Source organism: Diadema antillarum, unplaced genomic scaffold (genome assembly GCF_040938485.1).
Source record: "Diadema antillarum isolate AM-2024a unplaced genomic scaffold, OU_Dant_1.0 seq00000597_RagTag, whole genome shotgun sequence".
In the NCBI taxonomy this organism is placed as follows: domain Eukaryota; kingdom Metazoa; phylum Echinodermata; class Echinoidea; order Diadematoida; family Diadematidae; genus Diadema; species Diadema antillarum.
Window position 1 is genome coordinate 1,721,201 of NW_027271528.1, and position 144,179 is coordinate 1,865,379.

General features: G+C 39.4%; 4 protein-coding genes across 4 annotated transcripts; 1 reads left to right on the plus strand and 3 right to left on the minus strand.

Moving 5' to 3' along the window:
* Positions 1-26,030: 26,030 nt before the first annotated feature.
* LOC139735769 (uncharacterized) lies at positions 26,031-64,607 on the minus strand. The gene is made up of 19 exons (XM_071646519.1): positions 64,150-64,607; positions 46,930-47,016; positions 44,642-44,720; positions 42,748-42,942; positions 42,216-42,353; positions 38,647-38,782; positions 37,773-37,864; positions 36,922-37,072; positions 35,434-35,552; positions 34,378-34,482; positions 33,606-33,934; positions 32,614-32,805; positions 31,797-31,924; positions 31,585-31,700; positions 30,733-30,998; positions 29,876-30,153; positions 27,630-27,956; positions 26,792-26,935; positions 26,031-26,158 (listed from the first exon to the last, which is right to left on the minus strand). The coding sequence occupies exons 1-19, from the start codon at positions 64,605-64,607 to the stop codon at positions 26,031-26,033; spliced, it is 3,468 nt and encodes a 1,155-aa protein (XP_071502620.1).
* Positions 64,608-75,341: 10,734 nt separating this feature from the next.
* LOC139735795 (protein pelota homolog) lies at positions 75,342-87,313 on the plus strand. The gene is made up of 10 exons (XM_071646546.1): positions 75,342-75,480; positions 76,607-76,850; positions 77,612-77,702; positions 78,497-78,721; positions 79,616-79,656; positions 80,549-80,669; positions 81,132-81,252; positions 82,114-82,185; positions 83,610-83,716; positions 85,083-87,313. The coding sequence occupies exons 1-10, from the start codon at positions 75,440-75,442 to the stop codon at positions 85,172-85,174; spliced, it is 1,155 nt and encodes a 384-aa protein (XP_071502647.1). The 5' UTR covers positions 75,342-75,439; the 3' UTR covers positions 85,175-87,313.
* A 31,529-nt stretch (positions 87,314-118,842) lies between these two features.
* LOC139735770 (uncharacterized) lies at positions 118,843-119,379 on the minus strand. Its single transcript, XM_071646521.1, has one exon. It carries the CDS (start codon positions 119,377-119,379, stop codon positions 118,843-118,845), a length of 537 nt encoding a protein of 178 aa, XP_071502622.1.
* Positions 119,380-130,222: 10,843 nt separating this feature from the next.
* Positions 130,223-131,905, minus strand: LOC139735771 (piggyBac transposable element-derived protein 4-like). The gene has a single exon (XM_071646522.1). The coding sequence runs from the start codon at positions 131,903-131,905 to the stop codon at positions 130,223-130,225; it is 1,683 nt and encodes a 560-aa protein (XP_071502623.1).
* Between the last annotated feature and the right edge of the window lie 12,274 nt (positions 131,906-144,179).

The following is a 144,179-nucleotide window of genomic DNA, read 5'->3' on the forward strand; positions in this document are numbered from 1 at the left end:
GAGGTTTTAGAGACCTGGCATTATGTACGGTCTTATCATCCGTCAGAGTTATTTACAAAACAGTTTAATTTGGTGGACCTTTCGTTAAGGAAAAAAAAAAATCATTGGACAATCTGTCAGGGGTCATTATACGTCACATTTGCATTCCCAGTGAAGCTTCCTTTCATGTATTCCTGTCGGTTTACGTAATACAAAACTTTCAATACTAATTAATCCAATTAAAATTCTAAGTTACCATATGATACGTAGCATCAAATTGTTCTAAACTACTGACACATACCCACACACACACACACACACACACACAAAACAAAAATGGTGCACTGCAAAGCATGGCATTTACTTACAGGGTTTGTCTGAATCGATATGTGCCCTGCAGCGCTCATCTCATGTAATCATCATATCTAACCATTTACATTCGATCTAACCATTCTACATTCGAACGGACAGGGTTCGTAAAAAAAAAAAAAACAACATACATACACACCGAGGTTTTGGAGATCTGACAATATTATGTACTTTAAATTCTTGTCATCTGTCAGAGTTATATAAAGTATATGAATTCAACGGGTCATTTGTTGAGGGGGAAAAAATCATTTTAATCTATCAGGGGTTGTTTTATGCAGTTGTTCAGGTTAGAATTCTGTGTTACCGGTTGTAACTTTTTACTATCAAAGTCAAATTGTTCAGAATTGCAGACACAAAAAAGAGGAAAAAAAAAACCCAGGAAGATGGTGCACTGCAAACACATATCATTTTCTAGAGTTTATATGAAATGAAATGCACATACAATGCTCACTTCATTTCCGTGTAATTATTCTACCTATGAGATTCTGCATTCAGACATTTTCATGTGAGGGAAAACATGCCGAGGTTTTGAAGACCTGGCAATAATTAATATATCACCTCACCATCAGTCAAAATTATATAAAACAGATACATTTTGCGGATCTTTTGTTGAAACAAAGGTCATTTGACAGTCTGTCAGGGGTCATTGTACATCACATTCACATTAACGTTGAATCTTAATTTCATTTTCTACTTTTGATTATACAAAACTATCAATGCCAAATGGTGCACAGCAAAAGCAGGGCATTTCCTTATGGTTTGTATGAAATGAAATACATACACAATGCTCATATCTTTCCCTTGTAATTCAGTTATTCTGCCTAATGATTTCAACTTTCAACAAATATAATTCATTTGAGAGAAACAGACATGCCAGGGTTTTGGAGACCTGGCAATATGTACAATCTCATCATTCATCAGAATTATACAAAACAAAATAGATTTATTAAATCTTTAGTTTCGAAAAAGAGAAAAATAATCATTTGACAGTCCGTCAAAGGTCATTATACATCGCGTTCACATTTCTGTCTCCCCCAAACCTTAATTTCATTTTTTATCATACATTTTAATGATACAAAAAAAATATGCTGTCGTTCCATTATGCCACGAAACAACCTAAATCATCACTCCAAAATACGCAAAATAAGCTCTCCGCCGTAGCAGAATACAATTATATTATACAAAATCGAAGACTAGGTTCTTTCCACCAATAATGAACAGCTTGACATGGCTTGAAACACAGGAGGCCAGTATTCATGTTACGCACCTTGTTTCTCGGGTTCCTTCAGTAAATTGTTCTCTCAAAAACTATAGTCGCTCCTTTCCTTTTTCCAACAGGCTCCATAGACATACATTAGGTGCAGGCTACTTGGGTCTCGAGGTTGCATCTCTACCGTTGACCTCATCCCGGAGATTTTCCACGAACTTTGACTGCTCCGCGATAGGCATCCACACCTTGTCCACGAAAAGCTTACCGGGTTCGCTGTAGGAGAAGTACGCCATCTTGCCTTCCTTCCGTGCCGAAAGTCTGTCTATCTCTTCCTGAAGGCTTGTTTCCTTTTCTCTCAGTTTCGCCTAACGTTTTTACTTTTGTTTTCAGCTCCTCTGTTTCTTTCACTTGGAACGTAATGGCTTCCTTAAGCTCAGTGACCTTTATGTCCATTCGCTTAACTTGTTTTTCCAATTTCAGTTCCAGGACTTCGAAACGTTCCTCAATTTTATCTAGCTGCCTGTCCATCAGCTGCCGGATGCTAGGTAGCAGGCTCGCCTCCGGGCTCGGCGGCGTTCCAGTATCTGGTCGTTGACGCTTCGCTGCCCCTTTCCCGCTATTTCTTGGGTTACTCATGCTTGTAGAATACAATGTACTTGGGTTGCGGGGTAACGGGAGAGAGCTCAAAAAAATGCGTGTTCACTCGACGAGCATCAGGTGCTAAACTTTGTTAATTTTCTTGTTTTCAATATTAACCCGTTGAGAATGAGTCTCGAGTATACTCGGGCAGGTGTCTATGGGAAATGCGTGTTGTAGCAAAATCAGCCCGTCCTCAACAGGTTAAAGGTGTGCACATTGATTGGGGTCCATATATTGCTGCAATCCTTTTTGTCTGCAGTTTAGAGACACAGTGACTAGCAATATTATTGTCCAAAGAGCTACAAATATTGGAATTTGACAGTGTAACTAAAAGCAGTTTTAAAAGGCGGCTCCCATTATAATTGAATCCTTGGGACCAGCAGTTTTGTGTTGTTACATTGAAATTGTGTTATAACTGTGTTTGTTATAACGGGAGTGCACTTTACTGTACCCACCTAGCATTGCCTTTTAATTCCCACCAAATATTCATGATTATTATGAAGGACACAGGTGACAGTTGATTGTAATACTGGTCATGTTAAAGATGTTCATCTCTCAAGCTATGAAGCTGTTAGATCTCTCAGGAATTACCGACATTGGCATTGTTTCACAAACATGTCACCAAATAATGTTAATAGCAAAGTATTATTATTATCATTATTATTTATTCGGCTTTCATTCACAAATTTCATAGTACATTTCGAAATCAGAACATACACTGGGCCCCGTTGCAAGAAAGTTGCAATCAATTGCAAATAATTGCTAATTTTGAAACAACCATTCTGATTGGCTCAGGGTCTGCCCTATTAAGAAGACATGCATGCAACAATGATTTTGATTGGCCAGTGACAATCACTTGCAAGTTGCGTTTAAACGCAAAGTTTCTAGCAACGGGGCCCTGGAGTGGTAAGGGTGCACCAGGTTGGGCAGCCCGGGTCTGGAAAGAGCCAACTAAATGACTTGGGCCCTCAGGCCATCCTCCCCAACCCACCTGGTGCACCCAAAACAGTCAGCTTACAATATAAAAAGATACAAATTTCATTAACAGGCATACATTTAAACAAAAACAAAAACAAAACAACCGTTTCTTTGTAAGTGTCAATTAAGATATGTGTAACTACCTATCTTTCTTATTCCATTCAAATATCAGAGGCCATTTTCTACATAACAAAACTAAGAAAGAATATTAGATACTTGCACATATGTTTGTCAACTCTTGAATGGCTACAGATATCAAAACCTGACTCACTTACAAATACACGCAGTTAACGCACAATGCATAAATTTGAAGTTTCCATGTAAACCATATATATTCCCTTACAACATTTCATTTTAATTTCATTATATTTGGACAATTAACAAAACAGAACTGCAAAAGAGAGAGAGAGAGAGAGAGAGAGAAAGAGAAGAAGATAAAAAGAAAAAAACATCATAAATAACTAAATATCTAACTCAACGTACCCAACCCAACGCAACACTCAGGGAGCCAGCTCAACCAGCAATGCATAAATTTGAAGTTTCCATATAAACCATATTTCCTAACAAAAACAAAACAACCGTTTCTTTGTAAGAGTCAATTAAGATAATGTGTAACTACCTAAAATCTTTCTTATTCCATTCAAATATCAGAGGCCATTTTCTACATAACAAAACTAAGAAAGAATATTAGATACATTGCACATATATTATGTTTGTCAACTCTTGAATGGCTACAGATAACCTGACTCACTTACAAATACACGCAGTTAACGCACAATGCATAAATTTGAAGTTTCCATATAAACCATTCCCTTACAACATTTCATTTTAATTTCATTTTGTATATAGCAGTATAGCAGTATAGCAGTATAGCAGTATAGCAGTGAAAACATGAAAACATTCCATGAACTTCATCTGCTTGTTTTTCCCAAAGCCACAAGCAACTTCTGGGTTGCCTCCAGACAAAGAGGCCTGCTGTTTCAGCTGTATGCTCTATCGGCACTGCAAAAATAGGGTGGTTTACTAATGTATTCAAATTTATATTCTTTCTTCCTTTGAAGAACTAGTAAAGAGCTTTAATATCTTTTTTTCAACTACATCAAGCATATTGTTTTTAAAGGGACTGTACAGTACAGTACAGTACAGGGGATTCATGTTTATAATTTTTTTTGTGAGATAGTGAGAAACCTATGAAATGATATGAAAGAGCATGTAATTTCAAGAAGGATTCAATGTTTATTAAAATGATGAAAATTGGCCTTGAAATGGCTGAGATATCAAAAAAAGCAATCCTAATGAAATTGACGGGCCACAACTTTTATTGGAATTTTTGTTTTACATTGCTTTTAGATATCTCAGTCATTTCAAAACTGATTTTCATCAAATAAACTTTTGATTCACCTTAGAATTTCAAAGAGTGGTTTCTAAATATCTCGCAAAATGTTACAAGCTGAATCCTCACCTCAACCAGACAGTCCCTTTAAGGTATATCTGCTGTATGTACTCATAGTAAGCTCTGGTACATTTTTGATCAGTATCATTGGTTGTGTTGTGCAATTTCTTGTGTACATAATTATGGCAGTGGTATTAGCCATTTTGTTTACCTTGACCTTTATGACACCTGCAGAGTAATGACGCATAAGTGTGCATTAATGCCTTTTCGCACGTTTGGAGATAAAGATATGAAGTAAGTATGTGCTTGATTAACTTCAATATCATATTGTATTTAGGTTCGTCTTGAATAGGGGGAAGTCTCAAGAGGACTTGATTGTTCATCAAAGATTTCCAAAAAATAATTGTGGAAATGTACGATTGTGTTGTGTTTTTTGTGTATAATATGCATTTGTATCGGGGACCTGTTTCATAAAGACTGAGAAGAAGATCAATCACTACTCCTTATGAAACAGGCACCAGAACAGTAATACAGATTGATTTTATAAGCAGTGTTGGCCATTGATATGGCATCGCTACATATCAGACTTATGATAAAAAGAGCAGAAGCTGCAATTGGGAAATATTTATGAAGGGACGGGATGGGGACATCGAAACGAGGTGAGAAAGCCCTCCACCACACAAGGAACTTTTCCACTCTTAGTGAAATTCAACACACTTTATGTGGTAAATTTTGAAATTCTTCAATCAAAAAAAAAAGTGAATACTCGTGGACTATGTTCATGGATGAATTGTTGAATGAGGTATCTGTTATCTCTTGATTCATGCGTGTGTGTCTTCACTTTGTATAAGTCCATGGAAGGGGACCTACGGGGGAGGGTGTGGGAGGGGGTATCCCCCTCCCACACTGGAGACATTTTGAATTTTCACACATGAAATTCAGCGATCTGGTGCACACTTTTGGTGAAATTTCTTAACAAGTAAAATAAATCATTAACAGAAATGTGAATGACCATTAAATCAGATTACAATCAACTCTTGTTCCGTGTGTGCGTCATCACTGTGATTAGGTATCCCCTCCCACCCCAGTGAAATTTTGAATTTTCATTCCTGAAATTCAGTGATCTGGCACACACTTTCGGTGAATTTTTTTAAAAGTATGAAAATAAAATATTCACAGAAATGTGAATGACCAATACATTGGGTTACAATCAACTCTTGTTCCGTGTGTGCGTCATCCTTACTGTGAAATAACTGCATGGAAGTTGATGAGGCGGGGATGGGAGGTGGCTACCATGCGACGGAGCTTTTGCATTTGTAGAATTTAATTACAACGATATGATGCACAATCTTGGTGGACTATCCCCATATTTGTATCAGAGAATCGTTTGTTGGTCTTTACTTTGTATAAGTCCATGGAAGGGGACCTAAGGGTGGAAGGGTGTGGGAGGGCATATACCCTCCCACACAAGGGAGATTTTGGATTTTCAGACCTGAAATTCCGCGATCTGGTGCACACTTTTGGTGAAATTTTATTAAAAAAAAGTATGAAAGGTAAATATTCACAGAAATGTGAATGTCCATTAAATCAGGGTATGATCAGCTCTTGTTCTGGATGTGCGTCATCACTATGTAATAACTGTATGGAAGTTGATGAGGCGAGGATGGGAGGGGTAGCCAGGCCCCTTCAACACGATTGAACTTTTGCATTTTTAGAATTGAAATACAATGATCTGATGCACATTCTTGGTGGAATATTTCGAAAGTTGTATCAGTGTTCGTGTGTGTGGATCTTCACTTTGTATAAGTTCATGGAAGGGTACATAAAGGGGGAGGGTGTGGGAGGGGGTATCCCCCCCCCCCCTCCCACACGAAGGAGATTTTGAGATTTCAGACCTCAAATTCAGCGATCTGGTGCACACTTTTGGTGAAATTTAAAAAAAAAGTATTAAAAATAGATATTCACAGAAATGTGAATGACCATTAAATCGGGGTATAATCAGCTCTTGTTCTGCGTGTGCAGCATCACTGTGTAATAAATGTATGGAAGTTGAGGAGGCGGGGTTGGGAGGGGTAGACCCCTCTCACACGACGGAGCTTTTGCATTTTTTAGAATTGAAATACAATGTACAATGATCTGATGCAAAATCTAGGTGGAATATCCTGGAATTTGTTTCAGACAAGTGTAGTAAGTCATCTATGGAGGGCGACCAAGCGGGGGAAGGATGTGGGAGGATGTATCCCCTTCCTACATGAGAAAGCTTTCGCATCTTTATGATTGTGATTCAAAGTTGTGGAATTTCTGGCGCACACTTTTGACTTAATATGTTATGTAATGTAGCCGTAATCAATACAAGGGGTGGAGGCTAATACAGCAAGGGGGAGGGTTTTAGAAGGGGGTGTCCTCTAACCCCTCCCATTTGAGAGAGCCTTTGTATTTTAAGGATTGAAAAGAAAATATGTTGGTTCTACACAATATAGTCATTTATGATGGAGTATTTGAAAAACTGTCAAAGAAGCATAAGCATACTAAATGTAGTAGGGGAATAAAGGTAAACTGAAAGAGAATATCCCCTTCCCACATTTTGGCACGTTTGGATTTGTTTAAATCAAAGTGACAGATCTGGTGCGCACTTTTTGATGAAATATTTAGAAAGTGTCGATCTCAAAAGTCTATGTGGATGGAAGTTGGCCTAACGGGGAAGGGTGTGGGACGGGGTATCACTCCCACACTAGGGGCATTTTCCATTTTCAGAATTGAAATTAAACGATCTTGTGTACTTTTGGTGAAATATCTTGACAGTTTCTATTAAAAAAAGCAAGAAAATTTTCCGCATCGTGGGGATTCCGCATCGTGGGGGGGGGGGGGGGGGGGGGAATTGGGATGGGGGGGGGGGGGGGTCAAAGTGATGTGTTTGCATAGCTCCCACCCAATATTTTTATTCCAGGATTGGTGCTATTTAATACGAGGAAACTGTGGCACTTTTAGAATCCAATTGACATTATCTCCCAAACACATTTTGGTGGAATTAGGGAAATTATCAATCCACAAAGTGTACTGTTATACTACTGCGTCTATGGAACGTATGGAGGGGAACTAAGCGGGGAAATGGTTAGGGCCTAAATGAAAGGAGGATATTATATTCCCACACGAAGAAACTTTTGCATTTTTTGAACAGAAATGACAGATCTATTGATGAAAGAATCATCCGGAGATATGTCAATCTTATGGGAAAGGACCAAAGGTGGAGGATGTGGAAGGGGGTATAAATCCATTATATTTTCAGAATTGAACTGCAACAATGCCTTGCACAGTTTCGGTAAAATATTTGGACAGTTTCCATCACAAAAAGCAAGAAAATCTCCGACATCCCGAAAATCATTGGGAGGGGGGTAATATCATGGCAACTGCCCCGCACCCCTGCCGAGGAAGCTTTTGCATTATTCTAGAATAGAAAGGAAAATATCGTGGGAGGGGGTATTTCCCTTTAATACGAGGGAGATTTCGCATCAGAATTGACTGCTGCACACTTTGTGTGAAGATTGGGACAGTGTCGAATAAAAAAAAATCCACATCTTGGAAATTACTGGGGAGGGGGGCAAAATGATATGCTGCCCCCTCCATCGACGCTTTCCTGAAGGGATCCTTCCCCTAAATAAGGGAACTTCTGCATTTTTAGATTTGAAATTCAGCAATCAAGTGAGCCCTTCAGGTAGCGTTATTTAAAAAAAAAACACACAATAGAAAAGTAGGAAAAGCAAAATATCCAGGGACAATGAAAATGCTTTAATAGTGCTGTCTGCACTTATAAGCCTGTTTTGCGTTGGAGGGGGATACCCCTCACACGCTATGGAGATTAAAATTTCGCATTTTCAGAAGTGAAATTCAGCAATCAAACACTTTGGGTGGGATATTTGGACAATTTTCTATAGAAAAAACAAGCAATTTTCCCTGTAAAAAGATATAAGTTGGGGGAAGCACCCCCAACTTTTATTTTTTACAGGGGTGCTATGCCCCCCTGCTCAAAAAGTCAGGGGTGCTGCAGCACCCCCAGCACCCCCGGCTCCCAGGGGCTTGCTATGCGCATAACTTCAAACCCCCATATCTTCACTATTCAAACATGTGCTACAGCAATGAAAATTGCTCTACAGGCCAGGGGGGGGGGGGGGGGGAATGGTTGAGTATAAAAAAAGCCTTTGTGATTGGCCAGGATAGCCAATCAGAAGCCAGGTTACATGCACGGCATCTATAAAGGTCACTGGCCTGCAATAAACATTCCAAGAGCCAGCAAAGTGAGAGAGGGGGTCAGGTAGAACCTTTTTCTTCTTCTTCTTATATAGTCTTCAAAGGGCTATAAAATGCAGCCTATCACGAAGATGAATACAACTTGTGTGCACGATGAGAGGAGGGGTGTGGGCTTAATCACAGGATGTGATTTTGAGGTGGGTCATTAAAGGACAAGTTCACCTTCATAAACATAAGGATTGAGAAAATGCAACAATATTAGTAGAACATATCAGTGAAAGTTTGAGGAAAATTCGACAATCGATGCAAAAGTTATGCATTTTTTAAAGTTTTGTGTTGGAACCGCTGGATGAGGAGACTACTACAGCTTGTGAGTCATATGCGTACAACAGTATAAAGAAAATGTAAAAGAAAATTCAACATATTTTCACTTTTTTCGCATAATTAAAGAGCACTTGACTTGCCTCTTTCTAAAGGCAGGGGGAATGATATTACCCATAACATTTGTCGGTAACGAGTCAGGGGAATGTGTACTTTTTTCAAAAGATGGAATTTTGTGAAATTTTCTTCATATTTTCCTTATATTGTTGTACGCATGTGACATCTAAGTTATTCATACACTGCAGTAGTCTTCTCATCCAGCGGGTACTGCACAAAAACTTCAAAAATTCATAACTTTTGAACGGATTGTCTGATTTTCCTCAAACTTTCAATGATGTGTTCTACTAATATTGCTACATTCTCTAAATCCTTATGTTTATGAAGGTGAACTTGTCCTTTAAGAGCTCCTTGAACTGCTCAGGTGAGACTGCACAAACTACAGAGCTTGGAAGTTTGTTCCACTCAGGTATGGATCTCTGGGCAAATGCAAATTTGTCGATGTTGCCCCTGGGGCGGTATGTTTGGAAGCACATGTCGTGATTTTTCCTGGTTTTAGACGAGTTGATTGTGAAGAATGTATCTGGATGAATTGCAACAGAGTCGTTCATGATTCTGTACACCATAGTTAGTCTGCTCACAGTACGTCGTGAAGATAGGCTGGGCCATTTCAACTTATTAATCATATTGGTCACACTGCTCGTTCTTCTATAATCAGCTGTGACAAAGCGAGCTGCCTGGCGTTGAATCCTTTCCAGTTTTTGAATGTCCGAGGCCATATGTGGATCCCAGACACTACAGCAATATTCTAGATGGGGTCGTACAAGGGACTTATAAGCTGCCTCCCTGAATGACTGAGGGAAGAACCTTGTGTTGCGCCGGATGAAACCAAGCTCACGTTGATTAGCTTTCATGGAGATTGCTGAGATATGTGATGACCACTTGAAGTCATTAGATAACGTGACACCAAGATATTTAACAGACTCACACTTTTGAAGAGCAGTGTTATGGATGTAGTAGCTGCAATTCATTGTGGATCGGGAGGGGCAAAACCTCACTACGAAACACTTGCTGGGGTTGAATGACATCAGCCAGGTGTTTTCCCACTGCTGTACCACAGTGCATCAAGATCTTTCTGTAGCTTCCGGGAGTCTGTGCTACTGCTGACTTCCCGGTATAACATGCAGTCATCTGCGAAAAGTCTGGTTGTGGATGAGGTTACTTCAGGCAGGTCATTTATGAAGAGAAGGAAAAGTGTAGGGCCCAAAACGGTACCCTGGGGAACATCTGAGGTGTTGACGGAAGAGGCCCTGGGTGTCGCACGTACCTTCAATGACTACGGACTGCTGACGGCTGGAGAGGAAGTCTTGTATCCACAGGAGGTTTTGGTTTTGGATTCCTAGTAATGTCTGGGAGGCGTTTGTGTGGAACCTTGTCAAAGGCCTTTGAGAAATCTAACATGATCATATCAACTTGCTTCTTCTTCCTGTATGAATTGGCAAGATCATGTGATGTGAGTAGCAATTGCGTCTCGCAGGAATGTCAAGCCACAACAAACAGGTGTTCGATTTCACGTACGGTAACGCTGGCTTGGCTTCGCTTGCCTTTTGGCGTGGGGACGCTGTAACCAGGCTGCAGTCTGTATTTTGCAGTGGCTTTGTGTGGATGTTACTGTGAATTTGGTGCTATTTTGCCTTTTTTTTCACATCCTAAGTGTCAAAATCATCACTTTTGAAATGGGAAAAGGCAAACCTCCTTCATCTTACAGATCCAAGAAGAGAAGGTTCCATGGCAATAGATATACAGTACACAGGAGGCCAAGAGGGAACCAGCAGCTGCAGTCCCACCCATTGAGAAAAGATGGAGTGATGGTGAAGTATCACATACAGGTAAGGAGCAGGAGGAAGGACCATCGGCATCAGCTCAGGTAAGTAAAAATGTTCCATCTGAAGGAAGTGAAGCCAAGCTGACTGAACATTTCTGATAGAGGAACTATGAACTATTCTGATAGAGGGCGCTTCGTGTGGATGGACTTCTACTGCCTTGTCGCAGGATTTTAACTTTCAAATCTGTTAAAATTTAGTTTTTAGAATTGTCATCGCATATTTCCATCAAGTGATTTCTGCTTTTTAAAGCTTTTTTAGCATTACTGCGTATTTATTTTCGTTGTTCAACGTGTGATCTGGCTGAATTTTTATCCTCAATTTTTGCTCTGGCCCGCCTGGTCAGTAACACAAATCCCATACGGAGCATCGTGTTGCGCCACCGCTGAGTCGCCGATACTTGCCCATCAAAGTTAGCCCAGATTGATGCTCTGTACATACTCTGTACATACTTCGCCCACGAAGCCAGAAGATCTTCTCAGCGTGAATTATAGTTCTTGCCTTCACTCCACGCCACTTTGTGTGTATTTTTAGCTTATTCACCAGATACCTGTGTCTTTTGCGTTCTACTTTTGATGTATTTTAATGTTCTGGCCCATCATCATCACCATTTTGGATCGTTTTGATTTGTGCTCCGCCATTTTGGATCGCCATTTTGTTAGCGTGTATTTCCGCCATCTTTGACCACCATTTTGTCAACGGTGGGGTCACTCTACCTCCTGTTTCCATTGCGGTACTCCTCAAGCTCATATCGACACTTCGGGTTATCACCTTGAACCCACCTCTGATGTGTTTTGGCCACTGATTTCCTTATACAACTAACATGGGAAACTATGCACAAGTCTGAGTTCCAACAGCGCACCAATTTCAACGCAGCTGTCACACTTTTTGTACTTGCCAGAGTACTAGGGGGACTGTTGAATACCCATCCTGGGAATGAGGGATTGCAAACTGTAAGTACATCCATTCCTCATACTTCCTTTTTGAGAGACAAATCATCGTGCCTGAATGGCTCTGTTGCTATTGGAGCATACTGCGATCCTACTGATCAATTTACCGGCACCGGCTCTGTTTTCGTAAATTATGCCCTGTATGTACCCAGAGTCGATACAAGCTCTTTGTTTGCAAGGTACATGTATGACCCAATCTGGAATTCGAGGTTGTCTAACAGAAACAAATTCCTGGACAACATTGTAACACTATATCATTCACCCGCAAGAGAGAAAGGACATATTTCCTACATCACCTCCAACCAAATCGAACCGTTGTAATGGGCCTGATCATGTGTTCAGGTGATGTTCAAATGAATCCTGGCCCTGTCCACAAACCCAGGCGCACTGAACCATGTCCCCTTTGTAGCAAATTAGTATTCAGCAAAAATAAACTCAAATGTGAAGATTGTCAAGGATCTTTTCACCTCAGCTGTGCCGGAAAAACCCTCAAACAGGTCCAAACCTTAGCTGCAAATTCTACACCATGGTATTGTTCTAGTTGCTGTGCACCTTGCAGTGTGTGTGATGGTGACGTCTTGAGAGATCATCATGCAGTTCAATGCGACAGCTGTGATAAGTGGCTACACACAGCATGCTGTAACATTGACTCCGATACGTATTTTTCACTTATGAATAGCTCTTGCAACTGGATTTGTCCCCAATGTGAAAATCTGTCCTTTTCTGGCTCATTCTTCAGCGTAGATCTAAACATCTCGTCTGAAAATCCCTTTGATGTTTTGAACTCCATAGATACTTCTCAGCCGACTTCGCCAAAAGATGTCTCATCTAAAATGTCAAATCGAAATTTCACTAATTCTATTAAGACGAAGCGCCCAATGAATAAGAAGGACGACTTCAAGATACTTCTTACAAATTGTCAAAGTGTCAGATCTAAAGCCGGAGACATTGAGGTGCTCGTAGACTCTGTCAAACCCGATATCCTGTGTGGAACCGAGTCATGGTTAAACCCCAGCATCAATAGTAGTGAGATTTTTCCTGATCATTTCGATGTACACAGGAAAGACAGGACCCCACCGAAAATTGGAGGGGGGGGGGGGGGGGTTTCCAGGCTGTCAAACTGGACCTGGCTACTTCTCATTGCAGTGAATATAACTCAGATTGTGAGATTCTCTGGACTGAAACCAAAATTAAAGGCTGTAGGCCACTGCTCGTTGGAGTTTTTTACCGTCCACCCAACGATAAATTTAGGTGAAGCAATTGAGCACCTTGTGGAATCACTCACCAGGATAGGGCAAAAAATTAACTCACATAATGTTATACTCACTGGGGACTTCAACTTGCCAAATATCTCATGGTCTGATCACAGTGTTGAGAGTGGCAGTAAAACTGGAGTTGCCGGTAAACTGATCTCCCTAGCTGAGGAATTTGGATTGTATCAACATGTTAGTTCTGCCACGAGAAGATATGGAAAAACTGAGAGTATACTTGATTTGGTCTTCACAAACAATCCTGAAATTGTACAGAAGGTCACATGTAGGGAAGGAATTTCCGACCACGATGCTGTTGTAATCGATGTCAGAATCACTCCCTTCAGAAAACGTCCAACCAAAAGGAAAATATTTCTACGAAACAAGGCTGATGTAGAGGGTATCAAGCAATCACTCCATGAATTTGCTGAATATTATCGTAACAACTGTTTTGATTATGATGTGAACAGAAAATGGGAAGAGATTAAATCAAACATTCTCTCAATAATGGAACGCCATGTGCCACATAAATTGTCTTCATCCCGCTTCAACCTACTTTGGTTCGACAGAACCCTGCGTCGTATGGTCAAGAAAAAACAACGTTTGTACAATAAAGCTAGAAAATCGGAAAAACCTGCCGATTGGGAAATTTTCAGATCTTTTAGGAAATCCACCCACAAACTCATTAGGAAATCGCGGTCTTCCTACATCAGGAACACCTTAGGGTCTGCCCTGCTTGAAGAACCCAAACGTTTTTGGTCTTTTATCAAACGCCTTAATCAAGAAAGCTTTGGGGTCGCTGATCTTGATTTTGAGGGAAAGATAGTCAGCGAAGATCACCTAAAAGCCAATATACTTAGTGATCAATTTCAAAGTGTTTTCACGGTTGAACCGGACGGTAACGTCCCCTTGTTTGGCGACAGTCCACACAAACAGATTGATCATCTTACTATTACTGAAGATGGAGTACTTGAATTACTCAAAGGTCTGAACTCTAACAAATCTCCTGGCCCAGACGGCATACCTTCATGGTTCCTGAAAATTGGCGCCCAACAGTTAGCTATGCCACTACAAGACCTCTTCCAGTCATCGATCAACTCCGGCATTGTCCCACAGGGATGGAAGGAGGCCAATATCGTTGCTGTCTTTAAAAAGGGCAACAGAAGATGTCCTGCTAATTACCGTCCCATCTCACTTACATCGGTAGTGTGCAAAGTTATGGAACACATTATCCATAGTCACGTGATGAAACACCTTGAATCCCATAATATCCTCTCGGACGACCAACATGGCTTCAGGGCCAAGAGATCAACTGAAACCCAACTCATTTTAACCATACATGATATCAGCCATGAATTGAATAAAAACAATTTGGTTGATGCGGCACTGTTAGACTTCACCAAAGCCTTTGATAAGATTCCACACCGCCGACTCATCTCTAAATTGAAATATTATGGACTTGACGGTGAGATATCCACGTGGGTCCGGAATTTTCTCACCAATTGCACCCAACGTGTTGTCCTGAACGGTCATTCCTCTTCATCTGCGAGCGTCACCTCAGGTGTACCTCAAGGCACAGTCACTGGTCCTCTATGGTTCCTGTTATATATAAACGACTTACCAAATGCTGTTTCTTCTAAAGCCAGACTATTTGCTGACGATTGTCTGCTTTACTCATCCATCTCACCTTCCCAAGATGTCGGTATTCTTCAGGATGACCTAAAATCACTGGAAAACTGGCAGGACACCTGGCTTATGAACTTCAACCCATCTAAATGTTGTACTATTACTTTTGGCAAGAGAAATCCACCCCACAACATATATCAATTTTGTAATTCCGAATTGAAGAGTGTTTCGTCCCACCCCTATCTGGGCATCACCTTATCCAACACCTTAAACTGGAACCCCCATGTTCAGCAAGTTCTTAAGAAAGCCCAAAATGTGCAGAATGTCATCCGCAGAAACCTATGGAACTGTGATACGAAAGTGAAATCCGCTACATATCTGGCCCTAGTGAGACCCATACTCGAATACGCATCCTCCGTCTGGGACCCTACCACTAAACACTCCATTAATTCTCTCGAGCGAATCCAACGACAGGCAGCCAGATTCTGCACGAACACCTATACCAGGGAAGAGGGATCTGTTACAAGGGCATTATCCGAGTTGGGCTGGGAATCGCTCCAGACAAGGAGAAAGCATCAGAGGCTTTGCATGTTGTACAAAATGAAAAACGGTTTAGTCAACGTCCCCCTATATAATTATGTTCAACCCAACGCACGTGACACCAGAGGCAATAATCAAAAATTTATTCAACAACGACACAGAGCTACAGTTTTCCGGGATTCCTTCTTCATAACGACTGTTAAAGACTGGAACCAACTCCCCAACGCAGTGGTTCAATGCCCATCATTGTCCCTGTTCAAGCAAAATTTGATGCAATTTCAATAGTCGCGCTCTATCCACACGTAGTGCTTCTCTACAAGTTAGCGTGGATGTGTCTTCCAGGACATTTTGCTGACTAAACCGTACAGATACAGATACAGATAACATCAGAAAGAGGAGGACATCAAGGAATTCGCTCATCCAACAGGATTTAGATTCATGGACGTTGAGAATATGATAGAACTCATAAATTAATTTCCATGTCCAGAATGTTATGAAGTCGGGTCACGTAATGTAAGTGAGAGGCAGATAGGATTAGCAGCAATCGTCACTATTTCTTGTCAAGCTTGCCACCATGAAACAGTACTGAAGAGTTCCAAAAAGGTAGGTCAAATTTTTTGAAGTCAATAATCGAGTAGTTGTACTTTCTACAATGGCATATGGTGGGCATCGGGCAGACTGTGAAAGATTTTGTGGAAACATGAACATCCCCAATGAAATGGGCACAGGTACATGGTCATCACATCTCAAGAAAATTCACAATATCACCAAAAAATGCGCACAGGAATCAATGAGCGTATAGATAGCAGCATATCAGGAAAAGGTAACAAAAGGAGATGAAATGACAGTCTCATGTGATGGAACCTGGCAACGTAGGGGTTCTTGTAGTAAGAATGGTGTCGGCACTATTATTTCAGTTGCAGGCAGCAAGTCTCGAGTCCTAGATGTCGAGGTCCTGAGCAACCACTGCGCTGCTTGTAAATTAGCAGCCACGAGGCTTCCTGAGGACAAACTGAAAGACTGGAAGACATCGCATGAAAAGGTATGTGACAGGAATCACTCAGGGTCTGCTGGAGCTATGGAACCTGCTGCCATGGAGAGAATGTTCAAATGTTCAGAAAAGAACTACCAGGTACAGTGTACAGTATACAGGATATCTAGGAGACGGAGACTCCAAGTCGTATCATCGAGTATCGTCAGCAAACCCACCAATATATCCAGGTAAGGAAATCAAAAAGTTGGAGCGCTGTGGACATGTGCAGAAGAGGATGGGCAAGCAACTTATGGACAAATGCAAACAGGTAAAAGACAAGAAGTTCCATCATGAGGGTCGCAATGTGAAGGGAATCTTAGGTGCTGGGAAGGGAAGGCTCACTAAGGTAAAAATAAAAAAACTTCAAGGTCACTACGGAGCAGCCATCAGGAAGAATCCAAACAACGTGCAAAAAATGAAGAAAGACATCTGGGCCACATTCAAACATCACTCAGGTGACCATCAGGACTGCGGAAGCTGGTGTCCCACCCAAAAAGGTAAGTCAGAAGAAGAAGCAAACAAAAATAGACTGGCCCCATATGTCAGTGAAACGATCAAGTCAGTCTATGAAACTCTCACAAAGACAAGTTGCTTGAAGCCTGTGCTCATGGGGGAACACAAAACACAAACGAAAGTTTCCATAACTTAATTTGGCAACGTTGCCCAAAACCAACATTTGTAGGAAGGAAGAGGCTCGAAGTGGCAATTTTTGACGCAGTGATCGTCTACAACACAGGGGAGCGTAAGCGATCTTCAGGAGACTCAATTATCCAGCAGGTGAGCATGCTTCTAAATTTTTCAGGAAGCTGGACAAGAAGAGGATCAAAGCAGCAAAGCATGCCCAGCAACCAGAAGTGAAGAGAATCAGGAAAGAGAAACGATACCAAGCAGTGGCAACCGAGGAAAGGCACGCTGAAAATGAAGGCGAGACGTACACATCTGGAGGCTTTTAATGGACATAAACAGGTGGTATATTTGTTGTTTTTACTTCATTTTATGCATGGTTAATTAGTTTGATAACATTCAAGCTACAACTTACACAACTTTCTTGTGATTTATGGTTCTAGAATAGCATCATAATGATTATACATATTTTTATGTGTATGGCATATGTGACTGTTGAATGTGTACATCAGTATGAAAAGGGTCGCTGAACTTCAATGGCCTTTTCTCAGAATCACATTTTCCATACAATGCATTATGATTATATTAAAGACTTATTTTATGTCCAAATTGCTTGAAATTTGGACTGTGAATACATGTAGCTCATATAATAGGGAATCATGGAAACTACAAAAAGTTGACAGTTACATTTCCTTTTCAAGTTAACACATTTTGAAACAAAGAAAACAATAAGCGATATTAATTCGTATATTAAAAATGGATTAAAAATATTTATCAAGGTATCAACAAATGGATAGTAAAAAGTGTAGAACATCTCATATTTATATTCCCAAAATATGAGACAAATTGAACTATCCTACATAAAGTTATGATGTAAATCCAGTTCCTTTTGTTTTTCTTTATTTTGTGACCTTTGACCTTAAGCAAATGTGGTAATGTGAAATTTTCCATAATTTTTCACTGAACAGACCAACAATATTGTTTTTATGGGGTTTCAAGCTGAACTAAGTTCAAGTTATTGAAACTCATTCTGTAATCCCAATTAAAGCCATTTTAAGTCGAATTTTCTCTAAGTTGAAGCTATTTCTTCAGTCCAAATAAATTCAACTTTCAATAGGCAAGGTCGACTGTACTTTGTGACTTCCTTGTTTCAGCTGTCCCAGATCACCATTTGTTTCTCTCTTTGACGGTGTTAGTGTCAGATGATACATGTACACAATGTACATTATGCATGATTGTTGGAGCAAATAGTTTGTAAAGCTATGACTATTAATGCCAGCAAAAGAACTTGAAAGTACATTGTGGCCATTTCACATCGCACACTGAGGACAGCTGTTTGAGGGCTACTCTGTTTATGATGTACTGGGAAAAAAAGTTTCATTATGACTGCAGATTCAATATTCCCACTGAATGTCATCGTGAATGATTTACCCACTCAAATAGTCAAACATTTTTTTTTTTTCCCCTAGACTTTTTCCAGCAAATGCCTTGGTGACTTTGTTTCGCATTGTAGAAATCTCTATCGGTTCATGTTTTATGATAACAATTATCATCATCATTGTACGCAGTATTACCATTGAAAGTACAGCCCTGAATATGAGGCAATCTGTCTTGAAATGTTTGTGCAATGTTAGTGAGATACTGCCATTCTACCATTACTCATACGACTTACTATGCTAATGCACTCGGAGACTGACCTCCGAATTAAATCCCCAACCATCTCCACCTGCTTGGAACAAAATGAGAGAGCAAATACAAAGTCGTTAAAATCAAACGTAACCCTTCCTGGCAAGTACTTTTATTTGCAATGAATTATTAAATCTTTCCTAGAAATATACAATGCTTAAATAAACTTTGTACAACTTGCTCTTACACAATAAAAAACAGAAAATAAATTTCAAAACATAGCTCTTATATCCATATTTACAGAGTTAATAACCTTTCATAACACAGATGTACACATATACACTGCATTTAAATACTTTGTACAGCCATAAAATGCAAGAATTTCTGACACATTATGAATGAAATAAGAATAGTTTGCCAATATTACAGACTAGTTGCTTCATTACTGCCCCATATAACTTATCATCATTTTTATTTGTAACACAATTCATACAGCTAAAAAAGAAAAGAAAAAGAAAACTGATAATCTGTTAGAGCAGGAGAAATACAGTCAACCTTGTCCAAGTTGAATTAAAGGGACTGCAGTTTATCCTTTGACTTCTGTAAATTTTCATTTATACAATAGAATTGATGTGTGTTTATAACTATTCAGAGCAGAATTTTGCTTCCACTTTTATTTTATAGCCAAGTTTCAACTTATGCCAGGTCAACTAAGACAAGGTTGACTGTATACCGTAGGGAGAATGTACGCTAATCCTTGCACAGACATATTTATATCAAAATATCTTTTTGTTTAAGAAAATATATAACTGAATCTTTATTAGGATCATATCACATCTTTGGCATATACTGTATCTACTGGCAGCATTTAGTCTTCAAATTACAAACATCATTAAAAAATCATCACTCGAGTTCATCTCTCTCTGTTCTCGCTATTTGATTGTATGATCATGCACTGTACGCCACACATTTGTTCAACCAAGTTGCCCTCTGACCACATTTTTAAGATGGCATTGATTCCTCGTCAATTGCGGCTCGCTGTGCTTACTTTCACCCTCAAGCAATTCTTCCAGGGTAGTTTTTCTTGTAAGTTCCTAAACTTGATAATACAGTGTTCTTGTGTCAGAGTTGTAGCTTTCATTGATGACTCATGAGGTAAAACGCTGCAGAAAACTCAAAGTAATCCGGTGATACTATGCGTGGACACTATGTGTCAATAATGTTTAAAAATGCCTTTGTTCATTGAAAAGCATTGGATAACCAGCGAGCATTTTGAGAAAACAACAGATACCTGGGTAATACCTAGAACTTTCACACATCTCAGTCCGTCAGCAATATTTTAGATGGAACTTTACCCATAAGTCTGACATACAACGCAATTCATATTACATGAGATTTGGTTGAAATTGAATGGGCTCACAGAAATAGGCCACCAAATTTCAAGTACCGGTGTAGTGGTGACATAATCATGTCTTGAAACCAGAGTAGATGGCTGAATTAATTCATTGTACTCAACTTTGTATCATTAGAGACATACTCCCAAATTTGTATTGTTCAGAAACAACTCAGAAGAATAGCATTCCACAGCTTTTCTAAATTACATCTTTGTTCATTCCCATGGGTATGGAGATCATGTAAAGAACTTTTGATTTTCAGCTTTTAACAATACAACTACATAAGACAACAATACTGTAGAAGTGAATATTTTCGCGTGACTAATTTTTCGCGCTTGGCCCGGTGAGAAGAGTTTCGCGTGTTTTTAATTCCGCGGAATCAAGACAGTAAGTACAAGAACATATGGCAAGCAAAAATATTCGCGTGCTTTTATTTTTGCACTAGTTTCAGGTTGCGCGAAATGCGCGAAAATTAAAACACCACGAAAATTTCCACTTTTACAGTAGTCATTTAGTAACAAAATTGCATGTGTAGGTTTCATAGTGCTGATTTCTTCGCAGAAAAAAAAAATCACACAGAAATATATTTCATAGAATCCTCTTTCCTCCTCTGAGTATCAAACTCAAACAATTTTGGATCGAGAATGAACAGTAAAAGAAACATACCTACAGAATACAGATAAACAGTCACCAACATGACTATAGAGACATTAATTAAAATGGATTGTAAAGATGGAGAAAAAAGAAAAATAGGTGGTAGTAAGTAGCTCTGTATTTGACCACACAATACGATGGTCATCTTTACATGACAATGAATTTGTTTCTACTGAGTTTGTTCCCGGAGGGGGAAAAAAAAGTGTGCAATTTATCTGCCAATACCATTTTCTACCTGATTATCATGCATATTAACACCTGGGGAAAAAATGAATACATTGTAATGTGTGTAATATGTAATACAATGTGAAGTGTATTTCCCTTTGAAATGAATAAACATCGACATGAAAGACTATCAGTGTACTTTCAGGCTTTCAGCAAGAGTGGACGGATATAACAAATTCAAGAATCGACAGTGTGCAGAAATTCAACAGTACATGGTATTCACAAATGGGTGCTCTCTACTGAGGCAAGCTGGGATTTTCTTATGGTTAGTTCAGCACTGCTACCACAGAAACAGGGGGGAAAAAAAACTTATTTTGGCATAAAAGAGCGGATGGGTGTAAGGAACTAAAAAACTGACGATTGACAGAAGTTCATCAGTACATGGCATTTACATATGTGTGCTTTTCACTGAGGTACTTAGTTGGGTTTTGTTCCTACTGACAAGTTGGATGGCTACGAATGAAGCAGATAAAGCTCTTGGCATAAATGGACGGATGTAAGAAACTCAAGAACCAACAGTCGACAGAAATTCAATAGTGCATGGTATTCATATATGTTTGCTTTACACTGAGGCAAACTGGCTGTTTTCCAATAAGTTCAGCACAGCTATGATTTAAATGGGGGAAAACTCTTATTCTGACATAAAGAGTGGACAGATGTAAGAAACTCAAAAACTGATGACAAAAATTCATTGGTGGATGGTATTCACATATGAATGTGTACATGTGCTTTCTACTGAGGTAAGTTGTGTCATCAATTCATGCATTGATCGTCAAAATGGTTGCTTTGACCCAAGCCATGCCACAAATCTGAGTGATTCGCTCGTGAAAGACTATGAGCTTCACAACATTGAACAAGCTATAAGCGCTTTATGATGCATCTTACATCTGCAACACTTCAAGTTTTCAGTTCACTCAAATAACCTTGCACACACACAAAAAAATCACATTATTTGGCAAACAGGTACAAGTCCATCACAAACCAAATATCTATAAGCCAATTAGAAACACAAAACAAAAACAGTTCTTCACACAAAATTTCATGTGGCTGGCACGGTATTCTGGAAATCATACATTTTTTCATTTCAGTTCACAAACAGCAAGAACAAAAATAATATATATCTTTAGTTATCTTGCACACAACAACATACGGACGGCTTTGTTAGACTGTGTGTAAAAAAACATTGCACAAACACAGGTATCACTGAAGAACAGTTTTCTTAGAAATAAAGCAAATCCCCTACATTTTCCCTACATTCTCCTTATACTGTAAAAACATTCTGATCCCCAAACCCACTGGAGACCACAATCAGTAATATGTGCAACACCAATATATGTAGAGGCACTACATTATTACATGTATGTCTGCACAATTTCTTTTTTTTTTCTGTTTAACTTATAATGCATATTATCACTTCTGTCACTTGAGTAGCTAAGCCTCATTATGGAGCATTCAGGAATATCATAAAATTACCAATTCTACATAAAGTTAAAATTTGCAATATGGGGGGGGGGGGGGGGGAATAATGTGGCAAATTAACCCAATACTAGTATTCAAATGGCTCTATACCACATTGCAACATCTGAGACAACAAATGCCTGGCAGAAAACTGTCAGGATCATTAAAAGTTTTGATCTATTTCCTTGTTTTTATAATTGACATGGTAAAGGTTAGAAAGATTGACATAGGATTTTGCTAGTGTGGAGACAATCTTTAATTTGAACTCTATCATCCTGATGAAATTGCCATTTCAGTGCAGATATGGTAAATCTTACTGCATGGATCACAAGGCAAGCTACTGCTGGTAGATTGCTATTCACAGACCTTAGTTAGCCATTATGATGCATATTATACCGTTGCAAGTTACTCTACAAATCGTAAGTAAAGAGATGAAAAATATCATGAGGAATGTTCAAATAAATACATTGGCAGATTTTTGGTAGCCACTAATCACACATTCTTTCTTTAACAGCAAAACTGAGGCATGACAACAGTTGTAATGATGACCAAAACAAAATAAATATTCTACACTTTGACTAAGCATCTAAGTATCTAAGTATCTAAGTATCGCCAATTATCTGGGCATTTTCAACGTGAATGCAGATGCATGACTGCTGGTTGGAAAGCCTAGTAACGAGTACATGTAATATCATTATCTTGCTTTTTTTTTTCCCTGCGGATTCTGTGATTTCTAAACCAAGTCTTAAAGGCGCATAGTCCCGATGGGTGCGTGGGCGCTGTTGATGATACTGCCGATCACCGTTACCATTGATACGAAGATTGCCAAAGTTGAGCTGTCATCAAGAGTAAAGCGCGTAGGTGTTGCTAGGTAACGTTGCCTTTGTTGTCTTCTCTGCGCATCAGACAGTCTGTAGTAATGCCAGGGTGTGTGCATATGTGCTTCTTAGTACGACACCACAAAAAAAGTTTGCTAAAGCTGTCATCCCCCTCTTCCAAATCATGAGCCAAACTGTGATCGGACCACTGACTACAGTGGATCGGACTTCTTTGGACTCTGGGGAAATGGGTCAAAGCGTAAGCGCGAAAGAGGAGTCAATAGTGTAGGTCTCTATAGGAAACTTGCACCGTGTGCCCGCGTACGCATTTGACTAAACCACCGGGACCATGTGCTTTTAATCATCACATAACCACACTCCCCCTATGCCAGGCAAGTCTCAGGCAGCCCCAAGGCAAGCTGGAATGTCGCTCTGGTAAGCTTGGTGTATAATTTGCGTAGTTAAGCAACTACAATGTAGTCTGCAAGGGTGTTTACATTTTTCTTCTTCCTTCTTTTTCTTTTGAAACCTATCGTGTAAATGTTATTCTGAGAACAAGCTTTCTACGTGGTGCAAATGACCATATGGACCCTGTAACATATAGCACTATAGTCCTGCATGTAATACTGGGTACACGTACATCTGAACAGATCCTGAATCCTGACTACCATCTCAAATATTCTGATTCATATGTGATGATACATTGATGACTGGTAGACACTGAGAATGTGTCTCCAATCAGTACATTTCAAAGTCCTGCCTGGCACTCGAGAATAACTTGCATTGTAGAGGTCCTGACATACTCTCCAACGGTATTTTACATAAAATTCTGATCCAAAGTAACAATTCCTGAACATCCCTGCCACCTGACGGGAAGAATAACTAGCTGTTACTTCTACACAGGACATTCTCTGTCCATATGAATGACCCCTGTTCATTTCTAGAGGTATGCCCTCCAACAAGGTTTCAACGTTTACGTAAATCACTTATCCCTTTCAATATCTCTTACTTCTCCAGCCAGCTTAACCCTAATCAGGCTGGGCTTTTTTGGCTATGCTATATCTGGGGGGGCAGATTCCGCCCCCCCTTCAGATCTCGCCTATGGAACGTGTGATCGCGCCGAAAATCGGCACACGCGACATATACTATCAAAATGTATGGTTGCTTTCTCCGAAAATTTTTTCTTATATTTTATATTAATTAATTATAATTTATGCATAAAATCAGTTTTGGGCTCTAAATCACCTATTAATGCTCTAATTAAGCTAATTTCTTTTTTAAAATGTTTCTTGTATCATTCTCCTGAGACATAGGATAAAAAAAAAATCTGTATCGAAATTAATTTCTTATGTATTTGATTGTTTTTTAATTTCTTGTGTATTTCTTTGTTTTTCGACCTTTTGTTTTTGTTTGGTTTTTTGGCCAAAATTTGTCACAGACATTTTTCGAAGCTTTATTATACTAAAATAAATGAATTTTCTCCATTCTAAGTCAAGATATGAATTTTTATGTGAATTAATTGAAAAAACACAATTTGCATTGGATTTGTACACAAAATCACGTTTTGGAGCAATTTTGGGGTTGACAAATTTTTTTCGAACGGGCGTCGCGTCAAAACGGTAAGCGTGGGCGCAACAATTTTGGTCTCAAAAGTTGCGCGATACTTGAAAGAAAAAAGTCATGAAACATTGCGGCGGGAGCTTATCACGCTGCGAAGATATTGCGCGAAACGTCGAGGGGGGGCGGATTCCGCCCCCCCCCCAGCCTGATTAGGGTTAAATGTTAACCCTGACAACATTGCAGCCATCTTACATATCACCAGAGATGGCTTAAAAGAGAAGTATATAATCATGGACAGCCATGAAAAGCTGCACAGACCCCATGAAGAATGTGTATTAATAAAATCCAACACTCTCCGCGATCTTGGTTTTTGACATTTTCCATGGTCTACTCTATGAAGAAAATTTTCCTTGCCCTCCGTAAACTTTTCCTTAGATTTCTGATCGACACAGTGCAGTTCTCCTCAAGATGACGAAAGTCTGTTTTTTGCTCTTTCGTCAGTGCCATCACCACCTCTCCTGGTTCTGCACAGTCTGAAATTAGACTCAATTGCACACATGATCCTGTAAGTTATACAGGGTAACTGCTGAATAAAGCTTGGTTTTTCTATGTATGTTGGTGTGCCATACCATCACTTCCTACACATTCTACACAATACTCTTCCCCCTCCTCTCTTGGGGGAGTAGAGCCCTTTTCTGTCTGGAGCTGCTGGCATTTTTTTCCTGCATCAATATTTGCCAACATTTTGGTGGGACAGGACAGCATTGCACTTCTAGATCTTGCAGCAGGTGAGAGCAAGACTATGTAACCTGCATCTGACACACCCTCTGCTCTCTTCCTGTAGCGGAACATAGTCTCCTCCTCACCTCTGGAGAGTTGAAACCTGTTCCCTGCATCTGCAGCCACATTTTACCTTCGTGTGGTAGGACCTCCACTGCACTGCCGATCTTGCAGCAGCGAATAAAGCTTTCACCTGCATCTAACTTTGTCCTCTCTACAAGCGGCCTTTCCCTCATCTTGATGGGCGATACCTTCCCAGAAGCAGTATTGACCGAAGTCCAGTTAGGACGTCCATCGCACACCTGTCGTCAAAGAGCTTTTGGCTCAAGACACATGTCTTGAAGTACAGTGTACCTCTCCTCTCTTTCTGCGAAGGCATACATTCCCCTTCCTCGCCTCCGAGGAGCAAGCTCCTTCGCTACCTCCGCTTGCCCTTGCCTCCAGTGACGCCCGCCTTTGATTTGTTCACATACTTCATGTATTCAATCTCTCCGTCCAGGGCCTGGAGTTCTTCTCTTAGCTTCTTGTTCAGGTCATTCAAGGAATCTGAAGATCAAAAAGAGACACAGCATTTAACCAATCAAGCCCTAGAGGAAATTTTGAAGCAGAGATTAACATCTCTAGAGTAATCTCTACATCATCAAATTGGCACCTTTGAATTTCACTGCATATCTTACACAGGAAAATGATTAGATGGCTCTGGTCATATTCATTACATCTGCATCAAAACTGAAAGAGTTTTTTTCTTCTTCTTCTTCTTTTTTTTTAAATAGGAAATTGCCAATTTGAGAGAGAAACACAAAACTTCAATCTGCTAAAGCATGTCACCACTTAAAGAAACAGTTACAGTTAGCAATTAAGATGATTTAAACAAATTTGGCAAAGACTACAGCCAGGAGTAGGAGGGAAATACACATTATTTTGGCCACACAATTACCTGGTAAAAGAATGTTATGATGGCATGACAACCATACAGACACTAATAACTAATACCATTCTCCTTTCTCCTTGGAAAAATAATCTGATAGCCTATGATACTATTTGAAACCTTTTTGTATACAAAGTTTATGGAGCTTTTGGATGGTGGTTCTGATTGGGTTAATAGGAAAAGAGAAATTAATCGCCTTTGTTCTTTTTTTTTATGATGACAGTTGTTATGCCTGGCTCATGAACACATACCTGAGTTGGGGCCTTTGTAGTTGATGTCCAGGTTGTTGGTTGCTGCTGCTAGCATCTTGTTGCTGCCCTGTGGCTTGTACTTTACAGGTGGTGGTGTGACCACAGGCGTCTTTGGGATGGTGTTCAGGGGAACGCCGTTGGAAGCTGGCAAGATGAGAGGCATAAAGCAACAGAAACATCCAACAATAAAGGAATTTCAAAATAAAGCTTGAACAGGCAAAAATGCAAACACACAAAATGACTGCCACAGTGAGAATCACACATTTCACATGTGATATCAGGAAAAATATTACTGCATGATCCCTTTAAATCATAATCTAATCTAAAAAGTTCCAACTTCCAATGTCATTTTGTAGGCACACTTTACATGAGAGAAACAAGTGACATATTCACCCTTTGAGGAAGTCCTAGCATTCAGGACAAAATTGCACAAAACGATGATCAAGAGACTGTTCACCCTTTATAAACATCAAGACAACACCCCCCCCCCCCCAAAAAAAAAAAACAAAACAAAACAAAACAAAAACAAAACAAAACAAAACAAAACACAACAACAAACATATGAATGAATATAAAAATGTTTTAGAATATGTGTAGGGTTTACTATATCCAGCTATACGAGCTCATCAACTTGGTTGCTGAATGACTACTACTTAGGTCTAAAAATATGAAAAACATATATCATAATTCCTCTGCTGATTGAAGCAATTGATTATGCAAGATACCAATAAAATAAAATACAGACCATAAATAGTGAGTAAAACCCCGCATGAAAATCAGAGCAAAGAAGAGGACTTCATATCTACAGAAGAGCATTCTACATGCCCTCAGTCATTACCTGTTAAAGTTTTGCTTGGCTGCTGAGATGACCCTGCCCCACCAGTCCCACCTCCTCCCCCTGTACCACTGCCTCCAGCTCCAGACCACGCTGTCTTCTTACTCTTGGTGCTGTAGCCCGTGCTGGTGGTGTTGGCGGTGGAGAGGCCCTTGGGGGGCCTGCCTCGCAGGGCACCCTGGCTGTGGCTGGCACCGATCGTAGCCTCGCTGGTGGTGGAAGGGTGGTGGCGTAATGACGCTGGGGCTGCAGCGGCGGGATTCCCGCTCCCCGTCTCATGGATAGTCTGGAGATCATGACGGTTGGACGTATCTCGCCGAGGACTCGAGTCTGTCAACAATCACATGACAAAAAATAACATCCAAATTAAAAAACCACAAGGCTTATACCAGACTGTTTCCAAACACTCATTCACCACAGATGCCACAAATAAAAACGATTTAGAATAAAAATCAATCTCATAATGTAGTCTAGTTGCTTAACCCTATATCTGTCACATACGCCATAGCCAGACTGCTCAGACATTTTGCAGTGCACAGACACAAGATTGTTGATGGCCATTTCTGATTATTATTATTGACACTAATGTGTCATGTTATACATCATTTGAAAGCTTATGATCTAAACTTTCATTTTCCATAATAATCTGAGTGAGGGCGCACTTCAATTTTAAGTAGGACGCCCTCTTATGTCACATAATTATCAATGCAGACTTATTTCTACATGTTACCACCTCATTTTTCCACACAACATGAGCTTGCATCACAAAAAGGTCTCATAGATGTTGTAGAGAATTTATTCAGCTTTCAGATGGTATGATTTTTTCATCAATAGCATCAGTACTTTTCATTTTATGAACAAAAGTCTGTGGCAATTACAACCTAGATTTCACACATTTTGTGTAATTTCTGATTTTGTGAGTGATGTTGGCCTGAAAGTAGACAAACCGTAGAAAGCGTGTTTGTATCTTGTCAAGCTGAAAATATAAATTGAATTGTGCTTCTTTCTTTCAAATTTATATTAATCTTGTCCTATGATAATGCCATAATGATAAGATAATCTAAGGATAAAAAATGTTATTGAAAATATCGACGTTGGAGTGTCCATGCATTCCAGTTGATCATCATCTCTATGCTAGTCTACGACTTTCTGCACTTCCCTTATTGAAACAGAATGAACTATCACAGCAGTCATTTTCTTTATGATAAACCTGCATTGAACTGAAGTTTCGCATAGTGACGGTTTCATCATGTAATAATAATAAACAGTCAAACATACCCCAATATCAAGACTGTATAGCTTCAGGCCGCCAGCAGGAAGCTACTGTAACCCTATTGCTCCTTACACCTGCCCCGCTGGCCCCGGCTAACTAGAGACCCATTGCACTGCTGTTAATGCTGAATAAACAGTTGCAACTGCTGCACCGAATGTGCAGTGTTCATCTATTTTTCAGATCATTTATGAGGCCGATATTACTGAAACTATACCCCTTCACAGAATTCAGAGATGTTGAAATCCCTAATCTGAATGTTTTCACTTCATGTTTTACTATTTTGACTTAGATAAAATAGATGAAAATTGACCCACGTATACGATCTTTCCACCGCTCGCGGCGATCTCTATAACAGTCCCACATATATAGATTCGTGTAAGTTCTCCACACATGGCAAAACTGTACACAATACATTGCAGTCTGAATGCAAATGAACATGGGCGGGGCCACCACAATTTCTTGGACTTTGAGAAAGCTTTCCTGATTGGTTAAAGGTGGGGCAGCTTTTTTCAGGCTGGAAATCGTTTCCTTACACTGTCAGCCAATCACAAATGAGTTTGAAGAGCGGTAGTGTCATAGCCTTTGAAGTAATCTGTCAATCAAAATAGGGCCGGTAATATCGGCCGAAGCATTTCTATTGCAGTTTTTGGGCCGATTTAATCGGCCCGTGACAGAGATAGGGTTAATTTGGGCTCACAGATTTGAATTGGATATATCAATCATGATGTGCATTTGGAGAGATAAAGATAGTGGAGCAGACCAGACACATGATGTAAGTAAAAGACAACTTAACAAGGCAGATACAAAAAGTTGCGAGAAAGAAAAAAAAAAGTGGCTATTGTAGCCTATTTGGGTTATTTATTGTGTATCTCTCTTGTATGTAATGCCAATGGAAGGCACATTCCACATTTGTATTTATGGACAACAAAACATTCCATTTAATTCAATTCAATTAACAGCAAATGGTTTCTTGTACCTTTGGTAAGACCAGTGGAGGGGACAGATGGAATGTAGATGTCTGCCTTGGGCTGATGATGCTTTCCTCCCGGCAGGCTGGGGTTACTCAGGCTGGAGCGGACTGATACGGAGGAGTCCCATTTGCTGGGGGCAGGAGGACCAGCAGCAGCAACAGGTGGTGGAGGGCCGGATTGCTGGAGATCTTCATGGACCGTCCCCATGGAGCCGGAGAAGGACGCCTGGAGACCAGTCGGGGGAGGGAAACTCTGGCTGGTGTTGGACAGGCGTTGGCTGTCACTGAGGAACAAGAGATGTAAGAGAGTTGCTGGTGAGACTATGAGGACATTGGTTGGCATCTTCAAAAACTCAAGTTCACCTAAACTTTATAAAAAGTTTTTCATATCCTGCAGTAGTGTTCCAGATTGGAGAACAGAAGAGGGAGCAAGAGACAGTGAGATGAGGCTTAGATCTTCAGCAGATGCCGCAGAGAATCCAAGTTTCCTGCTTCCAGCGAGAGATCTCCCACTTTTAGACAGCTTTTTTTTTTCAAAATCTCTCTCTTCTGCTTGAGTATGAATTTCTCCTTTTTCAGCGGTGTGTCTCTCACTTATGGTATATTTTCTCCTGCTTGAAAGTAAGCTTTTTTCCACCAAACTGTAGTTTGTCAAATATGTTCAAAAATAAGGTTAGATGGCACGAGATTGCACTGGACCCCAGCCACAATGGACCTTGTGCTTCACGCTGTATTTGTACACTGTTCGCTATAAAAGTATCAAATAAATGGATTATGAAATTGTTAAACTTATTTTTATAACCTATACAAGTGCCATTCACCACACTTTCATATACTTATGGCAAAGAATCAGTGCTACTTACATTCCCTTCTTTGGACCCCTCTGTGTGGGAGGGTAGCTGTGGCCCGCCCCTGGGTAGGTGCCGGCCAGCTCCGACTGCTTGCTCTGGGTGCGGGGGAAGCTGTGGTTGGTGGGTGGAGGGTTGAAGGGGGGCTGGGTGGAAATGCTCGGGAAGGAACGCTGGGAGGGGGAAATGTCCCTCTGACCGGGTGGGGTTGGGCGCTGCTGGGATGACCGGTAGCCATCAGGGATGCCTTTTACACTGTCCACTGGTGGGAGTTCACCAGACTGTTTTTCAATGGGAAAGAAAACCAGGGTGATGTTATGTATCACTGCCAATACTATCTAAATCTAATGCATGTTATGAGTAGGACATACAATTTGTAAGTCATGCAATGTGCCAAATCAGATTTAGGGGATTCAAGAAAAAGTGATATAACTGGCAGAGGAAAAGGAAAAAAATCAATCTTGCTACATTTCTATTATATTTATCGCTCACATACAGAATTGTCAGTTGAGAATCATTGGGTCAAAGGAAAATACATGTAGCTGTTCTCAACATCTCTAAACAATCAGTCAATAAAAAAGGCACATCTCTTTTCATAGTTTGATTCAGCACATTATCCCTCCATAAATTCAAACAGTTCAATTGACTTGGATATAAGTTTGTTTAAAGGCAGCATTTGATCTTATCCAGGAAAACAAGTTTACTTTTTCTTCATAAACTTTTCTCACAATCAAAATCAATGGACATAAATGTTATACACATAACATAAATGATAACTTCAATATGGGAACACAATTATTCTAAGATAAATGATTGGAAAAGAAAAGATGAAAGCTGAAAAGTGAAAAACACAAAGGACTGCATTACCTGTCTCCATGAACTGCCCCCGTGCGAATGCCGCTTGTCGAGTGAGTTCTGCAGGCTCCCGGGCGGACTGCGGCCCTGGGAAGGTTGTTGGGACTTGGTAGGCGGGGAGTGGTGTGCTGGGTGGGACTGGGGTTGGGAGTGGTGATTGTGTGGGTGTGGTTGGGGCTGGGCATGGGGTTTGGGTTGGGGGTGAGGTTGGTGCTGAGGTGGGCCCAGGGGATGGGCTTGGCCCAGAGGAAGGGGCTGGTTGTTGTTGAGCACCCTCAAAGAGGTAGACTGGCCGGAGGATGTGCGGGAGTTGAAGCTACTCGGCAGTGAGTATGGTGATGCTGTGAACACCCTGTAGCAACAAATATCACAAGTGAGAGATAAAACAATAATTCAGGCATCTGGATTTCAATTTCAATAATCATGTATAAAACAATACATCCTTTTCTTCATAAATGTCTTTATATGCACAAATATCACTGCTATACATCACCCAGTAAAGAAAAATTCTAATTGTGGTAATAACATGCACCTGAGGCAAGTGAGGAAAAGTTCAACAACAAGCATTCCAAACCACATGAATAAGACAGCTGTAGGAAGATGTAGATGGATGACACTTTGTTGCTTTATTGTCAGCTGCTACTACCATGGCTTTCTTATCATTTGCCCAATTCACTCAAATCTTCAGCAAGTATTTGTGGCTTCCACTTCACAACTTTTACCACTGTTACCCTTATCACCCAGACACTGTCATGTTAGATACAGTGGCGGATCCAGAGGGGGGCGCAAGAGGTGCACGCCCCCCCCCTTTATTTATCGTTAAAAACAAAACAACAGTTTATAAAAAGAAAAAAATGAAATGAAACCCGGAAGTGGCACCAGAATTATTAGTTACGCCCCCCCCCCCCCTCCCCTTTACAGAATTCCTGGATCCGCCCATGCAGGTACATCTGTTCAAATGGTTCATGTGAGATCTTGTGGATTTATCTATTTTTCCTCTCTTTGTTTGTTTGTGTTTGCGAGTGCTCAGTTTCACTGTACCTTTCCAGGTCTTCAAGCTTCTTCAAGAGTCTGTCGTTCTCTCTCGCCACCACATCGTGGTCTCTCCTGGCCTTCTCCTTGACGGAGTGCAGGTCAGAGTTCTCCGATCGCAGCGTCTCGTTCTCCACCATATACTCCTGAAGCATCTCGTAGAGACTGTTGTCCGCAGCAGACTTGGCCGACACAGTAGGGCTGGCAAACATGGGGCAACCAAGCAAGAATCATGAGAGTGTGGAGTAATGTCATGGGTTCTGTCGCATCAGGAAACTCATTGATCATAAAACAAATGCACATAAGCATACACAAATATGCAGCACACACACTTCAACACACAAGCCAAACAAAAACCATTGATCTACCTGTCAGGATTACGTATTACAGTTTTTGACACTGATTTGTCATTTGATGTTCATGCCTGAGAAGCAAAACATGTGCTAGGATTTTTTTTTAATCATCTGTTAGTCTCAGTTCATAGGACACAAATAATGTTTGCAGGGGGAAGAAACTTCTGCTGTACATTGACATTTTCTTGTACACGTTGTCAAACTCAGTTTAACAGCTACAAACAGTGTCTGGAGATGATAAAATGGCTTTAGTACATCTATTTGAAACCATCTCAATGAGCTCTCACATATAAGCAAGCGCAGATTTGCAAATTTTTGAGAGGTAAATTACACTGTTTTCCATCAAAAGCTGGATGAGACCAGCTTACAATAAAGATAGATATTTAGTGCAATTTAATGAATTGACTGAGCACTGTATGTGTCAAAATGTATAGGAAATTGGTAATGCAAAAGGGCAAGGTGTAATATCTGTCACATAATTCATATCAAAAGTGATAACACCGGTTCATAAAGACATTGATCTGTAATGAGGACTAGTCACATCTAAGTGAGACACACTTCTGTCTGGAATGACTTAATTTTGAAGTGAGGAATATGCTCTCTATCTCTAAACATGCTTCTAAGTAGATTATGGACACAACTACTCACTTATTCTGGCTTGGAACTTGGTCTTGCTGCTGGTGATAGTTCCCCTTTCCTCCTCCTCCATGGGAGCCTTCCAGGGGAGCTTCCCTCCTCTCAATCCTCGGCTCCTCCACCAATGTCCTTCCGTTAGGCACTGGGGTCAGCTCTCCATCAGGCGGGGGCTCCCCGGGACCAAAACCAGCCTCGCCCAAGTCGTTGCCATTGGCGATGGGGGGCCGCAGGGATGGCTGGGCGGTGCCAGGAAACTCCAGCCGCTGTCGCAGGTACTGGTTCTCCGACCTCAAGAGGCGCACCTCACGCTTCAGGCTGGAGATCAGCTTCTCACGCGGGTCCTGTGATAGGATTTCCATTGGGATACATATCAGCAGGTCTATATTTCATTCCATTTTGTTATGGTACATATACTTGTGACTTGATATTGGCTACAGCTGAAGATTGACCAGCAATGGGCAAGAATCCTATCCCAAAGGATTCTTTCTCTTTTAGCTATGAAGAGTTACAATACACGGTTTGCTTGGTATGTTTCTGTCATGGGTGACAGTTCTTGACTTCCATGACACATTTGAAAAAACAAATGTTTGTTCAACAAAAATTCTACAAGTAAGAAAATGGCATTATGCCAATATGGTACAATCTATCTTCAACCTGCATTCAATAAAGCTAAAAATGTGCCTTTTCTGTGAAAAGCACCATTTAGGGTATGCACTCCTCTCATACTGAAATGTTGGGATAGTAATGTATCTGTTGTCTTTTATGTATTTGTGGCCTATCTTACCATCCTGACAACAGGCTTGTTCTTGATTCTCCTTGCTCTGTTGGCATATCTCAGGGTGTTGAGGGACTCCGAGAGGCAGTATGATGAGGGTGAGATACACGCAATCTGGGTAATGAAATGAAGTACAGATACAGAAAAATGAAACATACACACACCTAGAAAGTTTAAAGTCAAAGGGGTATTTCATAAAGCTGTTCTTGAAGTTATGAACGACTTAAGAATGACTGGTGATCAGTTCTCGAGCTGAATTAGTGAAATTCTGATAAGTATAGTACATCAGAACTGATCACCAGTCGTTTGTAAGTCATTCGTAACTTTAAGAACAGCTTAATGAAACACCTCCAGGTTCAATAAACTTTCCCCCTCTCTACAAAGATGACCTGATACTCCTTTGGTTATTATCACTTCAAGATTTTTCATTCAGCGATTTAGTTACTAGGATGTGTGAGTGTACCAGACACCTATTCCCTCATATTAGCATTGTGTTTTGGAAACTAATCACACTTTAAAAGAAAACAGAGACCAGTTTCATAAAACTTGTTATCAGTGACAAGTTGTAATAGTTGTCATAAGCTACTGAAATCCGTGCATCTGATTAGCTGAGAGAAAATTTGTTATAGAAATGTGGCAGTTGTCACTGATAAGAAGTTTTACGAAACGGGACCCAGGTATGTTATTATGATGACACCAGTGTTGACTCAGTGGAATACTGAATACAATGCACATATCACTGAAACATATCTGCTTTTCACCAGATGTTCTTTGTACAAGAAATCACGTTTTAAACAACTTAAAATTCAAATCAATTTACAATCATGGAAGGCTCTTCCCCTACTTTGGGCATGGCTCTCATTCAATGTAATGCTCCACACATGCGATGAAATGCCCAACACACAGAGAAATTCACTGATCACCTAAACAATCATTTGCTTTTAGCAACATAAACACAAGTTATGTCAACCTGGACTTCCAAATGATATGGCACACTATGAGTGACAGAATAGACATTGTGGCACAAGTGACGAGTACGGCATTGCCCTCCTTAAAAATTCCTACCATTAATGTGATCCCTGAGCCACCCAGACTGTCGGCTAGGAGCTTGGTGAGTTTACTGTCTCGATACGGGATGTGACCGGATCGTTTCCTGAGATCACTTAGTGAAGATATGCAATTACCTAATCGGTCAGAAAAAAACCACAACAAAACCAATTAAATCACTGTTCTTTACTTTTCAAAATCGAGACATATAAGGCAAGATATAATATCGTAAAAAAGAACAACCTATCAGCGTAGATGTATTTGGAAAAAAAAGTCTCTGTAGAATGTGGAAAGCATCAAAGCCTGGGTAGGTGAATTTGTTGGCATGAAGGTAATGAAGGCAAGAAGGGAAGAAGGAAGAGAATGAGTGGCATCAAGGCAGACAGAATAGAACTCAAGAAAGAAACTTGTTTGCATCACAAACATAAGTATACACAAGTGGCCTATTGTTAATGCTTGCTGCTCTCTTCTAGAACACCTCACAGAGTAGTTGGATGGAATATGGGAATCCAAGTACTGTAAAAGTGGAAATTTTGGCGGTGTGGAAATTTTTGCGTATTTCGCGCAACCAGACGCTAGCGCGAAAATAAAAGCAAGCAAATATTTTTGCATGTCATATGTTCCAGTAGTTAATGTCCTGATTCTGCGGAATTAAAAACACGCAAAATCCATCTTACCCAGCCGAGCACGAAAAATTACTCGCGCGAAAATATCCACTTTTACAGTATATGTGCAAAGATCTCTCTGAACCTGATGTACTGTTCCAAAACACAGTGACAACAGTGACAGAGCAACAGAGCCCAAAATATTTGGTGACTTGTCTTATCGTACACTGTACTACATTCATCTGTTGAGAATGAGAAGGGCTTTAAGTTGTCTCGAACACTATGGGTTTAGTGGCAACTTAACGCCCTTATCATTCTCAACCGATGCATTCATGTACCTTGGTGGATGAAATTTATGTCCCCTCTACCTAACCAGCTGAATCCAATCCCCTAACCCTCCCCTCCCCTAACTGATATGTCTGCAAAGGAAAAAACAACACAGGATGCTAGGAGGGTGCTAAAAACATGCATGCCTACAAAAGCTACATCCTTAAGATACAAACAAGTACAGCACATATTTGCAAGGGGCAATGATAATAATAGTAAATTACATATGTAGCACTTGGGATATAGTGCTTAATACAAAAGATTCTAAGTGGTTTATGAAATATGCCTATACACATATTTACTTAACTACAATGAACTTGATAATACTATATACTACAATACAATAAAGATGCACCACACAATAAGTGACATAGAATGCAGCTATAAAATGCTCATAACAACATGAACAAGCATAAAACATCATTTTACTTATACTGCAAATAACTTTTAAAAAATGATAATCAGTCAGGGCAGTTTACAAGAAATGCTTCTGACTGGATATGAATTCAAGTGAAATGGAATTACGGATACTAATGACTACTTATGATATATAGAAAGGCTAAAACAGCCTTACCCAGTGTGAGTAGGCTTTTGTTGATGTTTGTCGTCTCAGAGAGGAGCTCTGCGGTGGACCCCAGCTCTTTAACCTTTTCGCTCCCAGCGAGGTCCACAAAGCTCAGCTTGCCATGCTTTGTGATGTACAGATCACCATCATCAGGGTCGGGCTGTCATGCATGACACCAAGAAAGAGATTAAACCGGATGATTAATGGCAACACTGGAAATTACACTTGGGGCATTAAGTGCTCAATGGAGGTCTTTCTGCAGCGTTCAGTGCGCATGCTGAGCACAGCATTTATCATCTGATGTACACGCATGATCATCTACATATAGGTTTGAACAGATCACTGGGTACCTTCATACTGCACCAATTGTTATTAGCTTTTGCTTTGGGTTGTACTGTGTTGTTTTAATGATACTTTAGGGGTGTGGTACCCTGACACGTTAATGGATAAATATTTGCTCACTGGGTGTTTAATGGCATTTATAGCTTTTAAGACTTCTATAATGAGCTTAAGCTGATTATAAAAAAAAAAATCAGAAGAAGTACCAATACACTTTACTTATGTAGGTACACATGTTAGATGGCATAATGGATGTCTACAAAAATGAGGTGATATCTGAAAACAACTCTCTCTACTTTCTAGCTGCTAATTTGAGGTCATCAACTTTCAACAACACATTACTTCTGGAAGTAGAAAGAAAACAAATGATGTTAAACTGTGTACAGTATGTTTCAAGTAGAGCACTAAAACCATGATGAAAATGGAAAACAAAACAAAACAAACGATCATCAAAATTAGAAATGCTGGGGGAGGAGGGAGGAAACCCCCCAAACAAAAAGGCACATTCAGCATGCACTCACCAGCTCAGTATCTATGTTTATTGTCATGATGGTGTGACTCCGACTGGAATGCTCATTCACATTGTTGGTCGCTATCGCCTTCTGACTCATCCCTGACAAAGAAGAGAAAGATGGAAAGAGAAATGAAAATGTACATCAGTGTCTTACAACCACTGCAAAGTTCACAGAATGTCTTTCCGTATCTGATTATTATTAACATGACAACACACCTTTCACAGGATTCTTGTGATCTCTCACACCAGTAACAAATATGAACACCGGTTTAATGACTACTGATGACTACCGAAACATTCAAAGTCAGATGAGGGAAAAAAAGAAAGAAAGAAAGATAAATACATCAAGGCCCTGGAAGCTGATATTTCCATATGCAGCAGCAGATCCTATACAGATAAGCTACAGTTGTACATGCAATATCATGGAAGAATCAGAGTTTGAAACCAATAATTCCATTTTTTTTTTTAGAATACCTGTGTTTGATTACCAGAATTGCATTGCATTGAAACAACCCACATTCCAATGAATAAACAATGGTATAGCCCCTACATAGACATATAGATTATATACAGATGCATACATAGATACATTCATACATACATACATACATTTACATGCATAGAAGCAGTAAGTATGCATAAAGATAATACTTAAATTGAATGCATGCATACAAATGCTGATAGGTAGATACAATAGGCAGAGAAAAAGCAATAGACATTAGAGTGAATAGATAGACAGATTTGCAAGCAAATATACAGACGAATATTGATCATCAATCACAGCAAATCATTTCACATTATGCAAACATACTCGCACACACACACACACACACACACACACACTACAAGTATAACCACTTGACAAGCAAGATAGTACTCACCTTCTTCTAAGACTGCCAACATGTCATCCAGTATTTCACACTCCACCACAAACAGGTTTTCCACATAGAAACCTTTATCCTTGGACCACCTCACCTGCAGGGAGTCCCTTCCCGTCAAGTTTAGAAGATCTTTGACCTGGAAGTAAAAATAAAGCCAAGTTTAGAAGGTCTTTGACCTGGAAGTACAACATGAAGCCAAGTTAGAAGAACTTTGACCTGGAAGTACAACATGAAGCCATAACAGAAGATTGTTTGCTTTTGAATGAGGGACTCCCCTTACTCAAATGATGAACAGTAATATACAGGTATACTTACAGTATTTCTTGATAGTGGCCACTTCCACTACAATCACGTATGTGGGTATCACTTGAGTTTGAATTGAAAATATACACATTTCATACAATTTCACTCTTTTAAGTTTTTTTATTATTTTAAAGCTCCATACTATCACCTGCAGGAGAACCTTCAAATTTCACTCCATTGCTTATATTGGAGAAAAAAAGTTGATGGAAATGGTCCACTTCATTAAATCTGCTAAAAATCAGAGAAAAATACATCATAATTTAATGCCAGTTTGAGCGAGAAAAACATGAACTTCATCAACCGCGTTGCTAATTCAAAACTCTCTTTAGGCTTGGTTATTAAATAAAGGGGCTTTTCACAACTCTGCAGCTTAAACAATTACATAGAAAACTGAAGCCTAAAATAAGAATGTTTTTCCTCCACTTTATCATAAAATTAATGGCATATACAGTGAATATCATGATAAAAAGACACGGCACCAAACGACACTACATGTGATAAATGGGATATGACAGGTTGTAGCGTCACTCAATTCAGTGGAATTACGGCGCATGAATGAATACAGGCTTTTCTCATTTGGAGCGTACACAGTCAGATGTGCCTGCACAATTAAATCAAAATTTCATGGTGACATGACTGAGCATGACATCCTGGCATTTCATCTGCTAGCTCATCACATGGAATTCTTGCCATACATCACTTAATTGACTAGGGTAAACTCATGAATTTGCAAGGTCACAAGAAATACCCAACGCATGCACTTTGTGTGCAAACACACTGGACTGTTGGCATAAATCATATCATATCCATATATCGAATCCACATACATCCATATCCATCATCAGAAAAACAGCATACTACAGTATTTAACCTCTAGACTTAAGTGGAAAAATACCAACACATTTGCCCTACATTTCTTCCAGGCTTTCTTTTTCGATTGATGATATAACATCAGCTCAAGATATACGGGCAATCTAACTTAAATGTCCATTTCTGTAGATGAGATCTTATCATCATCCACAAAGTTATGTCACAACAACCTCTGGAGAGGGTAGAAAAAGAAAAGAGAGATTTAATACCTACTACATTGTCTCACTAATAGCCCTAGAAAAAAAAAAAAAAAAGTACATTTGTACCATAAGCACAGTTTAATTCCTGATATCAATTCAATTTAAATAATTCAAGTTTAAACAATTCAAAATTTAAAAAAGAATCAGTGTGTGTGTATGCACAACACTTCTACCATTCTATTTGCCCGATTTCACTTTTAAAGTCACCTGGAACATAACATGGAATATTGCACTGTAGGTTTCTACACATTGCTGAAACAACATCCTGGTTGGTGTCGTCTTGTGCATTTCAGCAGTTTTATTACTCTTCACTTCGGTTCGTTAAGGTCAAACACTTCTATATATCCTCTATAATGCACATTTGCTAAAGAGGTTTTCCCCTGTTGAGTCTACCAGCTGATAAACTGGAGCAAAGTAGAGATTTATAGAGTGTAGCATACCATGTGCAGTACTGTGGGGCTAAGGACAATAGGAGAGTAAATATTGTCCCACCAGATTTAAGTTTCCCTCAAGTAAACTAGCCTGCAGACAAATAATAGCTATTGCCGGAGTGCTGCTACACCAAGGTTGTACAAAGTCTTACCACCTCCCTGTCAACTATAGGCAGATACTTCACGGCTCTCTTATCCCGTAATTGATATGTTTGCCAAGCAAATTTGCAGATGCCTCCTAACTCATAAAAAGTGATGGAGCTTTCGACAAACAGAGCCTGTACGCAGGGTCTCTCCCAAAGAATGTTCGACAAACATTGACACATTCAGTCTTTCAATGAAGGCACACATTATTACTTTTTAGAAAAGGGTCGTGTATCATTCTTTGTCAATTTGATTAAACATTACCATGCCTGACTTCCGATTAGACTGCAATCATAAAGAAATACGAAGTCATGACAATTGCTGTTACAATATTCTTTTCCATTCAGATTACATAAGTTTCGTGGAAAATTACATGAACTCTCCTCTAGTTAACTGTGATCGTGAAATTCATCACTCCCACTGATTTTAAAGTCCTCTTTCTGATTTATGCTTGGTCACTCTAGTTTACACAAATATGAATTTTATAAGGTCAGGATCAAATTGTTTGAAACCCATCACTCACTGCTTTCACAACACACGCTTCTTCATCATTTTTTTTTATTCTTTTGAATGCAAAATGCACTTCCTGTGAAAAGCAGTGAGTAAAATCTACATATTTCTAAAAGGATTCCAAACAGTAGGCGGGTATGGGCCTTTGAGCTAGAATTTACTGCCTGTTGACAACTGCACGACTGGCCTAGCCCTGCACTAAAGTGGAAGCCACAATAAAAGGAAAGAAGAAAAAGACTCTCCACGTCAAAGTTCAGTGCCAAGTCTGAATCTCGTTGCATGAATAGTGCCCCTGGAGCATGTGGGAAGTCTATTCATGGAGACTTTGGGGGATTAGCTACCATTCAATTGCCATTTTTTCCTGAATCAAACTTTTGTTGGCATACATGGCCAATTAGGCCTGACAAAAGCAGGGGTCAGGCAGTCATGCTTGGCGGCATGCTCCTGGGTAGGGAGGCGTGAAGGTTGTTTCTCTGCTGCCATGGCAACCAGCCCAGCCTCTTTTTTTTTTTTCTAGGTTTTCTTTTAGAAACTGGAGCACGCGTACACCTGACGCCTTTGCTGTGAGTTCCACACACTCCTGGCATCACAATGCAAAGAGTACAACGACTTACTTCTACCTCTACTTTTAAAGTCAAACCCATAGTAAATAAAGCTGTTAAATATCTGCCAACCATTTACTTGCCAGAAAGTGAAACTGGATGAAACACAACTGAACTTAAGGAATAGACCTTCACTTTATATTGGAACTGTTTTAATGTTGCACAGTTGTGCTTTGTTTTGTTTGTTTTCTGCTGCCTTCCATTTTTTTATCATTTTTATTATTATTATTTCTTTTAATGATTCACTCTTGGTATCAAAAGATCAAAAGATCCCCCAAGAAAGAATACCAAATAAAGAACAAAAGGATATTGGTTTACATACTGGTATACACCAACACAGATACGTGTACGTGATACCATAAAAAGACATAATTATGCATATAAGCACTATTCAAATGGTCACACACACACACACACACACACACACACACACACACACATAAACATCTGTGTATATAAATAAGATAAAAGACAACACCTGCAGGTGAAAGAAGTGATTGTCATCTTACCTGTTCATTGTAGATCTCGAGGTAGGATGAGCGAAGAGAGAAGGACATCTTAGGCTTGAGTCTGATCATGTCAAAGAGGTAGGCCAAGGAACGTTGGATAAGACCTGACATACTCTCTGCCTGTAAGTGGGATCTCACCTCCTGAAAGATGATTTGAAATATATATATTTTTTCTTTAATGTCATTCCTTAATTACTGAAAAAAAAACCTGTGAAAAAAGGGCAAGTCAATGTTTGCAGAAGTGTCTGACATTCGTGAGCAAGTATCATTTTGCTGAACAAGAATCTTAAAAACCTCACTTACATTAAATGGCTGATGAAGAGGCTAACTGCCAAGACTGCATGATTTTGTTAAAATATGCACCAATGCCTTGACATCAAAAACCCTTGTATCAAAACCATACTTGTTATCAATATATTTTCACAAACTAATTACAAGTACCGGTATTTTTTTTTCTCTAGTCTTGTGTAAGAATGGCGAATTACTGGTGTTGAAAACCAGGTGGGCAAAATCTGTTCAAGTCATTGCTTACCGCTCTCGGTGGGCCGGTGATGGTGTAGGTCTTGCCAGAGCCCGTCTGACCGTAGGCAAAAGCTGTGCAGGCGTAGCCCTCCACGGCCATGTCCACCATCTTCTTGATGCCGCACTCCTCTAGCACATCTTGCTGCGTGGCCTCGCCCGGGAACACATGGTTGAAGGTGAACTGTTTGTTCTTGTCTCCTTCAATCTGCAAAGGTTCCAGATATAGAGTTCCTAAGGTAAGTTTAACCCTCAACTGTGCCAAGGAGTCAAATGTGCACAAATTTTAAATGCATGCATAATGGACAAGAAATCAATGTGGTACACAGAGGGTTAAGTGATGACCAACACTATCTTAGCCACTGACTTTACAAAAGAGTGTACGGTGTGGAGACCATCTATCGATAAGGTTGGCCCGACTTGGAATATATTCAGGAATCCCCGTAATGGCTCAAAAATGCTCACCAGGCTTTTGAGAGCAGTCCGATTTAGTGAAGAATATTGAGCAGTTGCAACTTCTCTCAGCCAACTTCCTAGTCTATGCATATGATTTGTTATGTAACAGAATTCAATTTGCTGCACATATGGGCTAATGGGCAACTCTATTCTAACAGGCCTGCATTACTCACGGTTTTCATAAGTACAGCAGCGAACAGCAAATGAATCTATTGATTCAATTTAAGAACTATAATCATGGGTTTCCTTTAATTGCTATCAAAGCACTCCACACTATTGTCTTGTTTTTTGTTTTTTTTTTTGTATCTTGATAGGTATGTTGAGTGAGAGACTGGTACGCCATGCTGCACCCAGGGTGTGTAATGAATCAAAGACAAAATGTGTGAAAACATAAACAAATCTATAATTTAACCCAACAATGCATTGTCACAACAGTGTGAAGTTTAAATCCTGTTTATATTGAAAACTGGTTTGTCTTTGCTCTACATATTGACACAGTGTTAAATATTGTCAAATATCAATCATAGGTCAAGTATGAATGCATCAGTATGGTATCATCAGAAAAGTTTACATTCAGTTTGCTGTCCTTTATAAAAGGACATCCTTTATAAAAGGTGTTTTTTGACATTTCAATGCAGAGCTCAAGATTTTGTCAATCATTCTGTGATGTGTACAAGGAAATGCTTTATCCTTTCATCATCTATAATATGGTGTACTTCATTGATGAAATGATGTGTTTCATGAAATACAGACATATGGAAAATGTAGCTCATAACAATGAGATATGGTACATATCATACACTTTCATGTACCTACAGAACATTCAGAGGAGAAATCTGAACTTCTTGTAGGAGTACATAACCTTCTAATTTTCAATCATACTGTATATTCGTCAATAATACTCCATTATCATGTTTCCTCATCTCTTTTTCTAGCCTCAGCATGAAGTCAGGCTCCCATAATCAGTGGAGTTCAGTTTTGCTACTTATGCTGTATTGTATTGGTATTAAAATGTAAGTACACTGTACAGGCTATTCAAAATTCAAATTTCCATAACACACTAAGAAAGACAAAAAACACTGTCCTCTTTGGGATGATTTGGTATTCAAAGCAGCAGTTAGGTAATTTATGACTTGATGATACTGTATGGTATCAGGAAAACCAGCTATAAAAATGAAATAAGATAAACACATTATTGAATGAATAGGTAAATAGACAAGAAATATGAGAAATTAAAATTGGTATTCAATGAGTATATTGCACAATGTAATATGAATTAACTACTTCAGTTGGCTTCTTTATTGCTAATATTTTGTTTCTAAGGTCTCAATTCATTTTCATCTAACTCTTGCCTATCAAAAAAAAAAAAAAAAATAGATGTCTTTATTACAATTATTGTGAAGTAAAAACATATGCTTTGCATAATTCTAAGGTATACAGTAGTGGCTTACCAGGAGACTTGAAGGGCTCTGAACTACAACAACATTGCGATCTCCTCGCTTGTTTTCTTGCTCACTCAGCGGTCGCACCCTGGAAGGGAGAGGGGAGGGACAGGACAAAAGAACACATCATACACTTAGCAGTACATTTCTACCCAGAAGGTTTATTCTCATTAAGCTAAGATGTACAACTACACGTTAATAATAACATCATCGCCTGTCTCACACATGCCTACATGAATGCTGACCTGATGCAAAAGACTGATGGAAATACAACATACAAGTAAACATTCTAGACATTTCAATTGCCCCATAAAAACAATCCTGTGCATACACATTATTGACAGGTTTCAAAGTACATGTATCACACACATATTTTGAATGCTCACAGTTTTATGTTTTGTTTTTTTGTTTTTTTCTTGGATGTGCTTATTCATGTAGTACATGTCTGAGTGAAAACTGGCAGACATGATAGCAAACTGCACACAAAGTACATGTTGGACTTCTTGCATGTCTTATTTACTGCTTTCATGAAGCTAGGGGAATAAAAAACTCAGCATATTTGAGAGCCTGTGAAGCCTCAAACAGTCCATCCTGATTAAAAGAGGCAATTTGTGACCTGCAGCAGCAATTACTAAGGCATTATAATCCACATTACTCCAGAATAATGACTACAATCTGACTGAGCTCCTCAAACATTAGACCGTACGTATATCATTCATGAGGTAAATCGGCTCAAGTATTTACAGATCCGCACACCCAAGGCATTGGGGGGCGGGGTATTAAAGGAAAAAGATATGAGCAATGATCATTAGGAGTTGCGTGACGAATCGTGGAAGATGGCTAAATTGAAGCACAAGAATTGGCTAAAAAGAGCGCCAGGTGGTTTCTATCACTTGGATCTCTATAGCTGTACCCAGATACCATAGAGTAGATGATCAATCAACCTTCATGGAATAAAGAGGCAGGTGACTGAATGAAGCATGCCTGTTCCATTAGACTGTAGCCAGAGACAATCATACACTTACAAAACAAACAGATGAATATTACATGAATAAACCTAAACATAGAGATCAAGAAAAACATGCACACACGTAACAAGTGTAAGTGGCATGTGTATACATACATGTACATGTACATGTACATATTCACATGCACACAAACAAACACAAACACACACACACACAATGCACATACAGGATGCACATATAGGGCAAAAAGAGAAGAAATACCCAGTTTGATTAAAAGAAAAGATTGAAAAGGATATTGCCAGAGGAGATATGGTATACAGAAGCCATTTTAAGGCAGCAATAGGAAACATGACAACCGACAGATTGCTTTCATGGGGAAGGGGTTGCAACATTCTCCACTTTTACATCAGATCTGTATGGAATCTTAAGTGGGCACTTAATGCAAGCAAGCAGTAGTTCCGTTAACAGAGAAATGCTCAGGGTAAAAAGAAAAAAGCACATAAAAACTTGCAACAGCCAAGATCCTTGACACAGAGTTTATGGATTATGATTTATATTTTATATTCAGGGTTTACTATAAATACAGAAGAGCCCGTATCTCATACAAAATGACACAGATCGCTGCATTTCTATTAGTGAGAAAATTTTAGCATGTCTCGGATGGAATGCGAGCATCTATAATACCTGTACCTAATAGGTGGTCACCACTGTGGCTTTAAAGTTTTCTGGGGGAAATGTGTCTTTACAAGCATCACTCTGAATGAAATTCTTGTAATTCAATGAACAGACTGATCGGGAAGGTTTATAGAGAGGAATGGGACAAAGATCGAAAAATTGAGGACAGTTAGACTGTCAGTAATTCATGATGAATGAGAGGCACAGCTTGAACACATGGTACCCAAAGGATGTACATTGTACAGGTATACAAAAAGAATGACTGACAGTCAGCCTAACAATGACCTGTCTAATTTCACTCAAACTCTTTCGTTGGGTGCTGCCATGTATTTTTGTTAATTTATTTATCTATTTAGCCTCAAATAAATCTTTCTAATACTCTCTCAAACACTATCTTGGGGTATCAAATTTTACTTATCTGGTCATACCTAGTGAGGGATATGATTGTACTTCTTTGTACTAAAACCATTTTGTTCATTCTTGTATCTCTCTGATAACACTGCACACATGATCATAATCAAGAACACCTGAAGTCAACATAACAGAAAAGACTGCATCCACATTCAGACTACATAGGAACACAGTACTTGTGCAAAACAAACAAACAAACAAACAAACAAACACTGCAATGAGGAGTGAAAAGCAATAACCCACCTGATGACCACGTTGACGTTTGCACTGCCTCCATCTTCAATCTCACCATCATCCAGCTGGGAATCTGAGGCTGATACCAGTGTACTCCTGTCCATGTGGAAGATAGCATTTGAAACATACAAGGAGAAAGCATAAAGAGAGACGATAAAATTCTGCTTTCTTTGTGTATGCATGTCACTGAAAGAGTGGAGAGGATGATGAACAGTCAAGTTTACAGCCATGAAATTATTTCCTTAACCAGCACATGGCTGTACAAATATTCCTGTTCAGCATTAGCAATATTATATGAACCATACTTGTATACAAGTACACATTTCCTCTACTACGACTGTACCTCCATCCCAACTGTTTGTAACATGTTACATGCTTTAATTTTATCACACTTTATTTACTTGCAATTTACAAGACATTGTTCATCACTGATATGGTGAAAGCTGTTCAGTAAATTACACAGTGTCAAACAGCTGACACAACCATGTTTAAACCACCATACTGCTGGCATTTTGTTGGTTTTAAAGTGGACCGGTGGAAGTGGGCCGTTTTATACCAAGGAGATGGGAATTTACCATCTCTCTGGTTTACGCAAATACAATTTTTCATAACTGGATACCTCATCATAAAACTTTTATGAGCCAAATTTAACCTTTAGGTTAATAGTATAAACTGCAACAATTCTAAGCAATATTCCATACATTGTATGTTCAGGGTGCTTTCTGCAATCAAGAAAACCCACCATCATTGTCTTTCTCAAATTACAATGTTCCATCTCTCTAAACATTTCTAGATTTTCATAAGGCCCACATGAAATGTCTTTTAATGATTCCCTACTTTCATGACACTGCATTTGCATGTGAAGGAATGTGAAATGATGGTCCTAAAAGTAATTTCCTCTCAGACATCTGTATACGTACATATTGTATGTATGTTGAACATACAGCATAAAGACCATTAATAGGTCGTACTGGCATGATCACAATTCACTGAAAGTCTACTTTGACTGTGAGTGCAAGCATGCCTTTCAGCTGAACAAGGAAGAGATTATAAAACTAGCAAACAAGATCCTTCAGCAACACTTGCATATCTAAAGAGCTCTCTTCAAAAGTTAAGTGTCGATACAGGGAGGTGGGAATCCCATCTCCCTGGTCAATACCAGTCTGTACCTGACGTAAAGGAGCAAAAAATAAAAAATAGATAAATAAAAAAAAATCTACTGTGCACAGTGACCTCCTGAATTTTAAGGTCTTGAAAATTGATTTCATAAAAGGTGTTTGTAACATTGTTTACATTCCTTTTATTTTACCAAATTTTTATCTGAGCAATCAGCGCTATCACTCTTGACCTTTAGAATGCACAGTCAATACAACGTCTTCTTGTCGAGGCGTCGATTACAGCCACAGGGCAAACATGAGACGTGGTTTTTAATTTCACCCGCCTCGATTATCATGCTACCTATCTCACAAAAAGCACAATGCAGCAAAAGAAGGTATCATTATACATGAAGTGGAGCAGAATCTGGTAAACAAGCCTTTCTTGCAACAACCATGTGTTGGGCCTTGGCTCGTCCATACTAGATTAGGAGACTCACAGGCTCCTAACCCTCTCCTTTCCTAGTCTTCCTTTGTGGAGCAAAGTACTATGGCTTCCTCTTGTACAGTGTAAATGATGAAACCCAACCAAAGTTCTATTGACACACTATTTGCCCGCATCCATATCAAAGGTAACACCTAATGAAATATACGCTGTTTAAACGGATTGATCAAGCTGATGAAACCCCTGAAGAGGCACTTGAAAGCATTCCCATAACACCCCCTTGTACATGTATGTAAATCTCTTTTAATATGTTCCCTATTCTATGCTCTCAAGATTACTGCACATTGTAAACTTAAACATCTGATTTTTTTTTTCGGTTATCTAAATCAGAACACACACAATAGCCTTGTAATGGAAAATATTTCCCTTGAGTACAACCACTGAAATTTGTTCATCACAACTATGATACAAAACAAAGAAAGAAAGAAATGATTGCCTTATGAAATGTACATCTCCCTTCAAAATATTCACATTACATTGCATTGCATACTCTTAGTCTTACACAATTTATAAAGCTTTGCTGCCCATATGATTAAGAAAAACTACCAGAACACAATTTGTTTTTCTTTTGCCTACATTTGTAAGTTGCTATTTTCTCCATTAATGTTAGATGCAAATACAAAATTGAAGACACCACCTTTATGTTTCTTCCTTTGAAATAGAATACCTTTACTGCAAGTACAAATGTACACATACACTCTGTATGTTAAGTGCTTTCTCCAAGTTTCTTGAGCTAAACATAAATCAATTGAATGACACAAACATTAGCAGTATCATAATGAATTTCACTACAGATTTATGGAAGATGGACAGCATTAGATTTAAGGTTGCTAAGCACTTGATTTTTCAATTGGGTGCACTTCTTACAGGAAATCAAGATTGCAGCTTTCGAGCATGTATTGTCGGCGAAGTTGTCTCTGGCTTTGTAACATCCCTTGGGTTGGTTTAATTGAGCAATTTTAAAATTGAGTTCCAAGTGGGATTAACTGCTGTATACACAGGTCGGTATTGAGAAGGATCCATAGCTTCTTCTTTTTTTCCTAACAGCTATGTTGCTATTTTTGGGACAGTGATGTTTTTATGTACACACAGGCTGGGGACTGTATTATTTAAATACAATGCCCCCATCCCCCAGTAATCAGCTTTGTAGTAAATTGTACTTCATGGGGTTTGACCTAACTGCTAAGAGAATGACCTTTTGTCTGTAGGACCTAGATCTGTTTCTACACTGTAGAGGTTTAATTGCGCTATATGGAAGATCAGTTTCCCATGAGCATGGAGAAATCTACAACTGACGTTCCCGTATCAGAGCAGACATGGGATAGGGAACCCTAATCCCAATGGCTGTCACTGGGATAGTGTTTTATAGAATTATATTTTGTCTAGACACAGCTCGGTCATTGTAGGATTGGTGACCAGAAGCTTTGGGGTCTTTTCTCGTTCTGAAATCACACTGTCACTATGGTCACAGGCACAGGCTTTTAGTTTTCTCCATTCGCTGTGGCATGACCCATGCTCTCCAGTAGTTTTGAAAATGTCTGGACTGTAGTAGTGTAACATGTTAGGAAAGTTGATGGTACTTCCCTGGTAGGTAGCCACGCTTATTTAACTGTTACTGTCTTTAAAAAAAATGGCAAGTTCTACAACAGTGGATTTGTGCTATTTTCTACAATAGTACAAAGGCATGCAGTCTAGAGTATCATTATAAATTTCTACATTGCAACAAAACACATTCTTATAATCTTACGGATTTCTATACTAAAGTTGCACTGGGCCTGGTGCTCTAGATAGTATAGTACGGTACTAGTACATTACTAGTAGTAGAAAGTATACTCCACTCACTATTCTCTCACTCTCAGAACTTTCTTCTCCAAATCTAACCTGTACCTACACCGTAGCCGGCGTAGGACCTAACAGCTAGAACGCGTTACTACCATATCCGTATTTAAAATCTACTTTCTGACTTTGTGGAAACCGGTGATGTGTTGTTTTGACTTGATGAGGCTTACCGACTGGATTGATGAGATAATCCCGAAAAGCTTTGATATCTCGAATTAAATGAACCTTTCTTCTCATTTCCAGACGGGGTGTCAACAGGGGTGATGAAGCTACTATCAGAACCCGGCGAATCGTCATAATCAAAATCGTCGAAATTTAACGTGTTGAGATCCATCGCTGCGGCACTGTCGTCTGGCATGTCCCACACGCACAAAAACACAACTCAATCTAGTGAGAAGAATCCGTGTGTCTTGCTATGTATTTGTTGGAGTTTACATCCATCGAGTTGGCGGAGAGGATAACCAGTGCCAGTGCAGTGCCCATAACTTATTGGGATTCACAAAACTTTTCAATTAGCAAACATGAAACTCCTCCTCAATCGCATTTACACTTGTTACGTTCACTGTCGTAGGCTGGCCGTCGTCCGAGACCGACCGACCGCGTACCGATACCGCGATATTACTGCCGATGGAATCTTTTTGTGTGATATTTTCCGATCACTCACACACACTGTACATACACACGTTACACGAACATAGGATCTAGGATGGGCAGGGGTCCTCTTTTTATCTACGCGTTGCTATGCACGCTGTCTACGCTGCGCTGCACACATTACGGGAGAAGTAGGGGTCCGCAGATTCGCACGGCAGTACACTAACTTTTCGTCATGGGGCCCGGCGGGCAAGGCGGCGGGCCGGTCGGTGATGACTGTGTGCATGTAAATGTTCCGCTTGGCATAGTGATGAGCCCTCCAAAACCTTCAAAGATAATAGGCCATTGTTGCTTCGACGTCTTATCCCTTTTTATGGGTAAATCGATTAAGAATTTACAGGGGGTGCCGCCACCTGTAATACGCTATAAGAACGACACAAGCTCCTGCTTTGACGCACAACAGTTTTGAGCCTCTGAGTTTGAGGGAGGCTATCTGTTTCTTCGCTCTTGCAATAACAGAGACAATAACTGTTGCTCCGCTTTAATTTTAGGCAATAAGGGATTAACCATGAACTCGTTGTCTCATCTTATTCATTGGAGAGCTTTGCATTCACGCTAATACTTCATATAAAAGGCCAAAAGATTAACTCTATCACTGAGAGACAGTTCATGTTTTATGTGCGCCTGAGTAACAACAAAAATGAAAATATTACAGGAATTCCAATGTTGCTATCAGCTCATTTATTTTCATCACTTGACGCTACTGAAAAATGTGCAACGGTTGTTCCATTCAATGGAAAAATTAAGGGGATTGATATTCTTGAGAATTTATTAAATGTGACAGATTCTGCTGAGGTCATAAAGCCCGGTTAAATGAATCTTGTCGCACGCTTAGTATCCCAGATTGGATGAAATATCAATAATGACACTAACTTAAATCATACATTCCACCAAATTTTTTTAATTTTAACAGAAAACAAGGATTAGTGGTAGAAGACTTGACCGTGTAACAAGAATTCTTTAATTCTTGTGGCACTGAAACGGGCTTACCCACTCTCAACGTTTCGGCAAGCATGTTCTTACCGCCTTTCAAGAGAAATAAACAAAATTCGAATTACGCTGTGACGTAGGCCTACAAATTGACGACCATTAAAATCAAGGAAATGATGCAGATCTCAAACGATATACGTGTATGTTTATTGTAGCACATTTCCTCGACCGTAACCAGAAGATGCAAAACTTGCATAGCAAATATGAACTGTGTTTATGTCCAAGAGGGAGAGAGAGAGAAGAAATATCGGACATTGCGTCTGAGTGACACGGCTGTTCTGACGGGTGAGGTGACATTGGAAGCAATGAATAGACCCAAATAGATAGAGATAGATAGATAGATAGATAGATAGATAGATAGATAGATAATAGATAGATAGATAGAAAGATAGATAGATAGATAGATAGATAGATAGATAGATAGAGACAGACAGACAGACAGACACGGACAGACAGATGAATGAATGGATGATAAATAGATAAATGAATAAACCACCTTTCATGGAACTGGATGCATGTATCAATCTATAGTGTATAGAAGCTCTTATCACTCCAAGATGACTCACTGGAGGATCCATTGATATAACACTCATAATTATAGCAAAGGCCCAAATCTTTCATCTATTATCGCATTCATCAAGTATGTATAGTTACAATCATATTAATATGAGCTCATCAGACTACTTTAAACTGCAATTAATAATATTGACGCAACACAGTTATAGCGGCCATTATACTGAGCATTCACGAAGAAAGTAGACACTTATGTTTCTCTTTTAAAGAGAACAGAGCCCCTTGCATCTATCCAACCATACAATGTCATCAGCAACTGACATTCAGCATTTTAGATAGACTACATTATAGCCTGCGTGAAATACACGTCTGCTCAAATTACTCCCCACGCACTTAGCAGTGGGCGGTGACGGACACTGGACAGGTTCCCCTTGTCTTTTTGATCAAGATAACCTTTACTGATACGACTCTCAACTTTTACAGTTCAAATGCGGCATATGAAAGTTACACCTGGGTGAACATAGGAGTATGATGCATGCAAGTAAACAGGATGATATGTATAGTTCTGTTTGTTTGTGTATTTGTTTGTTTGTTTGTTTGTTTGTTTGTTTGTTTGTTTGTTTGTTTGTTTTAGTTCTGATAGAGGATTTTAAAAAGATATGAACTATACATTTTCTTTTTAGAGTTTAATACGATAAAGATGTTAAACGAACAAGGCAATTATTGTATTATACTTGTATTTGGCATAGAGATATAAGATCATTCATCAGTTTCTTTTTAATCAGTTCAACTGACATTTTCAATCATAAAATGTTGCAGTTTTTTCAGTAATATAGGACAAGAATTCGTTAAGTTAAGCGAAAGCAACGTATATAATCTGTGAAAGCAAAACGATACTTTCTTAATTAGGATAGGTTATAGATACTATTGCTATAAGATTATTTTCATTGTCAGGTACAGAACAGCAAGGTAGCCTTTATATTCCAGCTGAATGTTTATGCTATATTTTGATGGAGACTCTGTTGAGAAGCTATCGGAATAAGTGAGGTTTAAGGAAAAATGTGAATGGAAGGCCTGTACATTATTATATAGGCCTACTGAGCTGACAGTTATAAAAACAATATTATGTGTCTGTTTAATAAACTCAAATACGTATACACAATCAGCAGATTATACTCTCTGGCATGAAAGACTGACCTTCAAAGCGTTAGTACCGGTTTACCTTGAATTATATTGCTCAAACAAGATGTTTTCCGTTCCGGCTCAGAGAACGTGGCAGCAATAATGAATTGGGGGGGGGGGGGGGTGGGGGGGGGGGGAGGTGCTTATACTAAACATCGCATAATAAGTCAAGATGTGATATAACGTGCACATACAAAAAATTAAGAAACATAAACAGAAGATTTGTCAATTTCTATTGGCATAAAGGTGAGAGATCTTCAAGATCTCATGATAACCATATAAATCAGCAAGGTTGGGTCATAATGATGAAAAATGCAATATGTTTGTTGACACTTAGATCATGGAATCCAAATAATGGTAAAAAAAAAGATACTCACAGTGATAATATTATGATAGTACTTGAAAATCATGATCTTATAATAATTCAAGGATGTAACCTCTTTTAGTGTAATTACACTGCAAAAAGTCCGGTGTTAAATAGTGAACACCGAGCTGGTGTTAAATTTTCGGTGCTCATTTATGGTGTTAAATAACACCTCTGGGTGTCATTTCCAAATTCTAAACTGTTTTTTGAAGAGTTACTTAGTATTGAAACTGCACTTCTTGTTGATTTTTAATTTAAACAAGACGATCAAGAATTTTACATTAAAATACTAGATTTTTTAAAAAATGTGAAAATAAATTTACACCAAAGTAACACCAGCTGGTGTGGTCTCTTATTGAAGCTGGACGGGTGTTAAACCATTGATATTAACACCAACAAATATCAAATCAACACCATGTGGTGTCATTTTTGAATTCACACCAGTACAGTGTCAAAATAACACCAGGTACAGTGTCAAATTAACACCACGAAGTGTCAGGTGAACACTTTTCAACACCATCACAGTGCATTTTTAACACCTGTGGGTGTGGTCCTTTATTGAAGTTTGATCGGTGTTAGATTTAACACCCGTGGTGTTAAATCTAACACCGATGTCTTTACAGTGTAGCAGCAAGCATTATACTCTCCCAGCTACTAGGCCTAATGCAGCATGCATAATCTGATCTATAAAGCTTTTATTGGTCATCAGAGGGGCCATTGAGGATGAGAAATAACTTGTCAAGCTAGGATGTCATACAGTCAATCCTGTCTATAGCGGTCACTCAAAGAAGACGAAAAGATGATTTTTTTTTTTTTTTTTTTTTAGACAGGTTGCCGTTATAGACAAAGTCTTTAAAATGGCTTTTTCTCTCAAGGGAATTTCTTTTTGAAGTGCCCGAAACGGCAGATGGCCCCTGTAGACAGGTGGCCGCTATGGCAAGTTATGACTGGACATCGTTCAGATGATAGGGATTCGAACCTATTTCCCATATAAAATTCTACTGCACCAGCACTATCATGGCTCCCACACGAACTGATAATTATATTACAATCAAACCTGCCCTGGCGGCCACCTGTCTACAGCGGCCACCTACCTTGTGTGGCCACTGAACACAAAAGAAAAAATCCCCTCGACAGAAAAGTCATGCTTAAAGACCCTGTCTATAGCGACCGCCTGTCAACGGTCATATTTCGTCTCACTTGGGTGTCCGCTATGCTAGACAATCCCATGTTTGACAGTATTTTAGTCTTCTTGCAACATCACAGATTTAGTTGTTGTAATCTTTTATACCAGCTACTAAAATGATACATAATCTCTTATTATTATATAATGCGTTTAAATGTTTCATTCTAGATACGTGATTTAATTTTCGGGGGCCTATCAAGTAATACAGCTGCGCTTTTGGTATAGTAGGTTCTCTCACTTTGGTTCTTATTGTACAATTTACTTATTGCCCAATCGTTGCAAATGTGGTAATGTTATGGTATTATATACGTTTCGATTATTTTTGTATAGTAATATTCATTGTAATATAGCTATGTTTTGTTTCTTTGTTTTTTTGTGAACACAACGTGGAAATAGATTTTAATCAATCAATCAAACACACAGTAGCAGATGTACATGCATTACATTTGGGAAAGGGGGGTTATGCTTTGTGACGTCAAAAACGGTATTAGGCAGTGCTACACCTTGGAATTATTCCTTCACGTATGCATGAACGCCAATTATTAACAAGGGCAATATTACTGACGACTTCCTGGAAAAGAGGTTGTTCCCATTTAACAATTAGGCCGCTACGCTACAGGTGGGCTCTCAGAAATTACAGCCTGAGAAATAGAATGACCAATATAACACATCGAGAAACAGAGAAGGGGGAGGCTTTCACAACATGTTCATCTTTCTCGTGAATTGCGAGGGAATTGACGTACATTTCAGTCAAGTTCTCCAATGATTACATCTTAATAAGGGAGTGCAATAAAATCAAGGCCATGTCTGTATATATTTACTTAATCAGACCAATAAAGTATCATTATACTTGATGGCCGAAGCGATGGGCACCAGGGTGTTTTTTTTTCTACCTCAGTTGCTTTGAATCTACGACGGTCGAATTTCCAGAGGGTATTAATGAAACTGTGTAATTGCACGCGATGTCTAGGTGTGATTGATGGTGTTTCCAGAAAATTTTGACCATTTTTTAATACAGAAAACTGCCAGTCTCTGAGGTACAAATCAACGCTAGATTCAGGGCTTTTTGTTTTGTTTGTTTGTTTGACTCCGGTAATTATACGCCCCCACAATCACGTCATGTTTCCAGCCAGATATCTCATTGTTTTTAACCGTTTCTGCCCATTTTGAGTCATAATATACATAAAGACGTCAAACCAGGGAGGTGAGACACCTCCCTGGTCAAACACACATGCACGCTAAAAAAACGATATTACTCTTTCTCCCTCTTATAATACTCACTCGAATCTAATTCTCGATTTTCCTTGCAACTTTAACTGCAATCTATAACATGCTCATTCTGGTGTCACTTACTTGATATAGCACAACGTAACGGTTATACATAATTTAAACTGAAGAATTACAATGTGACGAAAATAATACGAGTGTATATTCTGTACAGTGAAATTATGATGTTGATGACGTTTCGATATAAATAGCAGCAGTTGTTTTTTATTTCCATTTTCCATCAGAAAATAAACCCAACAGCGAAAATGAAGAAGCACGTGCCTTCACACTAGAATACATGACGTGATGAATATAGTATATTGTACAATGAATATAAATTCGTGTGTATTATCGATTTTTTCCACCTCCTTGACTTTTCATAGTGTTGTCAATGAATGCACAGGGGGTCTATATTTTGAATGAACCCTTCACAGTTAGATGGTTCCTGTCATTATTTGCAAACGTGTTCGTCAGCGCGTGTCACGCTTAATGCAGTGTGTCGCCAGCGAATAGGATGTGATGACCTTGGTTTGATGTATTATTATCATAGCTGTGTCGTTGAAGTTGCTTTTTACAATTTCCGATGGGGGTGGGGTCAAAGGAGGGGGAGAAGGCCGCCCTCCCGATCAGCTAATTATTGCAGTCATCATCAATGCAGAACTGTGCGAAAAACACAAAACCAGCATTCTGTATACAGACATAGGGGTGTACAAAACTCAGTCCTTACGTATACCAAGGTTAAATATATCATTACAGCTCGTTATTCCGAATGTTCGTTATTCCGAAGGCTCTTGAGTCCGAAGATTCGTTATTCCGAAGGTTCGTTATTCCGAATTTCATTTTAGGATTAACGAATCTCAGGAATAACGAACCTTCGGAATAACGAAACAAATGTTCGGATTAACGAACCTCTAGGTATAGGGAATTTGTGTGTTTCGGATTAACGAACCTTCGGAATAACGAACCTTCGGAATAGCGAACCTTAATAACGAACAGCACCCAGGTTAGATATAGTGTATATCATTGTTTTCTATAAGTGCATGGAGAGCGGGGGTAAATGATATGAGAGATTGAAAATTCACAAAATCAATGAGAGAATTGGTGTCTCCGTAACAAATTTGATTGTTAACTTCGACTTTCCAGCGATAAAAGTAACAACACAGCACGTATGATTAAGACTTGACATATACAACTTTATAACACTATGATGTAATGAGTAAAAATAGATCCACATTTATAGTATAGTTACAGAGCTCAGAAAGTAAGTAGAGAAACGTATAATAGTTGGCGTTTTAATTAAAGAAATGTAATGTTTTGTATAATGTCACAAAGAAAGTTGTGTTATTCATGGGGGAATGGTTGGAGCAAGTAGTAGAAAAAAGCAGGGGAAAAGCAAAGCTTCTTGTAAGTATGAGTGTGTGGTATAAGGTCCTTTAATTCTATTGATAAAATGCCATGCATGTAGACAGAACCTTCTCTTTTAGGCCGGTGTTTTCGATTGAAAGACGGACGGGGGGGGGGGGAGATCCACGGTAAAAGCTGCTGAACATAATAATGTAAAGCACCATCCATGAAGAAATTATTTGAATACCGGTAATGAAATAATAATAAACATTGTAACAGCAAATCCATCTTGTTTTGTTTTGTTTATTTTTTTTCATTGATTTAAGCCACTTTCCGAGGATCGTATTCCAAAGTGGCACCTTTGTAGGCATTTGCAGAAGAAACAAAAACCCAGCCAGCATTAGTGCTTTTATAGTTCTGAAATGTGAGTTGGGGATAGAAACAACCACCATAAAAATTTGAATCCGTGTAATCGATATAAAGTATTGTTGAATACACAAAATGTGAACAATAGTCGGATAATGAATATGTTTCCAGACTAAACAGTCTACAGTTACGGTTTAATGAGAAAAATACTGATACATGTATCTCCTTAAATTTTAGGCTTTATAGCGAAAAAGAATATATATGGTAATAAGATGTCTTGTGATACAATATATGCCTATACACCATATGCATCAAAATGTGATATCTTGAACATTTAAATCACAGCTCCCAAACTTAAAAGTAAACAGGACCTTTAAACTTAACTTTATAATGACATTTCGTCACAGACACAGACAGGTTAACATAAACACAGACACAATCGCCCCCAAAATACCAGCATTTACGATTACGTGGCTATTTAAAGACGAAAATCACAATAAACTTCATGCAATGGTTCAGATCAATAAAAGTATGATACGGATAAGCTTTTTATCTTCTGAAAGGAGTTGACTTATTCATTGCAGCATTGTGTATTCAGAGTGAGAGACCAACGTGTGTTTGATCGGTCGCACCATGCACTAAAAATTATATTGACGTATACATGGAGAGAAGGTGAGCTTGCGAAACACGGTTAGGCAGTGTTTTGAAAGGAATGATATTAATATCAGCCATTAATTACATAACGACGTGCCATACACGGTCGTGGATAAATCTAACTGTACTGTCGCCTGATGATTCGCGCAGTTGCAATGAATGTGTAATAATGAGTGGGAAGGTCACAGTTCGTTATTCCGAATGAAGGTTCACTACGAAAAATGAAATGGCAAATTCAATATTTTAGATGTTACTCCTCGAACCTTTTTTTGCAAATGTAAAATTCAACAATCAAAGTGTTGGATTTATCATTTCATTCTTTAGCTAAATAGTAAATCCAACAAAACGTTCGAGGAGGGCCATTTCATCTTTCAAAGTATTTGTTAATTCGAAAATGAAAGAAAAATGTTCGTTGCTTCGAAAAAAGGTTCCTTAATCTGAAAAAAAAAAGTTTCGTATACAAATTCCGACAGTTTTTTTTTATTTTATGCACAATCTTTTCATTACCGGATTAACTAACCTTTGGAATGATGAACATCACTCAGTGCAATGGAATGGATGTGTCTAGAGGACTAGGCTCTGCACTCTCAAACAGGAGAGCCAGAATTCGAATCCCCTGGAGTCGTATACGTCTTTGAATAACACAATGCTATGTCCCTCTTTACAGCCCACGTGTGCATCTTACCTTGTAATGCTTAAGCAATGCTAAAGATAAAGCTTTCGAGCTCTGGAAGTGGAAACGAGTCGTGCATTTTGTTTGTGTCGTATTTGGGACGGGGAACAATGTGCAGCGTTTACTCATGGGTATAAAGGAATCTGATTGCAAATCGACTGAATCATAAATAAAGTGTCATTGCCAGCAAAGATATTTCACTCTGTCCTGTTGCTTATCTTGCTCTGTTAATATAGACCTACTTATACCGAACATCATTTCATGGGAATAATGCTGAGTGGAGAGTGTGCCATGTCAAGGAGAAATATGCTACCCCTTTAAGTTCGTATCACATTTCAGTGCTTCTCCTCCTTTAACATCAACATCCGCCATCCCGGCACCTCAATCAATGAAGCGCGTTTCGACAGGTGTTCGGTGAGAAAGGGATCGCCTCAGCCGAGAAGCTCCCCTTTATCTATACCAAGGCTAAAAATACCAGCGCCAACTTTCGCACTTAGATGTGAAACAAGGTTCGCGTGCTGGTAAACGTGAGCTTTAGCCTTCTGCCACAACGAAAGCATGCCCTCTTACATTTTGAATATTTCAGCGAGTCTTTCTATTCTCGCTTTCTCTCTCGTTCTTTCGTCGTCGTCTCTCTCCCCCTTTCTATATTTTCTCTTAATTCTCTCATCTGTTTTAAATATTCCTCTCCCACAGCGCAAAGTCTATTTCCAAATAGGACTGCACGCTTACTGACCAATGAATGATTTGTCCTCCCTTTTTTCTACGGACTTCCTGTATATTTCTCAGTAATATCTATGCAGGTATAGATAAAACATTGGTCTTATCTATCTCTCGATTCTCTCCCTCACTTTATCAGCTTTACCGTTTCCTATTTTCTCTCTGTCTTTGTATCTCTCTTCAAGATGAATTCATTATCAATCATATACTGTAATCTATACACCTTTTTTTCTTGGAGGCAGCTGGCAATTCCTGAAGCTCTATAAAGGGTATCATATTCATTAAACTCCGGTCAAACCGAGTTACATAAGGTTACCATGGTAACGGGACAGCATCATACAATAAGAGCTGGGCCAATGCCGTCTCGTGTTCTTCCAGGGTGCGTTGCTTTTTGTTGTTTGTTTCATTTAACGCGAATACGATATCTATACACTCTCCCCGGCAACACTAACTTGCTTAGTTTATTTCTGCGAGCTCTTTTCACTAAATTTGATAATAACAGCCAAACGACTTAAAATAATTAAATCATTCGTGTAAATTCTTCAATTTTATTTGTTTGGCACATGACACCAATATTATTTTCTTGCCCACTAAGTAAGCTGCGTGAGGAGATGCTGTTTTATCAGTTTTCTTGAAGTCATGTATCCTGAAGTCATCTTGAATCAATATGATTTGGCGGGCATTAACTTGTTGAGAGAAAACGTCGTCACACGAAGCGTTGACACAAAGAAGAAAGAAAAATACAAAGGAAAATGCTGCAATCGAAATGCCTGATACATATTAGAGTGATCGCAACGGCCATAAGATGAAGAACCATTATACTTTACTTGAGATTACTATATAAGGTCAAGAGTTTTCCTGTCGTATTTACCGGTTAGCTTACTATTCAAAGTTACGGGAGAATGGAAATGAGAGTTTAGAAGACGAGTCAGGGTTAAGGTTCGGGTTCTTTTCGAACCAATTTTCGAATCTCCATATTAAACTTGATAAGAAGATCACGCATGCGCAGAAAAACAATGTATGTGCGTCTCTATGAGATAGCAGGAGGCAGCAGGAGGTTAATTAGAATAGATGTAGGCCTTGTTAAAAGAATCTCATTACTTAAACCTATAAGATTTCACTACAGTATAGATGATGTTTAGTGACATAACGTGCATATTATTATCTTAAATACGATAAGATGTTGTTTCTGAAAACAAGAAAGCGAGCAATAATGAGAGGATTGCCAGGAACACCATATAAATGCATTTCTATAATACATGAGGAAGCTAATAATGCGGCGTAACATTAAGAAGCGTAGACTTGATGAAACGATTAGATCATTTGTTCACATTAATGACGTAGCAGAATTGCAGACTATACTGATGAATAAGGCAGTGCGATTAGTCTGTTCAAATGAATTATCACACAACTCCCTGTTCTTTTCACGTATACATTATAACGGGAGTAGACGAAAATTGAATTCTACTGCATGACGGAGCCGAAGAACCAGAATAATGTAGAAAGCCTTGTGGCTGTCTCGTCTAAATTACAGCGGGCAGGTGCGTGATTTTCTTGCCCTGCTCAACTCGTCCGGCATATTCGACGAGAGCTGAAGTTCTCGAATACTAATGACCTCTTGCTTGGGGGGGGGGGGGGGGGGGTTAAGCTTGTGCACCTCTCTCCCTCTATACAAACACACAACACACACTATACACACATAGAATTTTGCCTTTAAAAAAAACTTAAACAAAGATTGAAGATCTGAATATAACAAAGACCCAAGTCCATTAGAGAGAATCCTTCGAAAATACAAAATAACAGCAAGAACGAAAGTCGTTTTTTTTTACATTTCAGTTGTGCGTATGGTATGATACAGATCGAAATACAAAACAGTAATTTAATTCATTATCTTTATGTACATTTTTACTTGCGCAAAGGGTCTCAAAAGGTAAAAGCCAAATTTGGACTAAGGCCGTTTTATTCAGGGTATTCATGTGAAAATCCCACTAAAACCAAGATCTGTCTTTAAGTCCTTTGTATAAATGCCTCCAACTATGGGGGGAGCGAGTATCCATTCACTTTAACTTATACAGGGCTGGCGGAACGTTCAAGTGAGGGGCCTACTTATAGTAATTAGCACAGTCCGACCAATTGGTGAGATTAACCAATGGCCTTAACAGTGGGAGTCCTTGTTCTGCGACTACAATACATCCAACTATACGGAGAAGATTATTTAGGTTAATTGATTTGGGTTTGGGTGTGTAATTTTACACTAATAGGCATATACACACAATGAAATTCGTTGAACTTTCTCGGCAGGGAGTCGTATTGTGTGTGCATGAGATCCATTCCACATCAGTCTTCTTAATAAGCATTAATTTTTGTTACTATGTTTTTGTTTTTTCAGTGCAATATCAGTCAGTGGTTTTCAATTTAAAACGTCTAATAGTAGAGGTATGAGAGGGCTATACGCAAAGCATTTTCATCAAATGGTATATTTTGCTACCGCAAACACACAGAAGCATAGGGGGTTAGCGATTAAGGGTATCGTTGATATTTGAGACAACTATTTTATGAAATAATGTATGAAATGCGAGTTGTTGTTTTTTAGGAAGAAGATTGATAACTCTTAATATGATTTCCAGCATCTCGCAGAGGTAAAGAAAACACAAGTCTGAATGACTGAAAGATTACCAGAAACGTGAATGTGTGAATACATTGAACAATATCATTGTAAATACAACATAAGAGTTTAGGGCCCAACTGCACTGTGTACGGAATACAAATTGCGAGAAAAGGTTCTCTATGTTTAGCTCAGTGTCTGATAGCCCCCGGGGTAATATTCACTGCACATGACTGAGAAATGCCATGAATATTCACGCTTTGTGAATTGTAAACGGAGTGCTATCGATTTATTGTGCGGCATGTTCATTGTCCAAAAAACTTAATGTCCCTTGTACAAATTGACACAGGGCTATTATTCAAAACGCAGTCGTGCCCGAGGTATTGTGATACGTATCGATTGACATTAGGTGTTTAGATTGAGGCGATTGAAGTTGTTCTTTAATCATTGTTACGGTTTTTCCATTTTGATTGATGAGAGTTTGATTTACGATGAGATATTTATAGGTTCCCAAAATGCATAGAGATGCTTGAGCGAAGCTCTGCCAAAATATATTATGTTAGCAGTATTTTTAGGGGAAGACCCTGCAATTAATCAGCACAGACACTCTTTACTTTGGATCGAGTTGGTTTTTGTATAAAATGGCGGTATTCCCTGAACTTGTAAAATGGCAGCCGACACGAATTACCGAACCGATGACCAAGGAAGGAGAACGGTGGTCAGTATTGAAGTAAGAATTTAAGAGGCTGATTGAAGTACTCGTTGAATAGTAACACTTCTAAAACGTTTTCACCGCAAGTATATCACTCTTGCCAAATGCTTGCGTGAGCACTTCATAATATTTACACATTCGTGTTCACTCTCTATTTCTCTAGATTATTTTGCTAAAAATGTTCATTCCAGAGAGAACTCATGACATTTTGCTGGATTCTAAATAACATTAAGAACAAAGTCTGTTTTTATGAATGTGTGATCTACATCTACAAATCTACTTACCTACTTTACGTTAAATGCGATTGTTTTCTTTTCTATTTTTATTCAGCTTTTAACAGACCAAGTTTCATTCTTTATTTTTTCTTCCTTCTTATGAAACTTACCTTTCAAGGTGGCAACAGCAATCTGTGAAAGTTTGTGATGATTCGAAATTAGTCGAGGTATCACTGAAAGTTTTAGTGAGCTCTTTTGAAGGAGAGTCTTTACGGTTCTAATTACAGAGAGGAAATAATTACTTTTCTTTTCACGTTTCTATTATTAACTGAATATAGATTTTCACTCACCATGAACCTCGGCTGCTTCTTCTTTCCATACCCGAGTCGGTCGTAGGCCCGGGTCCCATGCCGAAACTGCCGTTGCCGTCTTCCAACCACAAGCTATTGACGGGCTCGCTGTGTCGTCTGCTGCCTGGAAGGCCGGAAAAATCCTCGGTCAGCGGCGAAAGCGCGACGGAATCGTCCGAAATCTGCGAAGATGAGGAATGGTGGTGATGCTCCGATTCCGCGTCCCGAGCCGGAAGGAATGCGAGAAGATGGGAAGAGGAGAGCGTAGCGTTCGCAGCCGAGGCGGAGCTGAGCGAGAGAGCGCGCGGTCGTCTGGCGTGCGCGTCTGATGTTGCGCCATTTTGATCGGGCAGGTGCTGGATCAAGGCGTTTGTTGTGTCGTCTGCTTCGGCGGGCTCGGAGCGTTTGTTACTGTCCTTCTGTGACGTCATCGCTCTGTTCGGTTTGATCTGCATCATGTGGAGCAAAACGTTTAACGCATCCTGAAACGAACTACTATAAAGTTACACTGATGTTAACAGTGATTATAAACACTAGAAACACCGGCTAGCATAACATTGATTAATTATAATCATTACACATTGAATTGTAAATTGATTCATGTTCGGCCTAATCGACAGAAGCAAAAAGCCCAGAGCGATTTGGCCTTTGTCTTGCTCTGATCATCGTCTGCTTATTAATCAACGTTGTGACCTTTTAAAAACGAATGCCAAAAACAGTTCCCAATTGTCGCTAAAATCAATAACACAACTGTTAACAATTAACAGCCTTTGTGTCACTATAGTCTTGTGGAACAAAAAGGTCGCCTCCAGTAATTTCCTCATTCACTAGAACGATAACAGACAAAAAAAAAAGTTATTTAGGTCAATGATACTACAAGTTTGTGTTCGAATGTATACACTGAATTTTTAAAAAAAAATCTGCGGTATACGTAAAGTATTAATTCCTCCTTTTTTTACCATCAGCTCCACGACCAATCAAGCTAGGCAATGAATTAATTTTGTTCGTCTTTTCGCAGAAACACTATATGAAATAATGTTATATGAATTCCAATAATGTTCCCTTATCATTGAGATATAGATCTTCGCGCATACAAAGCAAAGAGACTTTACCAATACATTGCCCTCAATTTGATTGACACAATGTAGCTGGTGAATACGGAAATGGAAATTCTCAACCGGTTTTCTTGAAATCTATTAAGATTTGATCGCATGTATTCCTATGGCCTCTGTTCCACTGATTCTTTGATAAAGGCCTGCAACAATAATTATAAGTAAAAGCGTTGAAATTTTTGAGTAGCAATAAGGAAACACCCTACAAGCTTTGCTTTTTAGTGGGACCCTCCATTTCCATTCCAATCCTTGTATTATGCATCGATCAATGTCGATATGTACCTTAGAAAATGAGTTTATGTTGTTACTCGTGATCACATGTATGTCTAACGTTTTCTTTGAAATTGATGCAAATGTGTTCTGTTAATGCATTGTATATAATTTTCCCTGTTTATTCAATGGAAATGAAAATAGATTTGCATATCAAGCCCCCAGCAATAATCATGAATGACACATGAATGAACAACGTTCGATTGTTGTAAAGTCATACATCGTTGCGGAGAACTCTCATAAATTATCACCAGCATTGTTCTTCCTTACCTGACTAATTGTATGTTGCCTGGGACAACTTACAATATATAAATGAAGGTACGTGTATATAAAAAGAAAACAATAAGGATTATCGCCAATTCAGACTTCAGACAGCCGAGTAAGCCATTATTCTTTCAGCTACAGAGTTGCTACGCTGTGATAAATTAGTATCACTTAGCAGTTTAATTTTCATGTTTAATCTCAAGTCTTGTCCACAATCGTGCCAATTAAAATGTTTATTTGTCATTAATTCTCAGATTCATAATTACAACACTCGTCAAAGTCTGACAGGTATGATATTCGCCCAAACGCGAAGGAGTTAATAACGTGACTGCGTTGTTGTGCAGTTGCAGTGTGCAAGACGTATCTTGTTCGGAATAAACTAACTTTTTACTGTTTCGTAAGTAGCCGTGGTTAAATCGACATTGACTTAGCCTATAGGTATCATTATCAACACGCAAGAGACAGAAATAACCCCTCTCAGGACAACTCCCTGAAGATGTCATTGGCATTGTATGTAAACAAATAACGTTGGTGCTCACAGAGTTAATGCGAAACAGAAATTGGGGTTTCCCCGTCTTGGGAGCATATAATCATGTGGCGATATAGTATGCCTCGATCTCTTAAAGGGATCGTATAGTTTTGGTTGACACCTAACTTTAGGTTTCAGTGGCGGATCCAGAGGGGGGCGCAACCGGCGCACGCCGCCTCCCCCCCTTTATTTTTCGTAAAAACAAACGAAATAAAAAAAAAATAATGAAATGGAATCCGGAAGTGGCACCAGAAATATTAGTTGCGCCCCCCCCCCTTTACAGAATTTCTGGATACGCCCCTGAGTTTCTAAAATTTTTGGATGAGATAATGAGAAACCACTTAATAAATATGAAAGAACATGTAATTTCAAGATGAATCCAAAGTTTATTTGATGAAAATTGGATTTGAAATGGCTGAGATATCCCAAACAGAGCGATCCGCATAAAAGGTCGGATCCACCTTTTATTACAATCGCTTTGTTTTACTTTGTTTTTTGATGTTGTTCATAAATTCTTATATAGTTGAATGAGTTATATTTTCTACATTATGTACATATACCTCGGTGATCCACCGCATCATGTGCCTCGCGTGTGCTGGTATAGACCCTTCATCTCTTCTCCTTTCTCGCCTTTCCCTGTCCTCTTGTCTCTTTCTGTTTCTTCTTTCAAAATAATTTCCTCTTTTCCTCTTTTTCCTTTACTGTGTTTTGTTTTTCTCTCTCTATCTTTCTCTTTACAAGAGAGGTTGCTTGTGTTTGTTTGTCCGTCTGTTTGTTTGTTTGTTTATATGTATAGGTCTGTATGTGTTGTACACCTTTTATATTATGTCTAGCTAATTGCTTTTTGATGTTATTTAGTTTTTTTGTCCACGAGGAGACTGCAAAATACAAGCTTAGCTTTTTAGCATGTCTCCTCCATTTCCTGCAACTTTAGTTTCAATTCAATTTTCATTGTTTACTTTGCTTTTGTGATGCGTAGTAGTGTCAACTTCACGTATTTTTCTTTGTGACTACATTACATTGATGTTGTGTCATTTTGTGTATGAAAATGTTGTTGGAAATGAAATAAATGAAATGAAATGAAATGAAATGATGTTTCAGCCGATTTTCATCAAATAAACTTTGAATTCCTCTTAGAATGGCATGCTCTGTACTATTTCATAGGTGCGTTATTCTCATCTCACCATCCCTTGAAAGCGAACTGCATCAGTGCGCAATATAGAATCACCTGTTCTCACATCCCGGTCTCACATTACAAACATGCAGATGCTTGTGATTATTGATGAGAACAAAACAACAACAACTTACGTTCCTACAATTTAATAGCCACTAAAAGTTCGTAACTCATATGAAAATATTCAATCTTGCAGTTGTTCACATGAGTGAAAGCGAAGAAATTAATAGATTAAGGCTATAAAACTAAAAAACGGTATTCTGATGGGTATATGCATATTGCATGATCATTATATGAACGTTTAGACAAGAAAATGAATAATGAACGAATGAATGAGCACTAACATACAAACATACACATATACACACATTGTGCATTCAAACATCAGACCCCGATACTTATCAAAATACAAACCAAGTAACAATACCCACTAAAGGGGGCAAGAGACGGCAGTATAGGCCTACCAGGGTCCACAATATTTTTTGATTCATGCCTTTGCTAATAGCTCTGACAAATCATTCCTAAATCATAACACTTCTTTAATTTCCGCGGTATACTCTTTCAGCAACATTATAGGCCCGGTTCCTCTCTGAGGAACATGATATACTGCTGTGGAGTCAATTGTCAGTGTTGTTGTCATGGTAACGGTCGCTCCCTGCTCGACCTGTCCGTGACGTTTTCAGCGAAGTTTGACGAAACTGTATATCATGGGCACACTTGGATAGAAGCGCATGAATGTACAAAAGGGAAAACATAGCAGTGCTTATTTCAGGCAACCTGCAGCTTTGGGGATGTACACAGCTGGTTGTGATTTGCTTCCCGCAGTTCGAACTTGAACGACATAGCTTTGAAACATGAATTTACTGAACAACGAACTAACTTAAAAAGACGGGACTTTTCCGCAGTCCCTCGAAGTAAAAGGAGCATATTTTTTTTTCAATTATATAGGATGCTCCTTGTCCGTTTCAAACAAAAGGAGCAGTCGTTCATAATACACAAGCACACACACACACACACACACACACATAACGTAACACACAATCGAACATCTTGAACATCGCAACCTTGCTGTAAGACTATATACTTGAATGTGTCGATGCGTGTCTAAGTTTCATAGAAGAAAGGTCACGATGTTTTGATCGCAAGTTTCCTTCCCTACTCCCCCCCCCCCCCCCCCATACAACCTCCCATAAGAACGTGACACAATGCTCCCTTTACTCCTTCAGTTGTACTTCTTTACAAAGACATGTCAAGAACTCGTTTTGTCGTCATCAGCATATTCTTTTATCCACATTATACAGGAATACTTCACATATACTATTCACACATCCACTGCCGCCAAAGTTAGAAGCAAATGAATCCAGTTAAGTTCATAATTTTATTAGTTATCTTAATTTCCATAAAGCAGCACATAACTTTCATAATAATTTTTTTTTCACATAAAATTGCTACATTGCAATCTAGGCAATACACGGGAGTCATTGTATTTTTTCATCTTTTTTCAGTGAAAAGAACAGCATGAAATGCCAGAAAATGCTTAAAAAATCAACCTTTTTCTCTCTGGAATAGAGAAAATTGTAAAGTTTAAGATGTATAGAGGATTCTTGAAAGCAATAATTAATTTAGTGCTTCTTATTAAATCCCCTGCTGCATTTAGGTATACACATGTAATGATGGAATAATGCAGACATAGGACCTATACACACAAACAGACACACAAACATAAGCACATTGTACACACATAAATACACTCAAGAGCTAGAACATCACTATAAACTTAAAGAAAAAAGACAGAGAAACAGCTAGCGTCAAAAGCTCACAGGACAGAGAAATGTGTATAGGAGTAAAGGGAGGAAATAAAGAAATAATGTGAGACAACAGACGTTCTGTAAACCAAATAAGCTATATAATATGTCCATAATTATAATACCTCCTGAAATATGCAAGATAGATTATTAACAGTGCCGCATGTATGGGTTTATATAATCATGTGTGTATGTTCGTACGTTGACTGTTTGTGTGGAATGTTCCCTCCTGTCATCAGCATGTGAGGGATTTTAATCATATTTCCCGCTGAGGTCAACAATGAGCCAACAAGACATTTAGTGCTTGAATAATATTACGATTATTTTCACATTATGACAGATGATGATTAATACAAAAATACAGTGTAATTGTCGACGATTATAGTGGTTGTAGTGGTATAATGATGATGATGATGATGATGATGATGATGTCGATGGAGGTGACGAAAGAGGATAATGATTATGTCAGGACAGATATTTATGACTACATGCAGCGACGCGAGGTTTCGTATAAAAAATATGACGGCACTGCTGTTTATGTCGATGAGGATGTCATCATGATAGTGATGATGATAAAATGGACGATGATGAAATAGATGATGATGATGATGGTGATGATGATGATGATGATGGTGGTGGTGGTGGTGATGGTGGTGATGGTGGTGATGATGGTGATGATGGTGATGATGGTGATGATGATGATGATAATGGTATTGATTATGATGGTGATAATTAAGAAAAACGTTATTAAGAATGCTGCTCCTTCTGTCGATGATGATGAAAAAGACTGTGGTTAAATTGACGATAGTGGTAGAAACGTTAATGGACAGTAAAGAATTGAATACGATTCATATTCTTGTTTGTAGGCCTAACATCCAGCTAAAGCTGTATACCCGTATTCCATTGTGATTGGATGACAACAATTTCTTAGCTCTGAGTTTTAATTGAATTTGTATAAGTTAGCGAAAAATTCGAGAGAAAAGATAAACGAGCCGTTATAGACCAGTTTTGCGTCTTCTCCCTTTGATTACTATAACTATGTTATGAAAATAACGGCCATCATCACTATGTGAATTAGCAATTCACACGTCAATATGTCGGTAATATCATAAAGTGATGGTTAGGCCCTACACAAGTGATGAGTTCAATCAGGCGCGTGATGCGATCAACACGATGTAAACTCAGATAATGCGTGTGCATGCAATTACTGTTTTGAAAATAACGTTATCAGAAACTGCGAGAAAAGTATCAAGGTGCCTATATTAGACCGGTTTATAATTGGATCTGTACTTTAATCAGCAGAGTAGGGAAAATAATTGATGACATTGTCATCAAACCATCTAAGCAAGGTACTGACGTGTTTTGCCTTACTTTTGTAACAAAATTTAATGAAAGGCACCAGGTAAAAATAACAACAACAACCATCTAAGAAAGACCATAATATGGCGCACTATTCATACCCATGATGAAAGATATCAGTTAATGTAGGCCTAAATCATTCTACTGTCCTGCTTACTTAAATCTAATAAAAGACAGTTAACGTTTAATCATACGATATGAATTAGATTAGCATCTATTCGTACTTTCATGTGTCAAGCTTGCATAATCTATATCCGCAGGACGTATATTTATTAGCTAATTCTGTTTAAGATGATGGAGCAATGCTAACTTTTTTGTTAAAGGGAAAACAAGTTTTGTACTTACAGCTACTCCATTTTGCCACTTCTCAAGGGAAAGAAATTAAGATGTGGCTCCTTTTCCCTTCCACGAGATTCTTTTTTTTCCACTCACTTTCCTCTATCGTCTCAAGATTGTGCCTGAAGAGTTGTATAGATGAAACTCGTCGTCTGTACTTATCTTGTGAAGTTGTAGATCAACGCCTATAGTAACAGACGCATCGATTTGCCTGGGGGAGTGACAAAGTGTCGTGAATTAGGTCGTGCACCGCGCAATGTCCTCAAATTGAACACCTACACATCCACTCAATTGAACCTCCCTGTCATCAGAATGAGAAAATCGATATCTACGTGACATTACTCCGATATACAGAGATCATGTTGTGTTGTCTTTCAACGGTCTACTGAGTATGTTTCGCTTGACTGCATATACTACATACGATATCATTCCTCGTCGAGGCCAGCGAAATCTGACACCTTTTCTTCGTCATGTTTCCATGTCTTGATACCAGCTCAGTGAAAAGAGAAAGAAGAGAAGAAGAAAAAAAGGCCCTGAGTTAAAAATGAGAACGTCATGCCTTCACTCAAGCCCCTGTTCCACAAACTTGACAAAACGGAGACCCTTGACATACGAGACCCAATCTGGCAAGGTCCCCCAGCAGTCTCCAAGACCGGATAAAGATAGTGTCTATGTAGAATAAAATGGTTATAAAAACCCTTGAAATATCATTGAGAAAACAAAACGTCATTTCATGCAAATTCCTCAGTGAGAGATCTCTGTGGAACCTTGAAGATTACTGGATTTTTACTTGTACACCAATAAGGCTATATTGAGAGATTCCTGAAAGATCATCTGATATGATACAGTATACTCACTGGAATCTTTCGGAGATCAATAAAAACAGTTTGAACCGTTTCAAAACTTTTTAAAGACCATGAAGACTATGAAGTTCTTTAGAAGATCACTTTGGAATAATGAAAGACCTCGAAGATCATTAAATACGCACCGAAAGATAATCAAGAGAACTGTAAATTTGTTTTGTTTTGTTTGTTTGTTTGTTTGTATGTATGTATGTTTGTTTGTTTATTTGTTTGTTTGTTTTTACGGTCTTTCAGTGGTCTTGCAAAGGTGTTGCTCTATGTGGTGGAATGGCCCCATTAATGAATACATTGGACGGTGATTTAAAGATAAAGAAGTAGAGGTGTAATAAATCATTTCTATGGAATGTCTAGTGATCCGATCATAATCCCCATCGTAGTGGACAAAAAATGCAAATGTGAATGATGAACAACCTGAATCATTTTGTGATAAATGTGGTCAAAAATATCTACTCCGTATACTAGTATTATAATCAATCACATTTATCCAAACATAAGAAAAAAGAGAATATATGGAGGCTCAACGCTACTTCTCGAAATCTTTTAATGCAGTATTTGACATCAGTTATGAAATGCGAGAAAAAAAAAATCTATGACCGCATTTGCTATATCGCTGCATTATGATACATTCAATATTATACATAAAGTTGGAACTTGTGCTGTATGGGCCTACTGTAAAATTTGTGCTCTATATGGACTCTTATCTTATCTCAGATGTGCGAGATGCAATTCTTCGTATTGCTACATGACTGATACATAGTAATAATATGATGGAGCTCTGTGATACACAGCCACACACACCTGCAATTTCGACATACAGGTATTGTGATTCCCTTTGGACTCGAATTACTTACTGACTTTTTTTAGGACGGTAGCGCCATCTACGTTAAATGTTCGTATAGTTGTCCACTGCGTATACCCACAGAACTCTCTGTGCGTACACCGCAAGAGTTTCTATCATAAGATCTCTTTGGTATAAACACTATTACAAAATGAATCACGCAATGTCAAAAACAAACAACGAAACTAAAGCTGTAGATTCTTTTTTATTGATTTCACCGGGAGCTTCATATGTTTAGCGCGAACGATTGTTTCAGGAAAGTGGAGGCAAAACAATGAATACTGGAACTTTAAAATTAGCTAGTAGTCATAAGAGGAGACATAAGACAAAGACGAAATTCCGCATATTATGTTCAATTTTCCAGTAACGAAGAGCTGCATATTTGCAATAAAGACTGCGGAATGAAAGAACTTACAATCTAATTTTAGCATTGTAAGAGAATTGCACCAAATTACTGAGTATGGATTTCGCATAACGATGATAAATAGGGCCCAACATATTATGTTAGTCAACCTAGCTATTATGGAGATGACCCAAAAAGGAAATTTCACGTAAAGATTTTTATATTCGTGTCTTCTCAAGGTATTTAACGAACATACAAGATGCTTCAAACCTCATTCAACTTTGAGAGATCACTTCTTTTATCATTAGGCCCGGAAATTATTGATTTTCACATACTTTACTTAAAGTCAATCTGAATCGAGATACGAGATTGACAATATTTGTTTCTATTATAGGCCTACCAGGCTCTCAGTTACATAACCATTAAGAGACCAAGTAAGATTATAATGATTTTTCTTAATATGGTCTCTATTCTCATTACTTAAACTAATGACAAATAATTTGTCGAATTTTAACAGCCGTGCTTGAAGAATTAACAATTAATACTGATATAATTATCTAAAAACAAAAGAAACAAAGGAACTTTACAGTACAAAACTCGATACTTCAATCGATAAGTGGACACAAAGAGCGTTGTTTTAGTGTACTCTCTTTTGAAATTTTATTTGACTTTTGTTCCCTCAACTATGATTCTGTACAGGGACAAAGGAAGGCTCATATCTCACCTGTTATCAAAGGTGAAGGAATTGATTCAGAGGTTTTAAAAGATTACATTCCGAGTGTTCATCTCTTACGTTCCTTGACAATTAAAGACAATTAAAAGAAAAGTCAAATTTTAAGAGAACGGTTTGATTTTGATACAACAAGCATTTCCCATAGACGCTTGCCCGAATATACTCTGGACTCGTCCTAAACGGGTTAAGACAATTGTATTTTGTGCTGATCAAGCGACGAATTGACTACTATATTCTAACCGTGGTATAGTTTGCAAGAACTATAGGCCACATCCTACAACAGTATCGTCCGGTAAGAAACCATTGCTCTCAGTCAAAACTTGTTTTGTCAATCCCCAGATCAACAATATTTTACAGCTGCGTAAAACTTTTCAAACTGACAGCTGTAGAGTTATGGAATAAAATTACCCACACATTTGAAAGCAGGCCGATCTATATATAGTAAATGTCCAGAGTTTTTGAAAATGCATTTCTTTAGTGTCAATGGACTAACCTTTACACTGGATGTCAAAGCGTTTATCATTTTTCATCTTCCATTGTTTTCTATTTTCTCTCTTATGGGCCTATTTATTTTTCTTCATTTCTTTATTTTCCTTCTTTCAATGTGCATATTATAGACATTACGTCGGTCTTATGCCAAAAGGAAAGGGCCTTAAACCACTTCCACTGTTATGCCAAAAGACCCTTAACGCTATAGACTTTGTACACCATTAGTGCCCTTTTGGCATAACATTTTTTTGATGAGGTAATGAGAAACCTAAAATCTGAAAGAACATGTAATTCCAAGAGGAAACCAACATTTACTTGATGAAAATTGGTTTTGAAATGGCTGAGATATCCAAAAACCGAGCAATCCTAATGAAAGGTGGGACCCACCTTTTATTACAATTGCTTTGTTTTACTTTGTTTTTGGATGTCTTAGTCATTCCAAAACCGATTTCATCAAATAAAGTTTCAATTCCTCTTAGAATGGTACGCTTTATATTATTTCATGAGTGGTTTCTTGGTATCTCTCAAAAAGTTAAAAGCCCAATCCTCATCTGTACCAATACTATACCATCCCTTTAATTTATTATTTTGTGTGGTATTCGTTATAGGTAAATATGGCTTATTATCATTATCATACGTGTATCAAAATTTGCGCACTTTTTTGACGTCATGTGCCTAATTATGCACAGTCAAACAGCTCCATTATTCTGAAGTTCATGTGCCTTGTTCTTGTTCGTGATATTTACATTATTCACCAATGCTCCTACACACACCCCCCCCCCATCCCCCCCAAAAAAAAAATAATAATAACAGACGAAAAGTATAAAATCTCCGAAAATTTGTGAATTTGAAGATATAGGGAACAAAAATGACACCCTTTTGTAGGAGCAAGGAGTGCTCCCTCTCTCGTTTTCAGTGTGTATGTTTTCCGCTCTTGCGCGCTCTTTGCACACGTTTGCAAATGAATGGGTCAATCGCACACACACACACCGCATCCATCAATCACACACGTCAGCGAGATACCGGTAGTTTCTTGCAACATCTGCCGGTAAAGTTGTGTCATACAGTGTACGAAGACATGATTTGTGTTTTTCAAATCACTTCGATCGAGAGGATGAATCTTAGAGTGTCGACTCAAATTTCCATATGAAATCTGCGTATCCAGTGATCTAACTATGAAGCTCATAAGCAGAGACTTTGAAAAAGATGGGGCCGGGTAAGCGACAATTCTTTGCCATTCATTCATCCTTCCTCAGTCCCACTAACAGTGACTAGCGTTTGTGAATCTTCTTGATTGCTACTTTGAAGAATTTATCGTTTGCTATGCATCTGCCATCGAAACCAAGCTCTTTTGCTGAGTAAACTCCAAAAGTAACTACAGTTTTTGACTGTTTTACTTGATATACATCCTAAACTGAAAGTGTAGATGCACCGGAGAGACCTAGATCTAGAAAAGTATAACATGATCTGTTAACTGGTTAAAATTAGATTCTAAATAAATTTACTTCAGTGTTTATCGTTATGCTCTTCCTAGAATCTAAATAGTAAATTACTAATCATCTAGTCTAGATCTAATTATTTAGGCTACTTGACATTATTTATCATGAGAGTTATGGTGGGATGCATGTTCATCCTGTTGTCGATTAATAAAGAAAGGTAAAATTTAGATCCACAGTTAGATTTTTATATGCAGACTGATTTGTACTCGAGTCATGTAACATAGAATCTATGGAATGGGGTTCTAAACTAATAATGAAAATACGTCTGATTCTGGAATTTTGGAATCGTGGCATACTTGTGAAATGAAATAGGCTCCACCAGTATGGTGGCCGGCGACTTTCCTGCTATACACGTGAATTCAGCCCCACTGTTTGGCATGCAACAGTAGGCCTACAACAGAAGTCATAACTTGAGCACAGTGGTGGTGGGGCTTTCTTCCACAGAGCCAAATGTTCAGAGGTATATGGTCAACTGTGGAATGCGGCCCCACTAAACGGCATTTAGACCTACATGTGAATGATACAGCGGCATGGCCGATTTCTGCAGTATAGCGTCTTTCATCCTTCCTTTTCTCCTGTTTTCCTTTGTTCTTTTATCTTTCTCCCTTTTATTCTCGGAAAGACTTCCTGTGTCCCTTGACAAATTTAACCATAGATACAACCCTAACCTAACCCTAACCCTAACCTAACGTTTTTCGATGACACAAATGCATGCGCATGGCATAGGGGCCCATTTTAGGATTTTGCCAGAATCATTTTTGTCTTCATTTTTGATAGATAGTGTCAAACCTTTGTCTGTATGATTATGTCCCTTACTTAGTCTCCTCCTTTGCCCTTTCTCAGGCAAGTCACCCTTATCCCTGAAGATTCCGAAGACATGTGGCATGCCTACAATCTGGTTGCCCCTGGCGACAGCCTCCGATCCACGACGGTGCGCAAAGTGACCACGGAGTCGTCGACCGGCAGCAGCAGCAGCAATCGTGTCAGGACGGTGCTCACCATCTCGGTGGAAGACATCGACTTTGATAACCAGGCCTGCATGCTCAGGGTCAAAGGTCGCAACATTCAGGAGAACCAGTATGTGAAGGTGAGTGAGAAAAGACGACACAACTTATTTTCTACTACCCGAATTGTCTTCATGCATCCCTTTAAGACGATTACAGTGTATCAATTAAACTCCATGTCAACAATGGTCAAGTTTTATCAATAATAACACACCGTGTTATTTACTTGATGCCACAAGTATGGCACTTATATGTTTCAATTGCAAGTCCATTGTTGGTTGTTTCAGAATATTTTTAGAATTTGGTTTGCTCCCAATATTGTAAAAAGTAATGTTTTGAGCAATGCTGCTAAATAGTAAAGGATAAATTGGAGAAAGAACAAAAATGTCACCACAATTTATGACATACTTGTTTCAGAGTAGTGGATCCAGAGAGGGCGCCCTGGGCGCCCCCTTTATATTTTGTTAAAACAAAAGAAATAAAAAGAAAAGGAAAGGGGGTGCGGGTGCCCCCAAAGAAACCATCTTTGGCCCCCACCCCACACCTTTACGGAATTCCTGGATCCAGATTCTGCCCAGATGTATCTTATTGTTGTTTCCTCAGCTGGTCATTTGAAGTTGTGTTTTTAGCATGCAGCATGCTACATAGATTTAATTTCGATTCCCGTATATTTTTTTTTTCAGAAAAGTAATAACCCTTTGCTGTCTATGAATTCAAACTATGATGAAAAGAAATCTCGGTTAGTTATTTTGGCTGTTGTGTATGTTCTGAAAATACGTATGTCTGTAAATTTGCATGTTTAACACAAACCTATATTTATTTCACAATGTTTCCTTTTTTCCAGATGGGTGCATATCACACATTGGATCTGGAGATGAACAGAAAGTTCACTTTGGCCAAACAGTCTTGGGACATTGTTGCCCTGGAGAGGATAGGTAAGTGTCTGGTGCTACAGTAATGTGAGCTCTGGCTCTCATATATATACATTGTATGTATCATTATGACAGCTTGCCCTCTATCCCTGGATTTTAGGACAGAAATATACTGGAAAAAGAGAAAAGTTGTCCTAAAGTCAGCTGAATACAGTGCACTCCTGTAATAATGAAGTCCTCGGGACTGGCTGTTTTCTTTTCTTATATTTTTTTTTAATTGAAATTTGATTATAACTAAACAGTATAATGTAAATAGGTGATAATTTTGGGACCTGAATTTTTATTTCATTGAAACAAGGAGTTTTGTTATAACCCTGTTTGTTGTAATGGGAGTGCACTGTATCTGGGCAATAGTGGAGTGAGAATTGGAGTCAAATTTGGCAAGTGTGTAGAGAATAGTAAATCTGCTGTCAGTAAATCATGAAGCTGTCATGATCATTTGGCACTGACTCTCCTGGTGTAGAAATCCTAACCTCTTTTGTACACATGATGTTTTTCTCAAACTTAAATGTAGGAATCGACTGTTGTTGTCTTTCAGAATGAGTTGTGAGGTTCAATCATTTTAAAAAGAAAAATGTAATGTCCTTTTCCTTTTCATCCTTCACCTCTTTCTCTTCTCTCTTCCTCAACTACTTCTTTCTCCTCATCAATCCCTCATCCTCTTCCCCTCCTTCTCTCTCCTCTTCCTCCTCCTTCTCTTCCTCATCCTCCTCCTCTTCCTCCTCCTCCTCTTCCTCTTCTTTGTCTCTCCTCCATCCCATCCCCCTCATCACTTAACCTCCACTTGATTCTGGTAGACATGGCATGCGACCCCACCCAGACTGCCGACGTGGGCGCGGTCATCATGCAGGAGGGCCTCGCCCACATCTGTCTGGTCACACCCAGCATGACTCTCATCCGGGCCAAACTGGAGCACAACATCCCTCGCAAGCGAAAGGGCTTCTGCCAGCAGCACGACAAGGGACTCATCAGATTCTATGACGCAGTCATGCAGGGAATCCTTAGGCATATCAACTTTGATAGTGAGTACAACAGTAACCTCCACCCCCATAAGATTTTAATGTGAGTTTCTGCACGTTAAGACAGATTACTCTGCTGTCATGTATTACAAGGACAATTCTTTACATAGTGACTGAATTCTTACATTAATAAATGAATGAATAAATGATACCTATAGATATTAAATGAATTGTGCATTGATGAATGAATGTCGCCATTATAGTGTAAAACGTCCACTCATGTAATCGTAATTTAGCAAAACATTGTCATTCTTGCTATGATTCATGGTTACTATGAGACTGGAAACATTAAAGGGACATGAAAGTAACCATGAGATGGGGAAAAATTGTGAAGGGATTGTCAAGGAAGTATTTCACCTTTTAATTGCTCAGTCAGAGAGCAGAGTTCCATCTGAAAATCAATGAATGGTGTTCTCACCATTTACTGTCTGCTAAAGAAACTGGAAGTAAATTGAAAAGATTTTCTGTGGGCCAAGTGATTAATCCAAGTATGCATCTTTCACCATACGTTCTGTGGTTACAAATTCTGAAGAAATTGCAAAAGAAATATTGGTTTGCATCGTAGAATGTTCATGTGCAAGTAGTTTTCCAGAGTGCATTTTTAGATCATAAAACCTTTATAGACCGTTATATGCAGTGAAATGTTAATGGTATCAGTACTGACTTGAGCAGATTAAATCATGAAAGTGCAATCCTGAAAGCTTTCTCAAGCAATTTTCGATAGCATTCCTTTGGATACCCCCAAAAACAAACCAACTCTATAGGAAACAAACACTACTTGACACAAGTGTGTGTGCAGAGTATTCTAACGTACATCAGCTGTGTTATCTTCACTAAATGCTATGATGGCATCTTTCAGGGTAATGGGCTGGCACTTGTATTTCTTTCTCTTTTCAGTTGTCAAATGTGTACTGGTTGGGAGTCCTGGATTTGTGAAGGTACAATCATGCGTGAAAGAACTTTGAATATACTTGTAATGTCATGGTTTTAGAATCCTTAATGACAAGCTTATTTGGACCAATGAGAATTTTTTGTTCTGTAGAATTTTATCTCATTGTCACACCCAGAATATATTGGCTGAAACTAAAAGAGAAAAACTGATGAATCAATAGATTGTTTTTGTCATGACAAGACTGTTGGATCTGGGATGTATATCGTTGCTGGGGTGACAAGACCTTGTATCTCAACAATGTCAAATGTTCAGGAGAGCCAAAAAAAAAAAAATTAAAAAAAATAAAATAAAATGAATCATGGCAGCTAAAGCACTCTATTATTGCAAAATGGGATAGCCTTTCCTTTGAAATGCCATGGTGGCTTTATTTTTGCAGTAAGACAGCTAGGATTTGGACAAGACATCACTGAACTGATTGTCTGACCATTAGTCCCTCAAAAGTCATTTTTACTGAACTTTGAGATACAAGGTCATGTCACCCCAGCGACGATTTGCAATTTTGCTATAACTGACAACACCAAATACAATCTGTCCTTCAGCTCTTGATGTATGGAATGTTTTGAGTGGTTGTATGGGATAGACAATCTAATTTTCTTGAATTTTCCTTACTTTAATTAGTTTGCCACTTCATTACCCATATATTAGAATGCACAGCTATGACAGTAGGTCCAAGATACACTGCATCATATACCGAACTTGTTTTTGAGTTCTTTACATAGAAAGTGTACCGGTATACAAAATCTCAAGTTCCCCCTGCAATCTTTGAGTATGTCATACTCTGTCAAATACACAAGAGAAAAGATTATCTGATACTTTCAGTCTGTTCTGCACCACTAAATCAGCACTGAATCTCCTACTTCTCATTTCTTTACCTCCAGGACCAGTTCTGTGAGTACATGTTCCAGCAGGCGATCAAGCAAGACCTGAAGATTCTGCTGGAGAACAAGTCAAAGTTTGTCCAGGTTCACGCCTCCTCGGGACACAAGCACGCCTTGAAAGGTTGGTGGGATTTTAACCCTTCTTTGCCAATGAGTCTACTATGCACAGATTTCACACACAAAGTCTATGGACGGTAAATGAATGTGGCACTCGGAGAGTTAAACAGAATTCAATGTGCTGTCTGTGGCAGGATCACTTGATTTACTAGTATTTTTTAGATCTTCTTTATAACAATGCACATTCGGCATATTTTCCATCCAGAATTCCAGTTCCTCTTTATGTGGAGATACTGTAAAAATGGATATTTTCGCGCGACTAATTTTTGGCGCTTGGGTGGGTAAGAAGAGTTTCACGTGTGTTTAATTCCGCGGAATCAAAACATCAAGCACAGGAACATATGGCTAGCAAAAATATTTGCGTGCTTTTATTTTCGCGGTAGTTTCTGGTTGCGCGAAATGCACGAAAATTTCAACACCGCGAAAATTTCCACTTTTACAGTATATTTCTTTCACTTTGTCCTAGAAATCCTGTCAGACCCTGCCATATCAGCCAAGCTTGCAGACACCAAGGCGTCCGGCGAGGTCAAGGCACTGGACCAGTTCTACGCCATGCTTCAGACAGAGCCCGACAGGGCGTTCTACGGGTGAGTCGGAACACTCCGGCAACATCTGGGTCACATTTTATGAAAAGATTGTATGATGGCAATTCTTGCTAGAATGACAAGTTCCTGTAGCAACAGCCAGTCATGAAGCAGGATTCTTGTCACAACCATAACACTTGCCACTGCAGTAAGAGTTTGCTATCATAGAAACTTCCTATGAAATGAGCCTTGAATGTTGTGCCTTTGATTAATCCAGTGGGGGTCTTCATTTTGTGATTCAGGTTTGACAAAACTTTACTACCATATTGGTAGCTGCTCAGCTCTGGATGAGATGTTGAAAATGTTTTACTACAATAAGAGTGCTTTGACAGGAGTATAAAAAGTACAAAATGTAGATTGTACACCAGAAAAATGCTAGTCCAATTCAAGGGAATGGTAGGGCCTACCATTGAGAATGAATTGAAATGACAATCTGCTACTTTATGATTGCCACCACACTCTGCTTCTTTTGCTGTTGTATGATGCAATACAAAGGGGAGGTCATAGCCTCATAGGTTAAGGTCCAAGCTGCAGATTCAGTCCAGGGTAGCATCACTTGGTTTGACAAATTCTGTAAGCTTTCCTTATAACTTCCAAAGGTGGCAGTTTTTCACAATGTGATGCAGGGTTGGGTCCGGATGGCCGCAGTCACATGCCGAACAATCCACACATCCCCATTTATAGTGCAGTGACCTGTCCATGCATTGGGGTCGCTGATACGGTTCAGGATGAGCCACAGCTTCCGAGGGAGGCTGAGGCCTTTGGCATTTTGTTGAGTCAGTAATGTTGGTGCAGGTAACTACAACCACTTGATTATACATGTATCATTTTATATATCCTTGCTTGTTTTCCCCATCTTTCTAGACTGAAGCAGATCCAGACAGCCAATGAAGGCCTCGCCATTGAAACTCTCCTAATCAGTGACAAACTATTCAGGTGAGTTTGCACACCCACACCATGTTTCAGCCCTCTTTACAGCTCCCATTGTCTTTAAATTGTCTGTTCTCCCTTTTCTGTTAAACTGCACTTCTGACCTCTTTAATTTCAATCACCTTTTGAATGGGTTAGGATGGTCCAATTTTAACAAGTCATATATCATATTAAAGCTGAGAGCTTCCTCTTGAAAAGTATGCAAAAAAAATTGAATTCATTTGGCCCTACTTTGTGGGTTTTAAATTGGGTTGTCACATATATTGAATTTTAAGGTGTTGCTGTGTAAGATTCATTTTTATGCCTCCGCAACGAAGTGGCCAGAGGCATTATGTTTTCGGGTCGTCCGTCCGTCCGTCCGTCCGTCCCGTTTTGTTTTTGTCGATATCTCAAGAACCGTGTGGTGGTTTTACATCAAACTTGGTATGAGGGTATATCCTTGGGGGATAATACTTTGTGTGGATTTTAGGGTCACTGGGTCAAAGGTCAAAGGTCACAGGTTATTTTGTGAAAAAAAAATTGAAATTTCATGTTTTTCTCCATATCTCGCAAATGGTTCAAGGTATCTTCATGGAACTTAGTATATATGCTTGTACCGATGGGCAGTGATTATCTAGGGAAGTTGGGGGTCATGGGTCAAAGGTCATGGGTCAAAGGTCAAGGTCAACTCCTCAAAATATCACTACTTTCCTTAAAATGCAATATGCCTGAAGGTTGTTTTTTTTTAACTTGATGTATGGCATGTATTACCCAATATATATTTTTGGGGAAGCCAAAAGGTCAAAGGTCAAAAGGTAAAAGGTCAAGTGAAAGTGCTAAATTGCACTTTTTTCCTCCATATCTCGAAAGTAACTCAAGGTATCATCATGAAACTTACATATTTATGCATGTTCAACCTAACAGTGATTCTCTTTGGAACTGTGAGGTCAAAGGTCAAAGGCCAGGTCTAGGTAATGCTATTTTCCCATTTGATACTGAAATTATACTTTTTCTCAATACCTTGAAAATTACTCAATGCATAAACTTATAAAAGGGTCAAAAGTCAAGTAAAAATCATCAGTTCCCCAAATACCTGCACTCTGACATTTTAATCATTCATCCAATTGAACCTAGTTCTAGGAAAGTGAACATTCAGCACATTTGTGTCAAACCTGTCATTTTAATATTTTGCCACTTGTGTAAAACTGTCATCACACATTGTCAAGACATTGTACTATAGACCTATTGGGAGAACCATGCATTATGGCGGAGGCATATCAGTAGCTGTAGCGATATATCTAGTTTTTTAAAGAAGCAGAAAGCTCATTGCCATGGTAACAACATAGGATGAAACCTTGCAGATTCACTGCAATAGTTACTCTTATAAGCCAATCTATCAACCTATCTGTACATTCATACACAAAAAAATTGTTTCTTTCATGTTGTTTCAGATCATCTGATATTGTCAAGAGGAAAGTCTACGTTGATCTGGTTGAAAGTGTCAGAGAGAACGGAGGAGAGGTCAAAGTCTTCTCAACACTGCACGTATCGGGAGAACGTAAGTTGGTATTTCCCTGGGAGTCCTGTCTGAAGCAGCCATTTCTCTTGGCTGTTATATTATGTAAAATTCAAATCCTTGGGAAAGTTTATTGCAGAAATTATTACCATGTCATCTTTAAATTGGCAACACTGATTTTTTCTGAATATCTCATATTTGAGAAAGATTAGATAGAATTTGTTATATGCAGTAAATTAGTAGAAAACTAATCAACAATTGTCCAGTTTAAAAATCAGTTACAAATTTTAGCAGTTAGGTTTTTATAAAATTCTGCAACGAGAAAAAAACAACAATTAGAAGTGAACAGCTAATAGCTCAAAGGATAGATTTTTCTTGGTTTTGTTTTCTTGGCTCGTTTGGTTTATTTTGTTTTGTTTTACACTGCCCCATGAAATGCTGACAATGTATGGTCAAATAATCACAACTAGATACAGCGTCAGACCACAGGAGTTTGGTTTCTGGGACTTGGCGAGTTAAGTGTTGAACCCACAAATAACATTGAGTGGGACTACTACAACAAATTAACTCTTTCATCCAGTTACCAGGCGGGGAACCTGGCTGGTCTGATTCTCAGAGCTTTTTTGTAATGAAGGTTGCATGTAAGACCATTTGGGAAAATGTAGGACAAACTAGGACACTTGGACATGCTGAGAATTGTGTATTTTGTCATTCAGTGCTTTGGCTCTGTGTGGAGTTGCTGAAAAATGTGATGCTGTAAACAGTGCACTCCTGTTATAACAAACACTGCTACAATGAAATTCAGGTTACAATGAAATAAAACTTCAGGCCGCAAATTTATCCTCTCTTTGTTTTGTGTCGTTTATTTGTTCGGTTATAAAGAAATTTTGATATAACGAAAGTAAACAGCCCGTCCTGAGGACTTCGTTATAATGGGAGTCCACTGCATACAACCAACCCACCTAAAGTCACTGTCTCTGTGAGAATGTGGGTTCAAAGAATTTTGAATGTCTGGATATGTTAATTTTTGTCTGTCATTTGTGGTAGTTGTGAAGACATTGTCTCTTAGATTGCATGCTTGTTCACATCTGTATATTCATTTGTCTTACTTCATTTTATTGTTTTTGATGTTTGCCTATATGTTTGTACATCTAATAGTATGCAGATGTCATACTCTTATTCTTATTTCAACTGCTTTTGTGAAATAAAAAGTGAAAATTAAGAGCAGCTAGTCTGAAGCTTCAATACCAAAATATGATTAAGATGTTGAAATATGTATTGAAATGACAACACTGCTGGCTCAAGTAGAAGTAACATGTACAGCAGTCTAAAGCGGTGTAAATGATTGATGTCCCGATGTGTAGAATCATATCACAGCTGCCTGAATTTCTACCTATCATTCCTGTAGAACTCGACCAGCTGACGGGACTGGCGGCAATATTACGATTCCCGATGCCAGACATTGAGGACGATGACAGCTCCGGCTCAGACGACGACTGAAACCTCCCGATGTACATGGAAAGACAATTACAAGATGAATACAGACTAAACAATATGTACAGATATATGTTTACATATATATCAAGCGCAGATATTCAAGTTTTCTTCTACCACCGGATGGATTTGTCACATCCTTCCTGTGAGGATGATGTGGAGGAATGATGCATCAACTCTTTTTTCTTGGTCATCCCATGTGGGAGAGGATTCCCCTTCAAGAAATAAGATAGTGTGCAAAGTGATGGGTAAGAAATCTCGAGTGTGAACAGAGCTGGCCTAGTGGTATGTCTGGATTTCGGACTGACACATACCAAGATGTCCAGCTCGTGGGGGAGAGCAGTGATGGACTGGACATATGCTTATTCAATGGCTCATGATATGTTCCTCCTTTCTCTCAAAATAGATATTTAAACAATCATTTGTGATGCCAAACTAGAGAATCAAAGTCTGTGTGAATAACCCTTTTAGAGTGGGGTTTGACTCGCACACAGAAATGGAATGCACCCGCTGTGTGGGTTTCTCAATCAGTCTGATGGTAGGATGTCTCTTTGCAATGGAATATGAAGCAGATATTTATTTAGTAGAGGTGTAATATAACACTTGACATCCCCACAGGAGTTATATTTTCTCTGAGAGGTTATATTTTCCCAAAGCATTGGAGAAAATTTCTTCTTCAGGGGAAACCATAGATCCCAAGGGACTGTCAAGTGTTACATTACAACTGACAAAACAATATTTGTCATACTATATGGTCTACATAAATACTCTACACGTTATATAATTGTATAGTGTGGAGTCACACCAGTCTGAATGGTTGCAAAGGTGCATGTTATATGTCCCATTGGCAGCCAGTTAAATTCTGGAATTATACAAATTCATTGGTATTTGAATTGACGTCACTGCTTGCAATATGATTTCAATCTTCACTGCATTAGTCACATGACTGTGTATAACCATTCACTGACTTGTATTTATGTAGACCATTTCATATAAACCTCTGGCGACAGGTCGGCATAAAATGATCATGCGACTGATGATACATGTACTGTAAAACGAATGTTCCTGTGCATTTTAATTTTGCGAGCGCCAAGATTCGCAAAATTAAAATGCACAGGAAAGTTTTTGTCTACAGTATGTGCATTGAACGTCAGTGGCAATTTGTGAAAATTTCATGCCATGAATATATCATGTTGTACAGTATTTGATAGAGAGATTGTCAGTTATTACTGTAAGCCGTATATTGCAGGCAAAGTGATTTGCAAATTCAAACTTGCCAAAAACCCAAGTGGGTGGCCTCAAAAAGGAAAAAACATAATGATGAGGAAAATCAATGTGACTGGCCAAAATTTCCTGGTACAGTGCACTCCCGTTATAACGAAATGCTCGGGACCGGCAGTTTTCTTTCGTTATAACGAAATTTCGTTATAACCGAAAAAATACAATATACTGTACAACGAAAACAAGGAACCACGTATATATATCATATTATTTTTCCTGAGTACTCATCATAGTATACACTGGAAAGCTATGTGAAATGTGATGGGATAACTGTATTACAATAATAAACGCAAGTTCCCCTCAGAAACTGTGCGTGACACAAGGAGCGAACACAGAGTGGTGTGAAGCGTTCACCCATGCAGAGACGCTATAAATGCTTGTTCCGCTACGTATTTTCGAAAGCAATTCGCATTTCGTTGTAACGGAGCACATTTCTTTTGTTTTTCTTTGTCTGTTGTTCTCGGAAAAGACTTCGTTATAACGGAAATTTCGCTATTACCGTGTTCGTGATAAGCGAATTTTGTACCATAGACTTTAATGGTGATAATTTTGGGAAGATTTACTTCGTTATAACGAAATTTCGTTATAACCGTGTTCGTTGTAACGGGAGTGCACTGTATGGTAATTTATTCACTGAACAGATACTTGTAGTTTGTTTTCCAAAATTAAGTTCTGCTGAGAAAAGAGAGTTTATGTAGAAACTTTCATTGTCCGATTCTGCAATCACAAATAGTTTCATTCTTTTCTCTGATTCTGACAGAGACTAAATTTTCAGCAAGATGTAGCAGCAGGTGTAGCAAGCTTGTGACATATAGGAAAAGTGCATGTTTCTCAAAGCAGATGTGACAATAAATTAATGAAGAAAGTCAGATTATTTCTCCCTCTTGTTTTCTTTTATGGGTGTTTCAAATAAGAAGATGGCAGTGACGAAGATGTTGCATCATGTGGCTTTACCAAAGAAGATAAAGAGATTACTGGTACTAATTATACGCCGTTATTTTTCTCACACTGATATTTTCGCGAATGAGCATGTCACAGGTATTTTCATGGGATGTTGTTTTTGCGAATTGATGCTGAGCCCATTGTGAGTGCACTATCAGCCTAGCGCATGGCAACATTTTTGCGTGTTGTTGAATTTGCAGCCTAACTGTGATTTGTGAAATTTGCAAAAATTAAACCCTTGTGAATATAACGGCTTGAACAGTAACATTTTCAGTGTGTATGTGTGAGCGTATGTGTGTGTGTGTGTGGGGGGGGGGGGGGGGGGGGGAGAATGAGCAATTAGCGTAAAACGAGGAATGTTACTTTCATGAATTTCGTGAGCGCCAAGATTCGCCCCAAGATTCGCAAAAGTTCTTGTCTGCATTATGCATTAAATGCCAATGGGAATTTGTGAAAAATTCATGTCCCGAAAAAGGTCGTCGGTTCCAATTCCCCAAAATTTCATGCCGTGAATATATAGGAATGGACCTTCTAATCTTGATGGTAAATATGCTGCCTGGTCTCACATTATTGTCAACACCATGCAAAGAAGCTGATGATATGTCTTTATGACCAATCCCTCCCCCCTCCTCCCCCCCCCCCTCCATCCTGGCAGCTAAGATGTGTATAGAAATCCTACGTAGTACCTTAATTCTGATCCCCACTAAGGCATATTCACAGGACCATGCATTTTGTCTTTCTTTCATTCATTCATTCATTCATTCATTCATTCATTCATTCATTCATTCATTCATCCATCCATTCGTTCATTCTTTTTTTTTCTTTTTTCTTTTTTGGTGGGGGTTGGGGGGTTGGGGAGGGGGATGAACCCGAATTGGTCCAGGAATTGGGTTTGGTGTGATCGTCAAGGGGTTTACTGGGGTCCATTCTAGAGTCTTCATAATGCTGACTTTCATCAGCAGGCCACACACTGGTTCATTACAGAGCTCCTTGTACACCATGACCCTTGAGCTTGTAGAGTTAGCAATGTTATATCAACCTGGAATCATGGCAAATGCTTGAGTCATCCTGATCAGTGAGTCCAAAGTAATTACAATGACAACAATAACAACCAGAGAAGCACTCTGAGGCCCAAATTCACGAAGGTGGTACAAATGAAACCATGGTTTAAACCATGGACAAAAACCATGGAGCGCCAATTGTCACATGGAATATTTCATATCGAAATCAGTCATTTCGTTGATGAAATGATTATTTTGTAATGAAATTACAACATTTTGTACTTAACTGAACATTTCGTCCACGAAATGATAATTTCGTTAACGAAACGGTCACTTTGTCGACGAAATGACCAATGTCGTAATGAAATATTCCGTGCGACACTTGGCGCTCCATGGTTTTTGTCCATGGTTTAAACCATGGTTTCATTTGTACCACCTTTGTGAATTCGGGCCTGAGAGTACAGACCTCCGCCAAGCATGCAGCCCATTTCCACCCGCACTGATCTTGTTCTCCCACAGAGATCAGTGATTTCCACCCATACGTACTGCATTGTGTGCTGATAGCCGCCCGATTTCCCAATATAGAAGCCTTTTTTACGTCATAAACCCCTCAGCTGCACAGCGCGCCTCGCCCTAGCAGAAACTAGAGCACGCGCTTTAGTGCGCGCATGCAAACCTCAAATATGCGCAGCCTGAACTTCCAAGTTCATTGACCCTACCTGCCAAAATATAAAAAATCCTTGATAACTTCCCAAAAAATTCTCGGATCACCACCAAAATTTAATCATCTGTTACTTGTATCATTTTAAACCTTTCCTGCAGTTTCATCCAAATCCGTTTAACTACTTTTTGAGTTATTTTGCACACAGACAAACTAACTAACGAACAAACAAACAAACCAACTGCAACAAAAACATAACCTCCCCCCTTGGCGGGGGTAATAATGATGATGATGGTGATGATGATGATAATAACAGTAGTGATATTGATAATTATATATATGCACACACACATGCACATATGCAATATACATTTTGGCACTCACCATTAGTTTTGTTTCTGTGTGTCTTTTGTCAAAGATTTTTTCTGTGTATGACAAAATACACTCGGCAAAAAAAAAAGTAAACACTTTTCCATTATATATTTTTCATAGAAGATTTTGGTAAAAATCTTTGCGTCATATACTATATTAAAGGTTATTTAATTGGCCATCATTCCATTTGATTAGTACAAAGGAAAGTTTTATGCATGAGTGAACACATTTTTTGCATTCCAAGGCACAAAAGTAAAAATTGCAGAAATTGACATTTTGGCATTCATTTGCAAATGCTGTTCACAATAGCACTGATAACAAAAGAGAGACATGAATGAATACAAAAATAAGTTTTTGTTCCCTTGTATCTTCTTATATCCTCAAACAAAAACAAGTGGGAAACTTAAAGGGGAAAATAAGGTGGGTTTTTTTTTTTGCAATTCAAATTCAAATGACATAGGGAGTAAAATGCAAAGGTATTGAATAAAATGGAAAGAATTTCTGCCCTTCATTCTTTCATTTTAGGAATTTTGAAACTAAGTTCATGAGATGAATTCATGGACTAAATATCATTTCAATTTTAATTTGAAATAACATCTCAAATTTGCACCATTTTGTTAATATTGCCCCTTCTCTAATGTCATTTGAATTTGGAGTTGATGGAAGATACTTCTATTTTCTCCTTGATTTTTTTTTTGTCTTTCTTTATCTTTTGGGCTACAATTAAGACATTATAGAGATCAGTGGGTGATTTTTGCAAATTAATTTGAGTTTCTTAATGCGTTATATTCAACTTTCGTTTTCATTGTTATATGGAAGAGCACATACGTATGAATAAGAACTTGTCCATTTTTGCAATTTTTACTTTTGTGCCTTGGAAGAGAAAATGCCAATGTTCACTTATGTGTAAAGTTTCACTTTTTAATAACCTATCAGGTGGATAGCCAGTTATAATTACCTTTAACATGGTATATACATTTGTACAACATCAATATTTAGTCAAATATTCTATGAGAAATATGGGCTTGAAAATGTGTTTACTTTCTTTTTCTTTTTGCTGAGTGTATATCATACCTAATTTTCTCCATACACATTGTAAGTATTACCCTTTTGGAAATGATGAACTGGCATTACAAATACATGTATTTGCTTATAGAGAGCATGATGCATGGTGACTGTTTGATAGTTTTCAATGTTTTTTTTTTTTTTTTCTTGAATTGAACATCATTACAAAAACTGAAAAATTGAGCCAGAATAATGCGAACGGTGTTCTTTTACATGAAGGTTTGAATGACATTTGATCAATTAAAGATGTAATTCATACAACACACTCATTCAGCACACAGATGAAACGCAAAACAGGCTTCCTTAGCATCTTTCTGTTGCACTATATCTTCCTCTTTTAAGGACAAGTTCACCTTCATAAACATAAGGATTGAGAAAATGCAACAATATTAGTAGAATACATCAGTGAAAGTTTGAGGAAAATGGGACAATCGATGCAAAAGTTATGAATTTTTAAAATTTTTGTGTTGGAACCGCTGGATGAGGAGACTACTACAGCTTGTGAGTCATATGCGTACAACAGTATAAAGAAAATGTAAAAGAAAAATCAACATATTTTCACTTTTTTCGCATAATAAAAGAGCAATTGACTTGCCTCTTTCTAAAGGCAGGGGGAATAATATTACCCATAACATTTATCGGTAACAAGTCAGGGGAATGTGTACTTTTTTCAAAAGATGGAATTTTGTGAAATTCTCTTTATATTTTCCTTATATTGTTGTACGCATGTGACATCTAAGTTATTCATACACTGCAGTAGTCTTCTCATCCAGCGGGTACTGCACAAAAACTTCAAAAATTCATAACTTTTGAACGGATTGTCTGATTTTCCTCAAACTTTCAATGATGTGTTCTACTAATATTGCTACATTCTTTCAATCCTTATGTTTATGAAGGTGAACTTGTCCTTTAAATTAGCGTACACAACAAAATCACTTGTCAAAAGCTGTACATGCACCACAGGACACATCTCATGCAAGCTCCAGCAAAGCTCAAGTATCTGTGCACTTCAAAAATGCAGAAGTAACATATTTATTTCAGAGGAATAACTTGTAAATACATTAACAATACTTTCTTGAGTACATGAATAAATTCAGCATTAGGTATTAACAAATATTTCCTCGGCGACAACTTGAAAGATTAATATGACATACATGCAACAAACACCAGGTTTGCTTTCTCAGTTATTATATACATAGAAGTCCTTATATATTTATATACATACATGTATGAGTAGTCATTAACACACTTTTCATTACAGATTTACAACTGGATTAACGTAAAATATTGTTCTATATTTCTACATTAATCAGTAAACAGGGGTGTGTTTCATCAACGTTTGTCAGCGCAAAAAGTTGTCATCGCTGACAATCGCCATAGTAACAGTGACCAGAGCATCTCGTCCAATCAAAACCAAGGATTTTGCTGAAATTGTCAGCGCTGACAAACGTTGATGAAACACCCCCAGGACTTGCAATGTTTATGAGTGTGTGTATAATGCAAGCTTAGCAAGGTATGTGACAATATTGGTTTTTCCGTGTTATCACTCTGACAATATCAAGTATCTCAAAGGGGAATGTAACCCAAATCAACATGTGGACTGAGTGAATGCAGCAATATCATTACAACACATCAGCAGACGCTTGAGGAAAACTGGGCAATCCATTCAAGGGAAGTATGAATGGTCACAGTTTTGATGCTGCCAGCGTTGCACAAGGAGACTACTACAGCTCATTATGCATGTCACATATGGAAAACAATGTAAGGGAAATATACTGTATAGAAAAAATAAACATTCATTGTATTTTCACTTTTCTAACATAATGAAAGTGTGCTTGACTTGCCTCTTTCAGAAAGCAGGGGGAAAAATATCACATTTACTGTATGTCATTGAGGAGTCGAGGAAATGTGTGAGTTTAATAGAAAAATCAATTTAGTGGGATTTCCTTTATCCTTCCTTAGCATCGTTCTCCATATGATATGTCACAATCTGTGGTACCTGGTACATGTAGTCTTTTCATCCAGCAATAGTGGTACCGAACCTAAAAATTATTAACTTCTGAACGGATGGTCTGAGTTTCAACAGTTTCACTGACGTGTTCTACTAATATTGCTGCCTCAATGCAAACCACAGATATTTGGTTTCCTTTCCCCTTTAATGCTATGATAGAACACAGCAGTATCAAAGGGATGTACAATATCCCTTTATTTGCTTTATCATGTAATAAGTTTGAGGCACAACCAAACAATCATAGTTGTAATCAAATCCTGCCACTGTATTAGAAGGAAGACATATCAAACCACAACAAGAATTACTCTTTGTGAGATCAGAAAAATAACCAAGAATGCTAAACTGGGCTCACTTTACACAGTATATATTGTATAATTCAATTCCTATGTAAAACAGATAAAGCAGGTAAGGGGAAGATATTTCTGTACGGAAGGGAAAGTGGTTTAAAACAAAGTTATGACAAGAGGAGACAGACATAAAAAGAGTAGCTACAACAGAAATTTATCAGAGTACATAGTGTTTCAAAAAAAAATAAAGGGATGGATTAAAGCCACCACTATAGTGTACCATCTGTAGATACTTTTTCAAAGATAGCCTTAATGTATACATACAATATTTACACACCATATACTGTACAAATATTATCTCTGACTTCATGAACTTCATGAACACTTGTCATTTATACATTGTGCTATACAATCTGCAACTATACATATTCTTCCATTTTTTTTCATTTTTTTTTTAGAGTAACAAGAAAGCACTTTGACTCCTTACAGGAGACACAAAAAATACTGCATCATCAATTCATAAAACATGATAATCATAATAACAATATGAATACAAATAAGGAGTATCTGCCGATAAGTGAAGCATCCTCATACACAGATATTCCTGTTATTCCAGTTGTACTGTCTCTTTATTGTATATTTTGTGGTTTTTAAAGGGGAAGGCTAGTAACTGATCGGTGGGAATCAGTGGAAATGCTGGGAGATGATTGTTCCAATCCTTATGGGATTCATTCAAGAGTTCATTGCATATCTATTGTTGTGTGAAAATGATTTGCTTCAGAATGGTCTCGTATTCAAGTAATGTGCAGTTTAATGCTTCCAGGTTAGCGTCCCTGGTCAGTGACGGAGCATTAATCTGCACATTACTTGAATACTAGCAGCACCCGTGGAAATCCACGGGTCTGAGGGCCTCATTTAAAAAAAAAAATTATTCATGTCATTTTCGCCGCGTTTTTAGAAGTCAAAAAGAAAGAACTTTACTATTTTCTCCTTTCTTCTTTTGCACCCTCTTCTACCCACGGCCATCCCCTCCTAACACCTGAGCTGAGGAGCCGGTCCATGAAATGGGACTTTAAAATCGCCCCGCTTGCTGTTATCACAGATCAACTTAGCAGCACCCGTGGAAATTCGAGGATTGTCTTCTTTGCCCAAAGATTCTTCCCGTCGAAGCACTGGGAGGGGGGGGGGGGAGGTGCCATTGACATTTTGCCCTGCATATCTCCCCCTTCCCCATGCCATTCGCCCTCAGTCTCGAGGCCCGTTGAAAAAAAAATACATGAGCCCTATCTGGCCCCAACGCACACACATCTTTTCTCATCATGAAAAAGCTGAAAAGTGACCTATGTCATGAATAATATTCATTTTACCACGTCATTAAAAAAATAACCCCACACGACGACAATGTGTTTAAATATCCTCGCCCGTTTATCTGCTTCAGACTGTACATTATCATTATTATATGAATACTATTATTGTATCATCATTAATAAATATTGTTTTGGGAGGGGAGATGATAATATAGTCATTATAGGTTTAATAAGTAGGCATCCACCCGTGGGTATCCATGGGTCTCAGGGCCTCGTATTTTTTCTTCAATATTTCTTTTCCCACGTTATGGGAAAAAGAATAATATTTTTGTCTTCATTTGCTCCCTCTTTTTTATTTTTATCACCAGAACTCGGTTTGAACCACCCATTCAATTTCCACTTGTAACTTCAAAAATAGGCGGTCGGCAAATCGAGGTTTTCCCCTACGTCCGCACATGTCTTATGAATATTCATGTTTACAGCAGCTATGCAATAAACGAATGGACAGCAGTGCGTGTAATCTGAAATGGAAGGGCACGAACACGACGTCCTCAACAGTCTGACTGCAATGATACCCGACGTAGGAGCAGGGAGGTGGAGCTTCCACCTCCCTGGTAGGAGCAAACTAAATGACGTACCTGAGCTGCTGTAGTTGTGAAAACTACAATAAAATAACAGCATTCGCTGTTTTCATTTTTAGCCGTCGACATCACTGCGAAACGGTCTGAGTACAATGATACCCGACTTGAGAGTAAACTGAATGACGTAGCTGAGCTGCAGAGGATCCTGCAGTTTTGGAAATAAAATACGGCATTCGTAGCTTCCCGTGTACCGAGAACCTCATGCAATTAACACAGCGACAGGCTCAATGCATACACATATCTCTCTGCGATATATACCCGGTACCCATTTATAGTGCGTGTATCATGTCTCCGCGAACGATAAGCTGGGCGACCGAGAATGCCCACTGTGCTAGCTACCACAGATTGTATACAGTCTTGTGTGTGCGACCTGAGCCTGCGAGCTGTCATAACCCGTATACATCGTGTGCGTGTGTGTGCGTCCAAGAACGATGATAGAGCTTTCGCCACTGAAGCGGGAGTCCAGCGCGCAAACGCTGATGTTGTTGTTTGTCTTTTGTTTTTCTTTGTTTTTTTGTACCGCTCTCGACGTCGACATGGAGGAGGAGCGCGGACAAAACCCGAACGGGAAATAGAAGAGACCCTCCCGCTGCCGACGGCACCGGTCTCGGGGATCCGGAGCCGGCGGCTTCAGAGGAGATAGCCGCACAAAATAAAGCACGGGAAGGCATGGGGGCGATCCTTACGCGATTATGATATAGGATGAGACCGTTCTGAAGCAAATCATTTTCACACAACAATAGATATACAATGAACTCTTGAATGAATCCCATAAGGATTGGAACAATCATCTCCCAGCATTTCCACTGATTCCCACTGATCAGTTACTAGCCTTCCCTTTTAACCCATTCCTTTACTATTACACTCTGTCCAAAATACAATTATTGCTATGCTGTAAAAGCCTTGGACTATTGAAAGTACAAGGTAATACAATTATGAGTACTGATAGTTTGATCATTATAATTACACATTCCTGCACACACTGTCACATGTTCATTATTTAGAAGGTAGAAAATACACTTCTGTGGTTCTATTTAATTTTGCATAAAATGCAATTATTGCCATTGATTCTGTACAAATCCTGGGTCCCATTTTATCAAAAGATATACAGAGTGTACAATGTAATTGATTATAAACTGCCTCACCACACAGGCTGCCATAGACTTATGATAGAAATCAACTATATAAACAACTATATCTCTTCATAAAACAGGGCCTGGACAATTCAAGGTACAATATACTCTTGTTATAACAAACACAATCATAAAGAAATTCTGGTCACAACAAAGTAAAAATACATGCCCTGACAATATGTTTCTTTTTATTGTTTATTTGTTTGGTTATTTTGGCTTATTTTTTTATAATGTGTGAATGGCAATACATCATTGCACTTTTACAATTTATCCATAATCTCAGTTGCTGAATCACATGCTATACAAGTCTTACTCTATCAGAGTTCAATCAGTAAAGTAAATTAAATTATTTCATGAGTACTGACATTCATATATCATATATTATTGCACTGTGGAATTAATTCATCATCTCAGTATATCTATACACAAAATATAATCACATTTGGCATGTTTGTTGTTATGTAAAGTACATCTAATGCTAATTTACTCAAAATTCTATTTCAAGAACGGCAACAAGACAGAAATCTTATTTATTTATTTCTTCAGCTGTAATAGCTTATGTAATTTTTTTTTCACAATTATCTTTCAAATCTTTTGTTTGTCCACGTCTTATTTCAAGGGTATCTATGACAGCACAGAGGGATATTTAAACCCTTACAATATACACACACAAAATTCATTCCAAACTGGCAGTTTTTGTGATAATGTAGGGCTGCACACTAACCCATTTTTTTTTCTACTGGTCTGACAGACAGGTCGGACCTATAGGTACCCGGTTTTTTTCAGTTTTTACTGGTCCATTCCAGAAAAAGCTACTGGTTCGACAGTGATTGTTACTGATCAGGGACCCTCGGAGCAGTGCCAGTGTGCAGCATTGGATCATTATTATTTTGTGTTATATCTCCAAAACAATACCCCTTTTATTTGCAAATAGGGTCTTAAAATGGCACAAGATGTGAAAGGAAAAAAAAATCCAAGGGTCATTTACCCCAGCCCTTAGAGAAGTGATACAGGCCCACACAATACTGAAATTAGTTAATATTTGTTGATGTTCAAGTGGCACTAGGAATTCTACCATTCTTAATAAGTTAATTGCATCCTCAAATTTTGCACGTAAAATCAACTCATGAAGGTATATGCAAAGTGGAACGTCAAAATTTAAATGCTTTAGATATTAGTACTGCCAAGAATTCCAGTTTGGTGCATTGGGTAGCATGTTGCAGCAATATGACAGATATTATAATTCATTTTCAAATATTAATGACACAAATGTTTCTGGAAAGGAAATACACATGACTAAATCAAACGATATTACTAAAGTTGGAACTATAATAAAGTAGATATAAAGTACATGTACCATAGGTTTAGATGGTTGAGTCTTGTACATGTTTTCCAAGACGCTAAAGGCACTTGATGAAAGACAATGGAGCAGCTTCTCACACTTGACTACCATTATGCTGTGCGCCTGTAGGAGGAACTGCTGACAATTGGGAAAGAAAGGAAAAGACAGTGAGAGACAGAAAGTTTGATTCAACATTGAAGTTTGAAAGCAACATGAGACAACAGCCTATTTGCTCAGTTCATAAGACAATTGCCTGTTATAATTTCTTTACACAAATTAAAGGCTGAGAGACAGACAAGTTGTAACAACAAGATAGTCCTTAGCACATTGCCTTGTATCTTGCAGGGAACAAGGTAACATGGATGCATTCCACTGAATGATAAGGAGCTAAATAGGGTAATTATGGAGAGGTAACTTTTTATATCTTGAGCTAACCTTCTCCCTAAATAACACCAGTAGAACATATTTCACTCATCTTCTAGCATAGCATATACATAGAACAAATAAAAAACAAACAAAACAAAACGAAAAAAAAAAAGCCACACAATGAGAGCTAGTCAAGGGCATTCTACCAACATTACAGGACTTGTCGTCATGTTACTTTGGTGAAGTTTCTCAAAATAAGGTTAAGAAATGTGGAAAATGAGGTGGTTTTGATGGAAAAAAAAAGAGAGATTTGATGTCATTCAAAACTCACTGAAAACTTCACTGAACTTCACTGAAGTGTCAATGAATACTTTGATACTTAGAAACGTAGGGTTTTTTAAAAGGGAATCTGGGACGGTGCTATGAAGTGTCCCATTGGCCCATATTCACAAAGGTAGTACAATTTTTGTCCATGGTCTAAAACCATGCACAAGACCGTAGTTTTGCATGGGGCGCCAAGTGTCACATGGACCTGGCCTATTTCGTTACGAAATCAACTGACGTTTGACCTCATGGCCAAAAATTGTCTGTAAAGAATCTTTATTAGGTAATACATGTATATGCTAAGTTTCAAGAAAATACCTTCAGGCATTGCAAAGATATTAATATGGGGAAGTAAAAAATTTTTTTGAGCACTTGACCTTAACCTCTGACCCTGAACATGTGCACCCAAAAGTTGATAGGTGTCACAATGTGACTGAGATTATTGTGAGTGTGGAATGTGTGAGACTACTTTGTCTAGGCAAGCCAGGTGGAAAATGGGGGCAGTAAGAAAGGACAATATAGAAGTTACGAGGGAGGCCCAGCTGAGCCAGAGTGGAATATCTAACTTGGAAAGGGAGAGCTGGCAAGAAAGAATGATTATTTAGACAGGGGGAGATATTTGGGCAAAATGCGACAAGTTGGTCTGTTCACGTTACGTGCGTTCACCACTAACTCTAGAAATGGTATAAAACACAATGTTCAATACTAAACTTTCACAGCTGTTAAATCTTCCTTCATCAAATAACGCCCTTCAATTGAAAAATAACAAAGTTTTAAAAGAAACCTGTACTGACATTTTCTACTTGTCTGATAATTCTAATCTACATTTTTTGATGCCTACAACTGGAAAGAGAGGATTCTACAACCCAGGATAAGCCAGTAATGATTTTTTGAAAAAAATGAAAACGAGCAAGCCAAGGAACGATCCACAATTTGGCATACGTCACAGGTGCCAACCTCCGAATTTAGCAAAACGAACTAGAAAGGTTCTACACATGTCAATTTAGTGATGAAATCTCACACGAAGTACTGCAAAAACTATTATTTAGTAAAATTGCAATATGGAGCTGAAATAAACATCTTAAACAATATTCATTAATTTTTAAAAGGAATCTCTTCAAAAGCTTTTTATTTAGATAAAATTTGTGGGGAATATTCCAGATATGCAAAATGAAATTGGCATCTTGTCCGAACGTGCTGCCCATAGAAAACTGTGTGTAAGTAACGTTGCACTCACTATGCATTGGTGATGAGCGATATTAATGGTTCGACATCAAAGTTCAAACTATCTAACGAAGATGAGGACTGAGTGACTCTTAAAATCTAAATCCAAACTAGAAATATCACTTAAGGTGATTAATACCCCCGCCCCGTGACGACAGTCTTACCCAAGGAATGATCTTTCCTTGATCTTCTGCCATTTAAATGCCGTTACCATGGCAACGCAGCTTCCGACACGTCCGAAAAATATGTCTTGCACATCTTCCCACCAAGACTATTGTGTGTGCCACATTTCATAAGCTTTTGTCAAAAACTGAGGAAGTAGTTCAATCCACAAGATCTTTCCTTGATCTTCCACCATTAATATGCCGTTACCATTGCAACGCAGCTTCCGACATGTCCAAAAAATATGTCTTGCACATCTTCCCACCAAGACGAATGGGTGTGCCACATTTCATGAGCTTCAGTCGAATACAGAGGAAGTAGTTCAATCCGCAAGATCTTTCCTTGATCTTCTGCCATTTATATGCCGTTACCATGGCAACGCAGCTTCCGACACGTCCGAAAAATATGTCTTCCAAATCTTCCCACCAAGATCAAGGTGTGTGCCACATTTCGTAAGCTTTGGTCAAAAAACTGAGGAAGTAGTTAAATCCGCAAGATCTTTCCTTGATCTTCTGCCATTAATATGCCGTTACCATGGCAACGTACTTTCGGGTACTGTCGAAAAATGCGTCTTGCACATCTACAACCAAAGGCACACATCTGTACCAAGTTTCATGGAAATTGGGCAAAAACTGAGGAAGTAGTTTGCAACACAAAATTTTCCATCATTTTGGCTCATAATATGTGAGCTGTTACAATGGCAACATACTTTTTGTCACTGTCAAGAAATGTGTCATGCTGACCTATATCCTAAGACAAACATTCAATATGGATTCCATGAGAATTGGAAGAACACTGATGAAGCAGTTTTGCCATGAAGCATTTTGCCCTATATTTTACCAATAACATGCCGTTACCATGGCAACGCACTTTTTGCCACTGCGGAAATATGTGTCTTGCACATTAACATATTCAGATGAACATCTGTACCTAATTTCATAAAAATTGATCAAAAACTGTGGGAGGAGTTCGCGACGCAAGATTTGTACCCATTTTTGCCCATAATATGCCGTTACCATGGCAACGTACTTTTGGGTACTGTCAAAAAATACGTCTTGCACATCTACAACCCAAGGCACACATCTGTGCCAAGTTTTATGGGAATCGGTTGAAAACTGAGGAAGTAGTTCGCGACGCAAGATTTGCAACGGACCGACCGCCCGACCGCCCGACCGACCGCCCGACCGTCCGCTGATTCCTATATACCCCCTTCAAACTTCGTTTGGCGGGGGTATAAAAATAGTCTACGGCAATCACGGTTTACGCCTAGTTAGAAGAAAACGGCACTCAGTACATATAGACTCTAGACTAGAACTAGGACTAGGACTAGTGAGCAGTCAAGGACCGAGAAGATTCTACTCGCCGCTCCTTCGACAGCTGTACGTGCACAGCGCTAATATGCACAGCGTAAACGTTTAGTATGCAGTACCCTGCTGCCAGAACTTGAAGAAAGTCCAGACGAAAGTCCAGACTCCAAGGTCTAGCGTTGCCGCTAGATCTAGGCCCTTGTGCTGCAGGCCCTGTTGTTTCTGTGCTGAATTTTGCAGGTAAGGTATCTGCTTTATGGATTTTCAATGTTTTTGTTGTCGAGATAAATCTCATGGTGGTCGTATTAACACCAAGGACTAACTTAGAATTTAGATCTAGTTTTAGTAGGACCCATACCTCGGAAGAGTGGCCTGACCACGTAGATACAAACAGTGCCGCCGTTTCGCGATCCGAGCGCTGGTGTAGGCATAGTGCTAGAGTAGACTTCCGTATCCATGTAGATATCTCAAAATTCACTTAACCAAATTGCACCAAAATCACAAGAAATATTTTATGACTCATGTCCACTTGCTCACGCTAAGTGGAACCAAATCGCAAGTCAGGAAGCGTAAGTGAAGTTGTCGACTTTCCTGTCGTTGCTAAAAACAATCTGCTCTGAACGACTAAACAAGAGTGATCGCGGCGTAGTAGCCCTACTTGCTGCGCACGCACAGACTGAAGTTAGCCATCTATTATCATGAGACAAATCTTTCAAGTAATCGGGAGCAAAAAATCAATGTACAAATTATTTGAGCTAAGTTGAATGAAAAATAAAGTTCGTAAATAACACAAATCGCCAAAATCATGATATTTTTAAATTTAGTTCCAGCGTAAATTCCCCGTTCGCACAGTACTAGTCGGCTAACTTCAGTTCTAGATTGTGCATGTTGCGTTCACCAAGATCTCTCGAGAAGAGTGAGTTTTTTTTGAGTGACAACTTGAAAGTCGGCGTCAATATTGATACTTCTCGATTACCGATTTCGTTCAAATATAATACAGTATTTTGAAATATGCTCAGAAGTATATCCTGTAATTTTGGTGCGATTTGGTTCAGCGAAATTTGAGACAGCTGCATGGATAGGACAGTACACAAGTGCCGCCTGCTAGCTAAATTGGGCCTAAGCGTCGTCTGCTACTCGGCACGATTTTAACGCACGCGTATGCGAGGACTTGTAATCAGTGATATATTTGGCACCTGTGACATCACGACATCCGGGCTCGTCAGCTCATTAGCATAATTCTCGCCCAAAAAATTCCATTTTCAACATGAAATTACGGACTAAATCGTTATGAAATTTTTATTCTGTTTGCACCGCTGGGTCTTTTAGAATTAAAAGAACAACATATAAAAAAATAAAAAACCGGTACAATGCCCTTTTAAAGAGCATTCATAATTTGACCTTCATATCATAGTACATGGATTTCTGTCCAGCGTTACATACTTTCATCCAAAATTTTTCATTTTTACATAAATTTTGATTTGATTGCTTGGTTTGAAGCAATTTTGGGGCAAAGATATCTCTCATTAAAATGTTGTAGAAGATCAGATTGTATCGTGGGGTAATGCACACTGAAAACAGAAAATAAAGAGATATCCCTGAATATTACCCTTTTACTGAGGAAATACCCAGGTATACCAATTGAGGATACAGTAAAAATGTCAAATTTCCCCATTTGAATAGTGTGAAAACTTTTTGCATACAGTCGGGTCCTAAATATGCAGAATGGGCAGGTGCATTATACACCCCTAGGGTACCCCTATAGGGTGTAGAGAGAGTGACTTCATTTGTTATAAGTATAAACAAACAAGCATATGCCCAGTGTGAAATGTATCCCCAGTTGCCTGGAGTGAAACACTAATACCCCCGACTGAAGCCGTTTGCGAGAACACACACACACACACAAGGCAACAGCTGGACACTTTCTGCAAAATGCAGCCCATTCTCAGTGTCTTTCCTCTCTTTCACTTACATGAATGAGAATCTTGACCATCATCTTCCCGAGGGCTTGGGTGATACTGGATACATCCTTTCCATGGTCTCCTCCTACAAGTCTTTTGGTATGTGTAAACAAGAACAGCACACAGTACCACGGATACGATGACCGAAACGAGTGCTGGCACCAGAAGTCCTCTAGATTTTTGAGAAGCTTGAAGTGGAAGAGCTACAAAATGCAGAATGATTTAGGAAAGAGATAAGTTAATGAATAATTGAATACTTACTGCCAATAAATTGCATTCAAGGAGCATTTCTCAGGTGGCAAACCTCTTTTTTCATATGCTCTTTTTCCATAAAAGTTTTATTTCGTAGTTTGATACATGAAAATTGTGTGCACACCCTCAGTTTTCCTCCACATGGGACATGGAGTCTGCATCATTCAGTCTTCATGCCATCAGAACTTAAAATAACACCCACACACACACACACACAAGTAGAATTAGGAAACATGCAAAAACAGGTAGAAATGCATACAAAGTTTGTTGAAAAAATTAAAAAACAAAGGGTTAAAGTTTTGAAAGGAAAAAAAAAATCCTTCCACATTGTTTCTTCTATTTGTTGCCAACTCCAGGGTGTGGCCTTATCGCCGGAGAACAGGGTAAAACTCTAATGCTTTAATCATTCCAGCATACTGGTAATTATAATGCACAATGGCAATTGAAGCAGTCCACAGTGGGGAAACCAAAAAGTGGACAGACTGGCCCAGTTTGGCTACTGTAAAACGAGGAATGTTCGCGTGCATTTTAATTTTGCGAACTTCGCAAGTGCAAAGATTCGCGAAAATAAAATGCATGCAAAAGTTCTTGTCTAGGCTGTTTGCATTGAACAGCAGTGGTAATTTGCGAAAAATTCATGCCACGAAAAAGGCTGTCGGCTCCTATTCGTGAAAAATTTCTTGCTGCAAATACATGATATTGTATATCATGTTTTACAGTATTTTCGAGAATCCCTGTAACATATGTACAGCTTCATCACTTATCTTATTAACAAGGAAAAGTAGAAATTACGCGGTGCGTAAAATATGTCCCTGCCGGAAGTAGCATTTAGTAGCAAAATGTACAATATCGGTAAAAAATCAAGGTCAAAGGTCAAAGAAGTCAAAGGTCAAAATTCTGAGTAGAAGTTTTGAAGCCCTCACCTAGTGCCATCACAAAAAGCAAACGGAATCGAAATTGGGTTAGAAATGGCGAAGGAGTAGCATTTTGTAGCCAATGTACAATATAGGTCAAAAATCAAGGTCAAAGGTCAAAGAAGTCAAAGGTCAAAATTCTGTGTAGAAGTTTTGAAGCCCTCACCTAGTGCCATCACAAAAAGCAAACGGAATCGAAATCGGGTTAGAAATGGCGAAGGAGTAGCATTTTGTAGCCAACGTACAATATAGGTCAAAAATCAAGGTCAAAGGTCAAAGAAGTCAAAGGTCAAAATTCTGTGTGGAAGTTTTGAAGCCCTCACCTAGTGCCATCACATAAAGAAAACGGAATCGAAATCGGGTTAGAAATGGCAAAGGAGGAGCATTTTGTAGCCAATGTGCAATATAGGTCAAAAATCAAGGTCAAAGGTCAAAGAAGTCAAGGGTCAAAATTCTGTGTAGAAGTTTTGAAGCCCTCACCTACAGACTGTAGTGCCCTCACATAAAGCAAACGGAAATAAAATTGGGTTAGAAATGGCAAAGGAGTAGCATTTTGTAGCAAAATGTACAATGCAGGTCAAAAATCAAGGTCAAAGTTCAAAGAAGTCAAAGGTCAAAATTCTGTGTAGAAGTTTTGAAGCCCTTACCTAGTGCCATCACATAAAGCAAACGGAATCGAAATCGGGTTAGAAATGGCGAAGGAGTAGCATTTTGTAGCAAAATGTATAATATAGGTCAAAAATCAAGGTCAAGGGTCAAAGAAGTCAAAGGTCAAAATTCTGTGTAGAAGTTTTGAAGCCCTCACCTAGTGCCATCACATAAAGCAAACGGAATTGAAATCGGGTTAGAAATGGCGAAGGAGTAGCATTTTGAAGCAAAATGTACAATATAGGTCAAAGGTCAAGATCAAAGGTCACAACTGAAATTCTGTGTAGAAGTTTCAAAGCTCCCATGTAGTGCTATCATATAAAGTAAACAGAATCAAAATTGGCTCATAAATGACAGAGAAGTAGCAAATTGAACATTTTGATCACACACGGACGCACAGACAGACAGACGGACGGACAGACAGACGGACGGACGGACACACGGACACACACACGTACGGAGCCCGTTTCATAGTCCCCTGCTCGAACTCGTTCGGCGGGGACAATTAATTACACACACAGCCAAAGAATCTCACCTGGAGTTTACTGTTGATGCATAAAATTGAATAAATTAAAATTTTTGTACATCTACAGATGTCCACAAATTACACTACAGATGTCCACAAATTGCAATTTGTCTTACATTTTTGCTTGCTGCTAATTTTGTGGTTGCAAAGGTCTAGTAATTGTTACTTCAACTTCCAAGAAATAAATCATATAGTAACAAGTAACTATATTCACACTGAATGCTTTCATTTAGTGCATTCCCTGTGCTGTAAATAAATAGTAAGCAGTGTTCTGCATTGGAATACCACTACTGAACAATGTACGGTAATTTCTAGTTACATGCGATTCAGTACTGGCATGGCTGGATTTTGTTATCTTATTTTATTTGTGTGTGTGTGCATTGTTGTGTTTGCATGTTTTCACATTCATGCCTTTATGCTCAGGGTTGAAAGGGAATTTGCATATTATTTATTGATGAGTATTTATGGTTTCCAAATGCACCCTGGTGGGTACTGAATGAAGATGATTCAACTGAGCCATCTATGTTTCCCCATTCTCAGGGGTTCTTGATTGCCAGTCAAGAAAAGAAGAAGGAAAGTCAGATGAAATTAATATTAACCAATGACATCAAATGCTAACTCAAAACTTTTTGTCTGTGTACAAAAATAAGAAATTACAATGATTTAGAAATTGCCTTTTAAATTGTATTTTCCACAGGATTGAAGCATGGCGAAGCTTCTACAGGGCATGCCAATATTCTGGTAGATACATTGTAGGTTAAGAATTTTTATCAAAATCTATGTCAAATACTGGAATGTCAATCACCCGCAATTGGTACATACCTTTAATTACCACATGGGAAGATGCATTGAATCCTTCCATTACAAAAGTGCAGATTCTCTCAGCTGGGGTGTCATTACCATTAACGATGACTGCAGACCATGTATCACAAGTTCCATCACTGTTGATGCTTCCCCCTCTGAGTTTGTCGTGTTTACCCCAAGAAGGATACTTCTTGGGATAAACGCGTTCCACTCTGCACATGATCAGTGCACTGGTCTCAGGAAGGATAGTATGTTCACATACATTTCCATCACTGCTACAACCATCAATACGTGGAGATGTCTTTGGTAAAGCTGTTAATAATAAAAGAGAGGTAAAAAGGGGGTGAATAACTCATTCAGCATTGAAGGAATACAGGCTTATAGTTCATATTATTTTGTGTACTTCATGTATTTCACTTTGTATATAAATGAAATGAAATGAAAGAACAAGTCTTAAGTGATGAATTCTTTATCTTGCCTTGACTGCAGGGTACAAAATTAGTAATCACTGGCATCCTTAGAAAGGTGGCCACTACGCACAGGGCCATTCACATGGCTCTTCTCCCTAGGGATTTTTAGTGGCTGTAAACAGCAGGTGACCACTAAAGCAGGCTTGACAGTAATGTTCTACACAATGAGGACATGACCACTCCAGGAACTACAATTATGCCTAAATTCACACAAACAGGACATTTTTCCCCCCATTTCTACAAACACATCTCATTTCGTCTATTACGTGGGTATTTCCATAAATATGGGTACCAAAGTGTGACAATGACCTCAAATTTTCAAATTGGTTAATATGTAATGAAACTTAGCTGTTTGTGTACTGTGTTATATCTAAGATAACAGCCAATAAACATTACACTCACAAATACTCTAATATTTCTTTGGTAACATGTTCATTCACAACTACCCCATAAATGTTTCATGTGTAACATGAACACCAAAATTTGTAGATTTTCTGAAATTTTTCTAATTTGTAAATACATAATTTCTATTTGTTACTGTGTAGCAAATGAACATACTTGCAACACACGAGATGAATTATAGTATAAGGAAAAATTGTTTGTGTACAATTTCAATGTGCTTTTTTGTAGATATCCACAAAATATGATTTTTTTTTTTCTTGGCAGGTCTTAAAACTTGTTTTGTTTGAAAAAGCCTCATTGAAAGAGTCAAATCAAGTTCAGGATGCACCAATATGTTTGTTCTTAAGACTCATAAACCAGTATAGAATATTCGCAAGCAGTACCTTGCAAACATACAAATTCACGGTGTAACATGAACACCAATATTAATGGTGTTCTGTTACTATGTGAGAGAAGGATTGCAATAAATGTATCTTTATTCTATACATAATCAAATAAAATAACTGTTTTAGATCAGTATTAATGCATATATTGACATGGTATGGCCTAAATTTTTATTATTCCAAAGAAATTCCTGTAAGGATGTATACTTTGTTACACAGGCTGAGGTTTCATGTGTAACAGGTTTATGCAGAACACCAAATAATCATTTTCCAGAACATTTGGTCACAATTGACACTGTCTGTACCCATTTCTTTAATCTTAACGACAGGGTCTTATGAACCTTATTTTAATTAAAAACACTATTCCTAATTATATTTTAGCATTTTGGCTGAAATTCAATATTTCACGGAGTAACGGTGTTCAGGGGAACACCAAAATGAAATTTCACCAATGAGGCCAATACTTGAGAAATTGTAGACTGAAGGAAAAATCTCTTCTAATCTGCCTAGGAAATGCATACAGAAAAGGTACTTTATAAGATACGGGAGTTTTGAACAAGACAGTAATTCAACCCCAAAATTTCACAGAGTAACATTTTTTGAGAACACCAAACACGTTTGTCAGAAAATGAAATCATGTTTTTCTTGTTCTTTGTTGAATTTGAATGGAAGTTGGACTTACAATTCTATTTAATGTTAGCAAGTCTTATAATTTTAATGCAAGCTACAACTGTGTGTCAGATTGTTTTAGCTTCTACAAAGCTTTCAACATATCACTGAGTAACACATTTTTGAGAACACCAAATGTTACGCATGAAACGACTATTTTTGCACTCACCTCTTAAAGAGACCGTAACATTTTCTCATGAATTGTGTATTCAGTATGCATGAACATGTTCTAATTGGTCAGTGAACATTTCTGAGGGGCAGTATTATTGTTTGGAAAATGTATAGATTAGACTATTTCTGAAACCTACCAAAGATGTCACACTTTTTTAACCAAAAAAGTAACAATATTTACACATTTATGCTTAAAAAACACATGTTGGTTTTATCAAAATATTTAAAATGTATCACCGTTGGAAAGCTTTCTGACTGATTTACAGTTCATGACCATAATTATTTAGAAATTTATTTTCATGTAGCCAGCACAGCTAATTTCATGATTAGACATCACACAATTACTCCTGGTACCCATATTAATAAGAAATACCCACATATGTGTGTTAAAACAAAGATAAAATGCCAACAATTTTCACTGATTGATTCCTCTCTTGGCTTTCAAGTACCGGTATACATGTATGTGGAGAATGAACAGGAAAATGTGATGTATACAGGTAGTATATTATTGCCTGCCTGGCAGAAGTACTCTATGCATGAAATTTCCCTCCAGAATCAAATTCTGTTTGTGACATAATTCTACACAGTTTTGAAGGCTCTTTCAAACGTCACCATCATATCATGTGATTTTTTCGACCCACAAGCCTGTGGCCCTTCCACCATAAGACAACGATTTACTATGATTGTGCCGACACCAGTTGTCAGATGATGAATAATTGCAAGAGCTCACTAGAGCCTTTGGCTCAGGTGAGCAAAAAGGCATATGATCTTACCATAGGTTTGGAAATACACAATATGTAAGACACCTCCTGCTGTTTCAGACCCAGTCTGGAAACACTTGTAGACTCCTTCATCATTTGGAGATATCTTCTCAATCGTAAGTGTAAAGTTAGAATCAACTGTGTAACCAGGAGTTGTGGTGCCATGCTGAAAGGTTGCATTGGGTGAGCCCTGTGACATATTGTGTGAAAACTTCTTCCAGTACTTATTGGTTAGACCTCTGGGTTCACTGAATGGACAAGCAAATCTCACACTCTCCCCAGCATGGCCTTTGATTGTCTCGTTTGATGCAGCTGTTAAGATACAGATAAATAATACATTAATATCTTACTCACACTGAGCACAAATTTGCAAACATGATTAAGTGAACTGCTTGAAGCATAATTATCTCCTTCACAACAAATATCTTAATTTTATGAAGGGGTGTGGATTGGCTTGCTGGACACCCTTGCTTTTTCCTTAATTTTGCATGTTCCCCACATCTTAGAAGACATGATATGAAATGAGGTTACTGAGGGAGTGAACAGACAATGGAACTTGTCTCAGGCAAAGGGATTACGCTCATTTTATCATACTTATGATAATATATAGTAATTTGCATTCATAGATACCCTACAGTATTTTTCATCTGTTTATTGGGGGGGGGGGGGGGGGGCATGTCCCCCTCCCCCTGATCACGGCCATGGAATGTCTGATTGTCGCCAAATTCGGCACGCACCTAGTTCATGATGTACCCTACAAGAATGCATAGTTAATTTTATAAAAATGATCATCATTCCAAAGACTTAATTATGCAAATATGCTAATTTTAATGGATTTTTATTTTTTTCATTTTAGGCATTTTCACATCAGCCCGATAAAAATCCAAGCTCAAGATATTTTTCATTATCGCAAATTAGCGCACTATTTCATTTCCTATTAACATCAACCCGAACATTATCAAATAGCGTGCTAGTTCATATTAATTATCCTGCTATTTCAGAAATTTCCTGAGTTGGACTCAAGAAATTTTCTCGATCAATAAGCGTGCTAATTTGTATCCACATCATCAAATAGCGCGCTATTTCGTAATTGGGTTAATTTCCCAAGTCAGAAAATAGCGCCCTATTTTGAAAAATCAGGCTGATGTGAAAACGCCTTTTGTGCCAATAAGGTTGTCTAGCGATCCCTTAAGTGTGAAATATGCAAAAGGAAGTTGTTTAGCATGTATTTGTAAGAAAACCGATTGTCTAGGACAGAAACGTTGGTTATGGTAAACAATCATTTTCCACGTTTTTCTTTATTTCTATTTCTTATGTTAATTATTGTTTTTATTTCTTATTTCTTATATTCAGAACAATTAATTTCAAATTCAGATCAGATTCTGATAGCTGAAAAACAGACTGTGCAAGAAAAACAAAAGTAACACATTAGAATATTGCAAAACCTCATTCACTTTACACATAAACACGTATGGTACAAATACGTACTTTTTGACTGACAAGTGACCGTAAAATGGTACATAACACCATAACTGCTGCAGGTATATAAACAAATTAGGTATCAAAAGATGCCTAAGACTCTAAAAAAATATGTCATGAAGTCTCCAGGTGAGATCTTATAAATTCTGGAAGTTGTCACAAAATTTCCGGGGGGGGGGGGGGGGGGCAGTCTTTTTAGGGTTGAGATAATGTATCCCAAATCTCAGGTAAAAATAAATTTATCACTCTAAGAAATCTCTCTGTGACTTTTAAAAGTTCCCTCACTTGACATCCTGAAAGACAACAAATTGTAATTATTCCCCTGTACTGGTAGGTACATGTACATTGTCAGAAGACATCTTGGTATATACAACCATAAGAGTATTTTGTTCAAAAAATCTTGACAATTTGCAAAGATATACACAGAAAACATGTATATTGCAGGATAAAGGAAAAAGTGTTAGAAGGGGAAACTTCTCAACATACATGTGGATTAAGTAAAATTTGTTTGGTAGACAATATTCAATTCCATTAGGAGAACACATCAATGAAAATTTTCAGGAAAATGAGATAGTCCATTCTATAGTTATGAATTTGTTAAGTTTTAGTGTTGCTACTATGCTGGATGACAAGACTACAACAGTTGGTGATATAAAGAAAATACAAAAGAGAATTCTATAAAGACTAGAATTGTTGCTATGGGGACTGGTACGCCTCTGCCATAATGCATGCTTCTCCTAATAGATCTATAGCACGTCTTAACAATGTATGACAACATTTTCATATAATTGGCAAAATATTACAATTACATGTTTGTAACAAATGTGTTGAGTGTTCACTTTCCTTAAAAAATAAACTACATTAATTGGATGAATGGCTACTAAAGAGAGCAGGTACTGGGGGATTTGAAGATTTTATGTTATAAGTTTATGCACTGAGTAATTTCCAAGGTATGGAGAAAAGTGTAATTTCAGTATTAAATAGTGAAATTTTAGCATTTTAACCTGGCCTTTGACCCTTGACCTTTGACCCCATGACCCTAAAATTTCCAAGAGAATCACTGTCAGGCAGTATATGCATAAATAGGTATAAGTTTCATGATGACATCTTGAGCCACTTTTGAGATATGGAGGAAGAAGTGAAATTTAGCATTTTCACTTGGCTTTTTTACCTGTGACCTTTTGGCAAAAAAAAAAAAAAAAAAATGTCCACGAGAATCTTTATTGGGTAATATATGTATACACTAAGGTTCAAGAAAAATCCTTCGGGCATTACTTAGATATGAGGGAAATAGTAAAATTTTGAGGAGTTGACCTTGACCTTTGACTCTTGACCCCATAACCCTAAAATTCCCAAGATAATCACTGCTAGTCAGTACATACAATACACACGTACTAAGTTTCATGAAGATACCTTGAACTAGAGTAAAATATCCCGTTTGTGGCAGTCTAAGCATTGTTAAGGGTTTTTCCAACTTGTAAACAAATTAGGCAAATTATTTTCAACCATATCATATATCATAGACAAGATTATTCATTAACGCAATTGTTTTCATAAAAGAAATTTACCACTGACCAACGCAGTTTAAATGATTTACCACGGCAAAACCCGGCACAATTTTCGCCGATAAGGACGATATGCGACGTAGTATTTCTGCTTGCGGCACGATGTACAATCCCTATGCAATACGCGTGTGCCCCACGATCTTTAGCTGAATGCCTTCACATGTCTCGCGAACATTGCGTAAGCACTAATTCCCATTGCGAAAGCACGTGAAAATAGCGGGCGCACATGCATTGGCCGCAAACAAGATCGCAATTCTGGCGGTGTTGTTGATGTCTTTCTCGTGTTTTTCTGAATTTTTTCGATGGTAACATCCACTTTCCGAACAAAAATGGCGGCCCACATCGGCTCGCGAAAGTTCTATTTTATGTGAGGATATGTTTTCAAAATCCATGAGCATTGGGAAAACGATAAAAAAATCAAGTTTCTTGGACCATTATTTCTTATTGTTATGTTAAGAAGTACCGAAAATTTTATTTTGGATGCGATATGTTGTCATTTAGGTGAGAAAATTTCACTTTCGTCAGAGATCGTGCCCATTTTATCGGTTGGTTTTTGTTGATTGCTAGTGTGTTAGTATATGTGTAGTGTGCATGTAACAGTGCAATGCTGTGTTTAGCGGTATATTACCGTTTATGTTGTACCTGCCGCGAACGGCTGCATGGCCGCTTACTGACGCTGTTACTCTATACTTCCGAGATACAGAGAAAAAAGTGACATTTAAACATTTTCACTTGACCTTTTGACCCTTGACATTTGACCTCATGACCACAAAATTTTCTCTAACGAATCTTTATTGGGTAATACATGAACAGATATACCAGTACTAAGTTTCAAAAAATAGCTTCAGGCATTGCATAGATATGGGGGGACATTTTGAGCATTTGACCTTGACCTTGAGCATGCACACCAAAAAGTTGATAGGCACAACTTCACCCACTCATACATAATACTATACATGCCAAGTTCATTACGATACCTCAAACAGTTTTTTAGTTATGCTGTCCACAAAATTGATTACGGACAGATGGATGGATGGAGGGACGGACAGACAACTCGAAAACATAATGCCTCTGGCGACACTTTGTGTTAGAGGTATAAGAAATATAAAAGAGAATTCCATAAATAAAATAGAATGCGATACAAGTTACTTTTCCTACCATAATGAAAGAGCAATTGACTTTATACCTCTTTTAGAAATCAGGGGAAATAATACTGCCTTCAATATATGTCAACAACAAGTCAAACTATTCAAGAACGCATACTTTAATCTTGTGAAATTCTCTTCACAGTTTCTTTATCCCTCTTTGTTTTGCAGTGATGTCACAACATGTTGTAGCCTTCTCATCCAGCTGTAGTGGCACTAGAATTAAATGGATTATTTGACTTACCGGTACCTCAAACTTTCACTGATGTGTTCTACTAATATCACTGCATTCGCTCAATCCAAATGTATATTTGAGGAAACTTCCCCTTTAAGACTTTAAGAAACTTAAGGGGATCAGGTAGCTGGCGTTAATCTTTATATAAGTCTTACCATTAACTTGTAGGGTCACTCCATGGGCATAAGAGCGGATATTGACATCAAAATTTGACACATAGCATCGGTATCTGCCCACGTCCATAAATGAAACAGATCTGATCGTAAGATCAAAGTTGGATGATATATTGTAGCGTGTAGATTCAGGACTTGAGACTTCCTGTCTGACCATATCTGCAAGAAGCTTGAGATGTCCTTCTTCATTGATTTTTGCCCACTGCATCCAAGCCACGTTTTCCATACTGTGCTTATATGGACAGGGCAGCATGGCGGTCAGTCCAAGTTGGACCTTTACCATCTCTTCTGCAACACATCCTAGGTGGAAAAGAATGGAAAATTTGAGACATAGTGTTACAGGGTCAATCCATGTCAAATCAACTGATGCTGTTAACCTGAACCCCTTCAATTTTCTTTAAACTCTGTAGCAAATCACTCTCATTCACGCGACACAGTCACAGGAGAACACGATACACATCTTTTGGGGAATAACATCCACATCGGCCTGTCACTTTATTCCGGCCATGTTAATCCTTCTCTGCATGACCCCGTCTTGACATAGCTGGCGCTATAACAACACTACATCACCCCTTTCCTTTGAAAGATAAGTCTCATCATGTGTTCTTTCAACATACGTATACATGTTGTTGGAATAACAACTTTCTTGTGTTTTCTTTAAAACAAAATTAATGCATCTTAAGTTGTTGTTTGTAGGTGTTTTTTTTTTCATGAAGTCTAATTAAAAAAAAAACATCACGACAACTGTTTGGGCTTGTTTGAGTGCTAAGTATCATAAAATACTGAGAAGCATGCACTTTGATATTCCATATCATTTCAGATTTTTTTTTTTCTCAAATACTCTCAGAGAGATTTTTTTCTGTTAATTTTTTTTTTCTTACCTCTTCCATCCCCATTTCTTTTCTTTCTTTTTTTTTTTAAAACTATAACTAACACATGTATACTCGTTTTCTTTCCTTGCGTATACACGTACTAATAATGCAAGTTTCTTTTGAACACTTAAAACTATTAAATACAGGTACACTGTATACAGGGAACTATCCTGTGTTCCACCATAACATGTTAGCTACGAAAAGATATGTCATGTAGGCATGACAAAAAACCACACAAGTACATATACTGTATGTACACTTCAACTGAAGTGCAGATGCAAAACATGGAAAACCGATTAACACAACAGTTTTCAGAGTTCAAAAGTCCACGAAAAAAAGTCCACAAATTAACGCTTCTTGCTTTCACTGCGCAGCAGTTCTGGTTTGTAATTTTTTTTTTTCGTCCAACCAACACACAAAATTTATCCTTTGCGTAAGATTGTCACTCATCATTAACTTGTACTGTGTTCATATGTTTGAAAATAAAACGTGGATTTTCTATCACTTTCAGGCATCCATGGAGTCCAAACCGCTTCCTGTTGGTACAAAATAATTAAAGTCGTGTCCGTGTGGGATCTCCGATGCAGCAAATTGTCATATGATTCTAAAGCATTCTTTCATGTCGTCACTTGTGAATACAACTTTTGAAAATTAGAGGAGAAATCCGAATAAAATTCGGAGCACTGACACTTTCACTATTTCCTTTTTTTTCGAGGGTAGAACACATCACTTGTGAAACAATGTAGATCGCGAGCACACACATTTTCCAAGTGGTGATTCAATTGAAAGGAAAAAAATGTAAACCGCGAACACACATTTTCCTGTGCAATTGAGAAAAGCAAATCGCGAAAACACACTTTCCATGAGGTAAAACGCGAACACACACTTTCCTGTGCAATTGAGAAAAGCAAATCGCGAATAACACACTTTCCATTATGTAATTCAATGAAGGAAAAAAAGTAAAGCGAACACACATTTTCCTGTGCAGTTGAGAAAAGCAAATCGCGAACAACACACTTTCCATGAGGTAAAACGCGAACACACACTTTCCTGTGCAACTGAGAAAAGCGAATCGCGAACACACTTTCCAAAGAGGTAATTCAATGAAGGAAAAAATGTAAACCGCGAACACACACTTTCCTTTGCAATTGAGAAAAACAAATCGCGAATAACACACTTTCCATTAGGTATTTCAACGAAGGAAAAATGTAAAACGCGAACACACACTTTCCTGTGGGGTTGAGAAAAGCGAATCGCGAACACACTTTCCAACAGGTAATTCAATTTCAGTAGACAACATAATCATGGAACCTCACTGGCATTCGCGCTTGTCTTCGGGAGCGTCGAAGGGGACCGCGCAAGATTGGGTGAGGTCGTCGGTCAGCTTCAGCCTGGTCAGCGACTGGGTGGAACGCATCTGTGACGTCGTCAAACTCGTCTTCGCTGTCGTTTTCAGAGCGGCGAGCGACTCTAGCATCCACCTTCTTGAAGAATGAGACGTTACGCGTTATTTCCTTGTTGCCTCTCCGTGCTACAATGGTAGTACCCATTTTGCGAACTACTCTGAACGGGCGGGGGTCAAACGGGGAGCTTGCTTTAGACGTCTTGGGTTGTCTCACCAGGACGACGTCTCCTTTCTTCAGGCTGCTGTCCTTGCATTTCAGCTGTTGGTCTGCATGCTGTTTCATTTTCTGCTTCTGCTCATCATCTCTGGTTTTCATGGTGTCGTTGAGCTGCTTGTCTGCATGGTGTGAGGTGAATGAGGGTAGCTCACACTTCAACTCACGACTGTTCAGAGCAAAACATGGTGAAACGTTGGTAGTTGCATGTGGCGTGGCCCTGTACTGGCGAAGAAATCTGAAAAGTTGCTGCTTCCAGCTCTTCCGTTCTGTGTGGGCAGTTCTGATGGTCTTTACCAGCACTTTGTTGAAACGTTCCACGACGCTGTTTGCCCTTGGCCAGTATGGAGTGATCTTTCTGTGGGCAAAACCAAGATGGCTGGCAAATTCCGAGAACTCGTGGCTGGTAAATGGAGGGCCATTGTCTGTCTTTAAGATCTCTGGGATACCTTGTCTGGCAAATATGGCGTCGAGTGCCGGCAGGGTTGCCTTCGATGATGTGGAGGTCACCACCTCAACCTCTGGGTACCGGCTGTATTCGTCTATGACAACCAGCAAATATTCCCCTGTTGGCAAAGGGCCAAGGAAGTCAGCTGATACTTCTTGCCATGGGCCTGTGGGGAGCGGTGTCATCTTCAGTGGCTCAATCCTTTCACCTCCATCAATTTGAGCTGCTTGGCATGGTAGGCAGGATTTTATTTTGTCTTCCACCATCCTGTCAATACCAGGGAACCACACTTTCTCTCGAAGTAGGCCTTTTGTTTTGACAACTCCCTGGTGAGAAGCATGCGCAAGTGCAATGGCTTTGGATGCCAATGACATCGGGAGCACCAACCTGGTTCCTTTCAGCATCACTCCATTGTGCACTGCGAACTCATCTTTGCATGAAACATATGGTCGTAGCTCTGGTTTTGTCCAGTTCTCATGCTTCTGTGTAGTGACTGCATGCATCAGAGCTTGGATTGTGTCATCATTTGCTGTTGCTTCTCTGACTTCGTCTATGGTCATTGCTTTCGGCACGGCATTTTCACAGACATAGTTCAGGTACTCGTCTGTCTTCCTGGCGAATTCATCAGACCTTGGATGTCTGCTTAGGAAGTCAGCGGGGTTTTCGTCATCTCGCCCCCTCTGGTAGATCAGGGTGCTGTTGTAGGGCATCAATCTCAAACGCCATCTCTCTATCCTTGCTGACATGGGCGTCTGCTTCTGGAAGATTCTGAGTAGTGGTTTGTGATCTGTAATCACCTTGAATTGGGCCCCATAGAGATAGAGATGGAAGTGTTCTACTCCCCAGACAACAGCTAGCATCTCTCGTTTTGTCTGTGAGTATCTGCTTTCTGTGTCAGACAATGATCTGCTGGCATATGCGATTGGCTGTTGTTTCTGACACAAGATTGCTCCAAGCCCAACCGCGCTTGCATCAACGATCAGTTCAGTGGGTTGGCTTGGGTCGAAGTACGGCATTATCTTTGTGTTTGTGAGAGCTCTCTTCAGTTTGTCAAATGCCTCTGATTCCTCTTCTTCCCATTTCCAGGCAGTGTCTTGATGTGTGAGTTGTCTCAGCGGTGCAGCGATTGTTGCATAGTCTGGTATGAATCGGGAGATGTACACCGCAAGACCAAGTAGGGACTTTACCTCCTTAGCATTTGTTGGTGCCTCAGCATTGACGATGGCTGCCACCTTCTTTGGATCTGGGCTTAGTCCTTTCTCACTGAACATGTGACCATAGAACTTGACTTCACTGTGTGAGAACCTGCATTTGTCTGGGTTCAGTCGAACATTGTATTTCTGGAGACGATCTAAGACTGCTTTCAGGTGTTTGTCATGGTCAGCTTGTGTTTTGCCATACACAATGATGTCGTCAGACACATTCTTAACTCCTTCCAGGCCTGAGAGGAGTTCTGCAACTGCGGATTGGAATATCTCTGAAGCTGCATTCACACCAAACATGAGGCGTTTGTATCTTCTTAGTCCCACATGTGTACTGAAGGTAGTGATGTACCTGCTTGACTTGTCCAGCTCAAACTGATGATAACCAGCAGTCAGGTCCAGTGTGCTGAACACGCAGGAGCCGTTCATGTCCTCGATCAATTCGTCTAGGGTAGGCATTGGATGCCGTTCCCGCTTGATGGCTTTATTGGCTTCCCTCATGTCGACGCAGATCCTGACTTGGCCTGTTGATTTGGGGACAACCACGATGGGGCTCACCCACGGAGTTGGTCCATCAATCTTTTCAATGATGTCCAGCTGTTCAAGTCGAAGAAGTTCCTTCTCCACATCTTTCCGTGTGTGAAAAGGTATTCGTCTGTGCTTCTGTTGTCTGGGTTGAACAGATTCATCAATGTGCAGCTTGATTTTCCTGTCTTTCACCTTCCCTATACCCTCAAACATGTCAGGGTATTGTGACTGAATGTCATCGGTCGTCAAGTGATGATCTGAAACCTGGTGAATTGTGATTAGGTTCAGTTTATTCGCCGTTGCATAGCTGAGGAGATTCCCCTTGGCCTGGACGACATGGAAGTCTGCAAAACAGGACGCAGTTTCCGAGTGCAGTTCTACACGAATCACGCCTTTCACTGGCAAGGGTGTGTTTGAGCCGTAGGCATACAACTGGGATGTGGGTCTGGACATTGGCAAGGATTGCTTGCTTCCAAGCTTCTGATAAGTTTCTTCATCTAGGATGTTCACAGTCGTGCCAGAGTCGATTACAGCCTTGATCTTGGTTGGCCCAGCAAAAACCTCGGTCATAGGTAGATGATTCAGGTGATACGCTACCATCTGTCTGTCACCAACAGTGAACGTGTACTGGTCATCAGAAGATTCCGATTCCGCTACCTGATTGACCCTCTTAGACTTATGTTTGTTCACCTTCCTGTCTCCATATGTCCTCCTTGCATTGTTCTGCTTCCGTTTTGAGTGGCAGACTCGCTCAAAGTGACCAAACTTGTGACATAACCTGCATTCTTGCCCTGTGGCTGGACAAGTATCCTTGTGCGGGTATGGGCCTCCACAAAAGTAGCAGGTTGCATGCGAGTCCCTATTTCTGGACTGACTACGGCCCCTCGAATGAGATCTCTGCCCTTTCTTGCTTCGGAAATTAGAGCGAACAGCATTAACATCGTCTGCATGGTCACCTGCTTGCATCTGCTCGAGATTATTCCCATTGCTATGGAAGGTTGAATTGACAGTAGGCCTAGATCTACTCCCTTCTGTGTGCCTGCTGCTCACTGGCCTCAAGGGAACGACCGGTTTCGAATAACTGTTGCAAGGTTAGGTCTTCTCCTTTGCAGAGGGCCTGTCGCCGTAACCGTGGAGATGAACCATTCATGATTATCTGGACCATGATTTCACGATCAGCATTGTGAAATTTGCAATTCTGGGCAAGTTGGCGGAGACGTGTGACAAAATGGTCTATCGATTCATTTGCTTCTTGCTTGGCCTGACGAAAAATGTATGTCTCATACAGAGAATTGGACTTGGGGCTGAAGTATTTATTCAATGCAGCTACAGCTTTGTCATAGTCGGATTCTTGGCCAACGTCTTGCAAAGTGTCAAAAATCTCATCCACTTTCGGACCTGCATAGTGTAGAAGAAGTGCTCTCTTTCTCTTAGGATCTGATACGCCCATAGCAACCATCAATCGCTCAAAACGGCCAAGCCACTTACCCCATTGTGGCCCTGGATTCTGGTCGATTTCCACAAAGGGTGGGAAGGCAGGGAGTCCCAGCTGACTCATCGTGGTAGAGCTGCTGATGAACGTCTATCACCTCACAGTGAAAACTATACACACCGCTGATTACGGGAATGCACGGTAGACTGTTTACATGTATGGCTATGGGTTGCGTACTGTAGGCCATACGTGTAGCGATGCGGTGTAGGCCTACGGCAATACACGTACAACGTCAGGCACAGTTCAGTTGCAATGTACAGTAGGGCCTACGTCCGAAGCAGATCAACATATCTCGCTCGAAACGATCGGTAGTTACACCAGTTCAGAATGACAGTAAATGGAATTCAGTGTCATTTTCCGTAATTTACCTCGTCGCCATTTGTAGCAAATCACTCTCATTCACGCGACACAGTCACAGGAGAACACGATACACATCTTTTGGGAATAACATCCACATCGGCCTGTCACTTTATTCCGGCCATGTTAATCCTTCTCTGCATGACCCCGTCTTGACATAGCTGGCGCTATAACAACACTACAACTCGCACCAAATGTTTCCCCAAGTGTCTGACAGCAGATTCTGAAATATTTTGCCCCAAGGTCAAATGGTTGCTAAGATATGGCCTACCTTAGCAACCAATGCGTGGACTAACAACTGAGTTTATATAAAATTTGCTATTTTTGATTGACTGCTGCAGCCAAATTAGATGAGTTACACTGCTCATTTTCTGCAAATTGGAAGTACCTCATGATCCACACGTGCACAATATACTATGGCACGTGTCTGACTATCCCATCATTGCATACGAAATCACCGAAAATGGTGTTAAGCGTCAAAGTTAATAGCGTCGCAAACGTGACGTCAGAGAGAGGGCTTCCAGCAGCACAACCCAGCAACGAGGCAAAGGAGTTTCGGTCCCATACTGCCAAGGACTGTCAGAGAAAATCCAACGGATTTTTAGCTCCTACCGGCTTTCCCATGTACTTCAAACCTGCCAACACTCTTCGACAGAGACTGGTTCATCCCAGAGACAAAATCCCGAAACACAAACGGATCAATGTAATATATAGGATACAGTGTCAAGGAAAGGACTGTAAAGACAATTACATCGGTGAAACCAAACAGCCTCTCCACAAACGTCTCTACCAACATTGCACATCCGGATCAGCTGGGAACGAGTCGGCCGTCTTCATCCACCTGAAGAACACGGGGCACCACTTTCAGGACAAAGAGGTCTACATGTACATCATCGACAAGGAAACCAGATGGTTTGAAAGAAGAGTCCGTGAAGCTGTGTATGTGAATGTGGAAAATCCTTCACTCAACAGGGGAGGGTGAGATTACGTCATATATGAGATCCCGCTAGTGCGCGCGCCACTCAATATTAGAAGCAAGAATGTGACCACTGATGTAGGAAGATAACGAGAGATTAAGTTACCGTTTGAAATTTGGGGGAGGGTGAGGTGGGACGTAATCTCACCCTCCAATTACTCATAAAATTAATATTAAACTTCAAACGGTAAGTTCTCGTTTAATCTTCCATTTTATATCGTAATTTCGTGAGAGATTACGTCATATATGAGATTTCAAAGCCAGTGGTTACATTCTCGAGGCAACCCCCCCGAAAAGGGGTAGGAAGCATACCTTACAAGAGGTTCCATTGCAAATCTCATTCAGGTTGAATGCTGCAGAGATATTGTGTCTCCAAGAGTTCACAAGTTCAGGCAGTTCAAGACATGTCTGCCCAAATCTTAGGGCTTCACAGTCTATTTTTTGATAATTGTTTCTACAAAGGTTTTCTCAGCAGGACAGGGCTTGTTGTAGTACTTGCGAAAGGTTCTTTCGTTGGCCCAACCGGCTTGCGCAAGTATTTTAGATACTGGGAAATTTCCCTTATTGGCTGCGGAGGTAGACGCTGCCCGAGTAGAGTGCGCCTTGTAGATCTCTGTATCAATACCCGCAGCCTCCAAAACCTCCTTAATCCAGCGAGCGATTGTTTGAGATGATACCCTGTGATACGGTTTCTTGTAGCTAACAAAAAGGTACCGTTCACTAGCTCTGATTCTGCGGGTCCTGCTGATGTATTCCTGCAAGTACCTGACTACACAAAGTCTCCTGTCTGGCGGGTATGCCTGGAGCTTGACACTGTGTGAGTAATTTCCAGGCTTGCTCTGTTTTAGGAGATCATGAAGGTGAAAGGTGACTGCATTATCTCTTAACACCATACCATCCAAGCTTTTTAGTGTAATGATTGAATCCTTTGTGCTGAGATTAATGCAATAATCACACACAATTTAAGCGTCAATTTTTTCAGGTCCAAAATGTGCGCTGGGGACCAAGAACGAAGAAAATTGAAAACAAGGTTAACGTCCCACATTTCCATGTATCTAGGCTTGGGTGGGCGTAGCTGAAAGACTCCCTTCATAAACCTCTGGATAAAGGGATGGTTTCCAACTGTAACATAGTATCTCGAAGAATCACAAATGAAGATAGAGCACTCCGTGCTAAGTTTATGACACTGTAACCTGCCCCTTTATCGAAGAAAATGTCACTCAGGAATTCCAGGATAGCTTGAACATCCGAGTACAAGTAGTTGCTGCATTTTTTGTCACAAAATGCTTTCCATTTGTTTATGTACACTGCATACTGTTTTTTAGTCCCTTTTCTCCAAGAGGAGGCCATTACAGCAGTTATACGTGCATTCAATCCCGCATCTCTGAAGGGCTTGCACAGAACCTGCAAGCAAGAAGATCAATCTGAGTGTTTAGTGGGTGAGGAGTGTTAGAAACTGGCAATGTTAGTAAGGATTCACTCCTATGAATAACAAGTGGTTCCTCATTCATCATCCTGTTTAGGAGAGGAAACCATGGCTGGCTTGGCCATTTTGGGACTACTAGTATCCCAGTTGCATTATCAGATTTGATTTTTTGAATGCACTTAGCAACTAAGCAGAAAGGAGGAAATGCGTAAGAGTACCACTTTCCCCAATCGAGAGTAAAGGCATCAACAGCCTTGGCATGTGGGTCGGGCAACCATGTGACATAGTTCTCTACCTGCTTGTTAAGTCTGGAGGCAAATAGGTCTATTTCTGGTGTCCCAAAACGTGAAGTTATTTCTTGGAAAACTGTGCGGTCAAGCATCCATTCTGTGCGGTCATTGAAAATTCTAGACATGCGGTCTGCCTCCACATTCAGCTTTCCTGGCAAGTGTGCTGCAGTGACCCAAATTTTACGAGTTTCGCACCACTGCCAAATCTCTCGGGCTGCCCGATCACAGTCAAGGGATTTAATGCCTCCCATGTTGTTAATGTACGCAACAGCAGTACTGTTATCTAGCCGTAACAAAACATGAATGTTTTGTGAATTAGAACAGAAGGACTTGAGTCCCATGCCAGCAGCCAGGGTCTCCAGATAATTAATCTTATTCTCCCTGGCTTTTTGCAGCTCGTCTTCATTCCATCTACCCCCTGTATGGGTGGTATGATCAGATGCCCCCCAGCCTTTGCCACTGGCATCCGTGCACAATTCGAGCATAGGTTTAGGGTGTCGTAAGGGTGAGAAAGTAGACTGCACATTGTCTGTCCACCATTGCAGCTCTTGTTTTGCTTCCAAAGATAGGCTCATTTTTCTGTCAAAATGCCCCTTATTCATTTTGAGTGCTTTGATTTTGTCCCTTTCTAAAGCCCTGTAATAGAGCTGTCCATACTGGACTGCGGGAAATGATGCTACCATTTTCCCGATAATTCTAGCCACCTGCCTGATACTGGGGTTTGCCATTTGCATAAGTTCATTGCACAAGGACTGTATTTCCTCTGATTTGTTATCAGGCAGTCGAATTGTCATGGCCTGAGTATTGAGAATGAAACCAAGAAATTGTATTTCTTGAGTGGGGCATAGTACTGATTTTTCTGGGTGTACCAAGAACCCAAGTTGTGCAAGGATGCTAGTGGTTTCAAAAACCGTTTGCAATGTTTGATTCTCACTTTCTCCAATAATGAGTACATCGTCAAGGTATCCAATTACTACATGCCCTTGCTCTCTCAGTAATGTAAATACAGGTTTCAGTAGTTTAGTGAATAACCTTGGCGCCGTGCTCAGGCCATTAGGCAGTACTTTGAATTGCCAAAGTTGATTTTTCCAGGAGAACTTTAAGAACTTCCTGTGTGTTGGGTGCACAGGTACTGTATAGTACGCGTCCCGAAGGTCGACTGAAGCTAAGAAGCTATTTTCTGAAATGAGTTCAATAGCAGTATGGATATTTTCCATCTTAAAATGCTGGTACTGGAGATATTTGTTGAGATCAGACAGGTCTAGGATAACGCGTGTACCCCCGTCTTTTTTAGGCCGTGTAAAAATATTAGACACGAATTCTCCAGTTTCCATCTGGCACGGTTCGATTACTCCCTTGTCATGGAGTTTAGAAATTTCAAGATCAATATCAGCCTCTTCGGCTTTATTACACCGAAAAAGGTAAGGGGGTTTAGTTCTAGATGGTGCACCCATCTCTTTACTGAATTCAAGCCTGTAGCCACTTACAGCATTTAGCACATGTGGGTCTGAAGTAATTTTGCGCCACTTTGGGAGGAATTGCTTCAGTCGACCTCCTACCATAGGTTCTACATTATTATGACATAGCTTTGCATAATCACTAGAATCAGATGTCATGTTTACCTCGTCAGTTGAACTGGAGGTTATCGTGCTCTCTTCATCCCTGAGCCCTGCTTGCTGCCGCAGTGCGGTTGGTGCTGGCTGGGATGTGTGAAGGTGTGGGGAGCCGACGGCTTCCCCCTCCCCTTGGGGCGCTGGCCTAAAAAAGCATGGCTGGTAGCTCCAGTCCACGGTCCTTTTGCACCTGTAGGCCTAGTGACATCACTTGTACTTGCACGAGAAGTAGTCCAGCCCGCGTCGCGGTACTGTTGGGGCAAATTTGAGCTTCCTGATGTAATCTTGCTCCTGCCCTTGCCATATGCACTCCTGCCATAGTCATATGGGCTGAAACGCTGCTTTTTGTATTGTCTGCTATGCTCACTCCTGAGGACACCCTCAGTTGCTTTTTGTTCATCTCTTATGTCTTTCATTTGCCTTCCCAGGTCGTCACCAAAAAGGAATTTGGAGACCGGGGTAGAGGGCTTGCAGAGATGCTGGAATTGATAACCAATGTCTGGTTTCATGAATTCCTTACGCAAGGAATTTAGCTCGAAATTCGCACTGCACAGAAGTGCTAGTGCATCTTGTTGCTGTTCAGTGATATCCTGTGCCGACACTGTATGTATGTAGGCATTGATGCCTCTCGTGAGATTCTTTTGGAGTCTCTGAATTTTGAGGTCTCGTGTCTTTGAAAAGGCAGGTAGCCCATTCCAGATTCTTTGGTTGACTTTCGGCACATCCACCAGCTCACAGTTGCTGGGAATGGGGTATTTAGTGATCGTTTCATCTACCACTTTGGGCTCGAGCTGGTGGGTCAGAAGGTAGGCTGTAGACTTAGCAATTTCTGGGTCAATGGGGGGACCAACTTCCTCAGCCACAGCAAATTTGGCTGCAATGTTTGGCACTTTCTCCACTACAGAAGGGGGAACTTCGCCTTCTTCAATATCAAATTTGTCATCACGACTATCCCCTTGACCTGGTTGGATAATCACAGAGTTTTCATCCATATCTCGGCCCAGAAATGGTGCCGCATATTCATCATCATAATGGCAGTCAGTATCTGCCGAGTCTGAAGGGGAGTATTCAGAACGAGTCCTGATACTCTTTCCATTGCCACCGCCTTCACGGGCTGGTGTCTGCTTTGCCGACTGTGCCTCCACAAATTGAACAACCACAGCTAATTGGTCTTCAAGCTTGCCGAGTCTATCTTCCAAAGTTGAAACTTTAGAGGCCAGTTTGGCAGGTGGTTTCACTGTTTTGTTTGCACCGGTACTACCGCTAGGGTTAGCACTGCTTGTTGTAGTAGTACTATTACTAGTACCTGCCTTGCCGGCTCTAGTAGGCGTTTTACCTTTGGCTGTCGCAGTTTTCTGCTTGCACTCTTGTGCGTGCTGGTCTCCGCGACCCCTGCCGGTGGCTGCCGGGGACGCGACTGCTGTCAGCAGCGGTGGTGCGGCTGCGCCGCCCACGTTTGGAACGTTGGTCGAAGACATAAATTCCGTTGCTGTTCAGCTGAAGAATGATCGTTAAAACCAGAAAAAACCTGGCAAAACCTCCCGTAGAGGTAACTTTCGCTATTACGTCGATCCAACTCGAACGAAAACTTGAATATTCAAGTGCAATTCCGGCGAATTTTCCGAGCACAGAAATTCGCGTGTTAGCAAGATGGCGGCGACTAACGAATTGAGTGGCGCGCGCACTAGCGGGATCTCATATATGACGTAATCTCTCACGAAATTACGATATAAAATTTCAAGTCATCTCCAGATCTTTTGACCTTGACATTGATCTGAAAATAGCTGTAAATTCCTTAATATTACCATTTTCCCAATACACAAGATTTACACCATATTTCAAAGTTGATTTTCTCTAAGACAGAATGCCTGATCATGTTTGTATTTTTCTAGCATTTGGTACTAGTCTGTAATGAGTATTTAGAAGATCTGGTACTAATCATTTTGTCTAACATGACAATGACCTTCAAAATACAGAGTTCTGCAAACATAAAATCAATAATTTTTCAAATTTCCATTTTTTTATAATCATAGTGTTTACATCAACTTTGAATTGTGTGTCACTTTAATATTAGAGATGAGTTATAGCTGATAATTGCAAATCATTTTCCCTTTTTGTTCCATTTTGAGCTACAAATAATATCAAAATTCATTAAATATTTGACCTTGACATTAATCTAAAAATAGTAATAATGCTTTAAATAAGCATATTCACAACACACATGAGCTTTAAAGCATATTTCAAATTGATTTTCTCACTTATATGTATGATGTAGGAATAATGTGCTCACCGCTTAATTGGGAGGGGTTGGGATACAAGTTTTTTTATCACGTTTTAGCGGTGCTCCTGCTTAAGCAGTGGCTGGTATTGGCCTGTGCAAACCACACAACGTGAAGCCCGGTGCAGTATGTCGGCATTACACTAAAACCATGCAGTCATTCAACCCACTGATAAACCACAGCAATAAGTACACACACGCAATGTCATTTAGACACGAAACAGCGATAAATCATCATCATCATCATCCCATCTCGTAGGGGTGTGAGGTAGTCCTGTAGTCTCCCAGTCGTTGAAGAAAATGAATTGTTTGTACACTGTAACAAGTGACTATGTTTAAAACTAAACAAGGTCTATAATAACAATAAGCGCCTTTCCACTGGATACAAAGCGCTATGAGATGTCATCCCTGGTCGCCATAGGAGATAAAATATATACAAAATACCAGGCAGCGACAGTACAAGTCCAGTGCACATTATAGGGACATCAAAATAAGTAAGTCTTCAAGTTTTGTTTGAAATGAAAGTCTTGGTGATGATTTCAGAAGAGGAGGGAGCTTATTCCACAGCCTAGGAGCAGAAGAAGAGCTGCATCGCCAGCTAGTTTTTTCGTGTGTGGTTGAGTGAAGGTAACGGATGATGAAAGATGAGTGCGCCTAGAGTGAAGAGTGTCGTACCAGACACTCCCCAATGTACTCTGGAGCTCTATTGTTGACTACTTTGTAGACCAGTAGGAGAAGCTTGAAGGATATTCTTGCTTTGAATGGCAGCCAGTGGAGTTGGCGTATAAGAGGAATGGCATGAGAATGTGAACGAACATGGTACACAAGTCTAGAGGCAGCATTCTGAACTCTCTGTAAGCGAGCCACATCAGCCTGACGGATTCCGCCAAGAAGAGCATTACAGTAGTCGAGTTGCGATAAGACCAATGCACGGACTGCTGTGTTACAAGTAGAAGCATCAATAAATTTTCTGATCCTCCACAGATGTCCTGTACAAGCTTAAGATGGCGTTGGGAGGCAAAAACAAGAAACTCTGTTTTATCTTTATTGAGTTTCAGTTCAGCTTGTTCACAGTCATCCATCCCTGCACTTTACCCACACATCTGAACACTGGAAGGGTCACTGGGGTCAAACTCAAGATAGAGTTGCATGTCATCTGCATGTGACCATTTCAGCACGAAGAAGATTTCCAAGAGGACTGGTATACATTGTACATGGTGAACAATAGGGGCCCAATCACAGATCTCTGTGGAATACCAACCACTGAAGTACACTCCCTAGACAAGTGACCAGACACGCAGACACGACTCCTATGATTTGTGAGGTAAGAAGCCATCCACTGTATAGCTGAACCTTTGACACCAAAGGTGTTGTATAAGCGATCGAGCAGAATTTCATGATCTATTAAAGTCTCATATTCGTAATTGCGCAAATACCGGTACATCATCGGAACAAAACTTCTTCCATTTGATCCACAAAATAACCCTATTTTTAGACTTCACAGTACATATCAAGTCACGATGCCTAGGACTCCATCTATATGCAGAAAAAGAGGCAATATTGCTAACTCCCATCCACGTATGGGCCTCCGTGTAATCTGTAAGTTTGTGCCTGTCTAGTAAGTCGGCAGTGAACTTGGGCGCAATCTTCCCTACAGCGCGAGCTACACGCGAAGGGCATTCATACGTCATTGAAAAAATGCCTGTGTCATTCCCACTAGGCAGGAGGGTTGATGCGTGTACACTCGAGCGAATGTGCACTTAGTTGACTCAATACAGCGCTAGTTTGTGTGAATTATGTGAAAGAAAATAATAAAATGTATGAATTCTGAAAGAAATGTTACGTTTGTGTGTATTTTTTCGTATTTCCTCTTCATTTCAACCCCGTTGTTATCACACATTACCCATACGTAAATCGAAGTGTCCACAATGTCCTCGACTCCCTCGGAGACAACTGTGGGACATTCCATTCAGTCACGGGGGTTTTGTTTTGCAACATCATGAAGTAACTCTAATAAAAGAGATTTTTTGTGATTGCTAATCTATTTTATGAATGAATCACAATATATTTATGCTTAGATAACATATTTCAAATTTTTAGAGACACACAAAAAAAAGATTTGTAATACAATCACGATACGTTTGACTATTCATTCACCCTGTGCAGAAATCCGCATGTCTCCCACCACACGAGTTATCGCTCTCTCTCAATCTTCGATCGCGATAGCGTGGGAAAACAAAGACCGTACATGTGTATGACGCAGTTGTAAACACGTGGGTTATGCTGCTTCGGAAAAACGAAAACGTGGCATGGTACAAAGGAATCCGATGTAAAAAAGCCACACTTTCGAAAGCTAAAACGAAAAGCGAAATCAAAATCCACTAAAACGATCGGCAAACGGTCTTAACACTCTAATGTAGATTCCCAGTTCACGTTTGGCTGAGTTTGAGAATAGTATTTCTGAGTTTTCCTCGCACGACGAGATCAAGAATGAGATCGGTGAACTTCATACAGCTACCAATACAACAGCGTGTGTACTGTACTGTAGAACACGTACTGCATGAAGTGAAGGTGCTTTTTGTCATGTGGCAAAGAACGCGAGGAATGCACCAGATACGGTGTGCTACAGATTCTTGGGGCGAAATTTGCCTTGATAGAAGCCCTCCCTTTATTTCATATTTGGGTGGTAATTCCAGTTTTTTATAGAATCGTAAATATGAATACGTTATATATTTATTGTACACTTTTGAAACATAATGCAAATATTTTTGAGGGTTTTCATTCCCAAAATTTCTCTCTTTTCGAATAACAAATATAATAATAATATGAAGAGTTCTTGATTCGAGTCTAAATTCAACGCTCCTTTTTGCAGTTACGTCGCGCGATCATGGCAACGATGCATAAGTAATCAGCTGTTATGTAGTTGTACAACTACTGCAGTTCCTGTGAGATGTAAATGTATGCCAATGTGATTTTATCAGTGGCATTACTGATTTTACAATCTTATCTTCTCTGTTTTTCTTTTACAGAAATTCAGGCATTATCAGATGAAGCAGTCTTTGTCAGAAGTACCTGTCATATCACTTTTTACCACGATAGTTTTCAGGTTTCTCTTGATCATTATCAAACTATGTTGTACTACTTGTACATTTGAATGAGCTAATAATAATATGGACAAATATAAGTCAACTATTAGAATTCATGTTTGCACTATAAATAACTATTATTATTATTATACCTATTATTATTACAGTATTATTACTATTATTATAATTATCATAATCATTATCATTTGCTTATTAGGTTCTAATATTTACAAATGTCATGATATTTGATGTTGCTGTGTGTTCTGTCTTTACATGGCAAAGTAGGATTTTTTTTTTTCATCCAAGGGCAAAGAAAAAAGAGAGAAGGAAATGAAAGGGACAGCATGGAAAACACCTGCTCTGCAGGCTCTCTTTATTGTAGCATTCCATACAACATAACTATACATGTACAATTGTGAATACAATAAACAAGTAAACAAGCTAACATTTCAAACTGGACCTAATACAAATTTATTGTCTAGCTTTTAGTTGAATTAATTTTTGAAGTGAACCTGAATAACTGAACAAGGTAAAAGAAAATAGGAAGTTAAATTCCTGCAGTGATTGCTCATATGTGAATTAGAAAGGACATTACAAAACAGAGTAATGTGAAGTTTTTGTTTTCATGTTAGCAGTCTGATAAATTTTTCCTCAAGGAAGTCCAGTTTGAAATGTTACATTGCTTTTACAATGAATTACCATAAAAAATTTACAAACAGAAATGAAGCTATTTGGAATCCTGACAGCACTGACAACTGAAAATCGATCACAATGAGATGCCACTCTCAACCAAAACAGAACACTAAAACACTATCTACCACCCATATGCTGCAAACACATCACCACTTACACCTCATGCTCTCGCTGCTCTCTCCTGCACCATCTACCATCCATGATATGCAGCAAAGGATTTGCTGCACATCACCACTTCACACCTCACACAGAACGTTCGGGTCTCACAACGCCGCCTCTCTCTCTTGCACGCCTGGCACGCTCGCCGAGATGGTCCCTTCCCAAGAGCATGACCACCATGATTCTGGTCATCACGACTGTCATCACCATGGCAGCTGAGGAGAAGTTTTGCCAAACGCTTCCGGAACTCAAGCTGAGTCAGCGGTTTTGGGCGTCCACTTCTGGTTTCCCTCTGATGGGCCTCAGATTCATTCATGAGAATGAATGCATTAGCTACGGCCACATCAAAGAGAAACCAGAAGACATACACCCACCACCGCCGACTCGCACGGAAGGTTGGATACTCCGTCCTCAGCTGGTCAGCTCGGTCGACTCCTCTCATGAAGTTGTTATACTCACGGAGAGCGACAGGGCATGGGACCACCCTCTTAGTCCCATCTCGCTGCTTTCGATCAACAGTTGTCTGTGCTGTAGGATCATCGGCTGAAGAGAGCAGGTTCACAAGATGCTTGTCCTGCCAAGCATAGGCTGAAAGCTGGCCACGCTGGAGCACATTGAACTCACCCTGTACTTTCAGCCTAGGCTCGGCAAGTTCAGCATGTGGCAAACCTCGACGGTTGCGACGAACCGTCCCTCGAGCAAGGGTGCCCTTCTGCTGGAGGCTCTCAAACAGGTCAACCGTGGTGAAAAAGTTGTCCATGTTCACCACATGATGCCTCCCCCGAAGCCGTTCAGTCATCTCAGTCACTACACGTGCTGACAACCCTCTCTCACGCCCTCTTCTCTTCTCTTTCCCAACATACACCTGAAACTCATTGCAGTATCCATTCACAGGGTCAGCTCTCATCCACACCTTTATCCCATACTTCGTCGGCTTGCTTGGAATGTACTGGCGGAATCCGAGACGGCCACGGAAAGCAATCATGGCCTCATCAACTGAACAATTTTGGTGAGGATTGTATTGCTGCACACAGTTTGCCAAAACTTCATTCAACACCGGTCTAACCAAGTGCAGCTTGTCATGATTTGGATGTTCTTTTGGTCGGTGTTGAGTTCGATCATTAGCATGAAAATTCACGCTAATTCCTTCAAAACGTTTCCGAGACATGAACTTAGCGATACGGAGATGGCCAAAAACATCATCGGAGCTCCACATCCAGCGCATTTCTGGGAGAGGCATTATGCTGAGGTACAGCCGAATACCAAGGTAACACTTCATTTCTTCCACCGACACAGGCTGCCACCTAGGGAGATTTGGGTTGGCTTGCCGCTTTTGTGCAGCATACCGATTTGTCTCCTGGACCAAGTGCTGGATCAAAGTCAAAGGAAACAACAAGAAGAAAAAATCCAGCACTGTAGACGTTTCATTCAGTTTTGTTGTCGGTCCAGGTGGAGGTCCTGAAAAGGACCTTGCCAAAAAAGAATGCAGGTCTCTAGACCACTCCTGAGCGTCAGCTTGTGTGTCACTGTCAGTGTCACTCTCATCATCATCACCAATGACACCATCACCATCATCACTCGAACTTTCACCAACATCACTGTCATCATTAGAGTCATTCCCACCGATCTCATCCACCGCAAAACCCTCAAAATCACTCTCATCTTCGTCACTCAAACCAAACACATCAGCATACGATTCATACCTCGCAGACATATTGCAGCACAAAAATGAAATGGAGGTGGAAAAATAATAAAACACGAATACGATCGACAACGAAGGGAAATTACCGTAGAAAAAAATATACAGAATATCTTGCACCGAAATCTAAAAAGGAGAAGAAAAACTACAATGAGAAATACTACAATGAAAACACGAAGCTTGATGACGAAGGACGGAGCTGCTGCGGAGACACTTACGGTAGGTAGAAACGAGTACAGTAGGCTACATGAAAAGTACGATGGTCACACACACACAACGACGTTCAATCAATCAACCGACATTCGAACAAAAACTCACCTCCAAATTGCTGCAAACGAAATAATCACGCAACAAAAAATGGAACACAACACGATCAGATGTACGGCTGTACTCTGAAAATAAAGGGATAGAGTGAAATGAAAGCAAAAGAGAGAAAAATGAGAGAAATGGACGAAACCCTACAGAACTTATGTCACACTAACGTAATGCGACACAGCAATACCTTCGTAACCACAGTGAGTAAACAGGTATCGGGCAACAAGTCTCAACTGCTATCGATAACACGATACCGCGCGTAGGAAATCACTGCCGTTGCTGGAGCAACAAAGATGCATGCGCGCTGTAAACATGAATATTGATTAGTTTCTCAGCAGGCTCGAACCCCTGGTAGGTGTTTTGGCCAATAAGAGACATTCTAAAATAGATTTCTATGCATAGATTATTTTTCAGAGTCCCAGTAACGATCTCTGTGATTGGCTAAAATCATTCTACAGCTCCTGGCCAAGTCTCAGGTCATAGGACGCCCTCTTTTGGTCATAAATAATAAAACCCACGAATTATGTGGGATGTGACGGGGATGGGTTAAAGGACAAGTTCACCTTCATAGACATGTGGGTTGTGTGAATGCAGCAATATCAGCAGAACACATCAGTGAGAGTTTGAGCAAAATCGGACAATCCGTTAAAAAGTTATGAATTTTTAAGTTTCTGTTCAGTAACGGCTGGATGAAAAGACTACTATAGCTTGTGATGTCACAGGAGTACAAAGGTATAAAGTATAAAGAAAATTCACCTTATTTTCACTTTTCTCGCATGACAAAAGAACACTCAACTTCTCTCTTTCAGAAGGCAAGGGGAATAATATTATCCTTAACATACATCAGTAGCAAGTCCAAGAAATGTGCACTTTATTCAAAAAGTAAAATTTTGTGATAATTTCTTTTCATTTTCATTATATCGTTGTATGCATGTGACATCACACACTGTAGTAGTCTTCTCATCCAGCAGTAATTGCGCAGATACTTAAAAAATTCATAACTTTTGAACGGATTGTCAGATTTTCCTCAAACTTCCACTGATGTGTTCTACTAATATTGTTGCATTCACTCAATCCACATGTACATGAAGGTGAACTTGTCCTTTCACATGTTAACATGCATATATTACGCGATGCCGATGGCACTGATTGCACGCTTGCGACAAAACACATTTTTCTCACATCATTCACACCTCCCTCTTTTGTTTACATCGCTGTCTGCCACACACACAACTTCCACTAACCCTAGTGCGGCCATGTGGGGCACTGATAACTGCGACCAGCAGCCCCAACGTACAACGTACAGTGTTGGGGCTGCGCCGTTTTGGCACTGAGATTTTAATGTTGTACCAAACGGGTGCCGTTCCGGCGCTGTATTTCCTTAATTTTTCAACAAAAACTACTAGGAATACTTACATGGGTCGATTAAACCTAAATGATTCACATCGGCGACTGTTTGAAGCATTTCATTGCTTATGATGCAGAAAATGCTGTCTTATAAGGCAAATATCTTCAGCTCACCGATGCTCACTAAAACTCACAATCACTTGCACATGCGCATGTCGGTCCATTGACAGCTGTATCGCTCGCTACATGATGCATATTCATTTCACCTTATATGCACCGTGCGATGATGCATTATTCATATCCTTGAGCATCCGTAACGGTGACGTCACTGTTCACGCATGCGTAGATGCGTACAAATGGATATACACGTTCAAAATAGCAGCAAAGCTCGCCACTAGGGCAGGCCGCTTACTCCTAAAAAATGTGGAAAATTTTGCAGTTTCCAGATAAATTGGTGAGAAGAAACAAGACAATGGGGTAGTGTATATTTCATTTTTTATTGCCACTGTGTTTATGACAGAAATTTAGCCATGGTTTATTTGTGAAGTTGCCGTATATGTGGCAATAGGGAGTTGTTCGTGATTCTCACTTGAACGAAACTGCGAGGTAGCCGCCAGGACCCCGCCGCAGAGCGGCGGGTCTCCGGGGCTAGGGCACTGAGTGATACACGTACGTGTTGAGGTCACTGTTAAAGATAATAAAAAGTTTTGGTACCTCAAAAGTGTCCTTGAATTTCCTTGCCTTAGTTTGTGTTTCAGGTCAAAGTACCTTTCATATAACTAACACTGTGAGACTTACTCGCCCCAAAGTGCTCTCATGTCTTAGTAATCATGCAATTAACTGCGACCAGCAGCCCCATACGCATAGCGACCAGCAGTCCCATACGCATAGGGTAATCGGGCTTCGCATTGTAGCATTCAGGATCATGACAGATTTAGTATCGCAGGGTAAATGTCAACTTCAAATCCCATAAATTCTTCAATTTGAAGACTTACCAATTAAGTTGAAGTATTGAAAACAGTATTCGGGCAACGTTTGGTTCTGCCTATAGTCCCTTTCTGTTCGAATTGATGACTGAATGTGACTCGGTCGACAGGACCTTAGGAGAGCTACATACAGTACACTGAATACTACAGCCAGTGCCTGCGAACACATCATATGCAGTCCGCACACAAATTTCAAATCCATGAACGGATAAGATGTTTGTGTGCGCATGCGCTGGCCATAGTATCCAGTGTATGTAGCTCTCCCAAGGTCCTCTCGACGGAGTCACACTCAGTCATCAATTCGAACAGAAAGGGACTATTGGCAGAACCAAACGTTGTTCGAAGCCTGTTTTCAATACTTCAACTTAATTGGTAAGTCTTCAAATCGAAGAAATTTTTGGATTTTAAGTTGACATTTACCCGCGATACTAAATCTGTCATGATCCTGAATGCTACAATGCGAAGCCACATTACGCTCTGCGTATGGGGCTGCTGGTCGCAGTTAGCTATGCGTACAATGGGCTGCATGCTGCTGGTCGCAGTCAGTTGGTTTCGTACAATATTTATCGACGCTGGTCAGCGTCGGCTCGAGTGGTACGAAACCATTATTGCATGATTACTAAGACATGAGAGCACTTTGGGGCGAGTAATTCTCACAGACAACGTACTTTAACCCGAAACACAAACCAAGACAAGGAAATTCAGGGAAGCTTTTGAGGTACCAAAACTTTTTATTATCTTTAACTTATACTATTAGTTAAACTTCCACAAGCATACTGTGCACTTGACCGAAAGATCGGTCTGTATCTGGTCGTCGGGGATATGTTCCGCAGAGACTGCGTCTGGCTTCACGGAATCCCTTGTCCACGGAAGAGAGCGATAATATCAAAAAAATAAAACACTCCTCCGGACAAACGGATCTTTCTGTCTAACTGTGCACAAACCATACACTGCCCTCTCTCTGTACACAAGTGTTTGCACGGCGTCTCGAGCACTGCATGCAGTCTAACGGCTAGAGACAGAGTCTAAATTCAGTTCGGGAAACCCACTCACAAGGGGGGCCCCTCCTTATAAGTAACCCGTCCCCCTTATAAGTAACCCCGTCCCCCTTATAAGTAACCCCCGGGGCACCCCTTATAAGGAGTCTCCACGCTTTTTTGCAATGCAACGCGAAAATGAAAGGACTGCGGCAATTCGCTTGATTATGTCCATAAAGCTTCACAAGTTTCCTAGTTACTCACGAAATTTGAGCAAAATCGGTTCGAGGCATCATATCTAAAATCATGGATTTAAATGCGATGTCAAACGACCCATGCGAATGCTGAAATGCGAGCAATTACTGGCGTGAGTGTCGCCAGGCGCGGCAATGCTTGAGTGCAGACGTGGCGACTGAGTACGGAGACTTTCGTTCATTCAGGTGGATAAAGCCACCTGAATGAACGAAAGTCTCCGTACTCAGTCGCCACGTCTGCACTCAAGCATTGCCGCGCCGCCGCGCCTGGCAACACTCACAGTCCACCTGAATGAACGAAAGTCTCCGTACTCAGTCGCCACGTCTGCACTCAAGCATTGCCGCGCCGCCGCGCCTGGCGACACTCAGACTCACGCCAGTAATCGCTCGCATTTCAGCATTCGCATGGGTCGTTTGACATCGCATTTAAATCCATGATTTTAGATATGATGCCTCAAACCGATTTTGCTCAAATTTCGTAACTAGGAAACTTATGAAGCTTTATGGACATAATCAAGCGAATTGCCGCAGTCCTTTCATTTTCGCGTTGCATTGCAAAAAAGCGTGGAGACTCCTTATAAGGGGTGCCCCGGAGGTTACTTATAAGGGGGACGGGGTTACTTATAAGGGGGACGGGTTACTTAAGGAGGGGCCCCCCTTGTGAGTGGGTTTCCCGAACTGAAACACCTTTATTTCCAAGTAATTTATTGACTATTGCATGACTTAAACTTACCTTTTGTGTTAAGAGCCCAAAAGACCAGTACAGAGATGCAAACATCAAGCATGTCAAACTGAAGAAGAGCGAATGACTGCATGCTTTCACCCGGGGTACAACTGTTCGTTCCAACTCAGCTCAACGTAGTTTACAACTGCACTGCACTCTGCAGAGTGCAAGTGTGACTGCTGGGACCAGCCCAAACAACGGCAACGCCTCAACGGCAACAACGCGAAGTATATTTTATAAATTCAATCGCTTACCCTATACTTGGACTGGAGTGTAACGTTAGAAACTAATAAATGTCAAATAAGAAACGGCTTGGCTGGAATATGAATAAAATCTAGAGAGGTCTGGTACCAGTTGTAACTTGTAGCTCGATGTAGCTTCTAAGTTCTACTCTTTGATAATCGCACAGTGCATGCATTGCACGTCTTAAAGGCAGCCGATCGCCATCCCTAATGGTACGTAAACTCCGAACGACCGAAGTTTGTGCATGCAATTGCGCAATGCTACCACTGAGACATGTGTGTGTGTGTGTGCGTGTGTGTGTAAGCATCATACACAAACATTCAGCGTGTTTCTACAGAACCCCAAATTCCGGGTCTATCGGATTGTATCCGATAGAGGGGGCTGTAGAAACACACCAGTCAGTGCCGTATATTAAGAGAGTCTGGCCAACTCATAAATTGGACGCCATGTCGTTACCCAGCGTACAGTGCGCTTAAGGTTTTAGCGTGTGCGCTTGGGGGTTAGCGTTACGCGCAGGCGTCCCAAAGGCGCAAGGCACTGTGTTGCTTGACTTTTTGTTTTTCATAGAGAGAGAGGGAGAGACACAGAGAGAGAAAGGGTGTAGGTTGGGGGAGGGACATTCTTTCATTCCATCCATGTTGAACAAAGCCAACAATCGCCAATCATTTTTACACATTTAAATAGACCATTGTGGACACAAGCACCCAGGTATAGGGAAGCCGTCTAAAGGACATAATTCTTGAATATAAATATGATAATTTTTTTTTTGCTGTAAAAATAAAAGAAGAATTCACAGTATGCCGTGTCATACACTTTCACTAGACTGTATGCTGTATTATATTTATCAAGCTGTCCAGGGAACAAGAATATTGTACAACAAAATGATAAATAAATTTACAATTCTAGCAGTGCACAGGCAATAGACGAATTCCACAGTTATTACTGTTTTGCACGTAAATAACCATCAATTACCATCCTATTTATAGTACCATATAGTTATGTATGAAACAGACATGAAGGCTTACTATAGTATGTAATCCGAAAGGAATACGCCTAATGTACAATGTACAACATGAAACGTCATCGGCAAGTGCGTATTAAGGTATGTAAAATGATCTCAAATTGCTTAGAAATAGTTTTTAAAAAGACCTGTAATTGAACGAAAGCACAAATACCTGGATATGATGATTAGGGATATCCTCAGTGACATCCGTACCAAATATAAACTATACGATCAGGACCATTTAATATATAGATATGAAATAAGTGGAAAAACAAATAAAATCGTCCAAATGGCTACCGGCATATATCTCAGCCATATTTCATTGTTCTCTTAGCAGGTGTACAGTATGTCCCCCCCCAAAAAAAAAAAAAAAAAATAAATAAATAAATAAAAAAAAATAAAAAAATAAAAAAAATACAATCAGATTTTCGCATTGATAACACCCAATAGGATTAAACTGTTTAAACGCTACTTCAGAGTCTTAAAATACAATATCTTAGCTCTCAATTTGGTAAAGCGGTCACAGAGAAAAGTGGATTGTTGTAAAGCATGTCATGAGTCTGATTCTTCCAAGTTAAGCACTTCGACGATGCTCTTGTGTAAGAATACAATACACAGAACTTGGAGGGAAGAGATTTCTGACATCCTCTACAAAACCCCTAATTTCTCTTTGACCACTGAAGCAAATCGAATGGGGTTTTCTGTAAATAATGTGGCCAATGAGTTATAGTTTCATACCCTGAATTTGTATTTAGATTGATTGACTATTTTCAAAGATATCAATGCGGAGAGTCTCGTTTGGGGGGGGGGGTATATACGGTAGAGTACGTCTTGACAATGTTACACGTCAGTTTCATATAATTGACAGAAAAAAATGCCATGTTTGTCGTAAGATATAATACGTCGAGTGTTTACTTTCCTTGAACTAGGTGTGAATGGATAACTTTTATTGTTTAAGAGAGCAAGTATTAAGGTATTTGACCATTTTTTACTCATCAGTTGACCTATCTATACATCATGGCAATACCTTGAGTGGTTATTTTGAAAATATGTGGAAAATCTTGTCATTTTACTATTTTCGCTTGACCTTTGACCATCATGGCCAAAATATTTCCCTATATATACGCGTAACTGAATAGTAATGGTGGCATGCAAATACCGTGTTTGGTTTTAAGTTTTTGCATTAGGTAATCTTCAAGGTACGGAGGAACTGGGTAATAATATTTTAACAATAGATACTAGAATTTTAACATTTTACCTGACATTGATCCTTGACCTTTGGCCCCCTCCCATGACCCCCCCCCCACCCCACCCCAATAAATGAATAGATAAATAAATAAACCACAAGAGATTCATAGTCGCCGCAGTAAGTTTTGTCTGGAAATATATATACTCACCTTCAAAAATTGCATGTAGATATATGGGAAATAGTAACATTGTTTTAAGAATTGAACCATTATGTACATGATTTTGACCTTTCACTTTGAGCGTGTTTACACAAAAGTTTATAAGCTATCAAAGACAAAACTTCGTCCACTCACACATGCACCTTAATGTCAAACAGTTTCATTACAAACGGTGTCCAAAAATGATTACGGAATGAAGGACAGACAGAAGGACGGACGGACGACCAAAACAAATGCCTCAGGCTACACTTCGTACGTTATGGCGGTGGCATACAAATGTAAATAAAAACTTGGATAGTCTGAAAGACACCGTGAGGAATCCAAAGAAAACATATCATACAGTTTTCCCGTCGCACACTGATTTCTCACTTTTTGTTCCCTTCGTTTTGGCTCTGTCGGAAAGCGGTGCATCATTACACATGAGTCAGGTGGTTCAAGCAACACCATGCTGGGCAGGAATTTAGGCATGACAAATCTTCAGTTTTTCGCAGAAACATATCAAAATAACTTTAAAATAATATATTATATACCTTCTACTTCAATAAAGCAGACAACGGCAATGACAATTCATCATCCCCGCTGCACCGTGACTGATATTGGGGATTTCCCAAAGGCAAACTAAATTAGCGCGTAGCTGCGCGTAATGAACAATGGGCACTGCGTATGAGCTTTGCTCGCGCCCGCGTGATTGACTTTGGTAACGACATGGCGCCTGTAGATCACGGGACCAGCTTTTGACCAATCACAGGCTTCAAAACACATAAGCCAAAAACCGAGTCGTCATGCAGGTTCAATAATCCGATACTGACCCGGAAGACAATCACCAGTTTGACATACATGTGTACGGTAATGTGGCCATGACTTTTATGTGCATGCATGTTGCAGCTATTTTATCTAACGTTGAATAATCACTTTTACAGTAGTTGGGTGTCTCCAAAACGTCCGAGTATCAGGTTCTAACGTTACTAGTCACAATTTGCCTCAGATTTGACAAACAGGTTCAATAATCCGATACTGACCCGGAAGACAATCACCAGTTTGACATAGAAAACATGTGTAAGGTAATGTGGCCATGACTTTTATGTGCATGCATGTTGCAGCTATTTTATCTAACGTTGAATAATCACTTTTACAGTAGTTGGGTGTCTCCAAAACGTCCGAGTATCAGGTTCTAACGTTACTAGTCACAATTTGCCTCAGATTTGACAAACTTGTAAAGAAAATACTCTGAATTTTAAAATAAAGAAAAGACACACGAACAGGGGCAGGGGTGTTATTTTTACACAGTTGCGCTGTAATTTTAAAACCAAGGCAACTAACAGAACACTAGATCTAGTATTAATAGTAAACCGTTCTCATATAGTTAGGCCTAATAGTAATACTTGTTAACGTTAGATTCGAGCGACTAGAACCTATAGTTCTACGAGTACGACTAACTTGTTACATTCTAATTGACAATACTTATACTAACTAGCGCTAACAATACGTGTGAGATGCACATAGAATCTAGTACCGCGGTAGGGGTCTATTAAAACTAGATATTCTCTAGGCTTAATACTTTTTAGTTCGGAAAAGACAAACTCTAAAGTCTAGCATTAGCAAACTACAAGTAGTGTTAGGGTTTGTTTTACGAACTTTTTGTCGTTATTCTAAAGGTTCGTTACTAGGGTCTAGTTTGTTAATCCGACAAAGAATCAAATAGAAATATGGATCTTGGTAGGGCCTATAAAAATACGACGTTTCGTTAGTCCGAAAATGAAAGGAAATTCAAACATTCATTTAACGTTAGAATATGTCTAGACCTAGTTAACGTTAGATTTTAGAGGCAAGGTGCCTACCTATTAAACAAACTTTAGGCCCTACCGTACGTTAGAATTAACGCTATCTAACGTTAACCGTTAAGTGTTTTGTTAGGCATCCTAACAGCTGCTTCTGTTCTAAAATCTAACCTTGACTTGGAATATAACTAACAGTTCTTTAATGTTCCATAAACCCGAGTTTCTACCCGAATTAAATCCTACCTGCCCGAAGAAAGAGGTCTAACAGTAACACAGTTAACACAAACAGTCAACGTTAGCCCTCACGTTTAATAGGCCTTTGTTCTAACGTTACTTATAAATCCAATGACACACAGTCGATCCTAGTTTTAGTTGTAACGTTAGGCCGTTTGTGTTTAAGACTCTGACAGTTAGACTATACTGAACGTTTTAACTTGTTAAGTTAGAGTGGTTCTCTAGGTCTAGGGCCTAATTTCAAGGGGCCCTGAAATTCAAATGCATGTTGATTTGTGTTGATTTAAAATACCCTCAAGTTCTCAATACCACTTTTGTGGTGAAACGGATATCTAACACGATTAACGTTAGAAACATTTTATCTATTCTAACGACTTTTTCTTTTTATTGTCCAGATTAACGTTAGACTCTAGCGTTTAATACTTGGGAACGCCCACAAAAAAAAAAAGAAACCACCTTCCAAACTAACACGTTACAAATTCTAACGTTAGATCTACTTAAGACATCTAATCAATATTATTCCTCATCTGTCAGTCATTGGTAAAGACAGTATGTAATGCAGTAGTAAAGTACGTCTACTGAAATATTTAACAAAACTATAAAAAAAAACACCTTCCAAACTAGTTCTAGATTGACTTTGAGACATTTCTAATCAATATAATCAAAATAGAGCCTATAATATGGAATGTTTCTTAGAACCACCCTTAGGACCCTATATTCCCAAAAGTGATGTTTTCAAATAAAATTGGATTTCAGGGCCCCTTTAAGAACGTTAGTAAAAGTAGGCCTATATTCATAGTAACGTTAGAATCTAACGTTAGGCCTAATGTCAGTAATGACAAGTAGAAATGTGGAAATCACTAACATGAATAGTCTAACAATCAACATTAGAGCTAACTTGTAGTAGGCCTAGCAACTAGTAAGTAGTAGAAACCAGTCGCAGTAGGCCCAACGACTCTTTAGTTTACGCCTAAAAAACGTGTAATTGCTAGGCCCCAATCTAGAGTAATCATTTTTTTTAAAATCTTAACTTGTTAGCGTTAAATGTTAGACTAGAAATATGCCTAACGTTGGGCCTAGCCCAACAGTTGAGTAGGAGGTTCTACTTCTACTCTAGAAACTAGTTAGAATTGATGATAGAACTTACAGAACTCAGTCAGACGCGACAGAAGCTGTGTCTCTGTGAATTGCTGTTGTCTCGTCACATGTGATAATCCAGTTATAAAAATCCAACCTTAAGATCCGTGAAAAATTGACGAACCAAAGAATTGGTAGAAAACAAAACTAGTTTCTAATCCATATAAAGGGTAACGGTCGTAACTTGTACCCACACTAGGCCGGGCCGGCCGGCCCAGGGCTAGGCTAGCTAGGCAGGCCGTGGGCAGGCCCTGTGCTCAGTTTCGTTCAATCGGTGATCGCATCCGCATCATCAGTAGATGCTTGACCTTGACCCAGGCCCACAATGCACCAGCCAACTTTCCAGACATCCGGTCACACCTGCATTCAGGTGGAGAATCGGATTCAATCCGATTATGCGCTTTCTGTAGAAACAACCCGGTTCCGCGTTAGCGCACTGTTTGATTACGCGCTTGCAAATGCTAGGTCTATCGGATTCTCTGTAGAAACACGCTGATTGTCACCGCGAGCTACGGTGATTGGAGGAGAGAGGCCAGAAGACGCTGCGGCGTGTGTGTGTGTGTGTGTGTGTGTGTGTGTGCGTGTACGCATCATACACAAATATTGTCACCGCGAGCTGCGGTGATTGGAGGAGAGAGGCCAGAAGACGCGTGGCTCTTTCGGCCTCTCTTCATGTGCATGCGCACTGAGAGTGTGCGTCCATTCGGAAGCTCTCGTGGCTCGCTTTGACCGCCATTTTGGGTTGGGAGATAAGCACAGGGAGCCCTCTTGTAGCCTATCGTACTTTCGCTGACCCATTGAGCCATCGCTATTCTCATTCGGGGGTCACTACATTTGATACAGAATGGGGGAGGCAGCGTGTTGCGTTCGTCTCCGTGCCGCACAAACCACTCGCCACGACTGAGTGTCTTTAAGTCTGGAGATGAGTACACGTGGGCGAAACTACATGGGATCTCATAAGCTTAAAGGGATAGTACAGTTTTGGTTGAGATGAGAAAGTTCGACACAAACCCTCCTGCAGTATTTTGGTAATTTAGGGGGAAACAGTGAACTTTTTTGTCACTGGAGCTGAATATGTACACTTTGCCGTGTACGATATTCATTCGCGAACGATCATGTGATGTATGTTATCCAATCCGAATCGAGAATTTTATTGTTTACGAGTGAAAATGGCCGCTGTCGACCACATGTGTAAGAGTTCTGTGCTGTCGACGCGTCTACGTCGTCTGCTCAGCCGAAACTTATTATGCGTTATTATGCATGTAACATCGATGAAGTTTGAAAATTTCACGGCTATGACAAACCTAAGATAGACGAAACCTATTTTGTGTGCCAAAGAGTGGATCAAATTGAGTGGGGGAGACCGTGAAATCGCAGACCAGAACGAAGTGATTCAGCTGCTCAGGGGGACTAACTGCAACCTACGTAGTTAGGTTAATTTACAGGTTAGTTTACGTGCGTACAGTCGAGTCGTAGCAGTCGACACTGCAGTGCAGTCTCACTCATAATGTTAATGACCATGATGACTACAAGTACAATTGTACAACGTTAATAGCTAGACTCGTTATGAACGTTGCTTGTGTATGTTATAATGGGCGCTAATGCAGTAGCGCATAGCTTAGCCGTTAGCGTGTCTGTTACTTAGATAAATTATCTTGAATTTCACCTTGGCATGGCAGAGCGCCGTTATAATGTCGCCTACACTCTAGATGTAATTTTACATGTTGTTCTATGTACAGCCCAGGTTAGGTTGATGTAGCTGATCGGTGATATTGTTTTGTAAAAGTCTTGACACACAGGACTGGATTGAAAAAGGTCTAAACTGCGTGTAAATTTATATTTTCATAATCATGGCCATGGAGTATTAATATTAAAAATCCATCCT

Bases quoted from the DNA above. Each gene is read 5' to 3' on its own strand.
- LOC139735771 (XM_071646522.1), bottom strand. From the start codon at position 131,905: ATGTCTGCGAGGTATGAATCGTATGCTGATGTGTTTGGTTTGAGTGAC.
- LOC139735770 (XM_071646521.1), bottom strand. From the start codon at position 119,379: ATGAGTCAGCTGGGACTCCCTGCCTTCCCACCCTTTGTGGAAATCGAC.
- LOC139735795 (XM_071646546.1), top strand. From the start codon at position 75,440: ATGAAGCTCATAAGCAGAGACTTTGAAAAAGATGGGGCCGG. The intron at 76,851-77,611 runs GTGAGTGAGAAA...CCTTTTTTCCAG, and splicing joins AGGAGAACCAGTATGTGAAG to ATGGGTGCATATCACACATT. The intron at 80,670-81,131 runs GTTGGTGGGATT...ACTTTGTCCTAG, and splicing joins ACACAAGCACGCCTTGAAAG to AAATCCTGTCAGACCCTGCC.
- LOC139735769 (XM_071646519.1), bottom strand. From the start codon at position 64,607: ATGATGCAGATCAAACCGAACAGAGCGATGACGTCACAGAAGGACAGT. The intron at 47,017-64,149 runs GTGAGTGAAAAT...CCACATGGACAG, and splicing joins AGAAGCAGCCGAGGTTCATG to GAGTACACTGGTATCAGCCT. The intron at 31,925-32,613 runs GTACAGTGAAAC...TTGTTGCTACAG, and splicing joins AAGCTTGAAGACCTGGAAAG to GGTGTTCACAGCATCACCAT.